Here is a 144,179-nt window from a genome sequence, read left to right as displayed (position 1 = left end):
TAAAAAGCTAAACAATCCTTTCAAGTATTTTTATGACAACTGACATATTAGTTTATAGCTTACCGGAACGTGGCGTGACGTCACATAAACTTGGTCTAGGTGTGCTGGTTGATGGCCTTTCCTGAGTGGTGTAGAACTGCAGGTCTTTAAATTTCAAAACATCAATTGTTCCATGAATTATCAACAAACTATGATTGGGGATAAAAGCATCGTCTGGAATTATTGTGGAATGAAAGAAATTTCATGCACATCGGTTTATATCAGCAGAAAAAGTTTACATAAAATTCAGTTCTCTGTCTGTATATCACATACATAGATCACAGTTCTCTGTCTGTATATCACATACATAGACCACAGTTCTCTGTCTGTATATCACATACATAGACCACAGTTCTCTGTCTGTATATCACATACATAGACCACAGTTCTCTGTCTGTATATCACATACATAGATCACAGTTCTCTGTCTCTATATCACACACATAGATCACAGTTCTCTGTCTCTATATCACATACATAGACCACAGTTCTCTGTCTGTATATCACATACATAGACCACAGTTCTCTGTCTCTACATCACATACATAGATCACAGTTCTGTCTCTATATCACATACATAGATCACAGTTCTGTCTCTATATCACATACATAGATCACAGTTCTATCTCTATATCACATACAGAGATCTTGTAACAGTGACCAAAGTATACACAACACATCGTCTACAGAACTTGTATCACAGACTAAATATACACATTACATCGTCTACAGAACTTGTATCACAGACTAAATATACACACTACATCGTCTACAGAACTTGTATCACAGACTAAATATACACATTACATCGTCTTCAGAACTTGTAACAGTGACTAAATATACACATTACATCGTCTACAGAACTTGTATCACAGACTAAATATACACACTACATCGTCTACAGAACTTGTATCACAGACTAAATATACACACTACATCGTCTACAGAACTTGTATCACAGACTAAATATACACACTACATCGTCTACAGAACTTGTATCACAGACTAAATATACACACTACATCGTCTACAGAACTTGTATCACAGACTAAATATACACACTACATCGTCTACAGAACTTGTATCACAGACTAAATATACACACTACATCGTCTACAGAACTTGTATCACAGACTAAATATACACATTACATCGTCTACAGAACTTGTGACAGTGACCAAAATATACACACTACATCGTCTACAGAACTTGTATCACAGACTAAATATACACACTACATCGTCTACAGAACTTGTATCACAGACTAAATATACACACTACATCGTCTACAGAACTTGTATCACAGACTAAATATACACACTACATCGTCTACAGAACTTGTATCACAGACTAAATATACACACTATATCGTCTACAGAACTTGTATCACAGACTAAATATACACACTATATCGTCTACAGAACTTGTATCACAGACTAAATATACACACTACATCGTCTACAGAACTTGTATCACAGACTAAATATACACACTACATCGTCTACAGAACTTGTATCACAGACTAAATATACACACTACATCGTCTACAGAACTTGTATCACAGACTAAATATACACACTACATCGTCTACAGAACATGTATCACAGACAGTGATATACACACTATCATCGTCTACAGAACTTGTATCACAGACTAAATATACACACTACATCGTCTACAGAACTTGTATCACAGACTAAATATACACACTACATCGTCTACAGAACTTGTATCACAGACTAAATATACACACTACATCGTCTACAGAACTTGTATCACAGACTAAATATACACATCACAGACTACACACTACGTCTACAGAACTTGTATCACAGACTAAATATACACATTACATCGTCTACAGAACTTGTATCACAGACTAAATATCGTCTACAGAACTTGTATCACAGACTAAATATACACATTACATCGTCTACAGAACTTGTATCACAGATTAAATATACACACTACATCGTCTTCAGAACTTGTATCACAGACTAAATATACACACTATATCGTCTACAGAACTTGTATCACAGACTAAATATACACACTACATCGTCTACAGAACTTGTATCACAGACTAAATATACACACTACATCGTCTACAGAACTTGTATCACAGACTAAATATACACACTATATCGTCTACAGAACTTGTATCACAGACTAAATATACACACTACATCGTCTACAGAACTTGTGACAGTGACCAAAATATACATACCACATCGTCTTCAGAACTTGTATCACAGACTAAATATACACACTACATCGTCTACAGAACTTGTATCACAGACTAAATATACACACTACATCGTCTACAGAACTTGTATCACAGACTAAATATACACATTACATCGTCTACAGAACTTGTGACAGTGACCAAAATATACACACTACATCGTCTACAGAACTTGTATCACAGACTAAATATACACACTACATCGTCTACAGAACTTGTATCACAGACTAAATATACACACTATATCGTCTACAGAACTTGTATCACAGACTAAATATACACACTACATCGTCTACAGAACTTGTATCACAGACTAAATATACACACTATATCGTCTACAGAACTTGTATCACAGACTAAATATACACACTACATCGTCTACAGAACTTGTATCACAGACTAAATATACACACTACATCGTCTACAGAACTTGTATCACAGACTAAATATACACACTACATCGTCTACAGAACTTGTATCACAGACTAAATATACACACTACATCGTCTACAGAACTTGTATCACAGACTAAATATACACACTACATCGTCTACAGAACTTGTATCACAGACTAAATATACACACTACATCGTCTACAGAACTTGTATCACAGACTAAATATACACACTACATCGTCTACAGAACTTGTATCACAGACTAAATATACACACTACATCGTCTACAGAACTTGTATCACAGACTAAATATACACACTACATCGTCTACAGAACTTGTATCACAGACTAAATATACACACTACATCGTCTACAGAACTTGTATCACAGACTAAATATACACACTACATCGTCTACAGAACTTGTGACAGTGACCAAAATATACATACCACATCGTCTACAAAAGTGATAGCATCTGGAAACATCAAAGGTAAATTATTTCATAATCGACTTTACTTGTTAATGAATTGAAAAACTGTGTTTGGTAAAGGAAACCACTTGAAGGAGTAAAAGAGTATCTTGTAAAACTAGGCAACCGATACTATAAATAACCGTCATTTACAAATAGAAAATGACAGAATTTTTGCACTCAGATTTACTTAAAGTTCTTATTGAAGACATACCAATGTGATTATTATATCTCATAAACCGTTGCATGAAGTAGGTCAAATATCATTTCTATTTACACTTAACATTTCGTACAACTTTAGGTCCGAAGATGTTGTTATCGTCTGCGATGCAATGTATTTGGTATGGGTATCAGAACTTACTTGTATGTTTGTATTGTCGCTACATCTTTACAGACAAATGTATAATCAAGGTCAGGACGGGAACACATCACATCATCGATGCAGGAATTACCATCACCGGTAAATTCTGACGGGGAGAGACTGTGTGGCTCCTTTGTGTCTAAAGGCACGACTGTGGTCTCCGTCACCAGGGAGAGACTGTGTGGTCGCTGTGTGTCTGAAGGCACGACTGTGGACTCCGTTGCCACGGAGAGACTGTGTGGTCCCTGTGTGTCTGAAGGCACGACTGTTGTCTCCGTCACCAGGGGGAGACTCTGTGGTCGCTGTGTGTCTGAAGGCACGACTGTGGACTCCGTTGCCACGGAGAGACTGTGTGGTCCCTGTGTGTCTGAAGGCATGACTGTGGTCTCCGTCACCAGGGGGAGACTCTGTGGTTCCTTTGTATCTGAAGGCATGGCTGTGGTCTCCGTTACCAGGGGGAGACTCTGTGGTTCCTTTGTATCTGAAGGCATGGCTGTCGTCTCCGTTGTTGGTATAGATCCTAATATGAAGTGTTTTAGTGTAAGTTTCATAAATAAATTGATGGAAATACATATCTGGTGTCAAAGTATAGAACGTTAAGTTCGAAATAGTTGAGATTTTTTCATATTGAATTCTCAGAAATCTTTAGCGGAAGTGACTGGTACAGTAATTTGCAACCAGTAAACTCAGGTTCAATAGTCAAACAAATGTTCTGTAGAACATGTTAAGTCGTGTAATAAATGTATAACTGTGTGAGACATGTATAACTGTGTAAGACATGTATAACTGTGTAAGACATGTATAACTGTGTAAGACATGTATAACAGTGTAAGACATGTATAACTGTGTAAGACATGTATAACCGTGTGTAGGACATGTATAACCGTATAACACATGTATAACTTTGTAAGACATGTATAACTGTGTAAGGCATGTATAACTGTGTAAGACATGTATAACTGTGTAAGACATGTATAACAGTGTAAGACATGTATAACTGTGTAAGACATGTATAACAGTGTAAGACATGTATAACTGTGTAAGACATGTATAACTGTGTAAGACATGTATAACAGTGTAAGACATGTATAACTGTGTAAGACATGTATAACTGTGTAAGACATGTGTAAGACATGTATAACAGTGTAAGACATGTATAACTGTGTAAGACATGTATAACTGTGTAAGACATGTATAACAGTGTAAGACATGTATAACTGTGTAAGACATGTATAACTGTGTAAGACATGTGTAAGATATGTATAACTGTGTAAGACATGTATAATCGTGTAAGACATGTATAATCGTGTAAGACATGTATAACTGTGTAAGACATGTATAACTGTGTAAGACATGTATAACTGTGTAAGACATGTATAACTGTGTAAGACATGTATAACTGTGTAAGACATGTATAACTGTGTAAGACATGTATAACTGTGTAAGACATGTATAATCGTGTAAGACATGTATAACTGTGTAAGACATGTATAACTGTGTAAGACATGTATAACTGTGTAAGACATGTATAACTTTGTAAGACATGTATAACTGTGTAAGACATGTATAACCGTGTAAGACATGTATAACCGTGTGTAAGACATGTATAACTGTGTAAGACATGTATAACCGTGTAAGACATGTATATGTATAACTGTGTAAGACATGTATAACCGTGTGTAAGACATGTATAACTGTGTAAGACATGTATAACTGTGTAAGACATGTATAACTGTGTAAGACATGTATAACCGTGTAAGACATGTATAACCTTGTAAGACACGTATAACCGTGTAAGACATGTATAACTGTGTAAGACATGTATAACCGTGTGAAAGACATGTATAACTGTGTAAGACATGTATAACAGTGTAAGACATGTATAACTGTGTAAGACATGTGTAAGACATGTATAACTGTGTAAGACATGTATAACTGTATAAGACATGTATAACTGTGTAAGACATGTATAACTGTGTAAGACATGTATAACCGCGTGTAGGCATGTATAACTGTGTAAGACATGTATAACTGTGTAAGACATGTATAAGTGTGTAAGACATGTATAACCGTGTAAGACATGTATAACCGTGTGTAAGACATGTATAACTGTGTAAGACATGTATAACCGTGTGTAAGACATGTATATGTATAACTGTGTAAGACATGTATAACCGTGTGTAAGACATGTATAACTGTGTAAGACATGTATAACTGTGTGTAAGACATGTATAACCGTGTAAGACATGCATAACTGTGTGTAAGACATGTATAACTGTGTAAGACATGTATAACTGTGTAAGACATGTATATGTATAACTGTGTAAGACATGTATAACCGTGTAAGACATGCATAACTGTGTGTAAGACATGTATAAGTGTGTAAGACATGTATAACTGTGTAAGACATGTGTAACTGTGTAAGACATGTATATGTATAACTGTGTAAGACATGTATAACCGTGTGTAAGACATGTATAACTGTGTAAGACATGTATAACTGTGTAAGACATGTATAACCGTGTAAGACATGTATATGTATAACTGTGTAAGACATGTATAACCGTGTGTAAGACATGTATAACTGTGTAAGACATGTATAACCGTGTAAGACATGTATATGTATAACTGTGTAAGACATGTATAACTGTGTAAGACATGTATAACTGTGTAAGACATGTGTAACTGTGTAAGACATGTATATGTATAACCGTGTAAGACATGTATAACTGTGTAAGACATGTATAACCGTGTGAAAGACATGTATAACTGTGTAAGACATGTATAACTGTGTGTAAGACATGTATAACTGTGTAACACATGTATAACTGTGTAACACATGTTTATCCGTGTTACACAAGTAATAATGTGAAACACCCGTGTAACTCATACCTTACCGTGTAACACACGTGTAACTCATACCTTACCGTGTAACACACGTGTAACCTATATTTTATCGCGGAACAAATGTATAACCCTGTAGCACATGTATAATCGTGTAACACATACACAACTGTGTTACAGATATGTAACCGTTTAGCATGTAACATTAGATTAACCTTGTACCATATATTTTATTGGTAAGCACGTGTATAGTCATGTAACACGTGTATATACGTGCATGAACTTTATAACCATGAAAGTAAGGTTTAATAATAGGAATGGTGTTAAACAATATTTGACCTTATATTCAGCACAAGGTCATGACCTTGAAGTTTACCTATGGTAGAGGTTGAATCACATAATCCACACGACTTCAAACATCCGAAATGAATGACAGCGTCAAAGTGTTCACAAATGTGTAAACTACTCTGTAAATAAGGACATTCTGTGCTCCTGTCCTGGCACAAACCCGGAGATGTCAGCTGTAAACCGGAAGAAGTGGAACCGCCATCTTGTATACTAGATGCGACACCTCTGCACAGATTACACGTCGCCGGGCATAACTGAGTGGCAATGACGACGTTGTTACAGACATGTAGGCCAAAGACTGCACATGCGCTGTTATCATGACATCCGGGAACTGTGGTAGAGCCTATAGATGACACTACAAAATGGAATGATATAAGCATTACAAACGGGCGTTTAAAAAGTGTAGCTTTCAAGGAAATATTGCTGTATAATGATCTCTTATCAAAACCATGAACAATTCAAAACAGCTGTTACTTGTGTGGTGTCTCTCACATTTACTGCATTCACTGTCTTATTTTTTTAAATAAGAAAAAGCAACATGTCATTGTTTCAAATCGCTTCACTTGTTTCGTCCACATACTGATTTCAGCATCACCTTCCGTGGTAGAAAGCGTGTTGATTTCACGGTTGCATAAGTCGGTGTCGCAACATGTCACTTCCGGCTTGAATGCATCACGCTTACGCCTTCCGATGACATTCGGCGGAGACTCGGAGCCGTCGCAAATCTACGTAAAAACATTCATATTTGAAAGTATAAGATTCTCTTTATCTTAATAAATTTGCTGTAGTAGCAAATGATTCGATATGGGTTTTGGCATTAACCATTGTTTGATCTGTGTTTGTTCTTTAAATTCTGTATCGTTTTCAATTCTTTTTGCTTATTTCCTGTTTTTGAAGTTTAAGAATTAGCGATAGCGATAACCTTTAACTATCTGAATTAAAAGATCCTTCTGTCTACTGTACAATACCTGTGTATAGGCGTTAATCATTAGACATTAGATCAGCAACATTACCGTTTCGTACAGACACTCCAGATGATAAACCGTCTCTCCCAACAGGTCTTGTGTCTTGTGCATGCCACATTTCTGATAAAATGTTAATTGAATGTTAACCGTGTTTATTGGAAAAAAGCGATTGTGCATACACTTTCAGCGAAATTAACTGAGATGGTTATAGTGACGAATTATAGTCGCTTCATAATAGTAACGTAATACATTATTAAATTTATTAATAATGGACATTTTAAGTGGTAAATAAGTAGAAACATTCGGTAAACATCAATGATACCTGACACATTATACTTATGAAACATATTGTTTTAGGTAGATACTGTATTACTTTGTGTGTGCGATTGATGATCAAGCTAATTGCCACTAATTACGATTACAGATCAAGATTATAACACAATGACTATGCTTATTGGTCCATGTCTACGCTTATTTATAAAGAATATTTCCCAATGACTACGTTTATTTATAAAGGTTATTGCCCAATGACTACGCTTATTTATAAAGATTATTACCCAATGACTACGCTTATTTATAAAGATTATTGCCCAATGACTAAGCTTATTTACAAAGATTATTACCCCATGACTACGCTTATTTATAAAGATTATTACACAATGACTACGCTTATTTATAAAGATTATTACCCGATGACAACGCTTATTTATAAAGAATATTGCCCAATGACTACGCTTATTTATAAAGAACATTACCCCATGACTACGCTTATTTATAAAGATTATTACCCAGTGACTACGCTTATTTATAAAGAACATTACCCCATGACTACGCTAATTGATCAAGGTTATTGTCCAATGACTACGCTTATTTATAAAGATTATTACTAGCTGTCTACGCTTATTGATTATATTCTGTTGATGTAAAGTACAGCCGTGAGACCTTTTTCTCTGATTAGATCGACTGTTTTCAGTTCGTGGATAAATCTCCTCAGTTACATATACCGTATTGCCGTGAGACCCTTCTCATTTTGACCGTCGTAGTATAGGTAGTCTTTTTTCAATTCGTGTTGAGATTTCTACAGAGATACGAAAGGTATGCTGGTGGGCCCAAATCACATGCTTTCTGGCAAACTATCAAACCTTTCCTTTCTAAAAAAAAGGAAATACTTCACATTCCAACATCATACTGAAGGAAAATGAAGCCATTGCTTGTGACCAATTAGAGGTGGGCAAGGTTTTTAATTATTTTATGTAAATGTGGCTGGAGATATTGGGAATGATGAAGACCTAGTAAATGACGACACCATCTCTAAAATAAAAAGCCAATAATGTATACAAGACAATTTTGTTTAGTTCTAAGAAGGCAACGGGTTTTGATGGCATCTCGTCCAAACCCTTGAAGGCCTGTAATGCTAGTATCAGTTATCCTCTAAGTAATGTGATACATTTTAGTTTTAATGTAAATACCTTGGAAAGAGTTATGTGTGGTAAACAGCTTGGTGAATATCTTAATAGTGTTTTTAATTCTTTTTTGCTGCCTTCAGACCAGGATTTAGATGTCAGACTACCCTGTTAAGATTGGTCGAGGACTGGGGTAGGGCCTTGGGCAACCCTGAGTATATCGCTGTCATTCTCATGGATCTTTTGCTAAGGAAACTGCATGCGTATGGTCTTAGTGCTGAATCACTGGACCTGGTAACTAGCTACCCGAGAGGTAGATCATGTTAGGCTACAAATGCAGTGACTGATTTGAAGTGTTCAAAGGGGTTCCTCAGGGCTCAATTATGGGGCCCCTCCTTTTTAGCAATTTTATAAATGGCATGTTTTTCAGGGCAACTCATCCAAACTCCATAATTATGCGGATGCTAATAAAATTAATGCATCTAATAGATACCCTCTTATTCTCAAACGGTCCATTGAATAAGATTGTTCAAATCTGGTTAACTGGTTTAGTAAATACCAAATGAGGGCAAACCCTGATAATTTCAAGCTATATGTTCAGGCTGGAAATCTATTGACCTTTATGTTTTATTTGAAATAAAAAGTGTAATTATTAAGCCCGAAAAAGACAGAAATTACTTGGAGTTAATTGTGATGCTCATATTTCAAAATTTTACTTGAAGGCTTTTAGACAACTGGATGTTCTAAAAAAATGCGAGGTTTTTTTTCAACTTAGCAAAGCAGACGGTGATATACAATTCTTTATATAATGTTATTATATCCAGTTTTCAATTTTGTTCTTTAGGTTTGCAGTTCACAAATATAAAAAAGTGTGAGAAAGATGGAAAAGATCCAGGAGCGTGCCTCGATATTGGTTTAGAGCGATTTTATCTCACCTTTTATTCATGTTTTAAAAACAACAAAAAATATTATTTTACATGTCAAAAGGATTAAAGATACGTACTATGAAGTTTTTTCAAATACTACACAAGCTGAATATATACAGGATTTAGTAAAAATTTTAAATTTTATTCTTATTTCAATAGAGATTACACAGCCACGTCTAAAATCTGAAAGACATGGACAGAGATCATTCTGTTATGAGGATGGCCCCATATGTAATTGTCCTATCTGTGGATGGTAAATAGATCTCATTTAGCTATTATACTTTCCATTGTCTTTTCCTTTTCTTATTTTCATTTTTGTTTGGTCAAGGAATTTGGTCGGTAGGGACTGACCTAACTACCTATTCTTTAACCTTCAGTTTTATATATCTTTTCTTAGGATGTGTTGTTTTTCACCAAAAATAATGTCTAACTGAATTAGTTTTTCTTGTGATTATAATTTAATTAATAATGTAATTAAGCTATAGTTTTTTGTGCTATGAACTCACTTTCAGTTGTGTTATAAACAAATATTTATGTTGATGCCATGCCTTATATATTATGCATGTTCTGTTACTTTTGTTCTTTGTGTTATATTTTTTACGTTTTGTCGTAAACGTAGGTCTTCTGAGCTAATGTTTCATGTTTTATTGTATACGACAGAAAATAAAATTTCTTGTATCTTCAGTAGAAAACATAACCGGGTCTCTTTTTAAAAACAGAAAACTTAGCGAATCACAGAAAACTACTCGGGTCTCTTTTTAAAAGCAGAAAACTTAGCGAATCACAGAAAACCTACTCGGGTCTCTTTTTAAAAGCAGAAAACTTAGCGAATCACAGAAAACCTACTTCTCTTTTTAAAAGCAGAAAACTTAGCGAATCACAGAAAACCTACTCGGGTCTCTTTTTAAAAGCAGAAAACTTAGCGAATCACAGAAAACCTACTCGGGTCTCTTTTTAAAAGCAGAAAACTTAGCGAATCACAGAAAACCTACTCGGGTCTCTTTTTAAAAGCAGAACACTTAGCGAATCACAGAAAACCTACTCGGGTCGCTTTTTAAAAGCAGAAAACTTAGCGAATCACAGAAAACCTACTCGGGTCTCTTTTTGATAGCAGAAAACTTAGCGAATCACAGAAAACCTACTCGGGTCTCTTTTTGATAGCAGAAAACTTAGCGAATCACAGAAAACCTACTCGGGTCTCTTTTTAAAAGCAGAAAACTTAGCGAATCACAGAAAACCTACTCGGGTCTCTTTTTAAAAGCAGAAAACTTAGCGAATCACAGAAAACCTACTCGGGTCTCTTTTTAAAAACAGAAAACTTAGCGAATCACAGAAAACCTACTCGGGTCTCTTTTTAAAAGCAGAAAACTTAGCGAATCACAGAAAACCTACTCGGGTCTCTTTTTAAAAGCAGAAAACTTAGCGAATCACAGAAAACCTACTCGGGTCTCTTTTTAAAAGCAGAAAACTTAGCGAATCACAGAAAACATACTCGGGTCTCTTTCCCAAAAAACATGCATAGTTTCATGTATACCTGTTAGTTACACTCAAACGTTTGGCTTCTATCCTTTTCCTTTTCAGTTTTTTTCACATAGGTTCTAACTTCGTCTTTAAACACGTGGCGGTAATTTGGTTGAGATAAATCTAAGATGCCGGGGTCTATTACCATTCAACAGTTTCCTTTCTACAGACGATCTGTTATACACACTAATTAACTGCACGTTCAATACAATATGTCTAATATTCCTAGTGTTATTGTGGCGTTCGACACCGTCTGACATATCAAAATTTTCCCCTTATAAGTATAAACAAAACACGTAATGTTTGGGTTTGTTTGGCTTTTTTGTGGATTCTTTGTTTCTGATTAAATATTCAAATCGTTGAAATAAACCCATGTAGAACATACATGTCTTTTACAAAACAGGAGTTAACATACAGACAAGTTCACCCCTATATCTACATGTACGAATGGTTCCAGGGTGTTTACATAAACGTAAAACACATCGTGAATTTTCTTATTGTAACTGGGGTGGTCGGGTTGCCGGGTGGCGCAGTGGTAATGCACTCGCCTTTCACCCAGCCGACCGGGGTTCGATTCCCGGAACGGACGTGAAAAGGTTAGGGGTCACGTGGGTTTTCCCCGGGTACTCCGGTTTCCTCCCACTATAAGACCCCTCGCGCGCTTACATTCGGGCCAACAAGAGTGATTAGTATAAGTTGATATAACTTGTTTCGCAATTGTTTTAGAATAAATAAAGTTTATATTAACGGGGGTACCTTTTTGGCCTTTGCATTTCGAAGGCCTACACCGCGACCCTCTATAAGAAAAAATAAAAACAAACCAAACGGCTTTTCTGATAAAGATTTGGCAAAATTCACGTATAGTCGATCTATAAAAATGAAATTGGAAATTTCAACGGATATGTACGATTTGTTTATGGATAACCTTGTGTCAGAGAGGGTGATGTCATGATGACAAAAAGTTTGTAAATAACGTCAATCAGCAGTATTTTCCTGGAATCTTCTTTAATAAAGCAAATACGCACAACCGCAAACCGCCATCAATGTCCGGTGCAGGTAATAATTTAGAATTAACTACCTGTTTTTAGGTGATTTATTAAACAGAGAAAGTGACATTTTCTGATTTCCTGATGCCGATTATCACTTTTGATTAATCACCTAAAACAGTCCGATAAGTGTTTACAGCTGTGTCCAGTGCACTACTCAATACGTTTTTGCAATCGGCTCGCTTGATTTTTTCCAATTAATATAACCGAAAAATCTTAACCACTATATCTATTGCCTTTGATAATTTCGAGACTTTTCTTTTCCAACAAGCTTTAAAACTGTTCATCATTTATCATGAAAATCTTCTGCCGTCTGTCATCTTGTCAAAAAATGACATAGGATTGCGATGTTCTGACATCATGGAAAATCCCTTGTTACTATAATTTGGTACCAAATGGTGTTGCAGGATTGTTATACCAACCCAAAACGCCATTATGACGTCACGGAAAGTCCATCGTTTCTATATTTGGGTGCGACCTGGTATAGTTGGATTGATTAAAGGTCGATGATATTATTGAGAAATGTGGAAATGTTTAAAATCAGCCAATCAGAAAGCATGAATAGAACAGTCAGAAAATAGAGATGCACACTTGTTATTGTAGTTTAAAACGACCACTGAATTTACATTAAGGTGATACAATAAGTTATCTCCCCTTTATAGTACTTTCTAAACATCGGAGTACCGAAATTCGTAGAAATTTGACCCCCTACGCCGAATCTTTTTAATGACCGTGGGCAATTTTTCGAAGTGGTTAATGACTTTAAGTAGTTTTCTACCTGGGTCGTTGTATACTTTACACCAGAAGGACACTCTTCGGGCAGGTGAGCTAAAAACTTTGCAAAAAGACATGAAACTTTTTTTTTATCTGCTTTGATAATGAAGACATTAAAAAGGCAAACTGACTTATACATTACATAGACAGTGTCAATTTTTGTGTTACTGTACCACAGCGACAACGGACATATTCTTGTTTACTACATCAATGACAACTCACATAGAGACTGGATACAGGGGTGTTACTAGCATTTACCTCGTTCTGACTACATTCGCGATGGTATGTACAAATCCGAGGATTCCGAGAAGAATAACATTCGTAACACTGCAGACCTATTCAAGGAAAAGATGGTAATCGATCAAAGTTGATAACAGTTATGTGTCTTTTACATCGTTAATAATCGATAACGTTTTGGATTTTTTTTTTAAATGAAGGATTTTAGAACGGTCCTTACATTTGCATCAGTGTATCATATCAACATAATAGATTATAAAAAACGTTCTAAAAATAACATTTAATATAACATCAGTAAAACATGATATCTTTGTGCTGAAGCATACTAAAGTGTCTAGAATGTCTGTCGTTCCAACGAACCAGGGTGACGAGAATTATTTTCTTTTCCTTAAGTCTGTCCGTACAACATGCCAGAGTGACGTGAATGTCTGTCACTACATCATCTCAGAGTGATGTGAATGTCTGTCCCTACATCATGTTAGAGTGACGTGAATGTCTGTCCCTACAATATGTTAGAGTGACGTGAATGTCTGTCCCTACAACATACTAGAGTGACGTGAATGTCTGTCCCTACAACATACTAGAGTGACGTGAATGTCTGTCCGTACAACATGCCGGAGTGACGTGAATGTCTGTCCCTACAACATGTTAGAGTAACGTGAATGTCTGTCCCTACAACATGCTAGAGTGACGCGAATGTCTGTCCCTACAACATACCAGCGTGACGTGAATTTCTGTCCCTACAACATATTAGAGTGACGTGAATGTCTGTCCTAACATCATGCTAGAGTGACGTGAATGTCTGTCCATACAACATACTAGAATGACGTGAATGTCTGTCCCTACAACATACTAGAGTGACGTGAATGTCTGTCCCTACAACATGCCGGAGTGACGTGAATGTCTGTCCGTACAACATGCCGGAGTGACGTGAATGTCTGTCCGTACAACATATCAGAGTGACGTGAATGTTTGTCCCTACAACATGTTAGAGTGACGTGAATGTCTGTCCCTACAACATGTTAGAGTGACGTGAATGTCTGTCCCTACAACATGTTAGAGTGACGTGAATGTCTGTCCGTACAACATACTAGAGTGACGTGAATGTCTGTCCCTACAACATACTAGAGTGACGTGAATGTCTGTCCCTACAACATACTAGAGTGACGTGAATTTCTGTCACTACATCATCTCAGAGAGACGTGAATGTCTGTTTCCACATTATACCAGAGTGACGTGAATGTCTGTCCTAACAACATGTTAGAGTGACGTGAATGTCTGTCCCTACACCTTAGTGTGACATAAATGTCTGGGTTTTTTTTATAATATCATAGAGTGCCGTGAATGTTTGCCTCATAGAGAAATGTGAATGTCAATCCCTGCAACATTCTAGACTGACGTGATTGACTGTCTATACAACATTTTTTAATGGTGTGAATTTATGTCTTTACCACATATTAGACTGACACAAATATCTCTCCTTACATTATTTTAGAGTGATTTGAATGTCTCTACTTACAACATACTAAAGTGACGTAAATGTCTGTCTGTCCGACAACATACTAAAGTGACGTAAATGTCTGTCTGTCCGACAACATACTAAAGTGACGTAAATGTCTGTCTGTCCGACAGCATACTAAAGTGACGTAAATGTCTGTCTGTCCGACAACATACTAAAGTGACGTAAATGTCTGTCTGTCCGACAACATACTAAAGTGACGTAAATGTCTGTCTGTCCGACAACATACTAAAGTGACGTAAATGTCTGTCCGACAACATACTAAAGTGACGTAAATGTCTGTCTGTCCGACAACATACTAAAGTGACGTAAATGTCTGTCTGTCCGACAACATACTAAAGTGACGTAAATGTCTGTCTGTCCGACAACATACTAAAGTGACGTAAATGTCTGTCCGACAACATACTAAAGTGACGTAAATGTCTGTCTGTCCGACAACATACTAAAGTGACGTAAATGTCTGTCTGTCCGACAACATACTAAAGTGACGTAAATGTCTGTCTGTCCGACAACATACTAAAGTGACGTAAATGTCTGTCCGACAACATACTAAAGTGACGTAAATGTCTGTCTGTCCGACAACATACTAAAGTGACGTAAAAGTCTGTCTGTCCAACAACATACTAAAGTGACGTTAATGTCTGTCTGTCCGACAACATACTAAAGTGACGTAAATGTCTGTCTGTGACGTAAATGTCTGTCTGTCCGACAACATACTAAAGTGACGTAAATGTCTGTCTGTCCGACAACATACTAAAGTGACGTAAATGTCTGTCTGTCCGACAACATACTAAAGTGACGTAAATGTCTGTTTTACTAGAGTGACTGTGAATATGGTTCTATAACTGACTTCAATAGCGTGAATGTATTTTATAACTTAATAGTGGCATGGTATACATGTAATAAAGTCTTTTCACTGCAAGTACATGTATGAAACAAAATGTTGAAGCAAGTAATAGACTTACCTGTAATACTAGGTGCCACCAAATTAAATAATATCATCCACACACAGACTGTAAATAACCAAAGGCGTCAGTAGCAGTCATTTTTCACACCGAAACGGCTACATACAACACTCCTACAACTCACTATTTAACCGGTATAGACAGTAAAGTTACATTCGCCATACATCCGTGTTCCACCCGCTCCATGAAAAAGCTAAATTCCTCAGAAGAGAGAAAAGGTACGTCCCAACAACACACTACTTGCCGATGTACATAGATCAGCTCTATCTGTCATAAATCCTTTATCTACCCAGCTCCCTACAAAACGCCATTTTCTAAGAATTGCAAGAAAGTGTCATTTATCATATATCCTTGGTCTTATTCGTTCGCTAGAATATGCTGATATCCAGGTATTAAACGAAAAGTGACATCCTTTCTCCAGTATTGTGTTACTCTGCTACCTACAACAAGCTTTTTGTCCACTAAGGAGTGGAAAGTTACACCTGTTCTACATTCCTGCTCTATCTCGCTTTGTACAACACACTATCTACATAACGCAGAGAAAACTTACTCTACCCTTCCCGGAACACTTCTCAGCTAATGAAGAGGGAAAAGATACACCCGTCCTATATCCTTGTTCTACGTCTGGACCCGCAACACGTTAATTACACGTTAAAGAGAGTCCTTCATACTTGTTTTACTACACTATCTACACAATAAATTTACAGCAATTTTGAATAATCACGTTTACCCAGATTTAAGGTACAAATTTCTGACAAGAGACTATCACCCACCTTTAGCGGCGCTCACCATGTCTCCGGTGCATCTACAATCTATACTGAGTGTCTCTGTTGTGATGACATGGCGGGAAAGTTTGTTTTTCACTTATTTCATAACATCAATATTTACCTGTCCTTATCTTAAATCTGAGAGAAAGAAACATTTATTTGAAGTAAGGGTGTCGAGAAAGAACTTTTTTCTCGTGTTCTGAAAATTGATACTCAAGTTATCTCTGCTTTTAAGAGGCAAATGTTTGAACGTTCACCGGGCTCCTAAACAGAATGTCTCTGTGGATAAAATTTAATGGGACCCTGTTCCTATTATGATGACCGCGAGGTATGTATCGTCCTTCAGAACACGAATCAGCAAAACATCCGAATGACGTCACAGCGTATCACCACATTTGTCTGGTGCTAGGTAGGGCAAAACGTGTATGTTTAACTACGATAATACGGCTGTATCCCGGAACGCATACATTTTATAAACATTTACCTGGAACTTTGTTTTTACAATGATTATAGTCTATATCATTAATGTTAGTTCGGTTTTTACAGTGATTATAGTCTATATCATTAATGTTAGTTCGGTTTTTACAGTGATTATGGTCTATATCATTAATGTTAGTTCGGTTTTTACAGTGATTATGGTCTATATCATTACTGTTAGTTCGGTTTTTACAGTGATTATGGTCTATATCATTACTGTTAGTTCGGTTTTTACAGTGATTATGGTCTATATCATTACTGTTAGTTCGGTTTTTACAGTGATTATGGTCTATATCATTACTGTTAGTTCGGTTTTTACAGTGATTATGGTCTATATCATTAATGTTAGTTCGGTTTTTACAGTGATTATGGTCTATATCATTAATGTTAGTTCGGTTTTTACAGTGATTATGGTCTATATCATTAATGTTAGTTCGTTTTTTACAGTGATTATGGTCTATATCATTAATGTTAGTTCGGTTTTTACAGTGATTATGGTCTATATCATTAATGTTAGTTCGGTTTTTACAGTGATTATGGTCTATATCATTAATGTTAGTTCGGTTTTTACAGTGATTATGGTCTATATCATTAATGTTAGTTCGGTTTTTACAGTGATTATAGTCTATATCATTAATCTCAATAGTAGAATTGGCAATGTTGCTGATTACATAGAGTCTGATAATGTACCAAAACCTATTGCCCATACACTCTCTAATTTATTCGTATACAATAATGACACTGTTATGCCAAAACGTACATCTTCTGATGGGACTGTTAACACTTTTGGTAGTAAACTACTTCAACTCTGTAAAAGTACTGGTCTTCGTGTATGTAACGACAGATCACCTGGTGATAGCACCGGTAAACTTACTTTTTACAATCACTTAGGATCAAGTGTAATTGATTATGTACTCATACAAAAGGAACCATTTGGTATGGTCACCAAATTTAATGTATGTGATTTTAATGAATGGTCTGACCATGCGCCAATTGATTTTGTATTTAATGTTACATCTCGTCCGTCTGAAAAACAAGCCGGTGTTGATAATAATGTCAAAAATGATTTACCATCAAATATGTATAAGTGGAACACTGATGAAGAAGATCAAATAAAAAGTAATTTAGACAATAACATTCATATATTACAAGACCATTTGTCCCTTAATGTAGAATCTAAACTAAATGTTTTTGATGTATATGTTTCCTCTATTCTTAATTATGGTTGTGAAACATGGGGTTTTAATTCTGCGGATGTAGTAGAAAAAGTACATATTGATTTTTTAAAAAGAATTTTGAATGTAAAAAAGAGTACTCCATCTTTTATAGTTTACTCAGAGTTAGGTCGCTTGCCTTTACATATTATCAGAAAATGTCGTATAATCAAATACTGGCTAAAACTTATTAAATGCGATAATTGTGTTCTTAAATCAATTTATGAAGAAATGAATGAATGTTATCAAAGAAAATGTAATTGGCGTTGTCAAGTTAAAAATCTGTTATTCTCTTCCGGTTTTGGAAATATATGGTTAACACATTATGTTGATAATGAAAGTTATTTTTGCAGTCTTAAGCAGCGCTTGACTGATAATTTTATTCAGGCAAGGAATGAATTTGTTGACCAGTCATCAAAATGTTACCTGTATAAGTTTCTGATCGACAGTTTTACATTGCAATTTTATTGGACAAAGTCTATCCCTGCTGTGTATCTTAAACTCATCTCTAAATTACGGCTCTCATCGCACCAGTTATCCGTAGAAGAGGGACGGTATCGTAATATTCCGAGGGCAAATCGGCTTTGCCGTCATTGTGATCAAAATCAGGTAGAGGACGAATTCCATTTTGTATTGGTCTGTTCACAGTATGTAGATAATCGCAAAAAATTTATAAAGAAGTATTACTGGAACCGTCCATCGTCTTATAAGTTAATTCAATTGCTTTCTGCAAAAAATAGAAAAGTGCTGTGTAATTTAGGAAAGTTTTTGCAATTAAGTTTTTTTAGCTAGGTCTAGATTCTACCATTAAATTACTACTGTTTCTGTCTCTAGGTTTATATGCGTTATATTTACTGTTGTCGTCTATCTCCTGACTACACCACTTTGTAACTGTTATAATAAGCTTTATGCCCAAACTTATGTAACGCTCAGATAATGCAACTTTGTCTTCTGTCGTCCGACTTCTGTTTGTTAGATCTATTATATTAATATATTGTATTCTCAGCATCCCATCTTCCATTAATTTGTATATCTTGTACATCAATATTAATTAACTGTATTGAAACTAAATGCGTATATGCTGTACAAGAATGTTATATATGTACTCTGTATACTTATGAGCCGTAAGGCTTAAAGTGAATAAACAATACCATACAATGTGAGTGACCTGTATTTTTACCTGTGGTTCTCACCTGTACATGTATAAAAAAACTCAGCCAAAAAAGGGGAATAAAATAAAGTAATTAAAGACATAACATAATAAAAAAAATATATGGTGACATAATGTACATGTAATTATTGTGCCGTGTATGGTGACATAATGTACATGTAATTATTGTGCCGTGTATGGTGACATAATGTACATGTAATTATTGTGCCGTGTATGGTGACATAATGTACATGTAATTATTGTGCCGTGTATGGTGACATAATGTACATGTAATTATTGTGCCGTGTATGGTGACATAATGTACATGTAATTATTGTGCCGTGTATGGTGGCATAATGTACATGTAATTATTGTGCCGTGTATGGTGACATAATGTACATGTAATTATTGTGCCGTGTATGGTGGCATAATGTACATGTAATTATTGTGCCGTGTATGGTGACATAATGTACATGTAATTATTGTGCCGTGTATGGTGACATAATGTACATGTAATTATTGTGCCGTGTATGGTGACATATTGTACATGTAATTATTGTGCCGTGTATGGTGACATAATGTACATGTAATTATTGTGCCGTGTATGGTGACATAATGTACATGTAATTATTGTGCCGTGTATGGTGACATAATGTACATGTAATTATTGTGCCGTGTATGGTGACATAATGTACATGTAATTATTGTGCCGTGTATGGTGACATAATGTACATGTAATTATTGTGCCGTGTATGGTGACATAATGTACATGTAATTATTATGCAATTTTTAAAGATGTAATATTATTTTTGTTGTACATTCCAAAATGATATAAACTATTGTGATATCATTTCCACAGAAGTGTGATGCCATTTAGTGCACGGGTAAACGCCACATTTTTATCACTATGACGGATGTGAGAATGAGCTGTGAGCTCTATTGTGGGTCGTTTCAAAACCATTTTGGCAAAAACTGTAGAGCGCATGCGTTTCCATCAACAGGTCTAAGGTTAGACGCTCGACCGTAGAATCAATAAATAAAAATAATTGCGTTGTCTTTTCATCAATATTGTTCTTCAATATTTATTGTCAGCTTGGATTTTAAAAAAAACGTGATTATGCTTGAAATGTTGATTTTCCAACCGTTTTTGCTGATTCGTGTTCTGAAGGACGATACATACCTCGCGGACATCATAATAGGGGCAGAGTCCCATTAAATTTTACCACAGAGACATTCTGTTTAGGAGTCCCGGTGAACGTTCAAACAGTTGCCTCTTAAAAGCAGAGATAACTTGAGTATCAGTTTTCAGAACACGAGAAAAAGTTCTTTCTCGACACCCTTACTTCAAACAAATGTTTCTTTCTCTCAGATTTAAGATAAGGACAGGTAAATATTGATGTTATGAAATAAGTGAAAAACAAGCTTTCCTGCCATGTCATCACAACAGAGACACTCAGAATAGATTGTAGATGCACCGGAGACATGGTGAGGGCCGCTAAAGGTGGGTGATAGTATCTTGTCAGAAATTTGTACCTTAAATCTGGGTAAACGTGATTATTCAAAATTGCTGTAAATGTATCGTGAAGATAGTGTAGTAAAACAAGTATGAAGGACTCTCTATAACGTGTAATTAACGTGTTGCGGGTCCAGACGTAGAACAAGGATATAGGACGGGTGTATCTTTTCCCTCTTCATCAGCTGAGAAGTGTTGCGGGAAGGGAGTAGAGTAAGCTTTCTCTGCGTTATGTAAATAGTGTGTTGTACAAAGCGAGATAGAGCAGGGATGTAGAACAGGTGTAACTTTCCACTCCTTAGTGGACAAAAAGCTTGTTGTAGGTAGCGGAGTAAAACAAGACTGGAGAAAGGATGTCACTTTTCGTTTAATACCTGGGTATCAGCATATTCCAGCGAACGAATAAGAACAAGGATTTTGATGAATGAAACTTTTCTTGCAATTCTTAGAAAATGGCATTTTGTAGGGAGCTGGGTAGTTAAAGGATTTATAACAGATAGAGCTGATCTATGCACATCGGCAAGTAGTGTGTTGTTGGGACGTACCTTTTCTCTCTTCTGGGGAATTTAGCTTTTTCATGGAGCGGGTGGAACACGGATGTATGGCGAATGTAACTTTCCTCTCTATACCGGTTAAATAGTGCGTTGTAGGAGTGTTGTATGTGGCCGTTTTGGTGTGAATATTTACAGTCTGTGTGTGGATGGTATTATTTAATTTGGTGGCACCTAGTATTACAGACATTTACGTCACTTTAGTATGTTGTCGGACAGACAGACATTTACGTCACTTTAGTATGTTGTCGGACAGACAGACATTTACGTCACTTTAGTATGCTGTAGAAACAAAACTTCAGGTAACTCTAGTTTGTTATAGGACAGAAATACATCCACATAGCTGTTGTTCGTTGTGAGAAAGACAGACATTGACGTCATACTGGTATGTTGTAAAGGCAGACAGATATTCTCATCACTATAGTATGTTGTAGGACAGACATTCACGTAACTTTGGAATGTTGTAGGAACGGACAGATAGCCATCTAACTTGTGTATATTGTAGAGACATACAGATATTTAGTTCACTCTTGTTGGTTGTAGGACAGACATGCATTAAATGCATGTAAATTGATACAGACGTTCAGGTCACTCTAAGACGAAGGGACGAAATGGTCTGACATCACAAGCTAGCGATAAAGCGTGTATATGACACCAGAAGTTGGCACGAAAGGGTCCGACATCACAAGCTAGCAATAAAGTGTGTGACACTAGAAGTTGGCACGAAAGGGTCTGACATCACAAGCTAGCAATAAAGTGTGTGACACTAGAAGTTGGCACGAAAGGTCTGACATCACAAGCTAGCGATAAAGAGTATGACACCAGAAGTTGGCACGAAAGGGTCCGACATCACAAGCTAGCAATAAAGAGTGTGGCACCAGAAGTTGGCACGAAAGGGTCTAACATCACAAGCTAGCCTTAAAGAGTATGACACCAGAAGTTGGCACGAAAGGGTCCGACATCACAAGCTAGCGATAAAGAGTGTGACACCAGAAGCTGGCACGAAAGTGTCCGACATCTCAAAGTTAACGAAAGCACATCCACAATTTCTTTACAATATCGGCATATGTACGATTAGAATTGAATTGGTACAGACAAGGACGTGCGCTATATCTACTTATGTTATATTCCACGTCCATATATAAATGTACGTATCTGGTTCAAATACACCAACACAATGCTCTATTCCTATAATGAGCATCAACACGTGTTTTCTTTTACTTTGTACAAAAGTATAAAGCAACAAGCATCGGGTAGCATTTGTAACAAATAGTCTTGAATGCGACATTAATTGAAAGTGTATGGAATAGATAATTTTGTAGTTTTCATGTTTTGTGCAAAACGGAGACTTTACAAAATAAATTAACAAACCAATTTATGAAAATTGCAGATAGAAAACTGTCCATTCAAGTCTCACAATGATTCAACATTTAAATGAACCATCTGAAATCTAAGTCCGTGCTCAGGCTTACGCATTTCATTTAGTAACACATTTCCCTTCAAATTTACCTTTATACAATTCCACGCCTGGGACAATGCTGTAATTTTGAAAAGCGGTAGACACATAATCTACACCAACCTAACGCTCTGGTTACCCATCACCCGTTTGTTCACAACCGTTTAATGTCATACACAGGTATAATAAAAATATATATAAATATCAATAACAACATAGTAAATGTGAACATTGACATTAAATTATCATTTTTGAAATATCAATCTTCAGTCTTGGTGTCCTCATAATGATAAACATTTTCAGTACGTTGATCTAATGCATCAGTTACCTCCCTTAGTAGAACTCTTCTATGTTTTAGCATTGCCACGTAATTTCAACCACCACCATTTTCCGCTGCAGGTTTGACACATGTTGAAACGGGAATTCTTCAATAACGCAGTCAATTCTTCACATATTTATGCGATTGGTATCTCACCCATTCCGCTGCATACGTTAGTTAGAAAGTTTTGAAAATGGATATGAAACTTGGCGTACTTACCCTGGTATTTGGTTTGATTTCCTACGTGTTCGGTGGAGAGTTGACATTTGAGCTGCCAGACAACGCTAAACAATGCTTTTACGAACATATCGACAAAGGTGTCGAGTCAACACTGGAGTTCCAGGTATGATTGGGATGATTCTTCACGCGCCTTTTATTCATATCGGTTTAATGCATGGAAATCGCTTATTGAAGGCATAAGCCGGTATTTAACTGACTGGGAGCCTGTTTAGTATTAACATTAACTCACCCACTCATTGCAGATGATTGTTGATCTTCAAATGTATACAAACTATTATTGATTCATTTTAGCGACAGACCTATTCATAAAGTTGTAGAAATGCATTCGCCATAGATTAGGTGAATTAAACAATCATTCCTGCAACATACCCAGAAATCTTAGGTTCATTTCAAAACTTAAAACTTTTCCTACCTTATGGTTTGCTATATTTAAGCCATTGTAGTGGGTTTTTTTCCCTTCTCCGCTTCGACTTAGAAATGCAATAGTATCGCCATTACCAGCTTTACTAATAACAGTCTGGTACTGCTCAGTAAACCTGACTAAACAGTATCAGACTGTTTCAGATAGTACTGGACAGTACGGGCTGTGCCAAGTTGTAATCACAACAGGCAGTAATGGCTGGCAGTGCAATTGAAAGGAAAGCACTCATAAGCACTGTTATCCATCATTTTTGTACCATTGTTTTGTTTTGTTTTTCACCGAAATGTCATTCTCCTTCAAATGATGTTTTTATGTAATACATGTGTACTTCTGGGTCTCTTTATGGTAAACTCGTGCAACTCTGTAATTTAGTGATGTCATCAGAAAGAGAAGTGCAACCACAGGTCCAATACTCGTCTGCCATTGCAGGTGAGCAAATTTGAGATCAAATCTGTGGATGTTTTTTAGGACCATATTGGTGTTTCGCTGGTTAGTATTTTGAATATTGGATAAATATTAATAGTAAGAATACATTTCAATTCATTTTAAACGTATTTGTTCGGTGACTGTTCACTGACATAACATAGCCAAAAAGATTTTAAAGGGGTCTGAAACAGATGTCCCATGTATGTCATTCTGTGTACTTGTATGTACATATGTATGGATTTCTTTTGTACTCTCCACTTTGAGTCCAGTCAGAAAAACATAGATTATTTAAGAAAGTAGTATTTTATTTTTGTTCAGTTCAAATTTCAGTGGAAATATTGCAGCATTTTTAGCTTTGGTAAATCTACAGGTCTGACCCAAAGCCATGTAGATTTAAATGCTTATTTTAGGGATGTACAGCAAATGAAAGGTACAATTACAAGTGAAATATTTCTGCACCTATCTCCCTGTTACAAAAAAGAATTATCATGCCAAGCCTTTTTCCTTCAGTGCTCTTGGCTTCAAACTGTGGAAAAAAAATTGAATCAGAAAAAAATAATGAAGCACTTAAGATATGCAAATATTTGACTGGCAGCAAATGGTACAGATTACCAAGATTTGTGGAATGTTTTGTGAAAAAAATTAAGGAATCAATGGGGCCCATAACCAACCCCAAATAGCTAAACCATATAATACCTGTCTGTTACATCACTGCAGACTGAGAATTTATTGAATGATAATTCAATGATTCCCCCAAATTGTTATTATGTCAATTACTTTTCATCAATCCCAGAGGGTCTGTTTCCCAGAACTCCCTGGTCACATGTCTCCTTCATGTGTTACATTTAGCATTCATTCGAGAGACATTGGTGGTGACAGGTGTACCATACACATTTTTTTACTTGTTGTAAAGTGTTAATCTTGTCAAAAGCATGACGATTAAGTTGTTAATGCAACTGGATCCCTTCTTATCTGTGCAACATGTTACAGGATATAAATGGTTTTGGTCATGTGTAGAGGCATGTCTTCTTTAGCAAGAGAGAAGATCACGATCACATGTTTACACATGATCTGATATTCTATCAAAATATTCATATTCACATACAGTAAATCTCTGTTGCATTGCCATCTGTTGTACTGTATAACTTGCATACTGCCATCAATTTGATCAGAACAGATTTCTCTACTCTTGAAATTGTAAAACAAAATTTGCATACTGCCATTTGCCACAACGCTTTGATAACAATGTTGCTTCATGTAACTGTGTTATAGTCGTCAACTTCACGACTGACAGAGTTCATGGATCAATTGTATGTGTTTGATTAATTTATACAAGAGGGATTTTTACTTCCAAACATTTCTGTTTCTATGCTATTTTCATTTGAATTTTCGTTGATTTTATCATTTAGTGTATAATTATCATACAATGATACAACAAGTAAATAAATATGTATGGTTATTATAATTTCAGTATAGTACATAATGTTTGTTGTAATGCTTTAGTCTGTGTGTATGTACAGATGATAAATGAAGTTGAGGAATTCCTGGAAAGGTGCTTCAGAATGAAACTCAGAATTTTGATCACAGAATACCAATTATTATTGCAATTGTAGAACGGGCAAGTGTCACTGTAAATTTAACTTTCCCTGCGCAATCATCCATAACAATGTAATACAAAGTTCAAACTTGACTGATCATTTCATGCTTTTAGGTGATAACTGGAGGTCAGTATGATGTTGATATGGAACTGACAGCGCCCAACAAACAGGTTCTGTACAAGGACGTAAAGAAACAGTATGATAGCTTCACGTGGACTCCAGACCAGAAAGGCATTTACCAGTTCTGCTTCAGCAATGAATTCTCCACATTTTCCCACAAAGTTGTATACTTTGACCTCCAGATTGGAGATGAAAAGCCTCTTTTCGATGCGGACTCTGGCAGTAAACATCACACTGCCATGACACTGGTAGGTTATTTTTTCTTACAGATTATAGATCGCCCATTTTGACAGCATGTTATATGTTATTAGATCATGACACAGCTCTGGCATGCTGGCATTCTAGCAGAAAAAACCCTGCAGCCAATGTGATTTTAGACTAAAACACTGAGTCCAGTGTAATACTAGACTAAAACACAATAGCTAGTGTGATTCCACTGTGGTCAGTGTGATTCTAGACTAAAACACTGTAACCAACGTGATTTCAAGACTAAAACATCCCTAACCAGTGTAATTCTCAAGTAACACACTGCGACTATTGAGGCCAGAAAAGCTACCATGATAGTATTGCAATAGCAAGTGACTATTTGTGATACTATCATGGCATTTTTTTTTATTTCAATGCAGAAATAAAGATCACTGACCTATTAAAAGAATGCTTAAGAAAGCAAATATTACAGTTGAAATAAAAAAAAAAAGATAAAAAAAATTTCATACATACAGGTATGTCGAACAGTGCAAAAGATTAAAAATTTCATACGTACAGGTATGTCGAACAGTGTAAAAGATAAAAAAATTTCATACATACAGGTATGTCGCACAGTGTAAAAGATTAAAAATTTCATAGGTACAGGTATGTCGCACAGTGTAAAAGATTAAAAATTTCATACATACAGGTATGTCATACAGTGTAAAAGATAAAAAATTTCATACATACAGGTATGTCGCACAGTGTAAAAGATTAAAAATTTCATACATACAGGTATGTCATACAGTGTAAAAGATAAAAAATTTCATACATACAGGTATGTCGCACAGTGTAAAAGATTAAAAATTTCATACATACAGGTATGTCATACAGTGTAAAAGATTAAAAATTTCATAGGTACAGGTATGTCGCACAGTGTAAAAGATTAAAAATTTCATACATACAGGTATGTCATACAGTGTAAAAGATAAAAAATTTCATACATACAGGTATGTCGCACAGTGTAAAAGATTAAAAATTTCATACATACAGGTATGTCATACAGTGTAAAAGATTAAAAATTTCATACATACAGGTATGTCGCACAGTGTTTAAGATTAAAAATTTCATACATACAGGTATGTCGCACAGTGTAAAAGATTAAAAATTTCATACATACAGGTATGTCGCACAGTGTTAAAGATTAAAAATTTCATACATACAGGTATGTCGCACAGTGTAAAAGATTAAAAATTTCATACATACAGGTATGTCGCACAGTGTTAAAGATTAAAAATTTCATACATACAGGTATGTCGCACAGTGTTAAAGATTAAAAATTTCATACATACAGGTATGTCGCACAGTGTAAAAGATTAAAAATTTCATTTAGTTTTATTCATTATAAACATTAACTTATTTTTCTGTTATAATTGTCGTTGAACATCTTGAGTCAAGACTGTACAATACCATTTTAAGCCTTAGTTTTACAGTTGTGGTAACACACAACACACCAAAAACTTACGGCAAACATCGATCACAGATTTATGCACATCATGGATACATCATGTGCACACATGCACAATACAATATTGTGCGCACAATATCGACATAATTCTTTGGTTTTGACTGTGAATTTGACAAGCTTTAGATATCATTGGCAGAGCCATGTCAATGATATATTTATTTTTTGGCCAGCTAAAGGTAGGATAATGTAGCAATGTTTCACAAATCAGAGTTTAATTAAGATTATTTTTGAGGCATTTTGTCATTAATTTTCATGTAACTGAAATGCTGTGGTACCCCTGTTTTTAGGTCATCGGACCGAAGGGTCTGATGACATATTGCAATCGCCTTTTGTCCAACGTCGTCCATCGTAAGCATTTTCAACTTCTTCTCAAGTTCATCATGTCTTGTATTTTGTGTCAGATGACCATGAAGGCCCCATGGGCCTCTTGTTTAACTTTTAAATGGGAACAGTTTTAAAAATGCCATCGCCTTCCACAATGTTGTTCATGGAATTGGGTCATTTCAAGGATGTGTCTAAAACCTAGACCTGGAGTTAAAGAAGTCTGTAACTCCATTGCTATACTTTGGAGATTTAATTAGATGATGGAAGCAAAAACTATATAATGCTTATTTAAGATATAAGCTCTCATTTATGTAACAACTTTTACTTATAAATTCTGTTTCCATTCTATGTAGGTGATTGTGCTCTTCTTTTAATTAGTGCTAACTCCATCTAGGTCCTAAAGAAGCTTTCTTAAATAAACACAAGGTTTGAAGTTGTTTGGCAATAACTCAATGAAATGTCCTGCTTTCAAGAAGCCTTTTTTTCAGTTAAAAATTTTGCAAACAGTTGAACAAATTATTGCAATAAAATTGACTTGAAAATATGCTATCAATCTATCACTATTGAGAGCAACGCTATTGTAATACATTAATAAGTGGACCTGCCATTAGTAATCTTAGACTAAAACACTGTTGTTAGTGTCAATCTATTCCAAAACATTCTAGCCAGTGTAATTTTAGACTCTTAAGGTAAGTTTTAAGCTCTTTGGAAGATTATGGATAAGGTTCAGTTTCTAAACAAATGATAGATATCCATTATCCAAAACAGAAAGTATGAAACAGAATGTATCTGAAGTAATGCTTGATTTCTGAGGTTTTTGAGGTTAAATACTTATCTGTATAACCTGTATGGTATGCTTACCAAAGATATGCCAGTTTGACTTTAATGTTGATTACAAAGCTTGGTGAGGTTTTTGGGCTATGGTAAGACTATAAATGACAAACACACACCTTTGCCAGAACACTGCCTGTTTGTTAGCTGTAGCATGAATAGTTGGATGGATGACGATATGTCCTCTAGATGACATTCAAACCACTGTAACCAATGCATGCTCCTGTCCTTCATCATATCTTTATCTATTTGTATCTTGTACTGCAGAAATTTCTGAATGTTCAGTCTGACTTTTCTTATGCTACCCCTCCCTCCCATTTATGCCACCCCTCTCTCCCACCACCCCTCCCTCCCATTTACGCCACCCCTCTTTCCCACCACCCCTCCCTCCCATTTACGCCACCCCTCTCTCCCACCACCCCTCCATCCCATTTACGCCACCCCTCCCTCCCACCCTCTCTCCCTCCCATTTATGCCACCCCTCCCTCCCATTTATGCCACCCCTCCCTCCCATTTACGCCACCCCCCCCTCCTGCCACCCCCCCTCCCATTTACACCCCCCCCCTCCCGCCACACCCCCTCCCATTTACGCCCCCCACCCCCCCCCCCTCCCATTTACGCCACACACCCCCCTCCCATTTATGCCACCCCCCCCCCCCCCGCCACCCCCCCCCCCCCCCTCCCATTTACATAGTAGCATCTATATTCTCAGACAGACTATGATCAAACCTGATACAAAGATCAAGTATGCATATATTTTGGACATTATTGTGTATAAAGGATGGTGGTGGTGGAAACATTTATTTCTTACTTACAGAAATATTTCTGTCTTCACTTGATTCTTTTCACAGTTTGGATATTGAAGAAAATCATTAAAATTAATATTGATATTATTCTAAGGCATCAAAGCCCATGTGTAATATAATGGGTATATGCCATTTGTAAAGTAAATCAAAAATTTAATGCAGATATGATGTCTTGTAAAAACAAAGAGCTCCAAATGTATGGTAATGTAACGTATGAAAGATGAGGGAATTATTTTTCCTTTGGCTGTCCAGACTGCTTCCCCTTGTGATCTCTGTAACACTCCTCACTATACATACAAGCATCTTAATCCATAGAGGTGGTACAGGCTAAAAATTACGTTATTCACTTTTCGTAAAAAATCTTTAGGTTGTGACTTTTCCGGCCAATTTAGGAGTTATGTCAAAATTTGTATTTGATGTAGTCTCCTTTGATTATTAATTCACCTGTTTGTAACCTTCACTTGTTAACTCAAAATTTTCTGGTTTGATGGATCAGATTTACCATAGAATGTATAGCAAATAATGTAAATAAATCAGGATTATCTCAGTCCTCCAAGATGAATATTCAAAAAGTGATAAATGTAAATATGGAAGTGTTTTATATATACAGGCATTATGAATGCCAACTGGATATGTGAACAGACAAATTGTAGGGTTTAAACCTTGTCTAGTTAGCTTTGATATTCCCCATACATGTAAATTGAAAGTAGTTCAGCAGGGTTTTCCATAAGAGCCGGTACCGGCCAATTTAAGCGGCTACTTTGATCATTTGGCCACCTACACCAATCCAGTTCCGTAATAATGTTCCGTACATGAATACATGTACGGGGCAGGCCAGCCTCCTACTTACACTACACAACCTACTACTAACAAAATTATGGAAAACCCTGGTTCAATGTTCGAATAAATAATTGTTGTACATGGTGAATTGCGCTCGTGCTGTCATGATCCTGTCATCCCAGTTGCATGTTTAACAGTAGGGTTGGTGTTGTGGTAGAGTTTTTGTGATAATTTCTTGCTTTTCAATAAGGAACAAAAAAAACCAGCATATCTTTGCCAAGCATAACATGTATTTACAATAAGAACAACTAAAAATGATTCAAAAACAAAGTGGGACATGGATTTCTTATCATTTCATTTTAGATGGAAACATCATCAGTAAGTGTCCACGAAAACCTGAAGGTGGTCCTGGACTTCCAAACGCATCACCGCCTGCGGGAGGCTCAGGGTCGCGTCTACGCCGAGGACTTAAATGAGAGAGTATTCTATTGGTCAATAGGCGAATCTCTGATTGTGCTGATCATTGGGATAGGACAGGTTCTCGTGTTGAGGAGTTTCTTCACAGATACACGACATTCCTCTAAGCCCTGAGAACTGTGAGACTATCAACACTTGTTTTACTCTATGAACACTATAAGCTAGGAACTGGTATAGAATTGCTTCACAGGAATTTTTTTTTTTTCACTGATACTGTAATATTATCAGATGTCTTTTAAAATAAGACCTATCCCTCATTGGATGTATTCAGAGCTTGGTGAGATATATCATAGTTATAAATTAAATCAGAATGGAAGACAGTGAAGCAATTATCCTATAGATGTTTGTTGTACTCCGTGAGGTTCTACTGGAAATGATGTAGCATCTATGAAATAGTACATAGAGTGTGGTTTTGAACTGGTTATTAACGTAATAGATCTTATAAGGTATGAAGTCTTGAAATGAGTGGAAACTGATCACACTGTACTTGCTAGTAAGAGCTATACATGTACAGACCTGTTAGACTCCGGTGTAAATGAATGCTGTTTACCATGGCCTGTGGTAAAATATTGGTTAATGGCCTTGATACGAAGTAAAATATTTCCATTGGGTGATTAACTTCTGATTTGTTTAGTAATTTTTTAATATTGTATGGGTGTCCAATTCCAGATACAAAATAAACAGTCTTAAAATGTGAAAATTTGAATCTAGACCTCCCTAAAACTATATACTTGTGTAATACATCACATCTCCTGGAGTGGGTTACCTTTGCTGAGCTTGGGTATACGTTGAGTAATCTATAAGTGTGGTGCTCACTTAGTTGGAAAGGATGGGGGGGGAGGGGGTGGCAAGGAGGAGAGGGAAGACAGCCATTTTGTCTGTATGACAGTGTGTCTGTCTGTGTACAGACTCTATCACAATAGTATCCCCATTATGACAGTCTATCTTATCAACAGTTGTTAATTAGTTCAGAATTATAACACTACTATTTTCAGTTCCACTTTCTTTTTTATTCTCCGTCAAGTTCCAGATACATGAACTAGAATCTTAATAATTCCATTTCTGTCTCCTCACTTCTTCTCATCATTCATTTCTTTACTTTGTACTTCTTGTGAACTGCTGGAAAAAATTTGTTCATGTTCATAGTATTAATGAAAGTTCTACACCTGATTAGATTTCGAGGGTCATGGTCAAAAGGTCAACATCGATTACTTTTGAAATAAAAAGCTTGTTTGTGAACAAGGTATGTTGTGTTCCTGTGAACAAACTTGGTTCATATTCTCATCATAGCTACACACCATGGTGTACATCTTGTGTTCACACAGAAGCATAACACCTTCAAGTTCTACATGTGTAAACCTTGTTAGATTTTTGTAGTCATCTATCAGGATTAATGGTCCAAGGTTTCTGTTGGCCACTTTGAAATAAAAAGCTGGTGTAGAACCCCACAACAGAAAGATCAGGAAATTTGTGTGTGCGAGTGTGGAGGGGGTGAGGGTTTATATATACACTTATGTAAGCCCAAAAATGCTTTGTTTGGATTGATTTCAGTGAAAATTGAAAAAAAGTTTCTGGACATAGTTATAATTAAGTATTATTTTCAGTAAAATTATGAAACATTTTCCATCCTGGGTAATTGAAGCTTTACCTATCAAAGAGATATTCTGTGGTGTTTGTGTGTATAATCCAGAAGATGTTGACTGTGGACAGTCTAGTATTCCAAGGACTTAAGGGGCCTTGTCATTGGCTCCGATTATGAGGTCTCGGATTAGAGGGAATTTTAATGTGTGTATGAAAGTGTGATTTCTGAACTTTTGTAATAGTGTGACATGATGTTTGACGTTGTGAACATGATAGTTATAATTCTTGTATATGTAATGTCCATCGATACGGTTGGAGAGACGGATGCTATGCACTACTGTAGCTTTATCTACTGTATATATATATGGATGTTCATATAAGTAATTTTACTTATGTGGGTTTATATCTGTAATGGAAACATGTGTTAATGGATGTGTGATCTTGTATTTATTTCTCCTGTATGTGTCTGAAAGTGAGTGCATCAGATGTTCTGGGTGTCATTGTTACTGAAATCAGTGCTGAAATTCACAGTGAATAAAAAAGAAAGTTCAAGCATATTAAAGATACATGTTTTTAAAGGATGTTTTATGTTTCACTATAAATGATGTAGGACAAATGTATTAAGTGACTGCTGCCTAGAGATATCCTTATTGTTTTACACTAACAAGGTTCTGTGTGGCCGACACCAATCAACTTTGTCAGTTTTATAGTTCAGATTAGAATAGAATAATTTCTCAACCAGCACCCAGTGTATATGGACTAGTACTTCAACTGTGAATTGTTCTGAACATTTAAAATTTCAATAAGGGATTTAAACCATTATATTTCTTACCTGAAAGTCATCTAATACAGTAATTGGTGCTCAGGTTTACCCAAATTCAGATTAAAAAGGTAGAGGCAAATTTAAAAGCAAATATTTCTAGAAATATTCAATTTTGAATGAATCTCCATACTTTTCAATGATGCTGATAATTTTCTCATGTTTTAGGCTCAGATTCTTTGCTTTAAAAAGCTTTGAAAACATGACGTGATTGTCAGCAAGTATTATATTACAAAAAGTGCACAATTTGAGTTTCTATCAATAGGTGTAGTGCAGCTGTATTGTATGAGAGATAACATGAGATGTAATAAGAATTTTGTGTAAGTAATAAATCTTTTTTACGAATTTAACCGGTTGTCGCAGTTAACTTGTATGTTATGTTATGCTTTACCATCATACGGTGTTGGTCCATTTGTCATTATCATTCTTTTTTAGTTATTTTCCTATGGACAGATAGGAAGATCTTTATCAAAATGGAAACATACTCATAATGACTTGCAGTGACTGTTTGGAAATTTGAAATTTGTTACAGCTTTTAAGAACACGGAAGGGAACATTTTATCAACCCAATATACAAAACAGTCAATAAACTAGGTCCTTGTTGTGCATGGCACTGATGGAGTTGATCAAACTTAATGAACATACAATGTGTACTTCTTAATCAGTTCAGGCATATATTGATCAGTTTGAACTTAATACTGAAGTTAGAAATTTGCAGACTGTTCTAATAGTAAGAAACTTTGACACTGTCAGACAAAGTATTGCACACATACCTAAAGGCTGTCAAAATTAAAACTAGAAACTTTTGAACTATCAACACCATTTCTAGTTTCCTATACAGACTTGAAGGCTGTCAAAACATCTAAACAGCAACAAAGTCAACACAAGATAATCTCATACAGACCCCTAGTTTATCAACACAAGATAAACCCATACAGACCCCTAGTTTATCAACACAAGATAATCTCATACAGACCCCTAGTTTATCAACACAAGATAAACCTATACAGACCCCTAGTTTATCAACACAAGATAAACCTATACAGACCCCTAGTTTATCAACACAAGATAAACCTATATACAACACAAGATAAACCTATACAGACCCCTAGTTTAACAACACAAGATAAACCCATACAGACCCCTAGTTTATCAACACAAGATAAACCCATACAGACCCCTAGTTTATCAACACAAGATAAACCTATACAGACCCCTAGTTTATCAACACAAGATAAACCTATACAGACCCCTAGTTTATCAACACAAGATAAACCTATACAGACCCCTAGTTTATCAACACAAGATAAACCCATACAGACCCCTAGTTTATCAACACAAGATAAACCTATACAGACCCCTAGTTTATCAACACAAGATAAACCTATACAGACCCCTAGATTATCAACACAAGATAAACCTATACAGACCCCTAGTTTATCAACACAAGATAAACCTATACAGACCCCTAGATTATCAACACAAGATAAACCTATACAGACCCCTAGTTTATCAACACAAGATAAACCTATACAGACCCCTAGTTTATCAACACAAGATAAACCCATACAGACCCCTAGTTTATCAACACAAGATAAACCCATACAGACCCCTAGATTATCAACACAAGATAAACCTATACAGACCCCTAGTTTATCAACACAAGATAAACCCATACAGACCCCTAGTTTATCAACACAAGATAAACCTATACAGACCCCTAGATTATCAACACAAGATAAACCTATACAGACCCCTAGATTATCAACACAAGATAAACCTATACAGACCCCTAGTTTATCAACACAAGATAAACCTATACAGACCCCTAGTTTATCAACACAAGATAAACCTATACAGACCCCTAGTTTATCAACACAAGATAAACCTATACAGACCCCTAGTTTATCAACACAAGATAAACCCATACAGACCCCTAGTTTATCAACACAAGATAATCTCATACAGACCCCTAGTTTATCAACACAAGATAAACCCATACAGACCCCTAGTTTATCAACACAAGATAAACCTATACAGACCCCTAGTTTATCAACACAAGATAAACCTATACAGACCTATACAGACCCCTAGATTATCAACACAAGATAAACCTATACAGACCCCTAGATTATCAACACAAGATAAACCTATACAGACCCCTAGATTATCAACACAAGATAAACCTATACAGACCCCTAGATTATCAACACAAGATAAACCTATACAGACCCCTAGATTATCAACACAAGATAAACCTATACAGACCCCAAGATTATCAACACAAGATAAACCTATACAGACCCCTAGATTATCAACACAAGATAAACCTATACAGACCCCTAGATTATCAACACAAGATAAACCCATACAGACCCCTAGATTATCAAAACAAGCAATCCATACAGACCCCCTACATTATCATGACAAGGAACCCACACAGATTCCTAGTTTATCATGACAAGCAATCCATACAGACCCCTAGATTATCATGACAAGGAACCCATACAGACTCCTAGTTTATCAAGGAACACACAGATTCCTAGAGACAAGGAACCCATACAGACCCCTAGAGACCCCTTATCATGACAAGGAACCCACAGAGATTATCATGACAAGGAACCCACACAGATCCCTAGATTATCATGACAAGCAATCCATACAGACCCCTAGATTATCATGACAAGGAACCCACACAAACCCCTAGATTATCATGACCAGGAACCCACACAGACCCCTAGATTATCATGACAAGGAACCCACACAGACCCCTAGATTATCATGACCAGGAACCCACACAGACCCCCTAGATTATCATGACAAGGAACCCACACAGACCCCTAGATTATCATGACCAGGAACCCACACAGACCCCTAGATTATCATGACCAGGAACCCACACAGACCCCTAGATTATCATGACCAGGAACCCACACAGACCCCTAGATTATCATGACCAGGAACCCACACAGACCCCTTAATTATCATAACAAGGAACCCATACATACCCCCTACATTATCATGACAAGGAACCCACACAGACCCCTAGATTATCATGACCAGGAACCCACACAGATCCCTAGATTATCATGACCAGGAACCCACACAGATCCCTAGATTACCATGACCAAGAACCCACACAGACCCCTAGATTATCATGACCAGGAACCCACACAGACCCCTAGATTATCATGACCAGGACCCACACTGATCCCTAGATTATCATGACAAGGATTCCTAACAGACCCCTAGATTATCATGACAAGGAACCCACACAGATCCCTAGATTATCATGACAAGGAACCCACACAGACCCCATAGATTACCTTGACGAAGAACCTACACAGACCCCCTAGATTACCATGACAAAGAACCCACACAGACCCCATAGATTACCTTGACTAAGAACCTACACAAACCCCCTAGATTACCATGACAAAGAACCCACACAGACCCCTAGATTACCATGACAAGATTATCCTGACAAGGAACCCACACAGACCCCTAGATTATCATGACAAGGAACCCACACAGACCCCTAGATTATCATGACCAGGAACCCACACAGACCCCTAGATTATCATGACAAGCAATCCATACAGACCCCCTACATTATCATGACAAGGAACCCACACAGATTCCTAGTTTATCATGACAAGCAATCCATACAGACCCCTAGATTATCATGACCACACAGACCCCTAGATTATCATGACAAAGAACCCAGATTATCATGACAAATAACCCACACAGCCCCTAGATTATCATGACAAAGAACCCACACTAGATTATCATGACAAAGAACCCACACAGACCCCTAGATTACCATGACAAAGAACCCACACAGACCCCTAGATTATCCTGACAAGGAACCACACAGACCCCTAGATTACCATGACAAAGAACCCACACAGACCCCTAGATTATCATGACAAGGAACCCACACAGACCCCTAGATTATCATGACAAGGAACCCACACAGACCCCTAGATTATCATGACCAGGAACCCACACAAACCCCTAGATTATCATGACCAGGAACCCACACAGACCCCTAGATTATCATGACAAGGAACCCACACAGACCCCTAGATTACCATGACAAGGAACCCACACAGACCCCTAGATTACCATGACAAAGAACCCACACAGACCCCTAGATTATCATGACAAGACAAGAACCCACACAGACCCCTAGATTATCATGACAAGGAACCCACACAGACCCCTAGATTATCATGACAAGGAACCCACACAGACCCCCATGACAAGGAACCCACACAGACCCCTAGATTATCCATGACAAGGAACCCACACAGACCCCTAGTTTATCATGACAAGAACCCACACAGACCCCTAGATTATCCTCACAAGGAACCACACTGATCCCTAGATTATCATGACAAGGAACCCACACAGACCCCCTAGATTATCATGACAAGGAACCCACACAGACCCCATAGATTACCTTGACAAAGAACCTACACAGACCCCCTAGATTACCATGACTAAGACCCACACAAACCCCTAGATTACCATGACCAAGAACCCACACAGACCCCTAGATTATCATGACAAGGAACCCACACAGAGTCCTAGTTTATCATGACAAGGAACCCACACAGACCCCTAGATTATCATGACAAGGAACCCACACAGACCCCTAGATTATCATACAAGATTATCATGACCAGGAACCCACACAGACCCCCTACAAGGAATACATTATCATGACAAGGAACCCACACAGATTCCTAGTTTATCATGACAAGCAATCCATACAGACCCCTAGATTATCATGACAAGCAATCCATACAGACCCCCTACATTATCATGACAAGGAACCCACACAGATCCCTAGATTACCATGACCAAGAACCCACACAGACCCCTAGATTATCATGACCAGGAACCCACACAGACCCCTAGATTATCATGACCAGGAACCCACACAGACCCCTAGATTATCATGACAAGGAACCCACACAGACCCCTAGATTATGACAAGGAACCCACACAGACCCCTAGATGACATGACAAGGAACCCACACAGACCCCTAGATTATCATGACAAGGAACCCACACAGACCCCACACAGACCCCTAGATTATCCCCTAGATTATCATGACAAGGAACCCACACAGACCCCTAGATTATCATGACAAGGAACCCACACAGACCCCTAGATTATCATGACAAGGAACCCACACAGACCCCTAGATTATCATGACAAGAACACACAGAACCCCTAGATTAATGACAAAGAACCCACACAGACCCCTAGATTATCATGACAAAGAACCCACACAGACCCCTAGATTATCATGACAAAGAACCCACACAGACCCCTAGATTATGACAAAGAACACACAGACCCCTAGATTATCCAGACAAGAACCCACACAGACCCCTAGATTATCATGACACACAGACCCCTAGAATCCACACAGACCCCAAGGAACCCACACAGACCCCTAGATTATCATGACAAAGAACCCACACAGGCCCCTAGATTATCATGACAAGGAACCCACACAGACCCCTAGATTACACAAGGAACCCACACAGACCCAAGGAACCCACACAGACCCCTAGATTACCAAGACAAAGAACCCACACAGACCCCTAGATTACCATGACAAAGAACCCACACAGACCCCTAGATTATCATGACAAAGAACCCACACAGACCCCTAGATTATCATGACAAAGAACCCACACAGACCCCTAGATTACCATGACAAAGAACCCACACTGGCCCCTAGATTACCATGACAAAGAACCCACACAGACCCCTAGATTACCATGACCAAGAACCCACACAGACCCCTAGATTACCATGACAAGATTATCCTGACAAGGAACCCACACAGACCCCTAGATTACCATGACAAGATTATCCTGACAAGGAACCCACACAGACCCCTAGATTACCATGACCAAGAACCCACACAGACCCCTAGATTAACATGACAAGATTATCCTGACAAGGAACCCACACAGACCCCTAGATTATCATGACCAGGAACCCACACAGACCCCTAGATTATCATGACAAGGAACCCACACAGACCCCTAGATTACCATGACAAGGAACCCACACAGACCCCTAGATTACCATGACAAAGAACCCACACAGACCCCTAGATTATCCTGACAAGGAACCACACTGATCCCTAGATTATCATGACAAGGAACCCACACAGACCCCATAGATTACCTTGACGAAGAACCTACACAGACCCCCTAGATTACCATGACTAAGAACCCACACAAACCCCTAGATTACCATGACAAAGAACCCACACTGGCCCCTAGATTACCATGACAAAGAACCCACACAGACCCCTAGATTACCATGACAAGATTATCCTGACAAGGAACCCACACAGACCCCTAGATTATCATGACAAAGAACCCACACAGACCCCTAGATTACCATGACAAAGAACCCACACAGACCCCTAGATTACCATGACAAAGAACCCACACAGACCCCTAGATTACCATGACAAAGAACCCACACAGACCCCTAGATTACCATGACAAAGAACCCACACAGACCCCTAGATTACCATGACAAAGAACCCACACTGGCCCCTAGATTACCATGACAAAGAACCCAAACTGGCCCCTAGATTACCATGACAAAGAACCCACACAGACCCCTAGATTACCATGACAAAGAACCCACACAGACCCCTAGATTACCATGACAAAGAACCCACACAGACCCCTAGATTACCATGACAAAGAACCCACACAGACCCCTAGATTACCATGACAAAGAACCCACACAGACCCCTAGATTACCATGACAAAGAACCCACACAGACCCCTAGATTACCATGACAAAGAACCCACACAGACCCCTAGATTACCATGACAAAGAACCCACACAGACCCCTAGATTATCATGACAAAGAACCCACACAGACCCCTAGATTATCATGACCAGGAACCCACACAAACCCCTAGATTATCATGACAAAGAACCCACACAGACCCCTAGATTACCATGACAAAGAACCCACACTGGCCCCTAGATTACCATGACAAAGAACCCACACAAACCCCTAGATTACCATGACAAAGAACCCACACAGACCCCTAGATTACCATGACAAAGAACCCACACAAACCCCTAGATTATCATCAGAAGTATCAGAATTTTATACCATAATCTGATTGAGTGAACAGAAAACCAAACTGAATTGATCTAATTGTAGCATTAGGATTATATTTTTTCCTCGGCAGCCTCCTTTATATCTCTTCCTTTGATTAGACAACCAAGAATCGTCTTGGATGAGACATCAAAGAATGTCCTTGGATGAGACAGACAAGATCTCCTTGGATGAGACATCAAAGAATGTCCTTGGATGAGACAGACAAGAATTCCTTGGATTAGACAGACAAGAATCTCCTTGGATGAGACAGACAAGAATGTCCTTGGATTAGACAGACAAGAATCTCCTTGGATGAGACATCAAAGAATGTCCTTGGATGAGACAGACAAGAATTCCTTGGATTAGACAGACAAGAATCTCCTTGGATGAGACATCAAAGAATGTCCTTGGATGAGACAGACAAGAATGTCCTTGGATGAGACAGACAAGAATCTCCTTGGATGAGACAGACAAGAATCTCCTTGGATGAGACACCAAAGGGTGTCCTTGGATTAGACATCCAAGAATGTCCTTGGATGAGACATCCAAGAGTGTCCTTGGATGAGACAGACAAGAATCTCCTTGGATGAGACAGACAAGAATGTTCTTGGATGAGACAGACAAGAATGTCCTTGGATGAGACAGACAAGAATGTCCCTGGATGAGACAGACAAGAATGTCCTTGGATGAGACAGACAAGAATGTCCTTGGATGAGACAGACAAGATCTCCTTGGATGAGACAGACAAGAATGTCCTTGGATGAGACAGACAAGATCTCCTTGGATGAGACAGACAAGAATCTCCTTGGATTAGACAGAGAAGATTCTCCTATTAGACAAATAATCTCCTTGCATTAGTTATAAAAGAATCTCCTTTCACTGATTAAAGCAGTCAAAATATTCCTAATTAGGCTTGACAAGAATTTGTCTTTTTGCGTGACAGTTCTGATTCACCTATTTGAGATTGATAGTAAATAATCTCCTCTTTATGTAAGATGGCCGAGAATTTCCTCCTCGGACTTGACAGCAAAGTGTCTCCCCAAGTTAAAACAGTCAAGAATCTCCTCCCTGTGTAGGTCAACAGTCAGGAATCTCGTCTTAGACAGTCAAGATACCCATCCTTGAGCTAGACTGTCAAGAATTCCCTCCCCTGCTACACAGTCATAGAATTTCCTCCTCTAGTAGACATTTCTCTGTCTTACTCTTAAGGACACTACTAGACCCAATATATATCATTTTCCTCCATTGGTAGAGATTCTCTGTCTTACCCTCAAGGACACTACTTGTCCCAATATATACCATTTTCCTATTTGGTAGACATTTCTCTGTCTTACTCTTAAGGACACTACTAGTCCCAATATATACCATTTTCCTCCTTTGGTAGACATTTCTCTGTCTTACCCTTAAGGACACAACTAGACCCAATATGTACCAAATTCTTTTGTCTATTGATCCAATGGTTTCTGATGTTACATAAGTAGTACTATTTACAGTTCTGGTATATGTCCTCTACAACAGCCTTACAAAAAAACTGATATTTTTACTTCAGTAAATGTCAAGACTGGCATGTAGGAAGCCAGACCACTGTACACTTGTGGTAAAATTGCGTTTGTTTCAATTTTTTAAAAATTTTTGTGAATTAGTTTGTATACACCAAAAAATTCCACGCAATATCTAAATGGAAATAAAAATATCAAAAATATCAAACAAAAATGTGATAACAGTGAAACTGATGAATTCTCTCTGAGAAAGACTTCATCAAACAAAAATGTGATAACAGTGAAACTGATGAATTCTCTCTGAGAAAGACTTCATTGGACACAAAATTTTAACAAAGGGCAAGAATTCGTAACTGAGGGTTGCAGGCCCTGTATTTGGTATACTGCACATTTTCTTAGTATGACCAAGTTTCATGATCCTAGTTGAGTGCAAACAAAACTATGGTCATAACTGCACCTTGTTTTTGTATGACTGATGTATAGGTCATGTTTCAATATCCTAGTTTAAACACAGACTAATTAATTCTCTGGACACAAAATTTTAACAAATAGCCATAGTTCCATAGTTAAGGGGTTGGTACACTGGAATACAGCACATTGTGTTTGTATGATCAATGTATAATTAAATTTCATTCTACCATAACCTGCGTATGCTATCTCACACCCAGACTATTCATTAAACACCATATCCATTGTTTATTCATATGCATAATACACACGTGTATTATTGGTGACAGCTAAATCTATTGGACGAGGCATTGACATTTGACCCAACAATGATCTGTGGCAGAGCCTTGTGTCTTTTCTAAATTTGAAAATGAACTAACTTGAGTTAGATAACGATGATAATCAACTACCACTCGTTGTAGAACCTCTATTTATCCTGCTTTAAATGCAAGCAAATATATTTTTAACAAAGGGCAATAACTTTGCAATTTAGAGCTGGAGGGCCCTGAATTTTAAAACACAACACATTGTCTTAGTATGATCAATGCATACTCCAAGTTTTGTGATCCTTGGTTAATTGTGTGCAAAGTCATGCTCCAGACAAGACATTTTCAACAAAGGGCAATAACTGTATTTAAGGGGTCACATTATGCTGGATAGAAATTTTGCTTTTGTTGGAGTTGCATAATAAAGCTAGGAATAAATAGTTAAATATGAATTTTTATAGTTCACGGCAAGAAATTATAAAATACCTTAGCTCTGTCTCAAAATCTACACATTCACATTGATGTATTCGTTCATGCATGTCGTGTATACACCAGAAAAGGAAAAACCACCTGGAATCTATACTGGAGCTTGTCTGATTGTCTGTAATATGTGACATCATACAATTATGTCTAATTGTCTGTAATATGTGAAGTCACTCAATTATGTCTGATTGTAATATATTCATGTGACATCACGCAATTATGTCTGATTGTCTGTAATATATTCATGTGACATCACGCAATTATGTCTGATTGTCTGTAATATGTGACATAACTCAATTATGTCTGATTGTAATATATTTATGTGACATCACGCAATTATGTCTGATTGTCTGTAATATGTGACATCACGCAATTATGTCTGATTGTCTGTAATATATTCATGTGACATCACGCAATTATGTCTGATTGTCTGTAATATATTCATGTGACATAACTCAATTATGTCTAATTATCTATAATATATTCATGTGACATCACACATTTATGTCTAATTATCTATAATATATTAATGTGACATCACACAATTATGTCTGATTATCTATTATATATTCATGTGACATCACACAATTATGTCTAATTATCTATTCATGTGACATCACACAATTATGTCTAATTATCTATAATATATTCATGTGACATCACACAATTATGTCTAATTATCTATAATATATTCATGTGACATCATACAATTATGTCTAATTATCTATAATATATTCGTGTGACATCACTCAATTATGTCAGATTGTCTATAATATGTTCATGTGACACCTCTTTCTTCTGTCACAACTGCCAAGGATCTATAAAATATTCAAGTGACATCACTAAACATTGTCTTCCTTTTCCGTGTTAGATGGAGTCTGCATCAGAAGATATTCACGACGCACTGAACAATGTTGTGGAAGTACAGACGCATTTCCGACTTCGCGAGGCCCAGGGTCGTGTGTATGCTGAGAACCTGAATGAACGAGTGTTTTACTGGTCACTGGGCGAGTTCCTTATCATCATGTCCATTGGAATCGGACAAGTTTTCATCCTTAAGGGATTTTTTACAGACAAGAAAACCACCAGTGGGATCCTGACTTCTTGATTGTTAACATCTTCTAGTTAATTCTGTGTGATAAAGATAAGTTGTATGTTTAGGTGTGAAAACAAATAGGGAAATTTATAATTTTTGAAGTATTGATGTTTAAGTGTAGCAAAATGACATGCCATACTAAGGATATGAAGTTAAAATGAATGATGAATTTTAAACAAAAATTACAGAATTCTACTGATTTAAGAAAAACACACACAGAATTTTTTTTGTCTTAATCACCATCTCATCTTTCACCGTATGATATATCAGATAAAAAAAATCGATTAAATTTATACACGTATTTAACGTGATGGGAAATCAGGCAGTAACTAAAGAACTGTTGTGTAAGCTATAGTGATTGGGTATTGTTTTGTAGAAATTCCATGTACTACATTTATATTTGTATTTAAATGATAATTGTGTTTATTAAGAATGGACTTTTTCTTCAATACTGTTCAACTTCATTTCTTTTCTTGTAGTCAGTAAAATCTGGTTGTTATAATCATCAAGATTGAGACTGATGATGAAATCAGTTTGATTTCTTTTCAAATCAATCATTGGGATTTTAAGTCATGGAAATAAAGCACTTTTTACAAGATAAAATCAGTGTTCAGAACAGTCTTGTTGACAAATTTTGTTTTTTCACTGAAGTAGATAACTAAGTGAAAACACATACTTTACAGTCGGAGCTCACTTGAGAATCATTAGCTTGGGATATTGAATGGGAATCAGGATCAATTATCCCTTCACTGGGCAATATAACTATAACATTTCACAATAAAGTACATAAAAAGCCACCTGTTTGTGATCTGGATCAGAACCACCATAAATAATCCTGCCTAGGTATAGACCAAAAAGGAAAAATGATAAAAAAGACTGGAAATAATTTCTATTTGTGATATTTGACAAAATTGAACAAAAATTATTGTTGTTTACTGTAGAGTAAGTGATTTTTGTGTTTTTTTTGTAATGTTTTAATTGAATGCAGAATAAAAATTCATATCATGATCACTTTATTCATTTATCTAAAGTTTAATAAATATAAGAAGTTAAGGCAAGGACGTCCTTGATTTATTGTTAATACTCATGCAAAATGAAAAAAAATCTATATTTACCAGAAATATATCATTAAATAAAGAAAAATGATGGCCTTGATTTATTTTGATAACATGAATTCATGTCTGTTTTATTTCTGATTCACACATGTTTAGAGCTTGTTTTTAATCACAGTTCAAACAAAAGTTAGTTACAGGTGATGAAACAATTTAAAATTTAGTTACATATCAAAGTTATTGTTATAGAAAGGTATTCACCAATTAAGCTATAACCGAGCATCACTGTGTAAGTATTTGGTCAAATAACCGTTGGTACAGGAAAACCTCAAAGCTATTCATATATTGTATACTAAATTATTTCATTTCAAACACATTTGTGTTATAATAATCGTCTTTCCATTTTGAGGGAAAATATTTTTTCCATGTGAAACTAACCTAATAGTAAACTGAATTATTTCATTTCAAACACATTTGTGTTATAATTATCGTCTTTCCATTTTGAGGAAAAATATTTCCATGTGAAACTTACCTTATGTTTGTGGAATGTGCAATAAACAATTTTGTGTTGATGACAATTTCTGAAGAAAATGTGGGGATGCTTGTTATGTATCAATAAATGGAGTTATGGATAAAACAGGTTTGTTTTCTTATTTCTGTTCATACCACAAGTTCTTTTTCCAGAAGCATACTAACAGTACATTGAGAAATCACACAAGGTACATTCAGTCACAAATTTGTGAAATCATTCTACCTTACACTCACCTGATGGAGAAGAAAAATGTGTCCCTTCATGCAGCACAAAGATACTGAACTTTTCTGTGATGCAAATTTAGTACAACATATGACATCATTTGGAATTAAATACTTAAGTATTTCATATGTTAGAATCCTAAACATATTTGTAGAATCCTACACAAATAGGTGAATGTTGAAAATAGGTATACAATCTTCAAGATGCACGTAAATTGTGTAACACTGCTTAAAATTCCTACAGATATTGGTGAATGTTGTGACACAAATTTAAATTCCTACAGACATTGGTGAATGTTGTGACAAATTTAAATTCCTACAGATATCGTTAAAATTTGTGACACAAATTTAAATTCCTACAGACATTGGTGAATGTTGTGACACAAATTTAAATTCCAACAGATATCGGTGAATGTTGAGACACAAATTAAAATTCCTACAGATATTAAAATTCCTACAGGTATTGGTGAATGTTGTGACACAAATTTAAATTCCTTCAGATATCGGTGAATGTTGAGACACAAATTAAAATTCCTACAGATATCGGTGAATGTTGTGACACAAATTTAAATTCCTACAGATATTGGTGAATGTTGTGACACAAATTTAAATTCCTACAGATATCGGTGAATGTTGTGACACAAATTTAAATTCCTACAGGTATTGGTGAATGTTGTGACACAAATTTAAATTCCAACAGATATTGGTGAATGTTGTGACACAAATTTAAATTCCTACAGATATCGGTGAATGTTGTGACACAAATTTAAATTTAAAAAATTCCTACAGATATTAAAATTCCTACAGGTATTGGTGAATGTTGTGACACAAATTTAAATTCCTACAGATATCGGTGAATGTTGTGACACAAATTTAAATTCCTACAGATATCGGTGAATGTTGAGACACAAATTAAAATTCCTACAGATATTAAAATTCCTACAGGTATTGGTGAATGTTGTGACACAAATTTAAATTCCAACAGATATTGGTGAATGTTGTGACACAATTTAAATTCCTACAGATATCGGTGAATGTTGTGACACAAATTAAAATTCCTACAGATATTGGTGAATGTTGTGACACAAATTTAAATTCCAACAGATATTGGTGAATGTTGTGACAAAAATTTAAATTCCTACAGACATTGGTGAATGTTGTGACACAAATTTAAATTCCAACAGATATTGGTGAATGTTGTGACACAAATTTAAATTCCTACAGATATCGGTGAATGTCGTGACACAGGTAAAAGGACTTGGAGATATAGGTGAATGGTTTAAATCAGGTTTAAATTCTACAGATATAGATGAATCAAGCGGAAAATTTCTGATTACACATTTTGAAAGTGGGGACAATATTGGGCCCGTTTTGGAGTGAACCTCTCATTAATTTCTTGTTTGTTTGTGATATTGTTTGACAAACCGTCCCACCATCTCACAAACAAATGGTCTTAAATGATAACAAAATAACAGAAAAATATAAATTGTTGAGAAAAGATTTTAACTAAATCATTACTCAGTACACAATTGAGAATCGTACAAAGCCTTGACCAGAATTAATATTGTATAATTGCTGTTTTTTCCGTAAAATTCTCCAATCCAGCTTCAAGGTGGTACTGTCCAACAATAGAGAGGTTATTGTTAGCCACAGAACTGTACACAATTAAGATCAACAGATCATATCCTCCAAATGTTTATGATTAAAACTTCTTAAACAATCACATGTCAAGTGCAGGTAGCACTTTCCCGGTACATGTCCCAAAGCCAATTCTCACACCGTTGTTCTCACACCATCCTGTGAAATAAGGAAACTTCCATTAGTGGAAACTTGCAGATAAAGTCCTATCTTAGTATACAAGACAGAAAATGTCCTAATTTTAATATACCAGACAGAAAATGTCCAATCTTAATATACCAGACAGATAATGTCCTATCTTAATATATCAGACAGATGATGTCCTATCTTAATATATCAGACAGATGATGTCCTATCTTAATATATCAGACAGATGATGTCCTATCTTAATATATCAGACAGATAATGTCCTATCTTAATATATCAGACAGATGATGTCCTATCTTAATATACCAGACAGATGATGTCCTATCTTAATATACCAGACAGATGATGTCCTATCTTAATATACCAGACAGATAATGTCCTATCTTAATATACCAGACAGATAATGTCCTGATCTTAATATACCAGACAGAAAAAGTCCTAATTCTAATATACCAGACAGATGATGTCCTGTCTTAATATACCAGACAGATGATGTCCTATCTTAATATACCAGACAGATAATGTCCTATCTTAATATACCAGACAGATAATGTCCTATCTTAATATACCAGACAAATGATGTCCTAATCTTATATACCAGACAGAAAATGTCCTATCTTAATATACCAGACAAATGATGTCCTATCTTAATATACCAGACAGATAATGTCCTAATTTTAATATACCAGACAAATGATGTCCTAATCTTTATACTCCAGACAGAAAAAGTTCTGATCTTGCTTGGTCATTTTGACGAACAAGTTTGTTTAAATGATCATCATCATGTTTAAGAAACTGAAGTCTAATCCCAGGACGCTGTAAATGTTACCTGACATGATGACCTCATCTCCGTCCTGTAAAAATTTTCTAGTGACTCCGCCACCAAGTTCTATTGGCTTGGTGCCCTTCCAGCACAGCTCCAACATACTGCCAAATGAATCTGTGGTCTGCAACACATTAAGGACATAACATTTTGATGTATAATTACATCACTGATTTGAAAACAAGAGGTCCATAGGGCCTGTATTACTAACCTGGTTTTGCTTGTATGAGACTCAAACATTTATACAACATTTGTTCACCCTTTCACTACTAATGCTTCAGACCATATTTGGGCAAAATCCACTCATTCCTAAAGTTTAAGTTAAAGTTCCTGATAGTTTTGTCTGTTTCCATGGTAACTGAAGAAAATTGAGGTGACTCACCTCTCCACTGATGGTGCCTGAAGCCAGGAGGTCCCCTGGGTTAGTGTTACAGCCTGTCACTGTGTGATGAACCAGTTGTTGTTTCATTGTCCAATACATGTACTGAAACACAAAAATACAACAAAGCAAGAAATGAATGGACTATTGCAGGAATCTGAGAATTCTGAAGTCAATAATTTTTATTTTGAAACTATTTGGACCATTATGATAAATCTTCCTGACATCTGCACCATTGTTTTACCAAACTTATTTAAATAAATGTTCTACACAGAAATTTATTTTTATATGTAAATATCAGTGATAATGTTAGATAATGAAATAAAAAAAATACACTGTTTATCATAATAGGAATACTTTGTTAAAAATGTCAGAAAGATTTTCAAATTAGTTAAAACAAAATGATTGACTCCATTTTAAAATTTGGCTTTTATAAAGCCGAGAGATAGTTATTCAGCTGAGTGAAGGGAGCTCATTCACAAACCTGACATCTTGTAGAGATATGGAAGTGTAGATATAAATAGTCGTTATGAAGGGTGGAACAGAACTGGTGCTTGCAGTCTTATTGTAAAAAAAGTTATTTTTAACAGTTTTGTTGAGATATGTTCTGGAAACCCTGAAATCAGTGAATTGACAAGCTGTTTCCAAGGACACCAAAGAAATATCATAAGTGTCTGATGCTCATTAGTTTGCCTGCTGGTTTTGTTGTTGTATACCTTGTTCTAATTTCCAATTGTGACATTACTAACTGGGATTGACCAAGATTAATATGGCAGGTGTCATCGATGAAGCAAAAGACGCTTACTCTTCTAGAACACCTGGTCTCATTCTCATGTACTTTTCCAGAAGTCTCTGTGTAATTAATTCTTTTGTTCCTATTTCGACCTAGTTGAATCTTAGTTTGGACTAAGTTTATCTTGACATGTTGGTATTTTCTTTTTGTTCTTTATCACATTAAAATACCAAGAAAACAATGGCTCAAATCAACGTCTCCGTATGAATGATTAAATGAATTCAAAATAAAAATCAAATTAAAAAAAAAAAAGGGACGAAGGGGTGATAATAGTGATAATAAAATTGCAAAGTCAAAATCCAAGATGGCCACCTGTCGGCCATTGTTTTTCTGATTGGATCCAAAATCAAATGACACAACCAGGGACATAAGGTAACTGACAAAGAAATTGGAGAGAGATCCATCCAGTATTTCTTAAGACATAGTGACAACAAACTTGCAAGTTCAAAATCCAAGATGGCCACCTGTCCGCCATTTTGGTTTTGATCTGACCCAATCAATATGGTACAACTAGGGACCAAAGGGAACCTACATATGAAATTTGAGAAAGATCAATCCAGTGCTTCTCAAGAAATAATGATAACAAAAATTGTTTGTGGATGGACAGAGCGCAGACGGACCATGGACATGCATGCACATCTACATCACATGGCTCTCTAACTTTCCTGTGTGGTTTCTTTGATATTTGTTCACAAAGTTAAGGAGTCGTCTGGATAGTTTTTACCAATAGGCGGACAGACAAGCTGATACCGGTATAACCCACCCACCCCGACTTCGTGGGGAAACAGGGAGTTTATAACCTGGTAGTTTAGGGTGAATGATTTATAAACTAAATGTTATATGTGCAGATAGTGGGCTAAATAATCAATATGCAGCCACACAGATCAATACAACACTAACATAAGGCTGAATCACTACTCTCCAGGCTATTTTAGACCCAAAGTTTCATTTTGTAATGAAATATTGAAATCTTTGGAGTCCCTCCAGATGGGACTCTTCCAGATTTCCCTGTATATAATTAGATGTACAAAGCGATGAAGTTGACTATAATTTTTGTTCTGAACACTGAATTATAAGATCATATAAAACTGACAGATATGGTCGTAGTTTACCTTGTAGTTGCTCCTGCAAAGAACATGTGGCTGACTGAGGCCGTCACCTATTAGAGTAAAATCAAACAGGTTTCAAACATAAGACAAATACAATCTGATATTTGTGGTATTGTTGATAGTTATTTTTGTGATAATTGCTTTACATCCATTACACACATGCTTTGGTGAATAGATCTTAGATATATTTCTGTATGAGTCAACAGATCTTAGATATATTACTGTACGAGTCAATAGATCTTAGATATATTTCTGTATGAGTCAATAGATCTTAGATATATTACTGTAGGCGTCAATAGATCTTAGATATATTACTGTACGAGTCAATTGACTGTACGAGTCAACAGATCTTAGATATATTACTGTACGAGTCAATTGACTGTACGAGTCAACAGATCCTAGATATATTACTGATCTTAGATATATTACTGTACGAGTCAAAAGATCTTAGATATATTACTGTAGGAGGCAACAGATCTTAGATATATTTCTGTATGAGTCAATAGATCTTAGATATATTACTGTAGGAGTCAATAGATCTTAGATATATTTCTGTATGAGTCAATAGATCTTAGATATATTACCATATGATTCAATAGATCTTAGAAATATTACTGTACAAGTCAATTGACTGTACGAGTCAACAGATCTTAGATATATCACTGTACGATATATATATCACTGAACAAGTCAATATATTTCTGATCTATATCTTAGATATATTACCATATGATTCAATAGATCTTAGAAATATTACTGTACAAGTCAATTGACTGTACGAGTCAACAGATCTTAGATATATTACTGAACAAGTCAATAGATCTTAGATATATTTCTGTATGAGTCAATAGATATATTACTGTAGGAGTCAAATGACTGTACGAGTCAATAGATCTACATGTTATATTGACAGCTGAATTAATGCTAACATCAATAAACAGAACAACTTGCCACCTTCAGAACCTACATAATTATGAAATTTGAAAAATATCTAAAACTAAAATAGCAAAAACAAATTTTCGGTGTCAAAATGGCCAACTGTAAGGCATATTGTTTTACCAATAAGTCCAAAAATGGACTACCAGTATGCACAACTAGGGACCAGTAAGAATCTGAATATGAAATTTGAGAAAGATTCATGCATGCCCTCTCCAGAAACAGTTATTATTAACAAAATATGACTTACAAAAAATTGAAATGGCTTCCTGTCAACTATGTTGCTTTTCTGACCTATCCCAAACTGGCCTTTGCATCATTAGGAACAAGTTGTGTAAGCTGGTACAGTGTTACAAGATGTGAAAGAAATCTCACTTCATCAGTACTAATTAAGTGACACATATGTGTATGATTTAGCACTATCAGTTGCTTACGATGGTCATGTACAGCCTACTACTAACCGGACACCAAGACTACTCACAGGACACCAAGACTACTCACATGACACCAAGACTACTCACAGGACACCAAGACTACTCACAGGACACCAAGACTACTCACAGGACACCAAGACTACTCACAGGACACCAAGACTACTCACAGGACACCAAGACTACTCACAGGACACCAAGACTACTCACAGGACACCAATGTTACTCACAGGACACCAAGACTACTCACAGGACACCAAGACTACTCACATGAAACCAAGACTACTCACAGGACACTAAGACTACTCACAGGACACCAAGACTACTCACAGGACACCAGGACACCAAGACTACTCACAGGACACCAAGACTACTCACAGGACACCAAGGTTACTCACAGGACACCAAGACTACTCACAGGACACCAGGACACCAAGACTACTCACAGGACACCAAGACTACTCACAGGACACCAAGACTACTCACATGACACCAAGGTTACTCACAGGACACCAAGACTACTCACAGGACACCAAGACTACTCACATGACACCAAGACTACTAACAGGACACCAAGACTACCCTTTATCTGTCAGTTATCACTCCAGTAACTAGATCTACTTTGGGAAACAATATAATTAACTAACAAAGTCAATTATTAACTATATGGTAAATATTATTAATTGAAAACATGTACTAGGATGCTCTTGCGTATATACAATCATTAAGCATGTTTAGCGTTGATCGCATTTGTTATTTAATCAAACAATTTGGAGTTAAAATCAAATGTACGTAATGGTGTCAGCAGAAAATTAACACCTATGGTTTGCTCCATGTCTGTCGCACATCAAACAATAGACCTTTTCATGACTGGATCAGTCACCGATGTGATACTCAATCTTGTCATGCCTGGATCAGTCACCATAGTGATACTCACTCTTGTCATGACTGGATCAATCACCATAGTGATACTCACTCTTGTCATGATTGGATCAGTCACCGATGTAATACTCAATCTTGTCATGACAGGATCAGTCACCGATGTGATACTCACTCTGGTCATGACTGGATCAATCACCATAGTGATACTCACTCTTGTCATGACTGGATCAGTCACCGATATGATACTCACTCTTGTCATGACTGGATCAGTCACCATTGTGATACTCACTCTTTAGGTTGACCTGTAGATTGATGTCAAAGCTATATGGGTCCTCATGTTGAAGGTACGGTAGGGGGACTGGATTCTGGGGCATGTTTGGAACAGTAAAAGATTTGAGGGCATCCATAGTCACCACCCAGGGGGAAATAGTTGTTGCAAAGTTCTTTCCCAGGAATGGGCCGAGCGGAACGTACTCCCACTTCTGTATGTCTCGAGCTGTTACAAGAAATATAAAACATTTACAAAAACTCCGAGGAATCACGCAACCAGCATCAATATTAACGAGACACAGAAAACATTTAACATTGAAATATTGAGAAGTCATGGAAGAGTCTTGCATTTAGGTAGCAGTACTGAAATGTAAGTAGTTTGTTACCATGACTATGTTGTGTTCAGAAATAAATTTCTTCTAGAAAGTTGTAGTGTTAGGTTGGAATTAGCAGTATTTTTGCATTTTTAGCATTTTTTCAGCAGGTAACCATCACAATCAAATGTCAGAAATCAGAGGAAATTTTTTATTTACATAAATTTCATCTCTCTGCTGTTAATGTAATTGTTATGTAGTTCAAAAAATATATATACAGGTAATGATGTATTTTTCATAACCAATCTGCTATACCTGTATATCTCAAACATGACAAATAATTTCAGGAAAAATGCAAATTAACTTTTCCTGCTACCTTGGTTAACAGTACAACATACCGCTCCAGTCATTCATAAGTACCATCCCAAAGATGTGGTCCTCGGCTTTGTCCATGGTAATGGGCTGACCAAGCTCATTTGCTGGGCCGGTGAAGAAGGCCATCTCCAACTCAAAGTCCAACAGTTTACACTTGGTGAACACAGGTGGACTGGCTATAAAATAAAAACACTGTGTGTTAATACAGAGGGCTGCTATGTAGTGAGCGAGCTATGCTTGTGGTTACGTTGTGTCGTTAATGAATCCATACAAAATTCTAGCAATATGAAGGCATATCTACACAATAAATTTTACATACAAAAAAGACAGCTGTTAATTTCTATATATACCTAGTGTATATAATGTATCATTGATAGTTTCCAGGGTTTTCCATAAGAGCCGGTTGCCAGCCAATTTGACCGGCTACTTTGATCATTTGGTCGCCTACACCAATCCATGGCCAGTTCTGTAATAATGTTCCGTACACGACTACACGTACACGGCGGGCCAGCCTCCTGCTTTCACTACACAGCCTACTACTAACAAAATTATGGAAAACCCTGAGTTTCTGTATATGATAAAAATTCTCTTTGGTTATTTGTAAAGATGTGTAGGTATTTAGAGCAAAAACGCAAGTTGTGAGACGACAGTTGAGGATAGGACCTTAATCCTAGCAGCAAGCTTATACCACAACAGGTTTAAGGATCCACAGTGTTACTTGTGTTACTTGGCTTTAGAATTGGGTTGATCACACACTGTGATTCCATTCATCCACAACTTGTGAAAACAGTAACTTTTTAAGGAAAACGGATTATCCATCCGTCCATGTGCTTGAGTGCTTCTTGATGCTAGTGACTTTGCAAGATTTAGTCTGCTGTAGTGCATCAATAATTCCCTGAAGTTAAATTGGTGTCTGGGTCAGAAATGTCCAGATTATGCTTTAAGTGGCAAGATGTTATTTACAAAACCCTCTATCTTGAATCATATTGTAATGTTCCTCGTCCTTTGTGTTGATGCGTCATGTCAAATCTTGTTTGACCATGTGAAGTTTTTTTAATCTATTTTGTTGTCAATCAGTTTTGATTTTTCAGTCATACTGTGTTCCAATTTTGTTGATCTAGCATTAAGACTTGTGGTTAGTTTTTTTTACACGCACAAGCTTGGCCATATTGATGTTATGTGTAGTTGGAACACCATCATCAAGTTCTTTGGATTTGTATTTCCGCAATCAGTTAATTTTCTTCAGAATTGCCAAGAGATTAGCATTTTCTTGACTTTAGATTCCTGGAGTTTCTGAGACCAGTGTTTAATTATAAGTAAGATTGGGGTTTGCAATGGTTTCAATTTTGATCCAAGAATGTTCTGATGCCAAACATGTGCAGCTTCTTGATAAAAAAAAACGTTGATAGAGCGGGACGTCATTGGATTATGCATGTTGTTGAAATACAGACGGACAGGTCCCTTTAACCCCTCAATGATTCAAAGTGACAGCAGGTGAATGCAGTCAAGGATCGATGGAAACTACATATAAATTGAGGTATCCTGTCTGAATACAATAATTAACATTATGACCACTTCACAGAAGATTTCTGATCAGGAATTTTATCAGAAGCACCCAGTGAAACATTAAGAACATCTTGAGATCCATCTGTTTGTCATATCGTCTTCCGATCAGTCCCAAAATAGAAGATGTACTTTCATGCAATAACTTTGAGAAAAAGTTATTACATGGTTCCAGGATGGATGCAGAGTCTGATAGACAAAGGACAATGGAAGGATTGAACAATATACTACTTATGACAACTTACCATCATCAGGGCGGGTCTGTCCATTTGGGCGCCTGACCGGGGTACCTGATACAACCACTGATGAAGCGCGACCATGATATCCTACAGGTAAATGTGTCCTGAAACGAACAACAGCATGATGAAGCGCGACCATGATATCCTACAGGTAAATGTGTCCTAGCTGAAACAAACAACAGCATGATGAAGCGCGACCATGATATCCTACAGGTAAATGTGTCCTGAAACGAACAACAGCATGATGAAGCGCGACCATGATATCCTACAGGTAAATGTGTCCTGAAACGAACAACAGCATGATGAAGCGCGACCATGATATCCTACAGGTAAATGTGTCCTGAAACGAACAACAGCATGATGAAGCGCGACCATGATATCCTACAGGTAAATGTGTCCTAGCTGAAACAAACAACAGCATGATGAAGCCCGACCATGATATCCTACAGGTAAACGTGTCCTGAAACGAACAACAGCATGATGAAGTGCGACCATGATATCCTACAGGTAAACGTGTCCTGAAACAGACAACAGCATGATGAAGTGCGACCATGATATCCTACAGGTAAACGTGTCCTGAAACAGACAACAGCATGATGAAGCGCGACCATGATATCCTACAGGTAAACGTGTCCTGAAACGAACAACAGCATGATGAAGCGCGACCATGATATCCTACAGGTAAACGTGTCCTGAAACAGACAACAGCATGATGAAGTGCGACCATGATATCCTACAGGTAAACGTGTCCTGAAACAGACAACAGCATGATGAAGCGCGACCATGATATCCTACAGGTAAATGTGTCCCAAAACAGACAACAGCATGATGAAGCGCGACCATGATATCCTACAGGTAAATGTGTCCTGAAACATGATGAAGCACCATGATATCCTACAGGTAAATGTGTCCTGAAACAGACAACAGCATGATGAAGCGCGACCATGATATCCTACAGGTAAACGTGTCCTGAAACAGACAACAGCATGATGAAGCGCGACCATGATATCCTACAGGTAAACGTGTCCTGAAACAGACAACAGCATGATGAAGTGCGACCATGATATCCTACAGGTAAACGTGTCCTGAAACAGACAACAGCATGATGAAGCGCGACCATGATATCCTACAGGTAAACGTGTCCTGAAACAGACAACAGCATGATGAAGCGCGACCATGATATCCTACAGGTAAACGTGTCCTGAAACAGACAACAGCATGATGAAGCGCGACCATGATATCCTACAGGTAAACGTGTCCTGAAACAGACAACAGCATGATGAAGCGCGACCATGATATCCTACAGGTAAACGTGTCCTGAAACAGACAACAGCATGATGAAGCCCGACCATGATATCCTACAGGTAAACGTGTCCTGAAACAAACAACAGCATGTCTAAGTAAGCCTGAACTTGTTCACTGTCTTCAGTTCTCAATACAAATTATTATGATCACTGAAAAATCCCTGATGCATCTTTATGCGAGGCCCACCTTTATTCAATCTTTATTTGTTCTTGAAAGGGTTTTGACCATAACTTTGGTATTTCAGGGCTCTCGATCTGCCAAATTTGGGGCCGAATTCCCAATGAGAAATAGTATCTTCCCAATTCTTAGGAAAATGCCGTTATTTTTCCCAATTCTAAGGGCCCCAGGCCCCAGTCCCAAAATGGGGTGTGAGAGCCCTGTATTTATTCTGTTACATCTTAATTTATATAGCACAACCACCCAGATGGCACCGCTCAAATATGTACCGATACCCATCATTTCGGCAGTTGAAAGTACTTGTTACACATTGTGATCAGCCATGTGGTACATGTTAAGACAAAGTTTTACACAATGAAAAATCTAGTTAAAGGTAACAATTGACTAGTTACTTATGGGCTATGAATCATTTCGGAAAATGTCATTCAGGATTGTTTACGGAGGGAAGACAGACCATATATGAAGAGTTATTTGAACTGCCTGCCATAAATGACGTAACAGAAATATGGTTGAGTGAACAATTATATAATAATTAAAACATTTCTGAATATTCTAGGAACATTTTGATAACAATGTTCAGTTCAGTTTTTCAACATTTCCACACAATTTCAACTGATTTACACCAGTGAAATTAGAGAAAAGATTATATGTGAATTTCGGACAGCAGGGCCATCTAGGAATCACTTCAAGCAAGTTTGAGCTTAATCGTATTGTTGGAAATTGAGAACAATTTTAAAACGTAGAAAGTTTATGCATGTTGAAAGACAAAACATTATATGGTTATAGGTCACTTACCCTTAGAGTCAGGTGACCGAAAAAGTAATGTAAATTTTTGCGTATAGTGCGCACTTTTTCAAGCTAAAACTGTGGTGTCAAAAAGGGGGTGCGCATTATACGCAGGAACATGCCATTCTTGGGGTTATCATTCCCGAGTTCTGCGTCCGCCATATTGAATTACCTCCTTTCACATAATTATATGTCAAAGTCGTCGGTCATATATGATAGTTTGGAGATAAAAACAACAACAAAAATAAAATAAAATAAATTTCGAATGTTTTAATCATCTGCCATTCACGCTAGCATTACGGTAAATCTATTTTTCTACTCAAGAACATTAATCTTGTAATTTGGTCTTGGAACTTAGTTCCTGTGGCTGTTATCAGTGATGTTCCTTTGTTTTATCGACAGATCTACGGTTGTTTTGTGGGATTGTTTAATTCCTTATTGTAATGTTAATGGGGGTAACTACATGTAACAATCTATAAACAACACACATGTTTTTGTTTTATTTTATGTTCATTAATAAGTCCATATTCATGAACAAATTATGAGTATAAATATTTTCATTCACAAATCTTAGAGGAACATTCTACTTCTGTATCTGTCTATTGCAAACTGCTGGGTGTCACCCTCATGTACCATTACATTCTGAAGGCAATGAAAAGCTATTAAACCTACCAGTTTGGCATGAGTGCATTCTCAGGTCCTCTAAACATACAGCCTACATTGTATGCATGGTTTTTGGACGAGTAGAAGTCGGTGTAATCACCTGTGGAGATAGAAATGCACAAACTCAATCAAAACAGAAAAAGTCACAACAAAGTCTCAGTCAGCACCCCAAAACAGTCAAAACCCAGTCACCGTAAAACCTTTGTCACAACACAGTCTCAGTCACCACCCCAAAATCAGTCAAAACCAGTCACCGTAAAACCTTTGTCAAAACACAGTCTCAGTCACCACCCCAAAACAGTCAAAACCTAGTCACCGTAAAACCTTTGTCACAACACAGTCTCAGTCACCGTAAAACCTTTGTCACAACACAGTCTCAGTCACCGTAAAACCTTTGTCACAACACAGTCTCAGTCACAACCTGTTTTGTTTTCTCTGGTTACTACCAAATTTGAACAGGCATATTTACTGTAATTTTCTGAGTATAAACTGGGCCATATCTTGAGATGAATTTGACTGGCTATCTTCTGAGTCAGGTTGTAATTTTATTACATACTGTACAGCTGTATGCTGCTTTTTGTCTCTCACAATGTAAAGCAAACACTATTTTGGATTTTCTTATGTAGAAAATGTCAATTTAACACAACATTTTCATTATTCTTTAAAAAATAATAAATGAATTAAAGAAAACACTAGGAGTAGCACTCAGTGACAAAATTACAAGAACATCTGTGTATTTCACTTGGCAACAGTGTATTTCGCTTGGCAACAGTGTATTTCGCTTGGCAACAGTGTATTTCGCTTGGCAACAGTGTATTTCGCTTGGCAACATTATCATTCACGTAAGTGCAACCATATCTATATTTTACCCTTATAATACACCAGCAGATTTCAATGTATGACTCCAAACTTCTACAGAATACTTAAATATATCTAATTGTGATCCTGCAGATTATCCACCAGTAAAACACAGAAGATCATGGTTTAGACCTAGGGGGAATCTACATAGGAATTTGATAAAGATCCATTCGAAGTACTTCTGAAGAAGTAGTAATTAACGCAACAGATGAATCACACCAGATGATGGGTGCTAAAATGTCTTCCCATGTAAAATATTTAAAGACGTGACAATTAGAAAGGCTGGATACCATACCTATTCTGGCTGGGAGATGCATCCGTGCTGAGTGCTGGGGTACAAATGCTCTGAAAGTAAACATAACCAGACAGTAAATCTAACCTTTGTAAATATGTACATCATTTTGATACTTGCCCAAATATGGCGATAATCTTTCTCAATGAAGCAGATAATCGACCTTGGCATTAGAGAAATTTATAATCATGACTTACTCAAATCTGTTAACGAAATTAATAATACAGTGTACACATCTGTCTATAGCTCTATAATACATTGTACACATCTGTCTATAGCTCTATAATACATTGTACACACCTGTCTATAGCTCTATAATACATTGTACACACCTGTCTATAGCTCTATAATACATTGTTCCCACCTCTCTATAGCTCTATAATACATTGTACACACCTGTCTCTAGCTCTATAATACATTGTACACACCTGTCTTTAGCTCTATAATACATTGTTCACACCTGTCTATAACTCTATAATACACTGTACACACCTGTCTATAGCTCTATAATACATTGTACACACCTGTCTATAGCTCTATAATACATTTTACACACCTGTCTCTAGCTCTATAATACATTTTCTACACTTATCTGTGACTCTATATTACCACACCTGTCTCTAGCTTTATAATACATTGTACACACCTGTCTCTAGCTCTATAATACATTTTCTACACTTATCTGTAACTCTATATTTCCACATTTCCACACCTGTCTCTAAGGCTACTGTTGTCCCTAAGGATAGGCTCATCAGCAGATAAAAGTTTCTGCAATGTTTCTCTGGCTTCCTTCCAAGCTGGACGACCAAGGCTCATAAAAGCATTCAATGTTGACTTGAAATAAGAGACAAAAAATATAATTAAACAATCAGAGTAGGTAACAAATATTTTTTTTATCATTTTCCCTATGTTTTAATGAGAGATCCTCGTGGGATCTTAGTGTCTACTATTATAATCATAAAGGATAGATAAATGCATTTTATATCATGAGACATATCTAAGTTATAAATGTGAATAAATACTTATAGACAAAATGATTGAAGAATCTTTTACTGAACCTGTCACCTAGATATTGACTAAGGTTGTTATGACAGGGCTCTCACACCCCATTTTGGGACTGGGGCCCGGGGCCCTTAGAATTGGGAAAAATAACGGCATTTTCCGAAGAATTGGGAGAACTTGGGGTCTAAATTGGGAAAAAAAGATACTATTTTGCATTGGGAATGGGGCTGAATATCGGGCCAAAATCTGGCAGATCGAGAGCCCTGTATGACCATACAATGCTTGACATAAATCCTTACAATAATCTATGAGTTGTTCACTACATTTGATCGCCATCACTGACTTTGATTCCAGCAACATCTGGAGTTAAAACATCTTCAGACACAAAGTTCTCTATACAGAGGATAAATAATTGAAATAGTGTTCAACTATTTAAACAAGGATTAGATGTCTCAACAGTTCTCTGTGGTTGATCTTCTCTTATAAGCCTCCAAAGGTTTCAGGAGTTAATTTGTACACAATTATCTATAATTTCATGTTGGTTTTGATAAACGCTGTTGTGATAACCACACTGATATATGATACTAAATTGCACAACCTGAAAATTATAACATATCAAACAAGTCCTTCTCTAGAAATCATCAAATAAGCCAAAACACTTTTTCTAAAACTAAAAGGAAAAATTAGCCCTTGCACAATACCTCACTGAACACAGACTGCTGGCTCTGAAGAATCGGACCATCAAACAGATGCCTGATTACACTAAGGTCCAAAATCTGATCACCGATAGCAACCCCAAGCCTCGGTGTTGGCTGAAACAAAGAACAGTGTTAATCAGCAAGGGATCGGAACGATAAGTATAAGAAGCAAATTTCTTGACTATCAGAAGATCGCTTCAATTCAATTTCAATTTATTTATTTCTCTTTAACCATACAGTACAGAGAAAAGATATAAAAACAAAGTTAAATAAAGTTCTTCAGCCAGATGGTAAGTATGAATACATACATTGTATACTATGTACATGCAACATAAGTAATGATATAATAAGTTTGTATACATGTTATTACTTAATGATTAATATATCGTATATATATATATATGTACATGTATACCATAACATATCATTGCACAGTACAAGTGATACCATTCAAATATATACAAATTAATCATAAATCATATTTGTCATGCCAAATGGAATCAGATTGTATTAATTAATATGTACAGAACTTACTGAACATACAAGTATACTGAGCAAGTTTCTTAAAAATCAGACAACTCCTTCGGAAGATATAGTGTTGAAGGTAAAAATTAACATTGCAGGGCTCTCACACCCCATTTTGGGACCGAGGCCCGGGGCCCTTAGAATTGGGGAAAATAGCAGCGTTTTCCTTAGAATTGTGAAAACCTGGGGTCGAAATTGGGAAAAAAAGATACTATTTTGCATTGGGAATGGGGCCGAATTTCAGCCCCAAATCTGGCAGATCGAGAGCCCTGCATTGATATACATGTACTGTTAATCCTTGAAATTCAAGATACCTGGACAGTGGCCATTTTTAATATTTTTCTTTGAAATATATATTTAGGAAAATAACTGTAGACAGCTACAAATCCAGAAATTTGGTCCGGATCTGTTCCTATTTTGATAAGTGTATCTACTTCCTGTTTGACCATTATCAGGTTTTTGTGGACAACCAAACATGCTTGAAATTTAAGTCAACTTTTCACTGAGTGAAATATTTGTTTAATCTGATATTTTACTCATGATGCCAACTTAGTTGTATGTTAAGGACTGATGTGGTTAAATTATTGGTATTGATTGCGGAATGCTTGCACATGGTTACATCATAAAGATTGTTTTCAAATCATTTTCTTGTTGAATTTGTTATTTGATGGAATTGTTAGTATAAACATGGTATTAACCACTTTATTATCTGTAAAAAGACATTTACCAGGGCCTACTCCAGAGTCCTGACCAATGGTCTAACATTAATAAGTTAGGGAACAATCGGCCATGTACCAGTGTGCTCCCAAGCATAGCGGTCAGCAAGGTTTAACTTGAATTGGGTGACACTAATTAGATAATTAAGCTGTGTACTCATCTAGCCCGGCCTTAATTACGTGGCCAGGTGGTCAGCCTTACCAATTTGAAAAAGATAGCAAAGTTATTGATGACCTACCTAGCAGATCTCTGAAACTGAGAGATTACCCCAACTTTGATCCATGTGATCGGGAGGCGGGGATAGGGAGTGAAAATCGAGAAACTCCTGACTTAATCGGAAAAGTTGGCAGGGAAGAAATTATAATCCAATCCTTAAGAGCTACCATAGCAAACCACCAGTAGCAGTTCCAAGTGCCTCTTGCATGGTGTAAAGCATCATATTAACCAATAATGATGCATGCTTTAACAGATGTCTCTAGTTTAATAAATAGAATTTTTATTACTCATGAACATAGAGCCATTATGCATTTCATAGAATAATATATAATTTTTGTGCAGTTCATGTTGGAAGCACTTTGAAAGATATTGTGAGAGCAGAGCTTTTATGCTCTGCTGTCACCCAACTGTAGCTCTTTGATGACAAGAGTATGGGAGAGAACTAAAAGACTTGACAGAGTTACCTCCCTTCCCATAAGTGTTGCCTTTGTTAAAATTTTAATTTTCAATACCATTTTGTAATAAGCAAAGTAACAAACTAAGATGCAGAACTATGTAGATCCTGTTATATACTCACAACAGCGAAAAAAAGTATATTGTAAATTGGTTCTTAGATACTGTGACCCTGGTAAAATAAGCAAAATCCTGCTAGGCTAGAGCGAACGTCTCTTTACCTCAATAATTTGAGCGCCAGACTAGTAATCCAGAGGTCCCAAGTTTGAATCCTAGCAGAGGCAATGAAATATGTAATTACTTCTGTTATAATACTAAGATATTTGCTTAGCCAAAGCACCTACTGTAAATCATTCTGTGAATTGATAAAAATTACATTCTTGAATAAGTCCTGATTTCACCCAATTCACATACACAAGTTGGAAAATGTTTACAGTAAAGCTTTTGTCTTAAATAATTTAATGGATGAATCTACCCTGATCTATAGTCTTTGTGTCATATATCTTCACTGCGGGTTATCAGAATATCGTTATATTTGCTCCATGCTCACTAATCGTTATGTTCATCATGTATTGACTAGCCTACGTGCAGTACTTCAAGCTTTAGGTTTAAGCAAATATTAATGATCTGGTTTCATGTTGTCATTACGACAATGCAATGGTCAAACCATCATGTTTAGTTCCGTACATAGGCGTATCTAGACAATACATGATGATGCATAACGATTAGTGAGCATGGAGCAAATATAACGGTTTCCGACTTAGCTGTTCGCCGATTTCGATTGGTTAATCCGGACCTGTTCAAGGACACACCTCCAATGGCTTCTTGCTGATGGCAAATTTACATTTCCTGTAAGTCGTACTTACATTGTCGGGGGTCGAGAATACACCATACGGGATATTCTGTATGGGGAAGTCACTGTCGGGGCTAACAGGTATGTAAGACATCGTCATTTGGGGGGAAATCCGAGAAGACACAACCGACCCGAAATGCTACCGGTACACACGTGGAGGAAGCTGCTGTTTGTATTGATTAGCTTTAGTTTCGTATGTTCTTATTTTCGAACATTTTTATACAGATGCTACACACATGTATCGTTTTTACAATTATGAAACACCAAAACTGAATAGAAATTAATGTATCAGTTTGATTCTTCATTTCATGGATGTTTATTTATTTCATTTAATGCGAAACAGCGACATAAATTGTTTATGTTTACAATTTTCACCTTCAGACCCACACTCTCATTCGAAGAGAAGTGAAAGATGCTGCCGCGTAATTTGGTCCGGCTGGGATTCCGTAATGAGATTAAACGACAATGCAGGCGACGTTTTCACGTAGATGAGGCGGCACCGATAGGGACACGACCTGACACGTCATCTTCGGATTACCAGGTATTATAAGACAGGCATGCACCGATTTTTAATAAACAATAATATTTCCTATAGTGACCTATTGGGAGGTTTATTTTTAGGACCCCCTCCCCCGCAATACATCCTTTTGTAAAAAGAAACTACAATGTGTCATATGATCTTAGTAGTACAGGTATAAAACGACTTTACGGTCACCTTGGCCAGAGTAATTATCATCTATCAGGGCTCTCGATCTGCCAGGTTTCGGGCCAATATTCGGCCCCATTCCCAATGCAAACTAGTATCTTTTTTCCCAATTTAGACCCCAAATTCCCCAATTCTAAGGAAATCAACGTTATTTTCCCCAATTCTGAGGGCCCCGGGCCCCAGTCCCAAAATGGGGTGTGAGAGCCCTGTCTATTAGTGTCGCACCATTCAGCTATTGTTTGAGCTTAATCCCCTCCGTGCTGGATCGTCACGCTGGATTGAACACGAGAATTGTACAGGTGACTTATAGGTTGGAAGCTGGAACAGGAAATTATAAGAATTAATTCTACCCCCCCCCCCCCCCCCCCCAAAAAAAAAAAAAAAAAAATAAATACATTTGACAAGTTTTCTTACTTCTAAAATAAACACCACCTTTGCATGGTCAACAATGAAGTCATCCATTACACCATGGTTTGTCACTGGAATGGTCAGGAACATGGCAGTAATATTGTCACAGTCTCTTCAATATGAGTAAATCAGCAGGATATGTCCTTCTCACACATGTATACCTGTCGACAGTTGTGTAAGAAGTTCACTCAGATCCAAGGGCCGACCTGTAATTGACATGGCAGGAAGGCAGCACATGGAAGTTGTTGTGTGGTTAACAGCAGATCAACATCAAAATGCCTTAATACTATGAATGTTTTTTGTGTACAAAAAATTAGCATAAAAAAATCACAAACAGGGTTTTCCATAAAAGCCGGTCGTCTGCCAATTTGACCGGCTACTTTGATCATTTGGCCGCCTACACCAATCCAGTTCCGTACTAATGTTCCGTACACGACTACATGTACACAGCAGGCCAGCCTCCTACTTTCACTACACAGCCTACTACTAACAAAATTATGGAAAACCCTGCACAAATATGCCGTCAAAGTGCATGTATCCACATCCAACGTGTCATAGTGTGTTGATTCCTGGAGATCTCTTTATCAGTGTAAACATATTTATCTGTTAAAACTACAGTTCTGCCATTTTAAGTCTTTGCCTTTTAAAAGCATCCTTAATAAGTAGAGGGTACAAATAATAATTGAAGTGTTTCTGTTGGTAGAGTACACTGTGTTTATTATAGAAATCACCTAATGGCATTATGTCAGATGAACATTCAGAAATGAAAATGGTATATATTTGATCTGGAAGTCATTTTGGATCACCAAAAACATGGTGAAGATAGGACAGAGATTTTGAAATTCTGTAACTTCAAGTAAGGCAGCGTTAGAGAGGAAAGTTTTGGTGAAAAATGAGAAATGGTCCTGCATCAAAAATGCTGGTGCTGTTTACAGATAAATATCCTCTTCGTTTAGCCATCATTCTGTCACCATCCGGTCCCCTTCTAGCTGACCAGAGCTATGACCAGCCATTATGCTAAAGATACAAAGATATATAGTGAAAAAAAAAGGGTCTGAAAAAATGTGCCCGTAATAGCAGTACGGTCGTAATTTTGAGGTTAGGTGAGACTTCAGTGTATTTCGACAAAAAATGTCTTTTCGAAAACTGAATGTCACTTATCACTAGTTGGAAGTTTTCAGGGTCAATGAGGATTTAAAATTGTATGAATTGTTGGGTAGATCTTCCTGGGGACACAGGGCACAAGCTCAAAATAAGGATATAGGAATGATAGGATTTTATTTAAAACTTGGTCTGAAGCATTTTTTTACAGTCAAGGGCACTCAAGTTTGGATAAACAAAGAGTCTGACAATCAAGAGGATTGAGGGTTTGGGCTTACTATGATAAATAGTGTTTGAATAAAGATATTGTCACCAAATTTGTTCAGCAGAAGCATCCTTGGTGGAAGGGGAACCAATTTTTTTATCAAAGATGGGTCTTTTCCCCTTGGGGCCTGAGGGTACTCAATTTTATGTAAATCAACAGTCTGCAGAGGGGCATGACCCTTGATTGGTAATAGAACCAAGACTTTGAAATAATTTTTTTTTCTGCTTGCATGAAGGTCTTTTGTCAAAATTTAGATTGAAGTGAAGTGAATTCCCTCATCTTTAAGAAAAATAAAACAAAATGATTGTGAATAGAAGAATTCTAAAATGAAAACAAAAATTCCTAAGATACAGGCCCTATGAGCCTGTTGTATTATGATTCAGGCGACCACTATTGGCCTTTTTTTCATTGATGATTTAATTTGTGCCTATGAAGTTATATTACCATGTTCAAAACACAGTTTAGACTGTAGACATCTTTAACACTTCTACTGTAAACAAGGGAAAATCCGTGTAGACCTGAACCTGGCAGACTTGTGTTCCTACCATAGAGGGTCCATATAGTCGATGTTAATCATACAGTCTACAGCTGCAAACTACATATGGGTGAGAAACTGCTAATTGTATATATATTATTTCAAATTATCCAAAGTAGAAAATTAATGGAAAAGTCCTTTTGTGTTTAGGAAAATTATGAGCGAATGCAGGCTTTGGTTAAAGATTTGCGGGACAAGGTTTCCACCATAATGCAAGGTAAGAAGCTTTATCAAAATTTAAATCTCAGAATGTGTTGAGCAAGGACTTGTAATCTTTAGCAATGCTAAAGATTGCTTAGCAATGATATTGGACTCTTCAGCTGTAGGAGTTAAGCAAGGACTTATACTCTTTGGCTGTAGGAGTGTAGCAAGGACTTGTATTTTTTAGCAGTAGAAGTTTAGCAAGGACTTGTACTCTTTAGCTTTTTTAATTTAGCAAGGACTTGGACTCTTCAGCTGTAGGAGTGTAGCAATGACTTATACTCTTTAGCTGTAGAAGTTTAGCAAGGACTTGTACTCTCTAGCTGTAGGAGTTTAGCAAGGACTGGTACCCTTTAGCTTTTTGAGTTTAGCAAGGACTCTTAACTATTTAAACAGATCCGCATACTTTCAACATATTCTGTAACTAAAATCATGTATGTAATAAATTAACACAATTATAGCAAATACAAGCCACGGTAAGGCTTAGCAAGATAAGTTTTCTCATTGATTTGAGCACCAAAGATTCCAGGATTGCTTTAATCGGAGGAATTCTCATATATCTATCATAACCACTGGAATATGATGACTCTGTTTAAGGAGGAGGGCCAAAGGCTGTGGAAAGACATTTATCTCGTGATAAACTTCTTCCACGTGACAGAATCAACACGCTTCTCGATCCAGAGTGAGTATCTTCCTCAACCACCCCTATATTCTGTGTATCTGTGATTCTGTATCATTTGTGAAGAGAAAATGCATGACAATAACGTACTAAGGCATTTTGGGCCTTATTTCCAGGGGATTTTTTTATAATATGAGAAGTGACTAAGGAATGTATGGTCTTGTTGCCTGCATTATAGCTTGTCCAATTATTACTACTGATATTAAAACTGAAACTTTCCCACTAAACAATGACTGAAGCAATGTTTTCAAACTTTTTCAAACATTTTAAAAGTTGGTTTTAAGGTCTGAAATATTGAATGCAGAGGGATACTTATCTTCACAGACTGTTACTGACTATTGAAGATCTAATCCTCAGAACTTTTCATTTGGCATCAGATAAAATGTTTGGAGAATGGACTAAACAGTATGCCATAGAGTCGCCACATTTGCCTTTCTGTTTATCTCTGTATGATATAAAAGCCGCCTGAAAACATGGTATATTTTAGGGGCATGATCACGGTGGTTGTGCTATTTAGATAATGATGATGCAGCATTTAATGAAAACTGAAATTGTGGCCAAAACCCTTTAACTTGACAGGAAAAAATGTTCGCAGCAAAATCATGGCAATAACCAAGTTGGCAGTAAAAGAGGGACAATATGCTTGAGGATTAGTGCATTTTTACTGGCGATTAAAACTTAGAGGGTAATTTTGGTTTAAAACAAATAAAAAAGAATTAAAATGACATGAAATGGTATCTTTCTTGGTCAGCTGAGGAAAAAATGGTAGAGTGTAGAGAGAAATTTACATGCATATATTTATGGGGAAAAAAGAAAAGTGCTAAAAAATGAACATCATTCCTATGGTTGAATATTTGAAGACAATATGTGCAGTAATATATCTTGTACTTCACCTTAGTAAACAATTTTGATCTTTTTCCTCGATCTTGAGATTCGAAAAAAGCCTGCATCACAACATATTCAGGAGTTTGATAGATAGTAGATTTTGGTTTTCAGAATTTTACAAAACTGTTCTAATTTGAAAGTTTGAGTTTTATTCAGGTGCTTTGCCAGATTCAATGCTTGCTTATATCCGTTGCAGGTCACCATTTCTGGAGCTGAGTCAGATGGCTGGTTACAAACTTTATGGAAAAGAAGAGGTGCCTGCTGGTGGTATTATCACTGGTATTGGTCGTGTAGCAGGGTAAGGATAAGGTTATGTTGTTGTGTCAATGAAGTGACTACTGATTTATCAGGAGGAGATAAGTCATGAGATATTTAAAAAAGGATGTTGTGAAGGATTACCTGTAGTGTGAGGGTGTGGATATAGATATGTAGATAATTTTATCTGTCTGATTTGGATAAAATACACAAACTTTTACATGGCTTTGTAAAACGTAATGTGCATACTTTGTGTACACAAAGACTATTGTGTAAGTGGCAAGGGGAGGTAATATAGAATATTGTTTAAGTGGTAAGGGGAGATGATATAGAATATTGTGTAAGTGGTAGGGGGAGGTGATATAGAATATTGTGTAAGTGGTACGGGGAGGTAATATAGAATATTGTGTCAGTGGTAAGGGGAGGTAATATAGAATATTGTGTAAGTGGTAGGGGGAGTTGATATAGAATACTGTGTAAGTGGTAGGGGGAGGTAATATAGAATATTGTGTATGTGGTAGGGGGAAGAAATATAGAATATTGTGTAAGTGGTAAGGGGAGGTAATATAGAATATTGTGTAAGTGGTAAGGGAGAGGTGGTATAGAATATTGTGTAAGTGGTAGGGGGAGGTGATATAGAATATTGTGTAAATGGTAGGGGGAGGTAATATAGAATATTGTGTAAGTGGTAAGGGGAGGTAATATAGAATATTGTGTAAGTGGTAGGGGGAGGTAATATAGAGTATTGTGTAAGTGGTAAAGGGAGGTAATATAGAATATTGTGTAAGTGGTACGGGGAGGTAATATAGAATATTGTGTAAGTGGTAGGGGGAGGTAATACAGAATATTGTGTAAGTGGTAGGGGGAGGTGATACAGAATATTGGGTAAGTGGTAGGGGGAGGTGATATAGAATATTGTGTAAATGGTAAGGGGAGGTATTATAGAATATTGTGTAAATGGTAGGGGGAGGTGATGTAGAATATTGTGTATGAGGTACGGAGAGGTGACATAGAATATTGTGCAGCTGTTAGGGAAAGGTGATTTTTAAATATTGAGAAGTCGGGGGATACAACTGTTGATCTGATTGGGGATATATAACTATATTGAAATGTCAGAGAGAGTTAATTGTAAAATGTCACGGGAAGATAACTGTAGATTTGCCCAGAATAATTGTTGAAATATCAGGGGGAGTTTACTTTTGAGATAACAGATTACTGTTGAGTGAGGTTTGGTAAATATCCCACAAATATGTCAATATGCCTTACAAAGTAGTGTGAGTGGGTTTTTTTTAACACTAATAAGACAATTTTTGCTGTTTGTTATGTAATGTTATTTTCTTATAGGGTGGAATGTCTGATTGTGGCCAATGATCCGACTGTAAAGGGTGGTTCCTACTATCCTGTGACTGTCACAAAACATCTCCGCGCACAAGAAATTGCTCAACAGAACTTCCTCCCTTGTATATATTTAGGTAAAGTAATCATATATCTACTGAAGGAATCTCTGTATATTCATTTAACTTTTCAATTACACTTTTTTATCAATTTCTTGCTTGATTGAAGTTAGATTTAAAAATCATTATGGTCAGCTGTGGTCATTTTGGATTTTGGCAAGTTAATATTTTCTCAAAACATCGATGGATATTTTGTTGCTCCAAGTCAAATGTGTAGTCTACAATGCTATCTGCTATGAGTGAATTTTTTAAACAAATACCAAATATTAGATGATGGGCTGTTCAAATCATCCTGCGTCTGTGGTCCTTCATCTCTCTGTCAGTTCTTGAACAATTCTTATTATCACTATTGCCAGAGAAATCCTTGATATATCATTCAAAGATTTCATTTGTAAAGACTCCTTAGACCATTGTTGTAACCTTTTCATTTATGGACTTATCACAGAAACAAAATGGCTGACAGGCAGCCATCTTTGAATTAAGACTCTGAAGACTTGTGTTTGCTGTTTCTTCAGAAATACTGGATAGATCCTCTTGGCTCCAAGTTGTGTCTTTTTGATTTTTGGACTCATCGGAAAAACAAAATGAATGAAAAGCATCCATCTTGGGTTTTGAAAACTTGTTATCGTTATTACTTTGGCAGTACTGTCACAAGTTTCATATGTAGGTTCCTGTTTGTACATTTTTGTGCCCATTAAGTTTGCAGTGTGATCTTAGAAACAAAATGACTGACATGCGGCCATCTTTTATTTTGATGCAGAAAGTTTGTTATCACTCATTCAATGGTTTTTCTCAAATTTTATATCCAGGTTTCTGTTGGTCCATTGTTGTGCCTTTTTGAGTTTGGAACTTTTAGCAAAAAAAAATACTGAGAGGTGACCATCTTTTATTTGACGGTGAAAGAGTATTGCTATTTCTTGAGAGGAATTCTGAAATTTAGTATGATCAAGAGCAAATAAGAGAAATAAAAAGAAAAGGAGGGAATAGATCCAGCTTTAAAAGGACAAATGACAATCAAACAATGGTGGGCATCAAGATCCTTCTGGGATCTCTTGTCTTAACTTGGTCAAAGACAGTCATTATAATACATTTAAAAGACTCTACCTGTCAACTTTTCCTGTAAATTGGTAATTACCATTAACAACAGCACAGATTTTAACCAAATTTGGTCTGAAGCATCCTTGGGGGAAGAGGAATCACTGTTGTATAAGTGTTGGATTTCAGCCCCCTTGGGCAAGAGGGGTTGAGCCCATTAGTGGAAATAGAGAAAGTTTTTTTTAAATCCTACTTCTGTCAGATTGATTCAGTTATGTGTGGATTTAACTGAATTATCTTTAGTGAAGAGAACTCAGTTTTGTACTAACACTTTTGGGGAGTAGGGCGGGGCTTGATAGCGGAAATAGATCGAAGTACTTAGAATACTTTTTCTTCAGCTGATATTGATTAATTTAAACAAACTAAACCATATTAGCAATACATGCCCTATGGACCTCTTGTTGGTGTTTTTATCTAAATGTAAATTTTTGGCCACAGCTGACAGTTGCCATCTTGGACTTTAAGGGCACAAAACATTCACATAATGAGGAACTCAATTAGTTCATCATATTGCATCTGTTTGTTAAGTTATAATTGAATTAAGAAATTTAACAGGCATAAATTGAACATATTCAAATTGAAGTTTTAGTAAAAAAATCTTTGGATAGAAAAAGTTCTGAACAACAATAAATTTTTAGAAAATTTTTATGTCATTTGAAGATAAACGTCTTTCAGTAAGATATAACTCATCCCTTCATCCCTGACTTTCTGACATCCGAAAATTTTTTATTATGTTTAAATTATAGTTGACTCCGGGGGAGCCAATTTACCTCGCCAGGCTGATGTATTTCCTGATCGTGATCATTTTGGCCGCATTTTTTTCAACCAGGCCAGAATGTCTTCCCTGGGAATTCCACAGGTATGTCTGAAGCTATGCGTCTTTCTGATGACTGACATTTCAGAACTTTTACCAAAATCTTTGTCCAGACTCTGTCAACCATCACGGAAACTGTGGGAGTCTCTTTTATGTTATTATTGCCCCGCCAGATTACCTGTTGGAGGGAAATCACTCTGTATCTCCTGTTTTTCACCGGTTGCCATAGTTTACATTGACATGCTATACAATCTAAATCACACTAATTGGGGACTTGATCAACTAAGTGCCTAACTGAGGTACAGTAAGTGCCTAACTGAAGTACACTAAGTGTCTAACTGAGGTACACTAAGTGCCTAACTGAGGTACACTAAGTGCCTAACTGAGGTACATTAAGTGCCTAACTGAGGTACACTAAGTGACTAACTGAAGTACACTAAGTGACTAACTGAGGTACACTAAGTGCCTAACTGAGGTACACTAAGTGCCTAACTGAGGTACACTAAGTGCCTAACTGAGGTACATTAAGTGCCTAACTGAGGTACACTAACTGCCTAACTGAGGTACACTAAGTGCCTAACTGAGGTACACTTATTGTCTAACTGAGGTACACTAAGTGCCTAACTGAGGTACACTAAGTGCCTAACTGAGGTACACTAAGTGCCTAACTGAGGTACATTAAGTGCCTAACTGAGGTACACTAAGTGCCTAGTTAAGGTATACTTAGTGCCTAACTGAGGTACATTAAGTGCCTAACTGAGGTACACTAAGTGCCTAGTTAAGGTATACTTAGTGCCTAACTGATGTACACTAAGTGCCTAACTGAAGTACACTTAGTGCCTAATTGAGTTGCACTAAGTGCCTAGTTGAGGTATGCTTAGTGCCGAATTGAAAGATAGTGTTATAAAATGGATAAACAAAACAAAGTAATGCTAATTCTGCAATAAATCAGGGCGGGAACCTCTCTGCTTTCTTCAAGGTGAAGCGCAGCTGTCTCCAAGGCGATGTGATAGCACCTTATATTTTCATATTACACACAGAAATCTTAGCTGCCAAGTTAGGAAACAATTACAACATAACTGGTAGAGATGTTAATATTTTTACTATTCTTTTCTCAGTATGCAGATGGCACATCATAAATTCTTGATGGGTTGGAAAAATCTTTACAAGAGTTAATTTTGGATCTATTATAAATCTATTTGCTCAAATTTATGGGTTAAAAATTAAAACTTTGAAAACTCGGGTAACATGGATAGGGAGTATGAAATACAGCAATGCCACGTTTTTACCAAAGTTGTGTTTATAATGGGAAAGGGATAAATTTCCATTTGTGTTACATTGCTTAGTTTTTGGGGGACCATTATGACTTACATCTGACTGTCTTAGAATTATATCCTCAACAACTACAGTAGAGACAAAAACAGTCTCAGACTGGTCACACTTGTCTCACATTCCTTTTGTTAAAAAGTTGTTTCTCAGACAAAGCAAACCATATGACATTGTGGAACAAATAGACATTGGCCATCTCAGAGCAGGACAGTCAGTGTGGAACCAATTGACATTGGTCATCTCAGAGTAGGACAGCATCTCCAACGAATGAAACTTATTGGCTTTGTTATAACTGTTGTTTCAAAAGGAGGTCCTATACAGTTGCAGCTAAAAACTGTGATAGCAAATATTCTAAAATTCAATCTTAACATATTTATGTACAAAAACATACAGAAAGAATGAAAAATACTTTGGATTCTGTGACTACTATGAAGAAATCAGCATTTTCATGTTACATTGTCCATTTGCCTGACCAGCTTTAGGTGTGACAGTAGTGGTAAAGCAGATCAGGATTTGAACCTGGAGCCTCTGAACTCTAGTTGACACACTACCAATATATACTGGGTGCTGAGGACTGATTAAATCCAGTTCTTTTTCATTTTCCCTCCTTATTCTTCACTGCTGAAGCTGCATGTAACTAGAGGTTCAGTTATAAACCCCAGTTCTGTTACATTGTCACCAGACTATTTATCAGTATATATACAGGTCAATCTGTTAAAAGTTGACAACAAATATTGGGGAAGATACAAGTAACTCTATTTGATTGATAATCCTGTGATTAATGTTGTTTGTAAAGGTAGCCGTGGTGTTGGGTAGCTGTACTGCAGGAGGTGCTTATGTACCAGCCATGGCAGACGAGAGTGTCATTGTCAGAAAGAAGGGCACCATCTTTCTAGGAGGCCCACCGCTGGTATGTTACATGTGACCAGTCATCCATGACCAGTAGGCTGGCATCTCATTTCAACAACAAAACATCTCGGTTACTCGCATAAGGTTTACAGAGACAAGTTCATAAACAGGCCGTGCCTTAATTTTTCAGATTCGACCAGTGTACACGTACTGAAGATGTAGAAATTAGAACAAGATTGAAATAAACTGTCACACAATACCTATAGTTAATATAGAACAGTGTTAACACTACAGAACTGTCACACAATACCTATAGTTAATATAGAACAGTGTTAACACTGCTGAACTGTCACACAATACCTATAGTTAATATAGAACAGTGTTAACACTACTGAACTGTCACACAATACCTATAGTTAATATAGAACAGTGTTAACACTACTGAACTGTCACACAATACCTATAGTTAATATAGAACAGTGTTAACACTACTGAACTGTCACACAATACCTATAGTTAATATAGAACAGTGTTAACACTACAGAACTGTCACACAATACCTACAGTTAATATAGAACAGTGTTAACACACTGAACTGTCACACAATACCTATAGTTAATATAGAACAGTGTTAACACACTGAACTGTCACACAATACCTACAGTTAATATAGAACAGTGTTAACACTGCTGAACTGTCACACAATACCTATAGTTAATATAGAACAGTGTTAACACTGCTGAACTGTCACACAATACCTATAGTTAATATAGAACAACTGTCACACAATACCTATAGTTAATATAGAACAGTGTTAACACTACTGAACTGTCACACAATACCTATAGTTAATATAGAACAGTGTTAACATACAGAACTGTCACACAATACCTATAGTTAATATAGAACAGTGTTAACATACAGAACTGTCACACAATACCTATAGTTAATATAGAACAGTGTTAACATACTGAACTGTCACACAATACCTATAGTTAATATAGAACAGTGTTAACATACTGAACTGTCACACAATACCTATAGTTAATATAGAACAGTGTTAACACTACTGAACTGTCACACAATACCTATAGTTAATATAGAACAGTGTTAACATACTGAACTGTCACACAATACCTATAGTTAATATAGAACAGTGTTAACACTACTGAACTATCACACAATACCTACAGTTAATATAGAACAGTGTTAACATACTGAACTGTCACAAAATACCTATAGTTAATATAGAACAGTGTTAACACTACTGAACTATCACACAATACCTATAGTTAATATAGAACAGTGTTAACACTACTGAACTGTCACACAATACCTACAGTTAATATAGAACAGTGTTAACACACTGAACTGTCACACAATACCAGTTAATATAGTTAATATAATATAGAACAGTGTTAACACTACTGAACTGTCACACAATACCTATAGTTAATATAGAACAGTGTTAACACTGCTGAACTGACACAATACCTAGAGTTAATATAGAACACACACACAATACCTACAGTTAATATAGAACAGTGTTAACACTACTGAACTGTCACACAATATCTATAGTTAGAACAGTGTTAACACTACAGAACTGTCACACAATACCTACAGTTAATATAGAACAGTGTTAACACTGCTGAACTGTCACACAATACCTATAGTTAATATAGAACAGTGTTAACACTACTGAACTGTCACACAATACCTATAGTTAATATAGAACAGTGTTAACATACTGAACTGTCACACAATACCTATAGTTAATATAGAACAGTGTTAACATACTGAACTGTCACACAATACCTATAGTTAATATAGAACAGTGTTAACATACTGAACTGTCACACAATACCTATAGTTAATATAGAACAGTGTTAACATACTGAACTGTCACACAATACCTATAGTTAATATAGAACAGTGTTAACATACTGAACTGTCACACAATACCTATAGTTAATATAGAACAGTGTTAACATACTGAACTGTCACACAATACCTATAGTTAATATAGAACAGTGTTAACATACTGAACTGTCACACAATACCTACAGTTAATATAGAACAGTGTTAACATACTGAACTGTCACACAATACCTACAGTTAATATAGAACAGTGTTAACACTACTGAACTGTCACACAATACCTATAGTTAATATAGTACAGTGTTAACACTACAGAACTGTCACACAATACCTACAGTTAATATAGAACAGTGTTAACACTACTGAACTGTCACACAATACCTACAGTTAATATAGAACAGTGTTAACATACTGAACTGTCACACAATACCTATAGTTAATATAGAACAGTGTTAACATACTGAACTGTCACACAATACCTATAGTTAATATAGAACAGTGTTAACATACTGAACTGTCACACAATATCTATAGTTAGAACAGTGTTAACACTACTGAACTGTCACACAATACCTACAGTTAATATAGCACAGTGTTAACATACTGAACTGTCACACAATACCTACAGTTAATATAGAACAGTGTTAACTCTTTTGAAATATCCTGCAATATCTTCAGTCAAAATCTGATATATGTTGATATATTGTATAGGTTCGGGCTGCCACAGGAGAAGAGGTTTCTGCTGAGGATTTGGGTGGTGCAGATCTACACTGTAGGTAAGTAATAGTTTTCTAGTGTTAAGGCAACTGAGTTGATGTCATGGAATCATCTCTGCCTTTTGAGAATCAAATCCAGATTCAGCGGGTACAATAAAGCTTATTTCATTTCAATAAGAGTGTTAAATATAAGGTTGTAAAATCAAGACACTTTTAGCTCTTGTAGTTCAACGGACTAATGAGCTTATGCGATAATGTGGCATTTAGTGTCATCTGTTGTTTGTCAACTTTTTTTCCTTAAAATTTCTACTATAAACGACTAAACAGATTTTGACAAAAATTTGATCACAAGCATCCTTGTGTGAAGGGGAATGAATTTTTAGGTCACTTAGGACATAGTCTCATGGTGACCTATTGCAATCACCTTTGTCTGGTATCGTGCATTTGTAAACAATTTAACATTTTAGATTTCTTCTTGAAAACCCCTGGACAGATATCAATGAAATTTCTTCAAAAAACTTCTGTGGCCTAAGATGAACCAAAAATTTATATATTCTAAATAAAAAGGTAGATGTAGTATTTTTTTATCATTTCGGAATGCAACTGGACACTCAGCAAAGAAAATTTCCTGAAAAAAGGCATGGGCACATGAGACATGCACCCTAAAAATGTCACATATGTTATGCCCACAAAAAATAACATGCCAATCATGATCGCCACGACAAAATTTGGCTACTTTTGCATGTGAAGATCAGGTATTTGTAAAACTGAGCCATACTGCTTTTTAATATATTCAACAAGGCTACAGGAAACTGTCCCCTTAAGAACATCACCTAAACAGTATTTGCTTACTCTGCCATACTTGATGATAGATATTTATTGTCTCATTATTGTTGTATTCACTATAGACTTAATCAAGTATGTTAGTACTGGTATCATTGTCCCTGTCTCTCTGTCCCTCAATCCCCCATCTTTTTTTCTTCCTCTGTCTCCTTTTTGTCTGTTTATCCCTCTGTCGTCTTTTTGTCCCACAATCTCCTGTCTGTCTCTCTGTTCCATCATCCTTTGTGTTTCTGTCTCTTCATCCCATGTTTTTCTTTCTGTCTCTCTTTCTCCTGTTTGCTCCTCCACCCTCTGTCTTTATGTCCCTCCATCCTCTGGATGTCCCTTTGTCCCCTATCTATGTTGTCTGTCTCTCTTCATCCCCTGTCTGTACGCCCTTTTTCATAGTCTCCAGTGTGAATGTTCCTTCTATTTTGTGTGTATATGTCTCTCCATACCCTGTCTGTATGTCCCTTTTTCCCTGTCTCCAGTGTGAATGTTCCGTCTCCTTTGTGTGTATATGTCTCATCATGCCCTGTCTGTATGCCTGTCTGTTCCGTGTTGCTTGTACTTATACCTCATTTATCTATCAGTCTGTTCTCAGTCTGGTTGTCCCTCCTCATTTTTTCCCTCCATCTTGTGGCTATCCTTCCGTTCCAAGTCTGTATACTGTTTGTCTCTCTGTATATCTCTGTCTTCATTCACTGTATGTCTCTGTATATCTCTGTATCCATTCACTGTATGTCTCTCTGTATATCTCTGTCTCCATTCACTGTATGTAATGCCTCTGTATGTCTCTCTGTATATCTCTGTCTCCATTCACTGTTTGTCTCTCTGTATATCTCTGTCTCCATTCACTGTTTGTCTCTCTGTATATCTCTGTCTCCATTCACTGTATGTAATGCCTCTGTATGTCTCTCTGTATATCTCTGTCTCCATTCACTGTATGTAATGCCTCTGTATGTCTCTCTGTATATCTCTGTCTCCATTCACTGTTTGTCTCTCTGTATATCTCTGTCTCCATTCACTGTTTGTCTCTCTGTATATCTCTGTCTCCATTCACTGTATGTAATGCCTCTGTATGTCTCTCTGTATATCTCTGTCTCCATTCACTGTATGTCTCTCTGTATATCTCTGTCTCCATTCACTGTTTGTCTCTCTGTATATCTCTGTCTCCATTCACTGTATGTAATGCCTCTGTATGTCTCTCTGTATATCTCTGTCTCCATTCACTGTATGTCTCTCTGTATATCTCTGTCTCCATTCACTGTATGTCTCTCTGTATATCTCTGTCTCCATTCACTGTATGTCACGCCTCTGTATGTCTCTCTGTATATCTCTGTCTCCATTCACTGTTTGTCTCTCTGTATATCTCTGTCTCCATTCTCTGTATGTCTCTCTGTATATCTCTGTCTCCATTCACTGTTTGTCTCTCTGTATATCTCTGTCTCCATTCTCTGTATGTCTCTCTGTATATCTCTGTCTCCATTCACTGTATGTCTCTCTGTATATCTCTGTCTCCATTCTCTGTATGTCTCTCTGTATATCTCTGTCTCCATTCACTGTTTGTCTCTCTGTATATCTCTGTCTCCATTCTCTGTATGTCTCTCTGTATATCTCTGTCTCCATTCACTGTATGTAATGCCTCTGTATGTCTCTCTGTATATCTCTGTCTCCATTCACTGTATGTCTCTCTGTATATCTCTGTCTCCATTCTCTGTATGTCTCTCTGTATATCTCTGTCTCCATTCACTGTTTGTCTCTCTGTATATCTCTGTCTCCATTCACTGTATGTCTCTCTGTATATCTCTGTCTCCATTCACTGTTTGTCTCTCTGTATATCTCTGTCTCCATTCACTGTATGTCTCTCTGTATATCTCTGTCTCCATTCACTGTTTGTCTCTCTGTATATCTCTGTCTCCATTCACTGTTTGTCTCTCTGTATATCTCTGTCTCCATTCTCTGTATGTCTCTCTGTATATCTCTGTCTCCATTCACTGTATGTAATGCCTCTGTATGTCTCTCTGTATATCTCTGTCTCCATTCACTGTATGTCACGTCTCTGTTGTCTGTCCCTATGTCCATCTAATTGTGGAATTGAACAAAGCTGTCAAGATGTGTTTGAAATTTATCTTTTAGTAAATCGGGAGTAACTGACCACTATGCCCAGAATGACCAGCATGCCTTACATATAGCCCGGCGCATCATCAAGAACATCAACTACAAGAAGGACCCTAAGGTATTAACTTTGGCTTGTCGTTGAGAAAAATTAAATACCATGGTTACATTTGGAAAAAGAATTCTAAAAAATCATGACATTCTTTACCACATAATGGATATTACCGACCCATACATGTTTTCTGATCCATCTTAAGACTTAAATGTTACAAAAGTGTGGTGATTATGCTATAGTAGCACTACAGTAGCTAGTGTAACAGAAATACTTAGATATTAACCATGCAAACAGTAGGCAGTGTAACAGAAATACGTAGGTAGGAAGGTAGCAAACAGTAGGCAGTGTAACAGAAATACGTAGGTAGGAAGGTAGCAAACAGTAGGCAGTGTAACAGAAATACGTAGGTAGGAAGGTAGCAAACGGTAGGCAGTGTAACAGAAATACGTAGGTAGGAAGTTAGCAAACGGTAGGCAGTGTAACAGGAATACTTAGGTAGGAAGTTAGCAAACGGTAGGCAGTGTAACAGGAATACTTAGGTAGGAAGTTAGCAAACGGTAGGCAGTGTAACAGGAATACTTAGGTGGGAAGTTAGCAAACGGTAGGCAGTGTAACAGGAATACTTAGGTGGGAATTTAGCAAACGGTAGGCAGTGTAACATGAATACTTAGGTGGGAAGTTAGCAAACGGTAGGCAGTGTAACAGGAATACTTAGGTGGGAAGTTAGCAAACGGTAGGCAGTGTAACAGAAATACTTAGGTGGGAAGTTAGGTGTAACAGAAATACTTAGGTATTTCTTTTGTCTTTTTTTTCCCTTTTATCGAACATTTTAATACATGACAGCTGAAAATTTCATGAGATGCTTAATATTATTTTTCCCTTATTTCAATAAAACAAATTGATTCAGAAGCATCGTATTTGGAAATATATATCCTTACTAACAACCAAACAGATATTCACCCTTCTTAATGTCTGTTATATTGTGTGAGTTCAATGAATACTGAGAAGTTAAATGAATTAATTCCAACTTGATCCTTACTTGCAAATAAAAAGCAGATATTTTTTCATTGTTATAGTATATCAAAGCATACACTTTATCAATTTAAAGTTATCTAGATGTATTGATCAAGTATCATTTATTGATTTTTAGCCCACCATCTGCTGTTCAGATTACCCTCTGTCCGTCCGTCCGTCCTTATGTCCATCTGTAAACAATTTTTGTTATCACATTTTTATGAGAAGTACTGGATGGATTTTTCTCAAATTGTATATGTAGGTTCCCAAAGACCAAATTATGATCAAACAATGGTCGGCACCAAGATCCCTGTGGAATCTCTTTAATTTTCACTTTCCATTTTACATCAGAAATATGTCTTGTCATAGGAGTATTAAATGGTACAGAAATTCTATGGCAGTATTAAATGGTACAGAAATTCTATGGCAGGATTAAATGGTACAGAATTCTATGGGAGTATTAAATGGTACAGGAATTCTATGGGAGTATTAAATGGTACAGAAATTCTATGGCAGGATTAAATGGTACAGAAATTCTATGGCAGGATTAAATGGTACAGAAATTCTATGGGAGTATTAAATGGTACAGAATTCTATGGGAGTATTAAATGGTACAGAAATTCTATGGCAGGATTAAATGGTACAGAAATTCTATGGCAGTATTAAATGGTACAGAATTCTATGGCAGTATTAAATGGTACAGAAATTCTATGGCAGTATTAAATGGTACAGAATTCTATGGCAGTATTAAATGGTACAGAAATTCTATGGGAGTATTAAATGGTACAGAAATTCTATGGCAGTATTAAATGGTACAGAAATTCTATGGCAGTATTAAATGGTACAGAAATTCTATGGCAGTATTAAATGGTACAGAAATTCTATGGCAGTATTAAATGGTACAGAAATTCTATGGCAGTATTAAATGGTACAGAAATTCTATGGCAGTATTAAATGGTACAGAAATTCTATGGCAGTATTAAATGGTACAGAAATTCTATGGCAGTATTAAATGGTACAGAAATTCTATGGCAGTATTAAATGGTACAGAAATTCTATGGCAGTATTAAATGGTACAGAAATTCTATGGCAGTATTAAATGTTTTAGCAATGCATAAAATCTGCACAGGTCATTACCTTGAAATCTTTAAGAAAAATATGGCACATTATTTTAGATAGATTGATGGAGTTATGAACTACAGTCTGACATTGTCAGCATTGATACATTGTTTATACAATTTTGATGAAAGGTGACAGTGGAGCGACCAGAAGATCCTGTTCACCCTATGGATGAGCTGTATGGTATCGTGGGTGACAACTTAAAGAAAACGTTCGATGTCAGAGAGGTAAGAAATTCCTTCATCCATTTTACTGTCACGTCCATGGTTCATGGAAAGGTGATCCTTCGGGTAGTCTTTTCATCCTTTCTGTCATGTCCACATTTCACAGAGAGGTAGGGAAGTCTTATCATCCTTTCTATGATGTCCACATTTCACAGAGAGGTAGGGAAGTCTTATCATCCTTTCTATGATGTTCACATTTCACAGAGAGGTAGGGAAGTCTTTTCATCCTTTCTGTCATGTCCACATCTCACAGAGAGGTAGAGAAGTCTTATCATCCTTTCTGTCATGTCCACATCTCACAGAGAGGTAGGGAAGTCTTATCATCCTTTCTGTCATGTCCACGTCTCACAGAGAGGTAGGGAAGTCTTATCATCCTTTCTGTCATGTCCACGTCTCACAGAGAGGTAGGAAAGTCTTATCATCCTTGCTAAACATAAATATTTTTCGTGAAGTTTTGGTTTCCAGATTTTTTCAGAAACGATTGATGGATTTGGTTGAAACCATGTTATTTATATATTGGAATTATATTTTGGGTCAAAAGGTCAACTACGAAGGTCACTATTACAAGAAATAGACTTTTATCATCATATTTTGGTTTCCAGATGATAACTTATGATAAGGGTTGACCCGTTATATTGAAACTTGATGCAGTCTGAAAGAAAATATATAGGGTGGGATTGAGTTGATTAGAAAATTAAATTAACGACGGGGAATAAATGTTGCACTAACTGTAGCTTGTTTTCACTTTCACTTTGTCTGAAAGGGGGGGGGGATTGGGGGGGAGGGGGCAGTCTGCTGATTGGAATTCTTATCTTGATTGCTCAGGTAAGGCCCTTTTTTTCAGAAGTGCATTTTACTCATTTTGCATACAAAATTGGTTTAGTATTCAGAGTTGAAAGGAATAAGTACATTGAAATGACTTCTTCTCAAAAACCAAAAGGCCCAGGGTGCTGATATTGCTTCTGTAGCATGCTGTAATGAAGGGCTACCAAGACTACAGTCAAGATCATATGAGTCAAATGTGTTAAAATAAGCAACTTCTTCTCTCAAAAACCAAAAGGCCCAGGTCAAGATCTTGTCAAATGTGTTAAAATAAGCAACTTCTTCTCTCAAAAACCAAAAGGCCCAGGGTCTTGTTACTGGGTCTGTAGCATGCTTTTTTCAACAAGCAATAATATGAAGTAATGGCAATTGTGTAGTACATGTATAAAGAATATGATTTCAAGTTTCCAGAAAATGTCTTTATAAACCAACCAGTGTCTACTCTGTAAGTGGAAATGTAGTTGAGCAATTTATTTTATGCCTATTTGGCCTCTTTCATATATAGGTCTATATAGTCAGATGACCCTTAAGGCCCCATGGGCCTCTTGTTTATGAGAAGGAAGATATTCTGTACATCAGTATTTTGTTCAGTTGTAATAGGTGATGGGTTTTGAGAAGGATCAGTTTGGGGAAGTTTCGCTGTCTTAAGTAATGTTATTTTGAACTCTGTGAAGTGCTTTCCATACACTGACAGTATAATCGAATGTCATTTTGATCAGGTTATGTGGATTGAAATTTGACCTGGAAATGTATGATACTGTTTAATATTTTTAGGTGATAGCACGTATAGTAGATGGAAGCAGGTTTGATGAGTTTAAAGCGATGTACGGAGAAACCCTTGTCACAGGTATGGTACTAAACTAAATACAATATCAAAACATTGATTTTTCTCAAACGAAAGGTTGGTTTTTTTGAAAATTAAGTAAACTATGTGAATTATTATGGAAGTGGGGGTGGAGGTACAACGTCCCTCTAGATGTAAATCCGTTGAAGTTCTCGATGAACAAGCCGTGGATACCAGTGTATACAGAGGACTCACTAGAAATCCAGGTATGTGTAGTAAAGGAGTAAGTCCAACACAGCAAGTTCTTCTTTAAATCTGTATTATATCAGAGCATTGTTTACGTCAGAGCGTTGTTTACGTCAGAGGTTTGTTTACGTCAGAGTGTTGTTTACGTCAGAGGTTTGTTTACGGCAGAGCGTTGTTTACGTCAGAGTGTTGTTTACGTCACGGCGTTGTTTATGTCAGAGTGTTGTTTACGTCAGAGTGTTGTTTACGTCAGAGCGTTGTTTACGTCAGGGGTTTGTTTACATCAGAGCGTTGTTTACGTCAGAGCGTTGTTTACATTACTCCTTTACTACACACATGTGAATTATTGTTGCCAAGCTGGGCTGTAAAATGATTTGCTGCCTGTACAGTAATGTTGTGAATCCCAAGGTTCCAGATTTGAATTACCAGTCATAATTGTACCCAAGTTTGATGTTTTGTGTACACCGTATCCATGTATGTACAGTAAAACACAAGACGAAGTTGATAAGACCAAATGAAATATTTGACTTATCAGGTGGTTCGACTTGTTTTATGAACAGAGGCATTGTGCATCAAAGATTGGCCTCATACCATGGCGTGACTGTAATACATAATTAAAGCATATTATTCTCTAACAATATCTTGTATTCAAATAAACAATAATTAGTATGAATATAAAACAAAAAAATGATTTGTGAAAACACTCTTCATTTCGGCGCAGGCGTTGATACTCACCCACTTTCATACACATAACTAAAGAAACATGAATTGTGAAAACACTCATCATTTCAGCACATGCATGGATACTCGCCTCGCTTTCATACACATAACTAAAGAAACATGACTATTGTGTTCACATCTTTAACACTAACAAGTCTCCTTAACAATATTTTGAAATAAAAATCAATAAATTCATATTCACTGACATTCTATACTATAACATAACATCAATAACACTTAGCTGGGTTACGAAAAGGTGAAGGGTCGTGGCAACTTCACTGAAGCATAGCAATAGATGTACAGCACCGTAACGTTGTATACAGTAAAATGAAATAAAACTTACGGTTTGTTTATGTACAAGTATATCCAGTAAATGTATTTGCTCTTAAAGTGAAATGTCAATAACAAAGTAGTATTTTTAGGTCATCTGACCAAAGGGTCTGCTGACCTATTGCGATCGCCTTTTGTCTGGCGTCGTCCGTCGTACGTCTTCCGTCATAAACATTTTCAACTTCTCAAGTTCTATACGTCTCATTGAGCTGAAACTTACCTGAAATGATCGTGACATGATCCTGACCAAAGTTTGTTAATTTCCGTTTGGTCCAAAATCCATCATGGCCGCCATCTTGAAAACACATTTTCGACTTCTTCTCAAGTTCAAAATTTGAAATCTTGAATTTTATGTCAGATGACCATTAAGGGCCATGGGCTTCTTGTTAAGTCATCTGACCTGTACGGTCTCTTGTTATTAATCTGCATTTGTGTGGTAGTTATCGTGTATTTTTTGCATTCGGTTCCTGGCAGTCATACAGTATACTTCATTTGAAGTTCAGTTCTTTCTTTATAAATTTAAACCTCCATTTGTGCACCTATATAAACGCAAGGATTAATGTTCGATCAGAAATTACAGGACTGATATTTAAGGTCCTGCTGATTAACCAGAAGGTGCAGAATTATGATATAAGGATTAAAGGTCCCTATGACGAAGTCCAACAAAGTTTACGAAAAAAAAAAAAAAAAACGACCTTGACTATATTCAAAGGATTCCAGTTTGTCAAAACCTTTAAACAACTTCTGATTATCCATAAGGCCTAGGAGCATTATATTCTCTAATTTTAATCTTGATAAAGTTTGCGAAAAGAAATGACCTTGAACTATTGTCAAAGTGGTGAGATTTGTCAAAATCGGTAAAAAAAAATTTCTTCAGGTAAACCAAAATTGAAGAAGCATGATAATTGGTAAAGGGTGTTTCTCAGTCGAAACCTGACAAATTTTGAGAGAGAAAAAATAGATGAAATGACATTTACCTATAATCCAGATCATAACTGCCGTTGTTTAGATCTGAGTGTTGGCATCATAAGTTTGTTGTGAAATTGATTCAAATTGATTGGATGTGTTCATTTTGAATCATAAAATTTTTAAAATTTGAAAAATTGACATCATAGTTATTCACTTCCAATTCCAAAAAAAAATCTTAAAACCTTTAAGATAAAAGTGAAAACAATGCAACTATTGTTTTCTAGAAGGGCTAAGATGAATTTACAATCAAAAGATTGAAAAGATATTTCTTGTGTTGTGCAAAGTTCTGTGAATGACAAGTTATGTGCTGATGGTTTGATAATGTGATTTTTTCTGCAGGATTTGCCCGTCTTTGGGGTTACCCCGTTGGCATCATAGGCAACAATGGCGTGCTCTTCTCTGAGTCTGCTCTGAAGGTAAGACCAGTTGATAAACCCCTTAAGCTGTAGCAACAGGTACAAAACCGTCTTACAACTGACAATAACATCTTTTCTACCTCAATACCTTGTGTTATTCTATTTTCAGACCATTATGTAGATGTGTTAATGGTTGGATAAAGGTTTAATGTATGGCACTCATGATAAATGACCTTCTGCTCTTTTGATTGGTTGAGAAACTGTTTAATGAGCCATGGCAGGGGCCTCAAAAGGGGCAAAATATTCAAATTTTTTAAAAATCTTTTCAGCAATTATAAAAATTCAGAGCTGTCCTACATCAAGTGTAGCTGCCTCCCGGGAAGGGGACGAAGTGTGAAATAGTGTTATATTTCAAAAAAGTATATTTTTAACATCTTCTTGTAAACCATCCATCCAGTTTTTAGCTCACCATCATCAAATGATTGGCAGTTTGAATCACCTTCCATCCATCATCTATCTGTCCTCCTCATTGCTATTTTTTTTTAAAGAAAACCTAATTGGTCACATGCATATTTGGAGCAAGGCAATTTAAAATTGTAAAATTAAAGGGGTCTGGCCCCTTTTTCCATTGGAAGCTAGAGGAGGGACCTTGAAAGGGGTAAATTATTCAGAATATTTTTAAAAAATCCCCACAACTGGAAATGCAGGAACTATGAAAAAATTTCACAAAATTCATAAAGGGCCAAAACTTTAAAAAATTCAGAACTGTACTGGTATATCAGTGCTCCCTAGATGGGAAGGGGGAAATTACTTAAGTTTTTTAAAGGAAAAGTACCACAAGTTTTAATTAATAAACAAATATATTAATGATAGACACACCATCACCTTATAACTGTCACAGAAATATGTTATAACTGTCACAGAAATATGTTATAATTGTCACAGAAATGTTATAATTGTCACAGAAATATGTTATAATTGTCACAGAAATATGTTATAATTGTCACAGAAATATGTTATAACTGTCACACAAACAACTTATCAATCGAACTCCTTATGACTGACTCACAAACAACAGGAAGAAATTAATATCTTAAATATCTACATTATGTAATATTTTCATTTTTATTTTTTTTAAATAGATCCAGATATTTTCAAGGGGACATATAGTTGCTTCCCTTTCCATTTGTTTGTTCTTTCTTGTTCGGAGTAAAACTTTGCCCAGAGTTGAGAAAGAATCATGAAACTTATTGATCTTACTAATACAACATGCTGTGTACCAAATTCAGGACTCTTGACCCTCAATTACAGAGTTATTGCCCTTTGTTCAAAATATCTTCTCCAGAGCATCACTTTGGATGAACATAAGCTAGGTTAATGAAACTAGGTGTATACTTTGATCATACAAAGACAATGTACAGTGCATTGCAAGCCCGTAATGATAGAGTTGTTTGCCCTTTTTTAAAATTTTGTGTTTGGGGCGTTTCTTTGTCAGCACTTAAACTAAGATATTGAAATGTGATGTATACATTAGTCATACAAAAGAAAGATGCAGTGCAACAAAGGCAGGGCCCAAGACCCCTCAATTATAGAGTTAATTCCCTTTAAAACATTTTCTGTCTTGAGCTTAGCTTTCCTTGCATTAAAACTAGGATCATGTATACATTTGTCATGATAAGACAATGTTTAGAATTATTGTTCTTAATATGTTGAAAGAAGAAATGACGAATATTTGGTCAATTTTTTTCTACATTATAGGGTACCCACTTTATTGAACTGTGCTGCCAAAGGAATATACCCCTCATCTTTCTACAGAACATTACTGGTAAGTTGTTAATGTTTTGATTAAAATGTTTCCTATCTAGCCAATTATCCAAAAATGTTTGAAATCAAGTATTCTATCTACCAGTTATGTCCTGACACAAAAGAAGAGAAAGCACCAGGTGTTCTATCGGTAATGTCTTAACAATAAAGGTGAGAGAATACCAAGTTATGTCCTGACACTAGCAAAGAGAGAGTGTGAAGTGTTATGTCTATCATAATGTCCTGACACTAACAAGAGAGAGTGTGAAGTGTTGTCTGTCAGTAATGTCCTGACACTAACAAGAGAGAGTGTGATGTGTTCTGTCTACCAGTAATGTCCTGACACTAACAAGAGAGAGTGTGAAGTGTTCTGTCTACCAGTGATGTCCTGACACTAACAAAGAGAGAGTGTGAAGTGTTCTGTCTACCAGTGATGTCCTGACACTTACAAAGAGAGAGTGTGATGTGTTCTGTCTACCAGTGATGTCCTGACACTAACAAGAGAGAGTGTGATGTGTTCTGTCTACCAGTTATGTCCTGACACTAACAGAGAGTGTGATGTGTTCTGTCTACCAGTAATGTCCTGACACTAACAAAGAGAGAGTGTGATGTGTTCTCTCTACCAGTTATGTCCTGACAATACAGAAGAGAAAGCATCAAGTGTTCTGTCAACCAGTGTAGTCCTGACACTAACAAGAGAGAGTGTGAAGTGTTCTGTCTACCAGTGATGTCCTGACACTAAAAAGGGTAGATATGTATCATTATACACAAGATATAAGTAGGGTAGATATGTATCATTGTACACCAGATATAAGTAGGTTAGATATCATTGTACACCAGATATAAGTAGGGTAGATATGTATCATTGTACACCAGATATAAGTAGGTTAGATATGTATCATTGTACACAAGATATAAGTAGGGTAGATATGTATCATTGTACACCAGATATAAGTAGGGTAGATATGTATCATTATACACAAGATATAAGTAGGGTAGATATGTATCATTGTACACCAGATATAAGTAGGGTAGATATGTATCATTGTACACCAGATATAAGTAGGTTAGATATGTATCATTGTACACAAGATATAAGTAGGGTAGATATGTATCATTGTACACCAGATATAAGTAGGGTAGATATGTATCATTGTACACAAGAGATAAGTAGGGTAGATATGTATCATTGCACACCAGATATAAGTAGGGTAGATATGATATAAGTAGGGTAGATATGTATCATTGTACACCAGATATAAGTAGGGTAGATATGTATCATTGTACACCAGATATAAGTAGGGTAGATACCATTGTACACCAGATATAAGTAGGGTAGATATGTATCATTGTACACCAGATATAAGTAGGGTAGATATCATTGTACACCAGATATAAGTAGGGTAGATATCATTGTACACCAGATATAAGTAGGGTAGATACCATTGTACACCAGATATAAGTAGGGTAGATATGTATCATTGTACACCAGATATAAGTAGGGTAGATACCATTGTACACCAGATATAAGTAGGGTAGATATGTATCATTGTACACCAGATATAAGTAGGGTAGATATCATTGTACACCAGATATAAGTAGGGTAGATATCATTGTACACCAGATATAAGTAGATTACTAGAATTATGTTTTATTTCTTCTGATCAAATTCACTGGAAAGCTATCAGCTGTGAACATTATTTATCAAAATAGTTTATATTTATTGATGTCAGGTTTCATGGTCGGTCGAGAAGCTGAGGCAGGCGGTATCGCTAAAAATGGTGCTAAAATGGTTACGGCCGTGGCTTGTGCTAAAGTTCCGAAGTTTACAGTGATCATTGGCGGATCCTACGGAGCAGGCAATTACGGAATGTGTGGTAGAGCTTATGGGTAAGGGTTTAGCGTCTTTTTTACTCAATTACTGGATAGTTTTTTCTCAAATTATTTGATATCAGCTTTCGGAATGAAAGGAAGAACCATTCAAATATCAAGTTGCACCATTTCAATGTTGTAATTTTCATTCCAACTTAGTTTGCAATATTTGAATAAGAAAATGATTTTGTAATCTGGCATTGTTATAAACCTTACTTAGAATTAGATTTTTTATTGTTCGACATTCTATCACAACTGTATATATACTCAACAAATATAAAGAAAGGGCTATCAAGATTTGTATTGGTGGTAGCAATGTTAGGTTTTAGTGCAATATGGTAAACGAGAGGTCACATTTGGGAAAACATTCAAATAACTTCTAATTTAATGTCTTCATGTCATGATGTTTGTCTGGTAGGTCCTTCAGATGAATGTCAATAATGTGAATATGAATGCACCGAGTAACAGGTGGACTACGAAGGCCAATTTGATTCTTGTTGAGTTTTTTTAATTCATAATAATCATTCATTATTCAGGCCTCGGTTCTTATACATGTGGCCCAACTCCAGGATCTCTGTGATGGGAGGAGAACAAGCAGCAAACGTGCTGGCTCAGATTACACGAGAACAGCGACATCGAGAAGGCAAACAGGTAGGCAAAGCAACATGGTGGGCTGTTCAGATTTCCATTTGTCCATTATAGTCTATATTTGCCATACATCCCTACAAAATATTAAATTCTGAATTTTGTCTCGCATTGTGATAGCGAAATTCCCCATTTTTTGCAATTCCCTCCCAGATTTATTTTTTTTTGTTGTGATATTTGGATATATTTAGTGATGATAGTGATCACATGATCAGTCAGTTATAAAGGCAGCTAACATGTGCTCACTATAAGTTTACGGTGTGTACTGATTGGTTGTTAGATTATTGGAAATATTGACATCAATTAAAAGCAGGTTGTTTTTAAAAAACTCATTTCCTAGTACAAAGAGCATTTCTCCTTTTCTTTTCTGTATGCTACACATCCTTTCCGTTTTTGAAAATTTGGCCAAAGAGATGTTTGTTACAGGATATAACCTGCTTCAACTAACAGTGTATTATATATTTAAAATAATTTCAAATCTGGAAGCAAATTACAAGACCTGATTGTAATAGCAGTAGTAATAGTCTTTAAAAACAGAAAGCTTGCTAGACATCAAATCAAATCTACCAACCAAAACTATCGGTATAATATGACACAAACATTGTGAAAACCAAATCTACCAGAAATAATCCATTTTTTATTTTTAGTGGACAGAGGAAGAGGAGCAAGCTCTTAAGGCTCCAGTCATTCAAAAATATGAAAAAGAGGGTCATCCTTACTTTTCCAGTGCAAGGTAAGACTTAATTAGCTATTTGTAATGTCCAGAAAGTACTTCTTCAGTGTCAGGTAAGATTATTGTATTTCTGTAGTGTCAGGTAAGGTGATTGTATTTCTGTAGTGTCAGGTAATCTCAGGTAAGGTGATTGTATTTCTCCAGTGTCAGGTAAGGTGATTGTATTTCTGTAGTGTCAGGTAAGGTGATTGTATTTCTCAAATCTCAGGTAAGGTGATTGTATTTCTCCAGTGTCAGGTAAGGTGATTGTATTTCTGTAGTGTCAGGTAAGGTGATTGTATTTCTCAAATCTCAGGTAAGGTGATTGTATTTCTCCAGTGTCAGGTAAGGTGATTGTATTTCTGTAGTGTCAGGTAAGGTGATTGTATTTCTCAAATCTCAGGTAAGGTGATTGTATTTCTCCAGTGTCAGGTAAGGTGATTGTATTTCTGTAGTGTCAGGTAAGGTGATTGTATTTCTCAAATCTCAGGTAAGGTGATTGTATTTCTCCAGTGTCAGGTAAGGTGATTGTATTTCTGTAGTGTCAGGTAAGGTAATTGTATTTCTCAAATCTCAGGTAAGGTGATTGTATTTCTGTAGTGTCAGGTAAGGTTATTGTATTTCTCCAGTGTCAGGTAAGGTGATTGTATTTCTGTAGTGTCAGGTAAGGTGATTGTATTTCTCCAGTGTCAGGTAAGGTGATTGTATTTCTCTAGTGTCAGGTAAGGTTATTGTATTTCTCCAGTGTCAGGTAAGGTGATTGTATTTCTGTAGTGTCAGGTAAGGTGATTGTATTTCTGTAGTGTCAGGTAAGGTGATTGTATTTCTCAAATCTCAGGTAAGGTGATTGTATTTCTCCAGTGTCAGGTAAGGTGATTGTATTTCTGTAGTGTCAGGTAAGGTAATTGTATTTCTCAAATCTCAGGTAAGGTGATTGTATTTCTGTAGTGTCAGGTAAGGTTATTGTATTTCTCCAGTGTCAGGTAAGGTGATTGTATTTCTGTAGTGTCAGGTAAGGTGATTGTATTTCTGTAGTGTCAGGTAAGGTGATTGTATTTCTCCAGTGTCAGGTAAGGTGATTGTATTTCTGTAGTGTCAGGTAAGGTGATTGTATTTCTGTAGTGTCAGGTAAGGTGATTGTATTTCTGTAGTGTCAGGTAAGGTTATTGTATTTCTCTAGTGTCAGGTAAGGTGATTGTATTTCTGTAGTGTCAGGTAAGGTGATTGTATTTCTCAAATCTCAGGTAAGGTGATTGTATTTCTGTAGTGTCAGGTAAGATGATTGTATTTCTCAAATCTCAGGTAAGGTGATTGTATTTCTGTAGTGTCAGGTAAGATTATTGTATTTCTGTAGTGTCAGGTAAGGTGATTGTATTTCTGTAGTGTCAGGTAAGGTGATTGTATTTCTCAAATCTCAGGTAAGGTGATTGTATTTCTGTAGTGTCAGGTAAGGTGATTGTATTTCTGTAGTGTCAGGTAAGGTGATTGTATTTCTGTAGTGTCAGGTAAGGTGATTGTATTTCTGTAGTGTCAGGTAAGGTGATTGTATTTCTGTAGTGTCAGGTAAGGTTATTGTATTTCTGTAGTGTCAGGTAAGGTGATTGTATTTCTGTAGTGTCAGGTAAGGTGATTGTATTTCTGTAGTGTCAGGTAAGGTGATTGTATTTCTGTAGTGTCAGGTAAGGTGATTGTATTTCTGTAGTGTCAGGTAAGATTATTGTATTTCTGTAGTGTCAGGTAAGGTGATTGTATTTCTGTAGTGTCAGGTAAGATGATTGTATTTCTGTAGTGTCAGGTAAGGTGATTGTATTTCTGTAGTGTCAGGTAAGGTGATTGTATTTCTGTAGTGTCAGGTAAGATGATTGTATTTCTCAAATCTCAGGTAAGGTTATTGTATTTCTGTAGTGTCAGGTAAGGTGATTGTATTTCTGTAGTGTCAGGTAAGATGATTGTATTTCTCAAATCTCAGGTAAGGTGATTGTATTTCTGTAGTGTCAGGTAAGGTTATTGTATTTCTCCAGTGTCAGGTAAGGTGATTGTATTTCTGTAGTGTCAGGTAAGGTGATTGTATTTCTGTAGTGTCAGGTAAGATGATTGTATTTCTCAAATCTCAGGTAAGGTGATTGTATTTCTGTAGTGTCAGGTAAGGTGATTGTATTTCTGTAGTGTCAGGTAAGGTGATTGTATTTCTGTAGTGTCAGGTAAGGTGATTGTATTTCTGTAGTGTCAGGTAAGGTGATTGTATTTCTGTAGTGTCAGGTAAGGTAATTGTATTTCTCAAATCTCAGGTAAGGTGATTGTATTTCTGTAGTGTCAGGTAAGGTAATTGTATTTCTCAAATCTCAGGTAAGGTGATTGTATTTCTGTAGTGTCAGGTAAGGTTATTGTATTTCTGTAGTGTCAGGTAAGGTGATTGTATTTTTGTAGTGTCAGGTAAGGTTATTGTATTTCTCTAGTGTCAGGTAAGGTGATTGTATTTCTGTAGTGTCAGGTAAGATTATTGTATTTCTGTAGTGTCAGGTAAGGTGATTGTATTTCTGTAGTATCAGGTAAGGTGATTGTATTTCTGTAGTGTCAGGTAAGGTGATTGTATTTCTCCAGTGTCAGGTAAGGTGATTGTATTTCTGTAGTGTCAGGTAAGGTGATTGTATTTCTGTAGTATCAGGTAAGGTGATTGTATTTCTCCAGTGTCAGGTAAGGTGATTGTATTTCTGTAGTGTCAGGTAAGGTGATTGTATTTCTGTAGTATCAGGTAAGGTGATTGTATTTCTGTAGTGTCAGGTAAGGTGATTGTATTTCTCCAGTGTCAGGTAAGGTGATTGTATTTCTGTAGTGTCAGGTAAGGTGATTGTATTTCTGTAGTGTCAGGTAAGGTGATTGTATTTCTGTAGTGTCAGGTAAGGTGATTGTATTTCTGTAGTGTCAGGTAAGATTATTGTATTTCTGTAGTGTCAGGTAAGGTGATTGTATTTCTCCAGTGTCAGGTAAGGTGATTGTATTTCTCTAGTGTCAGGTAAGGTGATTGTATTTTTGTAGTGTCAGGTAAGATTATTGTATTTCTCTAGTGTCAGGTAAGGTGATTGTATTTCTCCAGTATCAGGTAGTTTTTTGTTCTTCTCCCTATGTTTCATATTTTAGGCAGTTGTCACTCAGTGACAAAACTGTGTTTGATATTTTAAGTTTAAGTCAGGAATATGAACTCTTTTTTGATATTTCAGGCTATGGGATGATGGCGTGATAGATCCAGTAGACACACGTACTGTCCTCGGACTCAGCATCAGTGCTTCCTTAAATGCTCCTCAGGAAAAGACATTGTTTGGGGTCTTTAGGATGTGAAGTGATGTTTTGACTTAGAAGAAGATAGATGTCGTAATTTGTTCTAGCATCAACAGATCCCATCTTTAATTTATCATTTGTTTACAACATTCTATTTGAAGATTTATGTAAAGTGTGTAAGGCCCCTGAGTGACATGAAGATGAAGACACATGAACAAATTAAAATAGAAATCTTGGAAATCTATTTTCGTTTTCATTTGAATTACGAAATTTTCAGGTCACCTAAGGCATAGTCTCATGGTGACCTGGCCCCACTTGTATAAAACATCTCAACTTGAGATTTCCTCAAGTCGAGATTTTCCTCAGCTAATATCTCCTTGAAAATATCTTGTATGAAAATTCCTCAAGGAATTTCAGGACATCCTAGCCGATGCCTTCCTCCTGTTCCTTGAGAAAATTTTATACAAGCCGTTTTTGAGGAGATATCAGCTGAGGAAAATCTCGACTTGAGGAAATCTCAAGTTGAGTTGTTTTATACAAGTGGGGCCTGTTGTGATTGAATTTTATCCAGGGTCCAGCATTTTAACTTTTAACATTTTTCAATTCTTCTGGAAAACTTGGGCATTCAATTTCAATGAAACCTACCATGGTAAAAGGTTCACCAAAATTGTACATTATATGGCCCCATCCTCCAGGGGCTGATGGGTGGGGCCAAAAAGTGTCAAATTGCTAGACATTTCAAAACTCGTCGAAAAACCCAAGTTTGGCAGAATCAAATACTCTTCATTGAAATTGAAATACTCTTCATGATGAAAAGGTATTGAAGATGCTTTACCAAAATTGTAAATTTTATGACCCAAGGTCTCACATTTTCCCCCAGGGAAAGGATAAAGTATACAAAATATGTATATATAGGGAAATTAGTTTTGAACATCATTTGTTCATTTTCTTTTAGAAATGGTTTAAACTTCATTAAAATTGGTAGTTAATGATGTCACATATTGATCATAGCTGACCACAAGGGCTGATGGGCGGGGCCAAAAAAGGGTAAATTACAAAAATCTTTTCAGTACCTAGATAAATTAGAATCTTATATGAGAATATTATTTTTTTATTTTCAGGTGGAAATAGTTTAAACTTGTTCAGATTGTACTATAAGATGACAGTTGATGTATGCATGTATTCCCTTGGCATACCCCATGAGCATCAAAATAACACAACATTTTCATTCTAAATTTACAAAATAACAATAAATAACAATTACATGGAATATTACATGTAAATAAATAATCAGACGTGATGTCTCAAAAGCTAATGTTGAGATCCAATTAATGTTATATACAGTCAACATTTGCATCACATGTACAAACTTCAGGTTGAAGTTCTCTTCCTCAACAAGGTTTGTAATAAATGGTATTAGACATGGTTGTCAACTAAGGTAACCATTAAGGCCCTTGGGTCACTTGTTACCGTTAATTGGCTAATCACACGCTGTCAATCACACTCGAGGTGATAGACGACCCAAGCTGTTTATAACACTGCTATATATCAAAACACCAATTATCGCAATGAGGACTTGTCATACTGAAGCTTACCGTACCATTATGTTAGAATAACTGTTGTTATAAACAATTAAGTGAATTCTTGAATGGTACCTGTAAGTTTACACAATGCGACATGCTCTCGGCCATTACGACATTAGCGTACGTGAAATGAAATCGGCAGCTTCAATTTGCATTTTTTACCCGCGGACATTACATGGAAGGTGGGTTTGTTCCCCAGATTTTTGTGTCAGAAAAGGGGTGCGGACATTACACAGATGCGGACATTACGTGGGTTTTTACGGTATACAAAATATGTATATATAGGGAAATTAGTTTTGAACATCATTTGTTCATTTTCTTTTAGAAATGGTTTAAACTTCATTAAAATTGGTAGTTAATGATGTCACATATTGATCATAGCTGACCACAAGGGCTGATGGACGGGGCCAAAAAAGGGTAAATTACAAAAATCTTTTCAGTACCTAGATAAATTAGAATCTTATATGAGAATATTATTTTTTTATTTTCAGGTGGAAATAGTTTAAACTTGTTCAGAGTTGTACTATAAGATGACAGATTGATGATATGCATGTATTGACCTTGGCTGACCTCCAGAGGTCCTAAAGGGGTAATTAACTCAAATTTCAATAACTAGATATAATAGAACCAATTAGCATGCAATAGTCCATGTAGGACTAATATTTTGTAACTCAAAGCTAATGTTGAGATGCAAATTAATGTTATATACAGTCAACATTTGCATCACATGTACAAACAAGTTCAGGTTATCTCTCTTTATCAACAAGTTTGTTTCTATGAAATGGTATTAGACAACAACAGTATTGTAACTAAGGTAACCATTAAGGCCCTTGGGTCACTTGTTACCTTTATAGACCAAAAGCAATATAATAATAGTGATATACTGGACACAGGTTTAACAAGCCTATATATCCATATCAGAGTTAAAAAGAATTAGCATCCCGAATATGGATCAGTGTGTTATTGTATAGTTCATGATTATAAACATGTTCAGTTTGCCTCCAATGATTATCCAATCAGGATTTCGAAAGTTTGGATTGTTGGTGACGTTACAACGGCATTAGGAAGTGAATTCCAGTGGTTAACTACCCGTTCACAGAAAGAATACTTCCTCAGATTAAGTCTGCTCCTTCTTTTTAATAGTTGAAGACTGTGCCCTCTTGCTATCCTCAGCGACAGCCCTATCATATCCTCCATGTGTTAGTTTGTATACTTGAATCATGTCTCCTCTCAATCCTCTATGCGTTGGTGTCGGTAATTTAAGAGTAACATCAATTTCAATGAGTGTATGCTATTCAGCATTCTGGATTTTTGCTATAAGCACATAGTATATATAGGTTTTCATGTTAAAACAGAATTTCAGGAACATTTTTTCTCTTCTTTGAAAAAATATATATTTTCCTTGCTCTGAAAGTTATTATACCCTCACAACCTGCTGAATGTATGTAGGTTCTTCTTCCTGCATAAAGAATGTTACCCTTCTACAGGCTTATTTCTCATCTAAAAGTCACAGAACTCCACACACAAGATAACATCAGTTCTTGTATAAATTTGACTTCAAACCTTGTGTGCTTGTAAAATTTGGTCACTATATAAATGTTAAAAAATCCTGTCACTGTCTTATCAGAAACACAAACATCTCTTATGATTCTGGTTTGTCCAGTCAAAAACTAGGTCGGTTTCACTATGAATTGAAATTTTTAAAATTCCGTCAGTCTACATTGCATTTCCGACTGCATTTCTCACTCAAATGTCTTGAATATCCAGACTCATCATTACAATCATCACTTCTTGTAAGACTTCAACTTCCAACATGTGGTAAAAAACAAGCTAACAATGCTTCAAAAATTTTGTATTTTGAAGAACTCTTGAATATGTCAATATCCACAAGCTGAAAATCCTTCCAAAATGATGGAAAATGTCGAAAAAGCGAGAAATAGTCGTATAAAATATAGAGACATGAAGAAAATGCGATATTTTAGCTTTTAAAAATGGAATTAAAATTTTTGAAAATTTTCAAGCTGACAATGCTTGACAAAATTTGCACTTTTTTCAAAAATGACTTTTTCATGCTGAAAAACACGAAAATGGTCTTAAAATCAACATTTCAAGCATAATACAGATTTTTTCAATTTTTCATGGAAAATTGAATCTGACAATGCTGCAAAAAATTTGTATTTTGAAGAGTTCTTAAATACCTCAATATCCGCAAGCTGACAATGCTTCCAAACTGATGTAAAATGTCGAAATAGCGAGAAATAGTCATAAAAACTATAGAGACATAAAGAAAATGTGGTATTTTATCATTTAAAAATGAAATTTAATTTTTGAAAATTTTCAAGCGGACAATTCTTGACAGAATTTGCACTTTTATCAGAAATTACATTTCCATGCTGAAAAACACCAAAATAGTCTTAAAATCAACATTTCAAGATGGATTTTTTTTCCAATTTTTATGGAAATTCAAACTGACAATGCTTCAAAAAAAATGTATTTTGATGAATTGAATATCTCAATATCCGCAAGCTGACAATGCCTAAAACAGATGGAAAATGTTGAAAAGGCAGAAATATTCGTAAAAACTATGGAGACATGAAGAAAATTTGGTATTTTAGCTTTTAAGATTTAAATTAAATTTTTGAAAATTTTCAAGCTAACACTGCTTGAAAAAATTTGCAATTTTGTCAGAAATGACTTTTACATGCTGAAAAGCTCGAAAATGGTCTTAAAATCAACATTTACATAGATATAGGGACAGAGGTATACCGGGGACCTACATGTATACATCGTCACGGCTGTAGGACACTTTAACATAGATATAGGGACAAAGGTATACCTGGGGACGTATAGCTAGACCTACATGTATACATCCTCACGGCTGTAGGACACTTTAGATATAGGGACAGAGGTATACCTGGGGACGTATAGCTAGACCTACAGGTATACATCCTCACGGCTGTAGGACACTTTAGATATAGGGACAGAGGTATACCTGGGGACGTATAGCTAGACCTACATGTATACATCCTCACGGCTTTAGGACACTTTAACATAGATATAGGGACAAAGGTATACCTGGGGACGTATAGCTAGACCTACATGTATACATCCTCACGGCTGTAGAACACTTTAACATAGATATAGGGACAAAGGTATACATGGGGACGTATAGCTAGACCTAACTGTATACATCCTCACGGCTGTAGGACACTTTAACATAGATATAGGGACAAAGGTATACCTGGGGACGTATAGCTACACCTACATGTAAACATCCTCACGGCTGTAGGACACTTTAACACAGATATAGGGACAGAGGTATACCTGGGAACGTATAGCTAGACCTACATGTATACATCGTCACGGCTGTAGGACACTTTAACATAGATATAGGGACAAAGGTATACCCGTGAACGTGCAGCTAGACCTACATGTATACTTCGTCACGGCTGCAGGACACTTTAACATAGATATAGGGACAAAGGTATACCGGGGAACGTGTAGCTAGACCTACCTGTATACATCGTCACGGCTGCAGGACACTTTAACATAGATATAGGGACAAAGGTATACCCAGGAACGTGTAGCTAGACCTACATGTATACATCGTCACGGCTGTAGGACACTTTAACACAGATATAGGGACAAAGGTATACCGGGGAACGTGTAGCTAGACCTACCTGTATACATCGTCACGGCTGCAGGACACTTTAACATAGATATAGGGACAAAGGTATACCCGTGAACGTGTAGCTAGACCTTCATGTATACATCGTCACGGCTGTAGGACACATTAACATGGATATCGGGACAAAGGTATACCGGGAACGTGTAGCTAGACCTACCTGTATACATCGTCACGGCTGTAGGACACTTTAACATAGATATAGGGACAAAGGTATACCCGTGAACGTATAGCTAGACCTACATGTATACATCGTCACGGCTGTAGGACACTTTAACATGGATATAGGGACAAAGGTATACCCGTGAACGTGTAGCTAGACCTACATGTATACATCGTCACGGCTGTAGGACACTTTAACACAGATATAGGGACAAAGGTATACCGGGGAACGTGTAGCTAGACCTACATGTATACATCGTCACGGCTGTAGGACACATTAACATAGATATAGGGACAAAGGTATACCCGTGAACGTGTAGCTAGACCTACATGTATACATCGTCACGGCTGTAGGACACATTAACATAGATATAGGGACAAAGGTATACCGGGGAACGTATAGCTAGACCTACCTGTATACATCGTCACGGCTGTCGGACACATTAACATAGATATAGGGACAAAGGTATACCGGGGAACCTATAGCTAGACCTACCTGTATACATCCTCACGGCTGTAGGACACATTAACATAGATATAGGGACAAAGGTATACCGGGGAACCTATAGCTAGACCTACCTGTATACATCGTCACGGCTGTCGGACACATTAACATAGATATAGGGACAAAGGTATACCGGGGAACCTATAGCTAGACCTACCTGTATACATCGTCACGGCTGTAGGACACATTAACATAGATATAGGGACAAATATATACCCAGGAACGTATAGCTAGACCTACATGTATACATCGTCACGGCTGTAGGACAGTTAATGTAATTGATTGTACTGAAGAATGTTGATTATCATATCGATAATTCTCATTTCCACCGCCTTACAATTAATTCACAAATTGTGTAAATTAAAGTACACGTAGCTAGTAACCGATCACAATGTGGCCTATATGTGTATACATCAACACTTCCACGAAACCAGTCGACAATCTATATATATGTATGATGCATGCCTAAATCATGTCCAATACACTGCAGGTGTACAACAGGTGTAATTTACAGCAACTTACAATGTTAGTTGGTTAGTAAATTATTTACACTAATTTAAAATGCTTCACACAGTCGATGATATTGATTCTAAACACACATATATCAAACGAGAAAATCACAACAGCTTCAGTGAAAACCTATAGATTCTTGGTATCCAATATTACCTTGTGTGGCAACAAGACGTACGGAAGCCCGTATCAGCAGAAATGTCAAAGGAAATTAAAACACAGGTTGACCAATCAGAGGAAAGAAAGTGGTCGTTAATAATTTTACAATTTTTTTCTTTTACCAAAAATAACATGTATTTGCCAAAAAGAGAGTATGCAAATGTTCTGCGTGACATCCTCAATTATTCTCGCGTAGTACAATTCAACGTTTGGTTTGGACTGGGTACCATATTCAGTTACATCTGTACGATACAGCAGTATGTAGGGGTTCCCACAAAACGTTACATTTTCATAGCACGTCGGTTAACATATCCAGTAACAGGTACGCGGTACGTCGGTCTGTAGGGGTTACCATATTCAGTTACAGGTACACGGTACGTCGGTCTGTAGGGGTTAACATATCCATTAACAGGTTCACGATACGTCGCTCTGTAGGGGTTCCCATTTTCAGTTACAGGTGCGCGGTACGTCGCTCTGTAGGGATTACCATATTCAGTTACATGTGCACGGTACGTCGGTCTGTAGGGATTACCATATTCAGTTACAGGTGCGTGGTACGTCGCTCTGTAGGGGTTTCCATATCCATTAACAGGTTCGCGGTACGTCGCTCTGTAGGGGTTTCCATATTCAGTTACAGGTGCACGGTACGTCGGTCTGTAGGGGTTTCCATATTCAGTTACAGGTACATGGTACGTCGCTCTGTAGGGGTTTCCATATTCAGTTACAGGTGCACGGTACGTCGCTCTGTAGAGGTTTCCATATTCAGTTACAGGTTATATTATAGTTCTGGGAATTTCCGTTGTTGTTATTTACTTCCTGAAGTTAAAGACTCCGTATTGGACCTCTTACGAGATTGTATTTGGGATCCTCTTTAGGCAATATATTCTGACATCTAGAGGTTAGTGTGAATGTTGTTCATAAAATGTGTCATAATGAGTATGTAACTATTATTTCTGTTCGTTTATTAACTTCAGACCTCTTCTGGATTTTGATGACAACATTTTGTTGTTTTATGCGCAGTTTACCGAGCCTTTATCTTTATTGTTTGGTTATTGAATTCAGAAACACATTTTAGGGCAACGTAAAAATTAAAACTTCAAAGTTTTACTTTTTAAATGTATCTTAACAACATTGCATGTATGCTTTGTCGATGGTTTATATACGTAAACCGAAACTACATTGGTTCTTCATGATGAAAAAAATACGTGCAATTTAGAAACAGACTTACACAGCAACACCAGTGATAAAAGTGATTTTTTGTTATAACTTTATGACAAGTGTACATCAAATCACGCCGTTCCCCGCATTTTGTATAAAGAAATCCGCATTGCCATAAGAATATATTTACCGTAATGTACCATGAATGTACAACAACGTTATCTATAGCAGTAAATTATATAGCGATCCAGCTGGACAAATTCTATTGGTCGTGTGATCGTACAATTTCATATACTTAATTAACGGAAATGTAGATTAATGTTAATATTGAGAAAATTTGTTTGTTTGGGTTTTTTTCGGTTTGTTTTATTCAATTACAGCGTCACTTTGATTTCCATCTGATCAGAGTTTGGCATCGCCTTGAGAACATTATCGCCTAAAAGCGATACATATTTACCGTCAATTACAGGCATTCTGCCGTACTGGGATATCTTACAAACCGACTCAAGTCAGCAAAGAACCAATATAGTAACGCACAGAAAATAACCAAACGTATCTGAGAGCTTAAATCTCATATGACCTTATCGGTCACTGTCCTTGAAACGCTCTCTATATTGTTTTAAATTCCGTTAAGCCAAAAACGAACATTTCTTTAAACCGTGATATTTCAGAAATGCGTGGGTCCATTTTCAAATTTGTGTTTGTAAACAGCTGGCAACATTTCCCTGTCAAAATTCTAGCAGGGTGGACATAATTATAGAGACAGCTTTCAGTTGTGTGTGTAGATGAGTTTATGCAAGATTGTAATAGGTGTCAAAACGACAAAAGACAATGTTGACGTCGGACTGCTTTCCTCGATTTTTCCGGTGGGATGTTGAGGGACGATAAAGACGTCTTCATACATGTCTTTATGTCCCTCCACGCCAGGACCAACCATGCAAGGCCATCCACGCTAAGACCCTCCACGCCAGTGTCCTCCACGCTAGGGTCCTCCACGTCAGGGCCATCCACGCTTAGGCCCCCTATTCCAAGGTCCTCCACACTAGGGTCCTCCACGTCAGTGTCCTCCACGCTAGTTCCACGTTAGAATACTCAACGCCAGGGTCCTCTACGCTAATTTTACGCTAAAGTACTCCACGCCAGGGCCCGCCACGCTAGGACCCTCCATGCTAATACCCTCCACGCTAGCACCCTCCATCGGTAAACGTTGAGAACACATGTAATAAAGTGATCTGAACCTCCACGCTTGGGTCCCACATCGCTAGGGCTCTCCACGCCAGGGCCCTCCACACTAGGACCCCACTACGCTAGGGCCCTCCACGCCAGGGCCCTCACGCCAGGGCCCTCCACTCTAGCGCACTCCATCGGTTAATGTCCTGATATTTATCTGTCAAAAACAATTTTCGGGTCCTATTCACATTTTAGTTATTTCTTATTTATTATAAGTATTGAATGCATTTTTAAAGTTTCGTCATGGTGTGAAATATGTTTTTGTGAGTATGTCATAGTCTATTCCTCTATTGACCTAAGGGAAATGTCGCTTAGCTTAATTAGCGATTAGCCATCTTGGATTTTTGCAATTAAGTTTGTTATATTTATTTCTTGAGAAAATTTGTTGAATCTTTCTCACAGAATAGCCGAGATGAAGTAGAGGATGGGTCTCTCTCACAATTCATATGCAGGTTCCACTTGGTCAGTAGTTGTGCCCGTTTGATTTTGGGACTGATCAGAAATGTAAAATGGCCGACAGACGCCCATCTTTCTTTTCGCCTGGTAAAGTTTGTTATTGTAATTATTCTATCAATCTTCCTCGAATTTCTTATTCTCTATTTCTGCAAAGGAATGTTCAAACTTTGTATCGTTTAGAGCAAGAGCAGAAAAGAGAAAAGAAAGAAGAAAAACGATCTAACTTTTAGAACAAATAAAGGTCAAACAATGATGGACGTCCTCTGGGATCTCTTGTTTACTCGTTTACAGAGGGTATTTAACATGTCTGTGGGGTTACGTGTTGACCAAACAATGATGGTCGTCCTCTGGGATCTCTTGTTTACTCGTTTACAGAGGATATATAACATGTCTGTGGGGTTACGTGTTGTCCGTGGTCCAGACTGGTGTCATGGAAACGCCGATCAGGGTGAAGGTCACATTGGAACAGTTGTCATGGACAACGAGGATAATTATGACGTGATTTGGGACAAGGGCGGTAAAACTAACTGCCGAGCGGGTAAAGGCGGAAAATACGACCTGCGGATTTGGGATAATGCTCCAATTGGTAAGTATGTTATTGAACATAAAACATAACGTGTACATAACAGCAGTTGTAATATCGTCATGAGAAAATGACATCTGTGATAGGATACATGTATTCACTGTTCATGATAATAACTATATGATCTTCTGAACATCTACCATACTCACAGATCAATCACTATTCAAATTTAGTTTTTTTTACGTTTTAGGGGCAAAGCACGCTGACGTGAATTGTAACAATTGTGGAAAGATAATTCTTGGCATGCGCTGGCAGTGTACACAGTGCCCGGATGTTGACCTTTGCAGTTCCTGCTATTTCACGAGTGTGCATGACTTAGACCATCCCTTTCATCGCAAGGAAACACCAGGCACCTCGTGGTAAACATGAATGTTTTAAATCTGTTCGGTAAAAGGGTAGTACACTGATAACAGATGATACATTAAACCGTTACCTAGTTAAAACTGATAACTAATCATACATTAAACCGTTACCTAGTTAAAACTGATAACTGATGATACATTAAACCGTTACCTAGTTAAAACTGATAACTAATCATACATTAAACCGTTACCTAGTTAAAACTTATAACTGGTGATACATTAAACCGTTACCTAGTTAAAACTGATAACTGGTGATACATTAAACCGTTACCTAGTTAAAACTGATAACTGATGATACATTAAACCGTTACCTAGTTAAAACTGATAACTGATGATACATTAAACCGTTACCTAGTTAAAACTGATAACTGATGATACATTAAACCGTTACCTAGTTAAAACTGATAACTGATGATAAATCAAACCTGTCTAAACTATCACCCAGTTAGTACCATGTTCTCACCGCATATCACTGCTGCAGGGTGGCGGTAATGAAGAGGTCGACTGGAACCAAGATTCGGGCTGTTGGGATCCTCCCTGGGGCCAAGGTCCAACGGGGACCTCACTGGGAATTTGGAGACCAGGATGGTATGCACGCACATTTTTCGACTCATTACCTTATTTTCATTTAGAAGTATTTTGTAAACACAAGTTTAAGCCTTTCAACAATTACCAAGTTAATGAAATATTTGTGAAAGGAAGAACGGTGTTGAAACAAAAGATATTTCTTTCTATGTGTGTGGTTTTTAAATATTGTTTAAAAAAATATGTACTTTTCATTTGACTGTTGTCTTGGTGTAGGCGGTATTGGATCAAAAGGCACGGTTGTGGACATCCGACCTTATGGTGCTGCTGTCGGCACGAGGAATGCTGTTAAGGTCAAATGGCCAAACAACGAATCGAATGTTTACCGTGTTGGCAGTCAGGGAAAAGTGGATGTAAAATGTGTTGAGGAGGCGCGGGGGTTCTACTACTTACAGGAACACCTACCAGTTGCTGGTATTTGTCGATACTGAGCAGTTAAATCGTATTCACCACAAAATCTTGAATATCTCAAGATAATAGCACTTTTTACCTCATTGGTGTTGAGAGAGTAAACTTGCGTCTGATATTGTGTCTTATTCCCAATGTTAGGGTGTCTACATTACACAAAAAATATTTCTTCCGCGTTTTCTTAACATATTGGAAGGCGTTGTGAGCTCTCAATATTGGCCACCACGAATGGTCCATGAAATGTTGAAATCCATAACTATATCTAGTTCTGACAAATTACGCAATATAAATGCTGCTGCTAACACTGTGTGTGAGTTATCGTCCCCTTGACAACCATATATTTGTCTTTCCCTGATGATCACGTAAATCTCTTGTGAGGGAGAAAACAGTGTTCCTATCGAGAGCCACAGTATGTTGTAACGTTAACATAATGTTGACATGCAATTTTGTCCCTCAACAGCTAATCGATTGTTTATGACTTTTTTACTGAAGGAGCCATCAGCCAGGACACAGGGGTGAAACCAAAAGTGGCAATTAACCGGCAGTCTCCACGCCCTACAAATTCAAGTTCAAAGTTCAATGTGGGTGACAAGGTCTGCGTCCATCTTCCACCAGAATCTTTAAAGAAAGTACAGAGAGGTCATGGGGGCTGGAGCATGCGCATGAGTGAGGTAAATAATCCAATTGTTTGACAATGTTGTTTCTGATTATTCCTGGGGAGAACCGGCATCGGCTGACTCGTTTTTGCATTCCTATTAAAATTTTGGCATGATCGACATAATTTTCAGACATGTTCTCTTATAGAATTTGTATTGATATATCATCAGTGAATTCTGATATAATGAAAACTTACTTTAAGTTTTGACCTTGACCTTACGATTCTGGTTGTTGTAGTGTGTTGGTGAGACGATGAGGGTGACGAGGATAGTCGATGAATCAACAATTGAAGTAGAGTACAGTGGATCTACATGGCAGTTCTACAAAGGGGCACTGTCAAAGGTACACAACAAATTCATAACGAATAAATATATTATAAGATATGTTCATTTTAGCTCACATGGCCCTTTAGACCGATTAGCTGATGCTATACTACAGGCGTTAGGCCTTGGGTATAAGGACCAATCAGCTGATGCCATACTACAGGTGTTAGGCATTGGGTCTAAGGACCAATCAGCTGATGCCATACTACAAGCGTTAGGCCTTGGGTATAAGGACCAATCAGCTGATGCCATACTACAGAGGTTAGGCCTTGGGTATAAGGACCAATCAGCTGATGCCATAGTACAAGCGTTAGGCCTTGGGTATAAGGACCAATCAGCTGATGCCATAGTACAGGCGTTAGGCATTGGGTCTAAGGACCAATCAGCTGATGCCATAGTACAGGCGTTAGGCATTGGGTCTAAGGACCAATCAGCTGATGCCATACTACAGAGGTTAGGCCTTGGGTATAAGGACCAATCAGCTGATGCCATACTACAGAGGTTAGGCCTTGGGTATAAGGACCAATCAGCTGATGCCATAGTACAGGCGTTAGGCATTGGGTCTAAGGACCAATCAGCTGATGCCATAGTACAAGCGTTAGGCCTTGGGTATAAGGACCAATCAGCTGATGCCATAGTACAAGCGTTAGGCCTTGGGTCTAAGGACCAATCAGCTGATGCCATAGTACAAGCGTTAGGCCTTGGGTATAAGGACCAATCAGCTGATGCCATACTACAAGCGTTAGGCCTTGGGTATAAGGACCAATCAGCTGATGCCATAGTACAAGCGTTAGGCCTTGGGTATAAGGACCAATCAGCTGATGCCATAGTACAAGCGTTAGGCCTTGGGTCTAAGGACCAATCAGCTGATGCCATACTACAGAGGTTAGGCATTGGGTATAAGGACCAATCAGCTGATGCCATAGTACAAGCGTTAGGCCTTGGGTATAAGGACCAATCAGCTGATGCCATAGTACAAGCGTTAGGCCTTGGGTATAAGGACCAATCAGCTGATGCCATAGTACAAGCGTTAGGCCTTGGGTCAGAAACATCCTTTGGGGAGAAGGGCAAACAATTGTATGAATTATGGAGTCTGGGGGCGAGGTGGGGGAATTCCTGTAGGAATGATTGGATTTTCCTGAAATTCAGTCTGAATTGAAGGAGTGAAGGGGAATCAATCTTGTATAAACGGTTCATCTCGTGCCCCTGGGATTCGAGTGGTGTGGCCCAATAGGGGAAATTGATCAAATTCATATTATCCTAATTCTTCCCCTCTGAGGTAAGACAGGCAGATCCCGACAGGAAAACGAGAATAAATTATTTAAAAGATCTTTTTTCTTTTGTAGAATTGTTAGGATTTTTGCACGATTTGGTCAGAAGCATACTTGGGTGAAGGGGAATCATTTTGTATAATTTAGATGAAGCACTTTCAGCAAACTGAACCAGATCAGCGATCGGGATTTCTAAACCTTTTATATATTCTCATTGTATGCAGCTGACTGCCTGAAATCAAAAGAACATGTGTGATAGGTCAGTCTGAGAGAGGGGTGTATAAATAGAACATGTGTGATAGTTCAGTCTGAGAGAGGGGTGTATAAATAGAACATGTGTGATAGGTCAGTCTGAGAGAGGGGTGTATAAATAGAACATGTGTGATAGGTCAGTCTGAGAGAGGGGTGTATAAATAGAACATGTGTGATAGGTCAGTCTGAGAGAGGGGTGTATAAATAGAACATGTGTGATAGGTCAGTCTGAGAGAGGGGTGTATAAATAGAACATGTGTGATAGGTCAGTCTGATAGAGGGGTGTATAAATAGAACATGTGTGATAGGTCAGTCTGATAGAGGGGTGTATAAATAGAACATGTGTGATAGGTCAGTCTGAGAGAGGGGTGTATAAATAGAACATGTGTGATAGGTCAGTCTGAGAGAGGGGTGTATAAATAGAACATGTGTGATAGGTCAGTCTGATAGAGGGGTGTATAAATAGAACATGTGTGATAGGTCAGTCTGAGAGAGGGGTGTATAAATAGAACATGTGTGATAGGTCAGTCTGAGAGAGGGGTGTATAAATAGAACATGTGTGATAGGTCAGTCTGAGAGAGGGGTGTATAAATAGAACATGTGTGATAGGTCAGTCTGAGAGAGGGGTGTATAAATAGAACATGTGTGATAGGTCAGTCTGAGAGAGGGGTGTATAAATAGAACATGTGTGATAGATCAGTCTGAGAGAGGGATGTATAAATAGAATACTGGTGATAGGTCAGTCTGAGAGAGGGATGTATAAATAGAACATGTGTAATAGGTCAGTCTGAGAGAGGGGTGTATGAATAGAATACTGGTGATAGGTCAGAATGTATTGCCCTCTCTCCCTTTACAGCCTGACATAGTCGTGTTTAAGGTCGTCAATCATTTATAGGTGGACACTTTCAAAGTCAATGACATTGTTCGTGTACTAGGAGACAAGAAGAAAGTTGAGTTGATGCAGAAGAACCACGGAGGTTGGGATGATGAAGTGGACAAGGCTTGTATACTCTGGTTACATTAATCTTCAGTGTTAAATCATATGAAATACATTGTTATAATATAATACATTGATATAGGTAACCCATTATAATGTCGCAGTGAGTTAGTTCGCTATCACCACTGGGTAGACGATTGATGTTACATTATTTTGGGGTTCCGGTTTTAGACCGGAAATAATGAGGTGTATGAAGCAGCCATGCTCAACATAGATTAAGAGTGATGTAATACACAATTCTTTTGCCCATTTTATCTGTATCAATCGCAATTAAACTTGCTTGCATGCTTAACTTGACGGTTCAATTCAACTGGTTGGTATGATGACATCAGTGCCGGTGTAGGTATGATAAAGTCCATGGTAAAGTGTGATGTAATACACAATTCTTTTGCCCATTTTATCTGTATCAATCGCAATTAAACTTGCTTGCATGCTTAACTTGACGGTTCAATTCAACTGGTTGGTATGATGACATCAGTGCTGGTGTAGGTATGATAAAGTCCATGGTAAAGTGAAACCCCCCCCTCCTATGAAGCCACTTTATATTTGTTTTCAATTCGTGCTTCTTTACTAAATTTTTCATCAGTTTATGTTCCTTGAATTATAATTAAGCATACTAACGTGTACATGTGTACATATTACAGATCAACTTTCTATTATACTAACTCTGTTACACATTATATATGAAAGAATACTGTCGTAATATTCTATTCTGGATGCTTAATCCAATATAATTGACATATATAACATAAATAGAAGAAGATATTCTATTGGCTGTGTTATAAGTACTTCTATTTTCTATTCTATTGTGTGTACTAGGCGATAAACAAGGTAGGCAGAGTAGTGAAAATCATATAACAGATGTGGTATTTAGCTGTGTAGCGTTTAGATACACAGACCATATAACAGATGTGGTATCAGGTGTGTAGTCACAATCATATAACAGATGTGGTATAGGTGTGTAGTCAGCACAATCATATAACAGATGTGGTATCAGGTGTGTAGTCAGTATAGATACACAATCATATAACAGATGTGGTATCAGGTGTGTAATCATATATCAGTCAGTATAGATACACAATCATATAACAGATGTGGTATCAGGTGTGTAGTCAGTATAGATACACAATCATATAACAGATGTGGTATCAGGTGTCAGGAGAGATACACAATCATATAACAGATGTGGTATCAGGTGTGTAGTCAGTATAGATACACAATCATATAACAGATGTGGTATCAGGTGTGTAGTCAGTATAGATACACAATCATATAACAGATGTGGTATCAGGTGTGTAGTCAGTATAGATACACAATCATATAACAGATGTGGTATCAGGTGTGTAGTCAGTATAGATACACAATCATATAACAGATGTGGTATCAGGTGTGTAGTCAGTATAGATACACAATCATATAACAGATGTGGTATCAGGTGTGTAGTCAGTATAGATACACAATCATATAACAGATGATGTGGTATCAGGTGTCAGTATAGATACACAATCATATAACAGATGTGGTATCAGGTGTGTAGTCAATATAGATACACAATCATATAACAGATGTGGTATCAGGTGTGTAGTCAGTATAGATACACAATCATATAACAGATGTGGTATCAGGTGTGTAGTCAGTATAGATACACAATCATATAACAGATGTGGTATCAGGTGTGTAGTCAGTATAGATACACAATCATATAACAGATGTGGTATCAGGTGTGTAGTATAGATACAGTATAGATACACAATCATATAACAGATGTGGTATCAGGTGTGTAGTCAGTATAGATACACAATCATATAACAGATGTGGTATCAGGTGTCAGTATAGATACACAATCATATAACAGATGTGGTATCAGGTGTGTTGTCAGTATAGATACACATTCATATAACAGTTGTGGTATCAGGTGTGTAGTCAGTATAGATACACAATCATATAACAGATGTGGTATCAGGTGTGTAGTCAGTATAGATACACAATCATATAACAGATGTGGTATCAGGTGTGTAGTCAGTATAGTACACAATCATATAACAGATGTGGTATAGGTGTGTATACACAATCATATAACAGATGTGGTATCAGGTGTGTAGTCACAATCATATAACAGTATAGATACACAATCATATAACAGATGTGGTATCAGGTGTCAATAAAGATAAACAAACATAAAAAAGAATGTAAAACAGTAGAGTAGTCAGTAAAGATACACAATCATATAACAGATGTGGTATCAGGTGTGTAGTCAGTATAGATACACAATCATATAACAGATGTGGTATCAGGTGTGTAGTCAGTATAGATACACAATCATATAACAGATGTGGTATCAGGTGTGTAGTCAGTATAGATACACAATCATATAACAGATGTGGTATCAGGTGTGTAGTATGGTATCAGGTGTGTATACACACAATCATATAACAGATGTGGTATCAGGTGTGTGGTATCAGTGTGTAGTCAGTATAGATACACAATCATATAACAGATGTGGTATCAGGTGTGTAGTCAGTATAGATACACAATCATATAACAGATGTGGTATCAGGTGTGTAGTCAGTATAGATACACAATCATATAACAGATGTGGTATCAGGTGTGTAGTCAGTATAGATACACAATCATATAACAGATGTGGTATCAGGTGTCAGAATAGATACACAATCATATAACAGATGTGGTATCAGGTGTGTAGTCAGTATAGATACACAATCATATAACAGATGTGGTATCAGGTGTGTAGTCAGTATAGATACACAATCATATAACAGATGTGGTATCAGGTGTGTAGTCAGTATAGATACACATTCATATAACAGATGTGGTATCAGGTGTGTATAGATACACAATCATATAACAGATGTGGTATAGGTGTGTAGTCATACACAATCATATAACAGATGTGGTATCAGGTGTGTAGTCAGTATAGATACACAATCATATAACAGATGTGGTATCAGGTGTGTAGTCAATATAGATACACATTCATATAACAGATGTGGTATCAGGTGTGTAGTCAGTATAGATACACAATCATATAACAGATGTGGTATCAGGTGTCAGTATAGATACACAATCATATAACAGATATAGGTGTGTATAGATCATACACAATCATATAACAGATGTGGTATCAGGTGTGTAGTCAGTATAGATACACAATCATATAACAGATGTGGTATCAGGTGTGTAGTCAGTATAGATACACAATCATATAACAGATGTGGTATCAGGTGTCAGTATAGATACACAATCATATAACAGATGTGGTATCAGGTGTGTAGTCAGTATAGATACACAATCATATAACAGATGTGGTATCAGGTGTGTAGTCAGTATAGATACACAATCATATAACAGATGTGGTATCAGGTGTGTAGTCAGTATAGATACACAATCATATAACAGATGTGGTATCAGGTGTGTAGTCAGTATAGATACACAATCATATAACAGATGTGGTATCAGGTGTGTAGTCAGTATAGATACACAATCATATAACAGATGTGGTATCAGGTGTGTAGTCAGTATAGATACACAATCATATAACAGATGTGGTATCAGGTGTGTAGTCAATATAGATACACAATCATATAACAGATGTGGTATCAGGTGTGTAGTCAGTATAGATACACAATCATATAACAGATGTGGTATCAGGTGTGTAGTCAGTATAGATACACAATCATATAACAGATGTGGTATCAGGTGTGTAGTCAGTATAGATACACAATCATATAACAGATGTGGTATCAGGTGTGTAGTCAGTATAGATACACAATCATATAACAGATGTGGTATCAGGTGTGTATAGATACACAATCATATAAATATGTCAATAGATACACAGATATAACAGATGTGGTATCAGGTGTGTAGTATAGATACACAATCATATAACAGATGTGGTATCAGGTGTGTAGTCATAGATACACAATCATATAACAGATGTGGTATCAGGTGTGTAGTCAGTATAGATTCACATAGATCATATATAACAGATGTGGTATCAGTATAGATACACAATCATATAACAGATGTGGTATCAGGTGTGTAGTCAGTATAGATACACAATCATATAACAGATGTGGTATCAGGTGTCAGTATAGATACACAATCATATAACAGATGTGGTATCAGGTGTCAGTATAGATACACAATCATATAACAGATGTGGTATCAGAGATAGTAAATTACATTTTTTTCCCGTGGCGATAAGGTTAAGTTTATTGTTGTTTACATAGGTAAATTACATTTTTGAGAATAAATGCAATATATGTTTATTTTGGATAGTAAAGCATTCAGACTTACGTTAGCAATATTAGTATAGGATGACAGTTTAATGGTATGCATATGTCGACCCTGGCTTAAATCCTATCACTTGAGTCTAACTATCATCAATGACAAAATGTCTTTTTCCGTGACACCTTAAAGCTACTTACCATTACACGAAATTTTGAGTTAGTTATCCGAAATTTTAAGATATAAACACGACATTTCGAGATAGCCACTCGAAATTTCGAGTTAGTAATCCAAAATTTAGAGTTAGTAAGTCGAACCCGAAACTTATTAACTCCAAATTTTGTATTACTAACTCGAAATTTTGAGTTACTAACTCCAAATTTCGAGTCGCTCTCTCGAAATTTCGGGTTAATATCTCAAAATTTCGGATTACTAACTCGAAATTTCGAGTTAAAATAAAACAGAACGTGGTTAGTTATCCGAAATTTTGAGTTAGTAAGTCGAACCCGAAACCTATAAATTCAAAATTTCGTATTACTAACTCAAAATGTCGAGTCGCTCTCTCGAAATTTCTGATTACTTACTCAAAATTTCGGATTACTAATTCGAAATTTCGAGTTACTATCTCGATATTTCGAGTTAAAATAAAACACAACGTGGCCGTAATACGTTTCCGTAGTTGTTGTTTACAACTATATATTAACAGGTTCTGCTGCTGCTGAAATGTCAGATGGACTGACACGTATGATTGCCCACTTGCTAGTATTGGATACCTTGACAAGCAGAGCTGTTGGACCGGAACAGATTGTCACTGCAGCTGCACAAGGAAATGTGTCAACTGTAAAAAGTATTCTGGAAAAGAACAAAGACCTGGTGAACTTTCCTTTAGAGTGTCACACCCATTAACACTATAAGGAAACCAGACTGATATCAGTTCTCTGTTTGATCATAATTATAAATGTTGTTTGTGAATTTTAATGCTAATATGTAGGTTACAGTTAAAGCAATGACCATATCTTACTATTGTGATTCTTATCCACATTCGAAAAAGACATATCGGTTTTTGGCAAAAGTGCTGTGTTTCACTATTCTTAGGCATTTCTGTTTTAATCAGTCTCAAGTGTTTCTGTTTCATATTCCAAGACATTTCTGTTTGAATCATTCTGGAGTGTTTCTGTTTCACCATTCCGAGACATTTCTGTTTGAATCAGTCTGGAGTGTTTCTGTTTCACCATTCCGAGACATTTCTGTTTGAATCAGTCTGGAGTGTTTCTGTTTCACCATTCCAAGACATTTCTGTTTGAATCAGTCTGGAGTGTTTCACCATTCCAAGACATTTTTGTTTGAATCAGTCTGGAGTGTTTCACCATTCCGAGACATTTCTGTTTGAATCAGTCTGGAGTGTTTCTGTTTCACCATTCCAAGACATTTCTGTTTGAATCAGTCTGGAGTGTTTCTGTTTCACCATTCCAAGACATTTCTGTTTGAATCAGTCTGGAGTGTTTCTGTTTCACCATTCCAAGACATTTCTGTTTGAATCAGTCTGGAGTGTTTCTGTTTCACCATTCCAAGACATTTCTGTTTGAATCAGTCTGGAGTGTTTCTGTTTCACCATTCCAAGACATTTCTGTTTGAATCAGTCTGGAGTGTTTCTGTTTCACCATTCCAAGACATTTCTGTTTGAATCAGTCTCAAGTGTTTCTGTTTCACCATTCCAAGACATTTCTGTTTGAATCAGTCTGGAGTGTTTCTGTTTCACCATTCCAAGACATTTCTGTTTGAATCAGTCTCAAGTGTTTCTGTTTCACCATTCCAAGACATTTCTGTTTGAATCAGTCTGGAGTGTTTCTGTTTCACCATTCCAAGACATTTCTGTTTGAATCAGTCTGGAGTGTTTCTGTTTCACCATTCCAAGACATTTCTGTTTGAATCAGTCTGGAGTGTTTCTGTTTCACCATTCCAAGACATTTCTGTTTGAATCAGTCTGGAGTGTTTCTGTTTCACCATTCCAAGACATTTCTGTTTGAATCAGTGTGTTTCTGTTTCACCATTCCAAGACATTTCTGTTTGAATCATTTCTGTTTGAATTCAAGTTTCTGTTTGAAGTGTTTCTGTTTCACCATTCCAAGACATTTCTGTTTGAATCAGTCTGGAGTGTTTCTGTTTCACCATTCCAAGACATTTCTGTTTGAATCAGTCTGGAGTGTTTCTGTTTCACCATTCCAAGATCATTTCTGTTTGAATCAGTCTGGAGTGTTTCTGTTTCACCATTCCAAGACATTTCTGTTTGAATCAGTCTGTTTCTGTTTCACCATTCCAAGACATTTCTGTTTGAATCAGTCTGGAGTGTTTCTGTTTCACCATTCCAAGGCATTTCTGTTTGAATCAGTCTGGAGTGTTTCTGTTTCACCATTCCAAGACATTTCTGTTTGAATCTGTTTGAATCAGTATGGAGTGTTTCTGTTTCACCATTCCAAGACATTTCTGTTTGAATAAGTCTGGAGTGTTTCTGTTTCACCATTCCAAGACATTTCTGTTTGAATCAGTCTGGAGTGTTTCTGTTTCACCATTCCAAGGCATTTCTGTTTGAATCAGTCTGGAGTGTTTCTGTTTCACCATTCCAAGACATTTCTGTTTGAATCAGTCTCCAGTGTTTCTGTTTCACCATTCCAAGACATTTCTGTTTGAATCAGTCTGGAGTGTTTCTGTTTCACCATTCCAAGACATTTCTGTTTGAATCAGTCTCAAGTGTTTCTGTTTCACCATTCCAAGACATTTCTGTTTGAATCAGTCTGGAGTGTTTCACCATTCCAAGACATTTCTGTTTGAATCAGTTTGGAGTGTTTCTGTTTCACCATTCCAAGACATTTCTGTTTGAATAAGTCTGGAGTGTTTCTGTTTCACCATTCCAAGACATTTCTGTTTGAATCAGTCTCCAATGTTTCTGTTTCACCATTCCAAGACATTTCCGTTTGAATCAGTCTGGAGTGTTTCTGTTCCACCATTCCAAGACATTTCTGTTTGAATCAGTCTCAAGTGTTTCTGTTTCACCATTCCAAGACATTTCTGTTTGAATCAGTCTGGAGTGTTTCTGTTTCACCATTCCAAGGCATTTCTGTTTGAATCAGTCTGGAGTGTTTCTTTTTCACCATTCCAAGACATTTCTGTTTGAATCAGTCTGGAGTGTTTCTGTTTCACCATTCCAAGACATTTCTGTTTGAATCAGTCTCAAGTGTTTCTGTTTCACCATTCCAAGACATTTCTGTTTGAATCAGTCTGGAGTGTTTCTGTTTCACCATTCCAAGGCATTTCTGTTTGAATCAGTCTGGAGTGTTTCTGTTTCCATTCCATTTCTGTTTGAATCAAGTGTTTCTGTTTCACATTTTTCTGTTTGAATCAGTCTGGAGTGTTTCTGTTTCACCATTCCAAGTCATTTCTGTTTGAATCAGTCTGGAGTGTTTCTGTTTCACCATTCCAAGACATTTCTGTTTGAATCAGTCTGGAGTGTTTCTGTTTCACCATTCCAAGGCATTTCTGTTTGAATAAGTCTCCAGTGTTTCTGTTTCACCATTCCAAGACATTTCTGTTTGAATCAGTCTGGAGTGTTTCTGTTTCACCATTCCAAGACATTTCTGTTTGAATCAGTCTCAAGTGTTTCTGTTTCACCATTCCAAGACATTTCTGTTTGAATCAGTCTGGAGTGTTTCTGTTTCACCATTCCAAGGCATTTCTGTTTGAATAAGTCTGGAGTGTTTCTGTTTCACCATTCCAAGACATTTCTGTTTGAATCAGTCTGGAGTGTTTCTGTTTCACCATTCCAAGACATTTCTGTTTGAATCAGTCTCAAGTGTTTCTGTTTCACCATTCCAAGACATTTCTGTTTGAATCAGTCTCAAGTGTTTCTGTTTCACCATTCCGAGACATTTCTGTTTGAATCAGTCTGGAGTGTTTCTGTTTCACCATTCCGAGTCTGGAGTGTTTTCTGTTTCACCATTCCAAGACATTTCTGTTTGAATCAGTCTGGAGTGTTTCACCATTCCAAGACATTTTTGTTTGAATCAGTCTGGAGTGTTTCACCATTCCGAGACATTTCTGTTTGAATCAGTTTGGAGTGTTTCTGTTTCACCTTTCCAAGACATTTCTGTTTGAATCTGTCACATGACTTAAACTCTGTTAGAATATGCCATGATCCAGGATTCAGCAGATTTGAGGATAAATGTGACATCTAAGATTATTCTATAATACATGAATTAAATGAAGTATTGTTATTTGTTTTTAAAAGGACATTACACTAAAGTAAATCAGTATAGATGCTTTATATAATTTGTTTAACTGAAGGGCATTGTATCCTCATATCAGGATACGGTGTGTCTATTTAACAAGTGACCATCAGATATACATCATTAATTTATTACCTGGCATTTAATACACTTTGTCTATATTTACAATAGACTGCTAGATACATGACAAAACACTCACTTCCAAATGTCATGTAAGACTAGGTACTTTAGATCACTTTCCAAAATCCTAAGACATTAGTAGACTCAAATTAATGAAACTAACTTGTTAATTTATTATAAATTGAAATTATATTCTTAATTATTGTAAGAAAAAAAACTACATAACGTGCAGTATATTCAGTGTTCTAAGCAGTTTTTAGTATTGCTGAGAAGTTAGTTTTAGTATATTTCGAAAAGACAATTTGCATGTTGGCATATTTTAACTGTTTGTAGCATTCCTTTGCTTTTCATAACTTCAATATTATAATAGGGCTATTTACGTACAGGCTGTTAACATTTTCTAGCCGTTCCTTGCAAACTCATTTAAATCATTCGTCCTCTAAAACAGTTAAGAGATGGAAACAGCTTAGGACTGCCGGTGAAAACAACCAAAAACTGCTAGGGCATAGTGGAACAGATAAAGAAAAGCTTCTCAGGAACTGCCTTCCACTTTGATATACTGTTTTACTATTCTTTTTATTATTATTAAATTGGGAAGTTCTATTCACAATTTCTTACATTAACATTAATGATTTTAGGGAAACTGCACCTTTAAGAACCTGACTCCATTAATGATAGCCTCTTATGAGGGTCATGAGGAGGTAGTCAAGCTTCTTGTAGACAATGGTGCCAGAATCGATGCTGAGAGCGCAGACAAGAGTACAGCACTGCTTTCGGCCATAGCCGGGTAATTATCAGAAGACATTCTCAGAAACATATGTTAAGTTGGGACATTTGATCTTCACTACCAGACACCAGAAGACCAAACTTTATACCAATTAGGGAATTAGAAGAACATGTTAGGATGACTATGGAAAAGATGTGGAGACCCACGACCTGTACATGTCAGTCAGGAACTGGGTAGATAGAGAGTGGAGGTTGACCTGCGTATGTCAGATAGTAGCCAGATAGGCAAAAAGTGTCGGGTGATCAGTTGATATCACAAAGGATCCGATTAAATAAAAAAATGTGGTATGACCTGCGTATATCAGGCATGAGCTCGGAAAATAGAAAACGAAGGATGGTTTGTGTATATCTGACAGGTGCCTGGTAGAGAGTGTGGTATGACATGTGTATGTCAGACAGTTGTCAGGAAGATAGAAAGAAAAGCTGGGTAGATAAAAAGTGTAGTATGATTTGTGTATATCAGTCTGGAGGCGGGTAGAGAGACAGCGAATATGACTGAAGTATGTCAGACAGGAGCCGGGTAGAAAGAAATTGACAGTTGACATGTGTATGTAAAACTGGAGCTGGGGAGGTAGAAAGTGTAGTATGACATGTGTTTGGAAGGCAGTTGCCAGGTTGATAGAAAGAGGAGCTGGGTAGATAGAAAGTGCAGGATGGTCTGTGTATGTCAGACAGGAGCTTGGAAGATAGAAAGTGTAAATTGACCTGTGTATGTCAGACGGGAGCAGGATAGATAGCAAGTGAAGGTTGACATGTGTATGTAAGACTGGGTCTGGGTAGATGCAAAGTGTAGGTTGACCTGTGTATGTCAGACTGGGTCTGGGTAGATACAAAGTGTAGGCTGATCTGTATAATTCAGACTGGAGGCGTGTACATAGAAAGTGTAGGTTGACCTGTATTCGTCAAACAAGAGCTAAGTAGATGAAAAATGAAGATTGACTCTTTTAGTTGTTAAGCAGCCGAATAATGTTTTATAATTTTAACTTCCCTTGTAGAAAGAAGGAAGCTATTGCCTTGTACCTAGTACAAAAGGGTGCCAATGTGAATGCCTGTAACATACATGGTCGCTCCACGGCTCATACTGCTGCTTATGAGGGCATGAACAATATTCTGAAGGTGGTCCTGGAGAAGGGTTGTAACCCAAATATTCGGGTAGGTTAAGAGTGAGATTAAAGTGAGGATTCAACCCTGAAAATCTCAGATATGTTAAGATTTTGTTGGGTTCCTTTACTTTATGGACAATAGTGTAGAGGCTGAAGTTTCAGCCCTACAATCTTTCGAAGTGTAGGATCGAGAAAAGGTTGCTGAGATAGGAAGAGATTAGACCTTAGGTGATAGTTCGGGATGTAAGACTAGGGCAGACAGAGTTACAACATTGGATTGAACATTTGGGAAGACAGTGTTACAGCACTCTGACAGGACTCGATTGAACATTTGGGTAAACAGAGTTACAACACTGTGACATTACAACACTTTGACAGGTTTGGATTGAACATTTGGGTAGACAGCGTTACAACACTTTGACAGGATTGGATGGAACATTTGGGTAGACAGTGTTATAGCACTCTGACAGGTTTGGATTGAACATTTGGGTAGACAGTGTTACAGCACTCTGACAGGACTCAATTGAACATTTTGGGTAAACAGAGTTACAACACTGTGACATTACAACACTTTGACAGGTTTGGATTGAACATTTGGGTAGACAGCGTTACAGCACTCTGACAGGTTTGGATTGAACATTTGGGTAGACAGTGTTACAGCACTCTGACAGGTTTGGATTGAACATTTGGGTAGACAGTGTTACAACACTTTGACAGGATTGGATGGAACATTTGGGTAGACAGTGTTACAGCACTCTGACAGGACTCGATTGAACATTTGGGTAAACAGAGTTACAACACTGTGACATTACAACACTTTGACAGGTTTGGATTGAACATTTGGGTAGACAGCGTTACAACACTTTGACAGGTTTGGATTGAACATTTGGGTAGACAGTGTTACAGCACTCTGACAGGACTCGATTGAACATTTGGGTAGACAGTGTTACAGCACTCTGACAGGACTCAATTGAACATTTTGGGTAAACAGAGTTACAACACTGTGACATTACAACACTTTGACAGGTTTGGATTGAACATTTGGGTAGACAGCGTTACAGCACTCTGACAGGTTTGGATTGAACATTTGGGTAGACAGTGTTACAGCACTCTGACAGGACTCGATTGAACATTTGGGTAAACAGAGTTACAACACTGTGACATTACAACACTTTGACAGGTTTGGATTGAACATTTGGGTAGACAGCGTTACAACACTTTGACAGGATTGGATGGAACATTTGGGTAGACAGTGTTATAGCACTCTGACAGGTTTGGATTGAACATTTGGGTAGACAGTGTTACAGCACTCTGACGGGACTCGATTGAACATTTGGGTAAACAGAGTTACAACACTGACATTACAACACTGTGACAGGTTGGATTGAAAATTTGGCTAGACTGAATTTTAACAATACAGTACGCTTTTTATCAGCATTGTATATGCTACGTAGTTTTAGCCATCTCAGATTGATTTTATGTTACATGAACAAAAACACCATTTCTATAATTCGAGCTTTCAGTCCCTTGAGCTTCTTATTTCAATATATCCAAATATAGAAAATAACTTTTATTCTGAAATATAAGGTATTTATTTTATGAATAACTGATTCCTCATTTAAATTTATGTTGGTGTTTGGTGTAGGAGATGTTGCTTTAAGTTGTTATCTTACTTGTATAATGTGGTTAAAGGATGCTGAGGGTGACACACCTCTTCATGATGCCATAATGAAGCGAAATGAGAGAGGAGTGAACTTGCTGCTCAGCCATCCAAATCTGGATCCCAAGGTCACCAACCAACGAGGATTCAATCCTTTACAATGGGCCGCCTTCAAAGGCAATGAGTTGTAAGTGACGCAGGACCAAAAACCTGTGAATTACATTATATTACAACACGTTTGTGTTGTTCAACTTATCACTTGGTCAACTGCAAAGGGCATTTTGTGGTGAGGCTACCTGGTGGGTTGGGTGTAGTGAATAGTGGATATCTCAGTACCAAACATGAAGGCAAGTCACTTTCATGTACTGTGTTTTGCCAAAGGCCACATTTCCTACAGAACCAGAAGGTCAATGACCCCAAGGTCCCTGAGAAATACAAACCGTACCAAGTCAGGTTAGAACCAGTCACATTTCAGATCATCATAAGCTATGAGAAAGTTTAATGCCTTATTACTGAGGTAGTATGTCCCCCTTATCAGATACCTGTTGTCAGAACGTCATTAACTGGTCGTTAGTGGTCATAGTATGTCATTTCTTAAAAGACAAAAATATTTTTATTTACATTTCTTCACCCTTAGAAAAACATATGAACAATAAGAAATCTTAACTGTATATGTATGTCATGTTTAGTGCAACAGAGAAGATTCTGACCAAGGCATCTACCATAGTGGATGTCCAGAAAACTGACGGACATGCAGCCCTGCATATTGCCGCCATCAACAACCACAGCGAGATCGCTAATCTCCTTATACTGAAAGTAAGTGACATCTTCTCTACAACCACAGCAACATCTTCTGTAGTAATCTATCTATGACCGTTATATTTATTTATATGGCACGTAATATTTGTCCAAAATATGTTACATCTGTGTTAAAAGAACAGTTACACAAGTGTGTGTAGGACTGTTACTCATGTGTATATATAGGACTGTTACTCGTGTGTATATATAGGACTGTTACTCATGTGTATGTAGGAATGTTACTCATGTGTATGTAGGACTGTTACTCGTGTGTATGTAGGACTGTTACTCGTGTGTATGTAGGACTGTTACTCGTGTGTATATATAGGACTGTTACTCATGTGTATATAGGACTGTTACTCGTGTGTATGTAGGAATGTTACTCGTGTGTATGCAGGACTGTTACTCGTGTGTATATATAGGACTGTTACTCATGTGTATGTAGGAATGTTACTCGTGTGTTTGTAGGAATGTTACTCATGTGTATGTAGGAATGTTACTCGTGTGTATATGTAGGACTGTTACTCGTGTGTATATAGGACTGTTACTCGTGTGTATATATAGGACTGTTTTTCGTGTGTATGTAGGACTGTTACGCATGTGTATGTAGGACTGTTACTCGTGTGTATGTAGGACTGTTACTCGTGTGTATATATAGGACTGTTACTCGTGTGTATATATAGGACTGTTACTCGTGTGTATGTAGGACTGTTACTCGTGTGTATATATAGGACTGTTACTCGTGTGTATATATAGGACTGTTACTCGTGTGTTTATATAGGACTGTTATTCGTGTGTATATATAGGACTGTTACTCGTGTGTATATATAGGACTGTTACTCGTGTGTATGTAGGACTGTTACTCGTGTGTATGTAGGACTGTTACTCGTGTGTATATATAGGACTGTTACTCGTGTGTATATATAGGACTGTTACTCGTGTGTATGTAGGACTGTTACTCGTGTGTATATATAGGACTGTTACTCGTGTGTATGTAGGACTGTTACTCGTGTGTATGTAGGACTGTTACTCGTGTGTATGTAGGACTGTTACTCGTGTGTATATATAGGAATGTTACTCGTGTGTATATATAGGACTGTTACACGTGTGTATGTAGGACTGTTACTCGTGTGTATATATAGGACTGTTACTCGTGTGTATATATAGGACTGTTACTCATGTGTATATAGGAATGTTACTCGTGTGTATGTAGGACTGTTACTCGTGTGTATATTTAGGACTGTTACTCGTGTGTATATATAGGACTGTTACTCGTGTGTATGTAGGACTGTTACTCGTGTGTATATAGGACTGTTACTTGTGTGTATGTAGGACTATTACTCATGTGTATGTAGGACTGTTACTCGTGTGTATGTAGGACTGTTACTCGTGTGTATGTAGGACTGTTACTCATGTGTATGTAGGACTGTTACGTGTGAGTATTAAAACGATTTTGATTTTAATATTGTTCCGCATCTGATGTCACACTGGTGACGTATTTTTTTCTATGTAGGGTAAAGCCACTGTTGACATAAGGAACAAAAATAATCTTACACCTCTTCACCTTGCTGCTCACCAGGGCTATTTAGAAACTGCGCAAACATTGCTTCAGCATGGTAAGTAGACGCTGTCGTGTAGTCAATGGTGCTGATGGCTTCAACCATATCAAATAATCTTATCACGTCAAATTGACTACCTGAGATATGTTGTTGTATAAAAACGCTTGAATACATAACAATGATTTTGTGGTACTGTTAAATTTGTACTGCTTGTGCAGGCCTAACATTACAAATCATGGTCTAGCTCTTGGAAGAGATGCTTGGAATATTTTTGTCTTGCACTCAGATTGTATAATAAAGAACTACATTATATAACTCAAGTGTTTTATACAGAATTTATTAGTTCTAACCCAACAGCAAATTATTTTATCCACGTGTAACTGTCTGTCCCAACAGGTGCCTCCGTGACTGTGATAGACAAGGATGGTGATACACCCCTTCATATGGCATTGCTTGGACACAGGGGAGATGCAATGGACCCTGTATGTAGAGTGACTATGATTTACTGGAATCGGAATGAATGTGATAATTATCATAGTGTTAATACATGTAGACTGCATGGTGAGTCTTAATGTGGTGCGGCGTTCATTCGCCTTTTAACTTGTGTTTTTACTTCATTAGCTCACCTGGTCCAACGGACTGGTGAGATTATGTGATAGTGCAATGTCCATCGTCTTTTCGGCGTCCGGCATCCTTCAACATTTTACTAACACTCACTTCTAGCCATGTATGACTGAACAAATTTGGTTAGAAGCAAGGAAGTGGGAGGGAAACCAAGCTTGCATAAATATTGAATCTCAGGCGAGGCCCAATTGGGGAAATATAAGTTCCTAATTTCTTCCTCCTGCAAGGGTATTATCGAATTTTGGCCTGAAGCAATTTTTATGAATAATGAATCTGACCACAAGGCCAGAACCCAATAGGGAATTTTTATCAGACAGTATTTGCCGTATATCAGTTTCTTAATTGAATTGTTTAATAGCTAAATTAGCCATGTGAGAATTGGCCCTAAATGAAGATATTTGACCAGGAGTGCAATAAAGAAAATCGAAGTGTGCTCAAATTAACGACACTGATCAACTTGCAAGGTCACACAACAGTCACAATTTTCAAATCTTCAAATAAGTCAAAAGGCACAAGGTCATTAACTTGTTTAAATAGATGATCTTGACCTATCATCAAGGTTACAATGTCTTTTATGTCCACCCAATAGAAAGGAAAGTAAGAATGAAGGGTTTTTTTTCTATTTGTTCAGGTGAATGGTTCATGAACGCAAGTATGTTTACCATATATATTATATCAGGGAATTAGTCACTAGTGTATGTATGAACGCGCAAAAGAATACGGACGATGTTCACAGCCATTGCTTTTTGACCTGTTTACCATTATTCGGGTTAGTTTTCGAGCCATAATGAGATATGGGATGGTGCTCAGAACTCTGACTGGGGTAAGTATGCTTTTTATCATTCGTACTGTGCTGTTTTAATGGATTGTTTTATGCTCTGTTAAGTTTTACTCTATTACTGGTCAAGCAATCTATTCATCAGTGCGTGTTCACTCAAGCGTACTAATTTGTTGTGACTGTATACAGGTGTATAAGTTCTAAATACCATTATGAATGATTCAAAGATAATTATTCTTGATGTATGAGTGTTAATTAATTATATATAGTATTGATACGTCATTTAGTTACTGTACATCTATAGATATCACTTAGTTTTGTTCATGTAAGATGTATGGAAGCCAGCTTCAGCAAGTGTGGTGATAAGTCGTTTCCGTGTTATTTTATGTCGAATTCGGTCACGCATCACAGAATTTTATATACTTCCGGTATCTGTAAAGGTCATTTGCACAATTAGGTTTATTGCAGACAAATACTATAATTATATGGCGACAAATAATAGAGGGTTTTATAGATCATTAAGTAACCTATAGTATTGAAGTATCAATTTTTTATAATTATATTTATTTACATTTACACCTATAGCTTCACAAGATGGACAGATGATGAGTACCAACTAGAGCCCACAAATATATGACTACCAGACTTAAGACAAAGAAGCCTCATGACTGTGTCAATGTAATGTCAACTGATATAAGGGTGGTGACAGGCAGACTACGTGCTGTACCCTCCCAGTATTGTTCCTAGTGTATGTTGCTGTTGCCCAGCTATGATGAACTGAGATATTAGCCTCAATAGTAGAGGAGATCTAGGCACTCTGCTTACGTAGTAGCAAGTCTTGACTACCTTGGCAAGGTGTCGGTGTTAGTGGCGAGATGTTGGTCACTGTCAACGAGTGACATTATGTGGAATTGTGTGAATAACTATCCCAACTATCTATGAACAGACTGTAGGCTCTCTGTCTGTGAAGAGGATGAATGGTATACCAGTATCAACAAGTGATTAAATTATTGATAGTGTGAGAGTGAGTGTGAATATTTCTATATTTAACTGTACAAAATGCAGATAAAGTTATATACAAATATATGTGTAGTTGTTCTAGTCTTTTCTGTGTTTTCTTCCACGAATGCCAAAACAAAACGTTACAAAATTATCTCTGCCATTTTATAAGACATCATTAGTCAAACCTGTAAGAATTTTTTAGATTCTCTCAAAAACCTAAAAGATCCTTAAAACGGGGCGGTGGCATGTTAGGCTGTTTGGTCAAAGGATTTACTTTTATCCACCTTTCAGCCTACATTTCAAACAAAATCTGCTTAATCAATACAGGATAGAATAAAAATGAAAACTTAATAGTTAAAATAATTTTAAAAAATGATGAAATTCAGGAAGAATGAGCAGATGATTGACCTCGACTTGTCTTGGAGGCACGTGTGTTACACGTGTCAAAATCTTTAAATAACTTTTTTTTATCAAATTTGTGAAATTGCCTACCAAGTATTGTCTTTCAAAACAGATACATGCCCAGTGTTATTTCAACCTAATGATTCGGAATCCCAGAACAAATGTAACACAAGACATGTATAAATGTCATTTCCTGTGTACGAATGTTGTTTCTGTTGTGTAGGAAGGTTGTTACTGTTGTGTAGGAAGGTTGTTTCTGTTCTGTAGGAAGGTTGTTTCTGTTGTGTACGAATGTTGTTACTGTTGTGTAGGAATGTTGTTACTGTTGTGTAGGAAGGTTGTTACTGTTGTGTAGGAATGTTGTTTCTGTTGTGTACGAAGGTTGTTTCTGTTCTGTAGGAAGGTTGTTTCTGTTGTGTACGAATGTTGTTACTGTTGTGTAGGAAGGTTGTTACTGTTGTGTAGGAAGGTTGTTACTGTTGTGTAGGAAGGTTGTTACTGTTGTGTAGGAATGTTGTTTCTGTTGTGTACGAAGGTTGTTTCTGTTCTGTAGGAAGGTTGTTTCTGTTGTGTACGAATGTTGTTACTGTTGTGTAGGAATGTTGTTACTGTTGTGTAGGAATGTTGTTTCTGTTGTGTACGAATGTTGTTACTGTTGTGTAGGAATGTTGTTACTGTTGTGTAGGAAGGTTGTTACTGATGTGTAGGAAGGTTGTTTCTGTTGTGTACGAATGTTGTTACTGTTGTGTAGGAATGTTGTTACTGTTGTGTATGAATGTTGTTTCTGTTGTGTACGAAGGTTGTTTCTGTTCTGTAGGAAGGTTGTTAATGTTGTGTATGAATGTTGTTACTGTTGTGTATGAATGTTGTTACTGTTGTGAACGAAGGTTGTTTCTGTTGTGTAGGAAGGTTGTTACTGTTGTGTATGAATGTTGTTACTGTTGTGTAGGAAGGTTGTTACTGTTGTGTAGGAATGTTGTTACTGTTGTGTAGGAAGGTTGATACTGTTTTGTAGGAAGGTTGTTTCTGTTACTGTTGTGTATGAATGTTGTTACTGTTGTGTATGAATGTTGTTACTGTTGTGTATGAATGTTGTTACTGTTGTGAACGAAGGTTGTTACTGTTGTGTAGGAAGGTTGTTACTGTTGTGTATGAATGTTGTTACTGTTGTGTAGGAAGGTTGTTACTGTTGTGTAGGAATGTTGTTACTGTTGTGTAGGAAGGTTGATACTGTTTTGTAGGAAGGTTGTTTCTGTTGTGTAGGAATGTTGTTACTGTTGTGTATGAATGTTGTTACTGTTGTGTATGAATGTTGTTACTGTTGTGTATGAATGTTGTTACTGTTGTGAACGAAGGTTGTTACTGTTGTGTAGGAATGTTGTTTCTGTTGTGTAGGAATGTTGTTACTGTTGTGTAGGAATGTTGTTACTGCTGTGTAGGAATGTTGTTACTGCTGTGTAGGAATGTTGTTACTGTTGTGTAGGAAGGTTGTTACTGTTGTGTAGGAATGTTGTTACTGTTGTGTAGGAATACCATGTTCATGTTTCTCATGTTTGGATACGAGAGAAATAACAGGTTTCAATTATTTGTTTAAAATACATAATAGTAATTACATTAAACAATGATTTCTTTCAAGATCGATATGTTGTTTTTGATGTTCAGTCACACTTGAATGTCTGTTATGATGATAAATTGCACTGACTATGAATTATATCTAGATATATATCTCTCTTCTAACAGTTATTACAGTTGTTTGGCCTGTCAATGCAAGTCAGTGTCCAGGAGGACAACGAACGCTACCAAGTAGCATGTAAGCTGATAGAAAAGGGAGCGAGTCTTCAAGCCAGGAACAACAGGAACGGAACGCCCCTTGAAGTATGTCGCAGCGAAAGATTGAAGGAGGCAGTCAGCAAATTTGCTGCGAAAATGTAAGTATTTGTAGTTGGAAATGATGTATGTAAGTACTGCTACTGTCATATTTAATAAACAATCAGACAGGTGGACAGGTATAGTTTACTTCATATATCCGTCAACAACTTATCTCCCAATGTTACTGTTTATAGGAGTGATTCAAAGGGACAGAGCAGTTAGTGATGTCTTCTGTTCATGAGATATATGGTGTGTCTATGACGTCACTACTCAGGAGATATATTAGGAGTGATTGATGTGTCTAGGACGTCACTATTCAGAAGAGATATAAGGGGGTGATTGATGTACCTATGACGTCATTACTCGGGGAGAGATAGGAGTGATTGATGTGTCTATGACGTCACTATTCAGAAGAGATTTGGGGAGTGATTGATGTACCTATGACGTCATTACTCGGGGAGAGATAGGAGTGATTGATGTGTCTTTGACGTCACTACTCAGGAGATATATTGGGAGTGATTGATGTGTCTATGATGTCACTACGTAGGAGAGATATGGGGAGTGATTGATGTACCTATGACGTCATTACTCGGGGAGAGATATGAGTGATTGGTGTGTCTATGACGTCACTACTCAGGAGAATTTTAGGGAGTGATTGATGTGTCTATGACGTCACTACTCAGGGGAGATATGGGGGAGTGATTGATGTGACTATGACGTCACTACTCAGGAGAGATATGGGGAGTGATTGATGTGTCTATGATGTCACTACTCAGGAGAGATATGGGGGATCGATTGATGTGTCTGCGATGTTGTTGTTCAAGAGCTCCTGGAGAATGAGAGGTCTGATGTGTTCTGTTCATGAGAGATTCGGAGAGGGGTGCGAATCGTATCTCAGTTGCAGTGTTCAAATGAGATACAGACAGAGGACAGTGCTGTATCTATGATGTTATTGTTCAGAAAAAATAGGAAATTAGACATACTGTATCCATGGAGTACAGAATGACTAAAATTGAACCCTACCTACCATCTACCAAATGGTTATCAAAGAGATCAAAATGTTGTTGCTCCATTACTTGTGACGTTTTTCTTTTTTCTGTCATCTCTATCTTGTGGTATCCCTGACCAGATGTCTCCCAGAACACATGTTTGTATAACTATGCTCTTCAGTGTCCGTTGTTTACAGAGTGCTTTCCCTTATTATTATAAATGTTTCTGTATATTTCTACCATTGCATCAACTTTAAAATCATTGATACCGTAACTGTAGGTATGACTTTACAACAAAGATAGTTTGTGCAGTTCAAACTTGGTCAGGATTGAAATATGTCGTTCTCACAAAGATAAAGTTTGATGAAAGGTCTGTTTGAAAGAATATCTTCAAAGTTATGAACATTGTGAAGGCTCCATATTGAAAATGATTCAGAAATCTTCTCTATGTTTGTATTCTTATGATAAGTATTTTTGCATTGAGTTTACAGCATTTTAAATGAAATGTCAATCCCATTGATTGGAAAACTTGTTTGTACTTGTCTGCCTCTAGACGACCGCAAACGGCCAAGCCTTCCCTTGGGGACCAGTTTCTGGCTGAGCTGTTCTCGGAGCTCCCCCTACCATGTGCATTGTGTAAGGAGAGACTCTCGGATGCACGATTCCTTCCCTGTCGACACAAAGTAGCTTGTAAGAACTGCTGTCGCAAGTTCCGGTGTTGTCCCATGTGTAAACAGGATGTCGCCAAATGTGTAGACATGGGTAGGTAACCATGTGCCCATGACTTTTATTATATGTGTACTACAGAAATACAAAATGTATCCTATATTACCAAATAATCTGTCAAAATTGCTTTTAATTCAGTTGGCATTGATATATTTATCCTTTTCAGTTTTCATCTCATTAAATTTATGTCCATTTTGGCTGTTGTTTCTCTTATTGCATCTACAGACTGAAAATAACAAACCTTGGACCATGAAAACACTATGTATACAGTCAGTCACGTGGAACGATTACATGATTCACATACTAGATAATCATCTATATTAATCCGCCAAAAACTTCTTCTATAAAAGGAGTAAGCTCCCTTGTCCAACATCGCCATACGTGATTAAATCGAATACACCATTAAGAAATAGTTATCACTAAATATCAAAACAGATTTCGATCTAGAACTAGTTGTCATTATTTTGAGTACCTCGCATTCTGCTGTTGCAAAATGACAGATTAACATAATCACTTTTTGTGATTTTATTTTCTGTTGGACAGTAAGAAAAATGTCAAGTAAAGGGTCATTCAAATTGAACATATAGCAAATATGTAGCTCATTGGAGTATTAATTTCCTGACCAACGGATAAATCAGTTGGATGCTTACACCAAGATCGGCAAAAATCAATGTGGATCTGATGTAGGCTTGTCGTGTCATGATTTTTTCATCTTCATAGCGGCAATGAATGACTACAGCTATCTACAATTATTCTATGGTACGCTAGCTGGCACCATAAGATGTGTAGACAGCTACTGCCATAGATTGCCACTATGACAATGGTAAAATCTATTCAGTTCCTATATATGTACGATATGGACAAGCAATTAAAATTGTTTACAAAACTGACAATATCCCCTTTACTGAACTGGTAAAGTTCGTGTTGGCTTGTTGATTTTGTAACCCATGAGGAAAATAATCAATTCATTTTTTCTTCTAGAGGGGAGAGAGATTGTGGAAGTACCCTGCCACGTGCAGTGAGTACTACAGGTTACGCCCTCAAGTTGTTACCATCTGGATGACAGTAAACGTGACACAGCTTGGGTGTGCTAATATTGGTCAATGTTTACATCTGTCTGGAGTAAAAACTTATGATTGTGCAAAGGATCGAAGACTTTGTTACACTAGCACACCTACCACAGCCAGAGACGATGACGAGGCCCTTCGGTACCACTCTAGATCCTTCCTTAGTGGTGTCCTAACTATCAGTATAAAAATGTCAACGCTTACTTTTTTTTATTTGTCTGTATAAACTAACCATTAACAATTGTGTTTATAAGAAAATAGATATTTGGCTAAAAAACGAGTCTTCATTAAAAGCAGGAACATGTCAGACTACCCGGTATAAATTTGCAGCATAAATGCAGCATGATTCCAGCATATTTGCAGCACAGAAAGTAGGTCATCAGAAAGTCAAATAGAATGAAGCATGATGGCTGCACGTGCTGCATTGCCGTCTGTCATCACACTACAATACAGCCCTAAATGAAAAAGAGGCAGCACATAGCTGCTTTGCAGCATACTATCATGCTTCAGAGTAGTGTGTACTGCAATAGTGCTACCGATTTTACAGCAAAATGACAGTATTCAACGAAGCATAGTAGCAACATATGCTGCAATTCAGTATGTGCTGCAAATACATGAGGGTACATGTAAACCACCAGGGGCATAATCACTCACTGTGTAGGACATGGAGGCATAATCACTCACTGTGTAGGACATGGATAGACACCCACCTCTTTTTAAAGTGAAAGAGTATCAAATTGAAAGAGACTTTCTTAACGTAATATTTCTTCTAATTTTTCGTGTATTTTAACTGAAATGTAACATGTAACCTGGAAACAATTTTAGAATGACTGTATGTAAATTATAAATGTTAAAATAACGGAGATGAAGAAACAAGTGATATTTTACTTCAATCTTACCTGTTGTCATGTGTCTCCGACTTTCTATGCCCTATGTATCAATTTTAAAAGGTAACTGAACAGTCATAACGGGTACTTTTGTATAAACTCAAACGCTGACGGACGGTAAACAGGTCATATAGTTATCATGAAACACCACAGAGTAACTGGCAGTATTTTTTATGCATGTTTAGTTTTGATATGTTCTGAATTTTAGGTATACTGATGATGCTTGTAGAAATATAATGTCTTTATTTGTAAACAATTATTTAACATGTACATTCCAAATATGTTATAAGCTTGGAGAAATGAAGGGTTCTATAGGAACTCATAGTATCCAAATATATTATAAACTTGGAGTGTTAAAACGTTCCTTAAGAATTCATGTCCAAATGAATCATAAACCATTCCCGGACTAGTTTGTTTACAATAATGAGTTACTTCCCCTTATGTCTTTCTTTTACAAAATTGTATATATATATATGTCTGTTTGTTTGTTTACCACAGGTAGTCACCTGAAGGAGAGGACTTAAATAGGCAATGAGTGATGTCCAATTTCTTTTGACATTCGTCAATAAAATTTGTTGAAATTGAAATTGAAATCATTCTTGCGATATATGTACGTACTCAGTTGCAATCATTCCGTCCTTGTTACAGAAATTCTTAGCATGTGTTTATGTTCATCCGTGCAGACAATTTAATTACCTGCATAATTAGAATATTTAAATAAAGGTAAGAAAATTCAATAGTTTTGATGGCATAGTTTTTAAAGTTGACCAAAAAAAATCTCCAGTATTGAAAGAACAGTCGATATGTTCTGCCGTGTAGACAATTTAATTACCTGCATAATTCGAATATTTAAATAAAGGTAAGAAAATTCAATAGTTTTGATCGCATAGTTTTTAAAGTGGACCAAAAAAATCTCCAGTATTGAAAGAACAGTCGATATGTTCTGCCGTGTAGACAATTTAATTACCTGCATAATTCGAATATTTAAAAAAATAAAGGTACGAAAATTCAATAGTTTTGATCGCATAGTTTTTAAAGTGGACCAAAAAAATCTCCAGTATTGAAAGAACAGTCGATATGCCTGCAAAATATTGCGGAAATCCGTCAATATAATAATATTGACGTTCAAATACACCTCAGAAGAAATAGCCAAGAATTTGATATTCTGTTTCTCTGCACCTGTGAATCTTCCCCTAAAAGCACCGTGTTACCATCACTGTATAATTATATTACATTGTTTGATCTATGATTTATACTTTACGATGTAGATGTGACAGGATAACAGTGGAGAAGATTTCCCTGCCTCACAATATCCATATTTATCATATCTGGATGAGCGAGATTAATTTGCTATAATTATGTATAATAATTTTCTCTGGTGACAGTTTGAGGTGTTGATTCTTTTATTAAATATATAACGAAGGTAAATAGTTTATTATTTTTTCTTGTTGATTTCTGAGCAACCTTCATTGTCCCGATTCACTGACAAAGACCCCTGACATTTTGGATGTAAATGTTCCATGTTACCAATACTGTTTATATAAATCAGTAATTCAGACTAACAAGAAAATGTAGGTTAAAACAGGTTTCATATTCAGATTGTTGTCATTTGCTAAAATAACTTTACATGTGTATTTCGTAGATGAGTAGAATAAGTTATGAAAATAAAGTAATTAACAACTTTATGATGGTTTCTACATTATGGTTAAAGTATGTATCAAAGACATTACAGAGATAAACTGGTTTATGTAGTGCTGTACAGAGATAAACAGGTTAATATAGTGCTGTACAGAGATAAACTGGTTTATGTAGTGCTGTACAGAGATAAACAGGTTAATGTAGTGCTGTACAGAGATAAACTGGTTTATGTAGTGCTGTACAGAGATAAACAGGTTAATGTAGTGCTGTACAGAGATAAACAGGTTAATGTAGTGCTGTACGGAGATAAACATGTTAATATAGTGCTGTAAAAAGATAAACAGGTTAATGTAGTGCTGTACAGAGATAAACAGGTTAATGTAGAGCTTTATAGAGATAAACATGTTAATATAGTGCTGTACAGAGATAAGCAGGTTAATGTAGTGTTGTACAGAGATAAACTGGTTTATGTAGTGCTGTACAGAGATAAACAGGTTAGTGTAGTGTTGTACAGAGATAAACAGGTTACTGTAGTGCTGTACAGAGATAGACAGGTTAATGTAGTGGTGTACAGAGATATACAGGTTAATGTAGTGCTGTACAGAGATAAACAGGCTAATATAGTGATGTACGGAGATATAACAGGTTAATGTAGTGCTGTACAGAGATAAACAGGTTAATGTAGTGATGTACGGAGATAGACAGGTTACTGTAGTGCTGTACAGAGATAAACAGGTTAGTGTAGTGTTGTACAGAGATAAACAGGTTACTGTAGTGCTGTACAGAGATAAACAGGTTAATGTAGTGATGTACGGAGATAGACATGTTACTGTAGTGCTGTACAGAGATAAACAGGTTAATGTAGTGCTGTACAGAGATAAACAGGTTAGTGTAGTGCTGTACAGAGATAAACAGGTTAGTGTAGTGTTGTACAGAGATAAACAGGTTAATGTAGTGGTGTACAGAGATATACAGGTTAATGTAGTGCTGCACAGAGATAAACAGGTTACTGTAGTGCTGTACGGAGATAGACAGGTTAATATAGTGATGTACAGAGATAAACAGGTTACTGTAGTGCTGTACGGAGATAGACAGGTTAATATAGTGATGTACAGAGATAAACAGGTTACTGTAGTGCTGTACGGGGATAGACAGGTTAATATAGTGCTGTACAGTGATAAACAGGTTACTGTAGTGCTGTACAGAGATAGACAGGTTAATATAGTGATGTACAGAGATAAACAGGTTACTGTAGTGCTGTACGGAGATAGACAGGTTAATATAGTGCTGTACAGTGATAAACAGGTTACTGTAGTGCTGTACAGAGATAGACAGGTTAATATAGTGCTGTACAGAGATAGACAGGTTAATATAGTGATGTACAGAGATAAACAGGTTACTGTAGTGCTGTACGGAGATAGACAGGTTAATATAGTGCTGTACAGTGATAAACAGGTTACTGTAGTGCTGTACAGAGATAGACAGGTTAATATAGTGCTGTACAGAGATAGACAGGTTAATATAGTGCTGTACAGAGATAGACAGGTTAATATAGTGATGTACAGAGTATAATACATCTAACATAGTATAAACAGTGCTAAGAATAGATGAGAATGATTGCACAGTTCAATGTGTCATCAGTTCATGATTGGTCCTTATATCATTTTAATGTTTTTAATGAACATTATAGTTATAACCTTCGCTGTGTGTATCATTATTCGTCCATTCGATATTTTATAAGTTCACATCATCTGATCGTTTATAGATAATGAATTTCGTTTGTTCTTTCTCATCATTTCCGTGAATTTCATCAAGTCGCTTACATGTATATGGAAGTGTATTCCGGCCACGTTGTGTTTTATTTTAACTCGAAATTTCGAGTTAGTAAGCACTGCACATGAATGTGACTATGTATATCTCATATCTCCAAATTTCGGGTTAATATCTCAAAATTTCGGAATACTAACTCGAAATTTCCGTCACCATCTCGAAATTTCGACTTACAAACTCAAAATTTCGACTTATCAACTCAAAATTTCGAGATAAATTAAAACACAACGTGGCAGGAATGCGCTTCCGTACATGTAGACTCAATAGTGTATAAAAATTATGACTGTTATTGTAATGAATTTTAATAAAATTAATTGCAAATTATATTCTACATTCGTCTATGTAAATCTAGCGATAGTTTAAATCTATTGATGGAATTGCGATGTCACATTACAGAGGAACCGGTCCGAATTACACTGACATCTGATACTGTTGTAACAGAGTCTAAACATATAATATCCCGTAAAACAATGTATAACGATCTACTCATGTGATTGCTTGGTCTTAGAAAAATGGTATAAGATATATCAGAATGACATTAGGTGGATGTCTTACTAAGACATGTGAACTTATACATAACCTAGTACAATCTGTGTCAAACAGTTACCATGGCAATAATAGACTTAATTTTATTTGGCGGGGTCATCAAATATTTAGACATTTACCGGCATTGGCTGTAACTTCATTTGTCAGATGTCGGCATTTATTAATATGAATAAAACTGACGTGGTCACTATATACAGACTCTCTGGGAGTGGTATGTAACCTCTGTGAAGTCCGGTAAGCCGTGACGATGAAATTGTAAGAAAGGACCAAAAAGGGACCATGTAAACGGGAATGAGGAGAACGAGTATTTCCATTCAACGTGTCGTTTTTTCTTATTAATTAGATGATGCGATTTTTTAATATATATTATCTTATTATGAATGCAAGTCGGTCATCTTTGTGAGCTTGTACGTGATGCACATGTTATCTGTCAGAAACGTTAAAAATATACTTTTAACGATATATCTAATTATATTGATATCTCTACGAATGAAGTTTTATCCTGAAATATTTTAAATAGGATTTAATGTGATACACTACACTCGCTAATTAATACCTTATGGCCTGCTAAACTGGATTATGTACACAAGGCAAATGAATGAAAGGTTCTTCTGATATTCCCGAGATAATTTTGTGTTTTGTTTACCTAGAGCTGTTATATAGATCGTTGGCTTCTGAATGAATCTTGACAAGCTGTTCTCGTCAACGATGTGTTATTCATGGTCACTGGTCACTGTTGTGACCTGTCTAACGTACGCTGCGACTTTCAATCCTTCACGTAAGTAGACACAAATTGACGCTGCTTTTCCTGTAATTAGTCGCACCAATAGTCATTGTTCGACACTTATATGTAGGTGTCCTAGATTGTACGTTTGAGATCAAGGCAAGCAACAATAAAAAGGTATTTCACTTAGGCAACTGTGTTTATATCTCCATTTGTAAACTTTGGGTATAATAGCTTCTAGTAAATACATATTGTAACATAAGCTTCTACTAAACATACAATGTAATATTAGCTTCTGCTAAACATACAATGTAACATTAGCTTCTATTAAACATACAATGTAACATTAGCTTCTAGTAAACATACAATGTAACATTAGCTTCTAGTAAACATACAATGTAACATTAGCTTCTAGTAAACATACAATGTAACATTGACTTCTATTAAACATACAATGTGACATTGACTTCTATTAAACATACAATGTGACATTGACTTCTATTAAACATACAATGTGACATTGACTTCTATTAAACATACAATGTAACATTAGCTTCTAGTAAACATACAATGTGACATTGACTTCTATTAAACATACAATGTAACATTAGCTTCTAGTAAACATACAATGTAACATTGGCTTTTTGCTAAACATACAATGTAACACAAACTTCTGCTAAACATACAATGTAACATTAGCTTCTGCTAAACATACAATGTAACATTGGCTTCTATTAAACATACAATGTAACATTGGCTTCTATTAAACATACAGTGTAACATTGGCTTTTTGCTAAACATACAATGTAACATTGGATTCTGCTAAACATACAATGTAACATTGGATTCTGCTAAACATACAATGTAACATTAGCTTCTACTAAACATACAATGTAACATTGGCATCTGTTCATTTTCTATATTTCGAAAATCAATATTGAAAAAATAAAGTGGCAGTTGTCATTTAAATCTATATTGTTGATGGTTATAAATAAATCTATTTATAACAGGTTGGTAGTTTTCAAAAGTATAAGCGTCAGTATAAAACATAGTCAGTCCTTCTGCTTCGATTCTCTTAATTGTCTCTGATTTGACATCGTAATCACGTCTAAATCATAAAACTAGGTAATTTATAATTAACATCATTTTACAGTTCGTGTCATCAGCTGTACGCGGAGTAATCTCGTCGTCAAGGTTACTGGTGCAGCAAACGATGGACTCATCTTCATTAAAGGTCAGGGAGAAGACTGTAAACAGCTGACATCAGAGGAACAAGAATTTTATGAATTTGATTTTGTTTCTTGTAATATTGAATGGGTGAGTAGTTCATGTAGCTAACGCTTTATAACACATTTCACTAACTGTAGGGCTAACCCAGAGAGACTTAACATAGAGTGTCACATTGTACTAACTGTAGGGCTAACCCAGAGAGACTTAACATAGAGTGTCACATTGTACTAACTGTAGGGCTAACCCAGAGAGACTTAACATCGAGTGTCACATTGTACTAACTGTAGGGCTAACCCAGAGAGACTTAACATAGAGTGTCACATTGTACTAACTGTAGGGCTAACCCGGAGAGACTTAACATAGAGTGTCACATTGTACTAACTGTAGGGCTAACCCAGAGAGACTTAACATAGAGTGTCACATTGTACTAACTGTAGGGCTAACCCAGAGAGACTTAACATAGAGTGTCACATTGTACTAACTGTAGGGCTAACCCAGAGAGACTTAACATAGAGTGTCACATTGTACTAACTGTAGGGCTAACCCAGAGAGACTTAACACAGAGTGTCACATTGTACTAACTGTAGGGCTAACCCAGAGAGACTTAACATAGAGTTTCAAATTTTAGTATTTGTAGGGCTAAACCAGAGACTTAACATAGAGGTTTCACATTTTAAGATCTGTAGGGCTAAACCGAGAGAGACTTAACATCGAGTTTCACGTTTTAGGATCTGTAGGGCTAAACCTGGAGAGATTTAACATAGAGTTCCACATTTAACGATCTGTAGGGATAACCAAGAGAGACTTCACATCGGGTTTCACGTTTTAGGATCTGTAGGACTAAACCTAGAGAGACTTAACAACGAGTTTCACATTTAGGATCTGTAGGACTAAACCAGAGACTTAACATCGAGTTTCACATTTTAGGATCTGTAGGGCTAAACCTAGAGAGACTTCACATCGAGTTTCACATTTTAGGATCTGTAGGACTAAACCTAGAGAGACTTAACATCGAGTTTCACATTTTAGGATCTGTAGGGCTAAACCTAGAGAGACTTCACATCGAGTTTCACATTTTAGGATCTGTAGGACTAAACCTAGAGAGACTTAACATCGAGTTTCACATTTTAGGATCTGTAGGGCTAAACCTAGAGAGACTTCACATCGAGTTTCACATGTTAAGATCAGTAGGCTAAACCTAGAGAGACTTCACATCGAGTTTCACATTTTAGGATCTGTAGGGCTAAACCTAGAGAGACTTCACATCGAGTTTCACATTTTAGGATCTGTAGGACTAAACCTAGAGAGACTTAACATCGAGTTTCACATTTTAGGATCTGTAGGGCTAAACCTAGAGAGACTTCACATCGAGTTTCACATTTTAGGATCTGTAGGGCTAAACCTAGAGAGACTTCACATCGAGTTTCACATTTTAGGATCTGTAGGACTAAACCTAGAGAGACTTAACATCGAGTTTCACATTTTAGGATCTGTAGGGCTAAACCTAGAGAGACTTAACATCGAGTCTCATATTCTGACGACATCAACACAGGATGGAACCAAAGAAAATTTTCAAACTGTGTTGTTAAACCTCTCCAACACTACAGGAGGTGAATAAAAGGAAGTTTTCCCTTATGTCAGCAACCGGAATAATCTCCTCGTAGACAAAAAAAAACTTGGGTAAAAAAAAACTTATGTTTCTTTTCTGGGTTCGTCTACATAGGACGTATTCGGCCATGGCCTGAGTTAGGCGACATGTGAACGGGCGAACGAACGACGTCCACAATAGACGGCTCTGCCAAGTCACTGACATCCAACATCAACTGTTTTAACTTCATATTATTGGAATTTTGTCTAACTTTAACTTCACTGTAAGTTAGTTGTTGACATAGTAGGCAGTGGTATGGTTTTTCTTACTATATTTTGTTGGAGATGGTGACATCGGTTGCTTCCCTTTACTCTAACGAAATATCCTAAACCATACACCGAACACTTTATTTATCGTTTGTTTGATACGCAGTAATTTTCTCTGATAACCATTCTCATAAAGATGTTTAGCTACAACAATAAATTCCTTAACCTAAACGTAAAATATAGTAATGCTGCACACAGGAGATGATGTTCCGTATAATCGTCCAGAAGTTGGGAGCGTTTCAGACCGGAGCGGATAAGCAGATCCCGGTGATGTGTACAGCTGACACCAATGACATCGTTGTCAGTAACTACCTCGGCGCCGCGTAAGTACTAACATTGATAGCAGATTAAATAATTAATACACATAATCAAAAGGAGGTTAAAGTGAAGCAGTAAGACCACAATTAAGTAAGACAAGCACAGCCGACTACTATTGCATTATAATCTAGATATAACGAGCGATCAAATGTAAACAGTTGCAATCCCTAATGATAAACATGTTTAATATAAAAAACGACACAGGTAAGTGTTTGAATATTTCCTCCTGTTAATGATTGGTCAGTTTCACCCCCAGAGTTATTCCTTTTAGATTGTTCAGTGCAGTTTGCTAGTTCCTTTTGTAAATTGTCATGAGTTGGACCTATTACAGTTTTCTAGTGTTGCTGTCTGTAATCTGTGCTGTGAGATAAGCTGATAACTCGAGATGATGACGTAAAATTCTCCGTTTCGCTAAGAAACTGTATTTATAATGTTGATCGTTCTCGTTGAGACTTTGCCGTTGAAATGTCTCCCTCTATAAACCCATAGAAATCCATGAACCTCCTTTTGTTTTGCTGGAATTTATCTTAGAACAATAGAACAATTGTTTTATTTGTTTTTTATATGGTATTATCTTTGCTGGTAAATCTAGTGTGCATCTTCTCTTCATGTGACCCTGTCAACTACTCATGAGCAAGTTTAGGCTAATCACCTCACGTATCTCCATAGTGACAAGGCAGATGATACCGGCCTCAATAGAACAACTAAACCAAGGGCCTATTTATCCTTCTACAAAGTCGTCACAGGAGACGAGGTCATAGGGTCAGAGGTCAAACTGACGGATAGACTGATTATGACGCTGAAACTTGAAGAGGAGTTTATCAGTAAGTTCTTTATTGTCGAAATAGCTTTGATCCCTATTTAATAACGTCTGTTAACATCGTATATACGATTTCTAATGTTGAATTGCTATAAAATGGCAACATGCATGGACAATGAGACCCCGTGTTTCTGTAGTGTAAGCGGCCTCTGCTTCCACAACGACTCTAATGTAGATTCTGTCAATAATATTGGATATCTGTGGTGTTGCAGATGACTTCGATATGAAGGCCAGGTATTGTCAGGCTGCCGACATTGTCATCATAGAAGACTTGTAAGTATCATGCGATTACTGAATTAAAGATGTATTTTTGGATATGTCTGCTATAAGGTGTCATCTTTGAAAATACCAAAATCCAGAAAAAGTGCGCCTAAAACATTTATGTGATGTCAGCCATTGTATTAACAGTTTCATTTGGCCTTACAGTGCGCAACGCTCAAAATGATTTACCTAACAAATCAAAGCCATCAGAAAAAAGTCCAAACTTAAGGTCATGGTAAGCTTTTTCGCCAGAAAAGGACAATCATTATGCACGGAATCTTCAACACGGAAAACGGAAGTCACACAAATGTGTGTGTAGTCAATCGTAGTCATGGATGTCATAACAAAATCTTCATTTCTAGTTTACCGACGGCAAGTCCTAGTTATACAGTCAGAAGTAACAGTTAATTGGTCTATCTATCTCTTTGTAACATCAAATCACATAGTTTTTAAACGTCTGTTTTCTACTGAGCATTTGAATGCATTGGGAGAATAAGTTAACATTAAGATAAGTTGTTGACTGTGTCATATGAAACAAAACCTTTATATGTAACCCACATGTTTCCTTGTTGTAAGGACTTATAGCTTGGATTGAGATATATCTGTGTTACTCTTAGGCTAGGGAATAATACTAAACAGGTAGTGTTCTTTCTTATTTCAGTTGTGCGGTCGAACCGGAACTATTCGGAAACTTTTGGAAGCTAAAACAGGGAACCCTAATTAGTGAGTTCGGGGCATTCCGAACGACAGACTTTGATGGTGGTTCAGTCGTTATGAATTTTTCGTGCACTCTCCAGCTCTGTCAGGGTCCATGTTTCCCAGTGAGTGTTCAATAAGTGTATATGTCATTGTAGCTCTGTCAGGGTCCATGTTTCCCAGTGAGTGTTCAATAAGTGTATATGTCATTGTAGCTCTGTCAGGGTCCATGTTTCCCAGTGGGTGTTCAATAAGTGTATATGTCATTGTAGCTCTGTCAGGGTCCATGTTTCCCAGTGAGTGTTCAATAAGTGTATATGTCATTGTAGCTCTGTCAGGGTCCATGTTTCCCAGTGAGTGTTCAATAAGTGTATATGTCATTGTAGCTCTGTCAGGGTCCATGTTTCCCAGTGAGTGTTCAATAAGTGTATATGTCATTGTAGCTCTGTCAGGGTCCATGTTTCCCAGTGAGTGTTCAATAAGTGTATATGTCATTGTAGCTCTGTC

At 36.8% G+C, this 144,179-nt stretch overlaps 6 protein-coding genes across 7 annotated transcripts in view; 4 read left to right on the top strand and 2 right to left on the bottom strand.

Moving 5' to 3' along the window:
- LOC132554858 (IgGFc-binding protein-like) overlaps positions 1-4,000 on the bottom strand; it is a 6,951-nt gene extending 2,951 nt beyond the window's left edge. The window contains exons 1-3 of the mRNA XM_060219181.1: positions 3,677-4,000; positions 3,510-3,528; positions 64-144 (exon numbers count right to left, since the gene is read on the bottom strand). Coding sequence (XP_060075164.1) covers positions 64-144; positions 3,510-3,528; positions 3,677-4,000 — 424 coding nt within the window. The remainder of the gene's footprint in view (positions 1-63; positions 145-3,509; positions 3,529-3,676) is intronic.
- A 19,573-nt stretch (positions 4,001-23,573) lies between these two features.
- On the top strand, positions 23,574-45,653 carry LOC132554866 (transmembrane emp24 domain-containing protein 7-like). Of its 2 annotated transcripts, none has more exons than XM_060219187.1 (3): positions 23,574-23,847; positions 26,303-26,557; positions 44,375-45,653. In XM_060219187.1, the coding sequence occupies exons 1-3, from the start codon at positions 23,698-23,700 to the stop codon at positions 44,609-44,611; spliced, it is 642 nt and encodes a 213-aa protein (XP_060075170.1). In that variant the 5' UTR covers positions 23,574-23,697; the 3' UTR covers positions 44,612-45,653. The 2 variants fall into 2 exon arrangements, with proteins under 2 accessions (XP_060075170.1, XP_060075172.1); XM_060219189.1 differs by lacking the exon at positions 44,375-45,653 and adding an exon at positions 31,128-32,071.
- Positions 45,654-47,888: 2,235 nt separating this feature from the next.
- LOC132554828 (fumarylacetoacetase-like) lies at positions 47,889-65,006 on the bottom strand. Its single transcript, XM_060219151.1, has 12 exons — positions 64,862-65,006; positions 62,088-62,198; positions 61,097-61,218; positions 60,388-60,437; positions 59,244-59,334; positions 56,310-56,407; positions 54,525-54,677; positions 53,832-54,038; positions 51,297-51,343; positions 49,395-49,496; positions 49,019-49,136; positions 47,889-48,201 (listed from the first exon to the last, which is right to left on the bottom strand). Exons 1-12 carry the CDS (start codon positions 64,946-64,948, stop codon positions 48,125-48,127), a joined length of 1,263 nt encoding a protein of 420 aa, XP_060075134.1. The 5' UTR covers positions 64,949-65,006; the 3' UTR covers positions 47,889-48,124.
- A 225-nt stretch (positions 65,007-65,231) lies between these two features.
- Positions 65,232-96,109, top strand: LOC132554867 (methylcrotonoyl-CoA carboxylase beta chain, mitochondrial-like). The gene is made up of 17 exons (XM_060219190.1): positions 65,232-65,389; positions 68,014-68,080; positions 68,662-68,746; positions 69,825-69,926; positions 71,228-71,355; positions 73,179-73,291; positions 75,372-75,485; positions 78,017-78,081; positions 80,983-81,082; positions 83,281-83,376; positions 84,970-85,042; positions 87,584-87,660; positions 89,359-89,425; positions 91,137-91,293; positions 91,812-91,926; positions 92,568-92,653; positions 95,851-96,109. Exons 1-17 carry the CDS (start codon positions 65,261-65,263, stop codon positions 95,966-95,968), a joined length of 1,692 nt encoding a protein of 563 aa, XP_060075173.1. The 5' UTR covers positions 65,232-65,260; the 3' UTR covers positions 95,969-96,109.
- A 9,634-nt stretch (positions 96,110-105,743) lies between these two features.
- LOC132554857 (E3 ubiquitin-protein ligase MIB2-like) lies at positions 105,744-132,763 on the top strand. Its single transcript, XM_060219180.1, has 18 exons — positions 105,744-105,942; positions 106,130-106,298; positions 106,783-106,889; positions 107,103-107,300; positions 107,787-107,965; positions 108,189-108,293; positions 110,693-110,797; positions 111,614-111,641; positions 115,752-115,918; positions 120,084-120,232; positions 121,227-121,383; positions 123,027-123,181; positions 123,684-123,810; positions 125,306-125,408; positions 125,748-125,833; positions 129,898-130,085; positions 131,569-131,777; positions 132,723-132,763. The coding sequence occupies exons 1-18, from the start codon at positions 105,744-105,746 to the stop codon at positions 132,761-132,763; spliced, it is 2,472 nt and encodes an 823-aa protein (XP_060075163.1).
- Positions 132,764-138,417: 5,654 nt separating this feature from the next.
- The window catches only part of LOC132554856 (uncharacterized), an 8,144-nt gene continuing 2,382 nt past the window's right edge, over positions 138,418-144,179 (top strand). The window contains exons 1-6 of the mRNA XM_060219179.1: positions 138,418-138,487; positions 139,587-139,750; positions 141,776-141,900; positions 142,565-142,719; positions 142,928-142,988; positions 143,638-143,797. Coding sequence (XP_060075162.1) covers positions 138,418-138,487; positions 139,587-139,750; positions 141,776-141,900; positions 142,565-142,719; positions 142,928-142,988; positions 143,638-143,797 — 735 coding nt within the window. The remainder of the gene's footprint in view (positions 138,488-139,586; positions 139,751-141,775; positions 141,901-142,564; positions 142,720-142,927; positions 142,989-143,637; positions 143,798-144,179) is intronic.

The sequence above is a fragment of the Ylistrum balloti genome, unplaced genomic scaffold, assembly GCF_031769215.1.
Source record: "Ylistrum balloti isolate Yb309-2 unplaced genomic scaffold, AGI_CSIRO_Ybal_v1 Utg370448, whole genome shotgun sequence".
Lineage (NCBI taxonomy): Eukaryota > Metazoa > Mollusca > Bivalvia > Pectinida > Pectinidae > Ylistrum > Ylistrum balloti.
The sequence above is the reverse complement of the archived record's forward strand: the minus strand, read 5'-3'. Positions and strand labels throughout refer to the sequence as shown.

Bases quoted from the DNA above. Each gene is read 5' to 3' on its own strand.
- LOC132554866 (XM_060219187.1), top strand. From the start codon at position 23,698: ATGGATATGAAACTTGGCGTACTTACCCTGGTATTTGGTTTGATTTCC. The intron at 23,848-26,302 runs GTATGATTGGGA...TCATGCTTTTAG, and splicing joins AGTCAACACTGGAGTTCCAG to GTGATAACTGGAGGTCAGTA. The intron at 26,558-44,374 runs GTAGGTTATTTT...TTTCCGTGTTAG, and splicing joins ATCACACTGCCATGACACTG to ATGGAGTCTGCATCAGAAGA.
- LOC132554828 (XM_060219151.1), bottom strand. From the start codon at position 64,948: ATGACGATGTCTTACATACCTGTTAGCCCCGACAGTGACTTCCCCATA. The intron at 51,344-53,831 runs GTGAGTATCACA...TTACTCTAATAG, and splicing joins TCTACAGGTCAACCTAAAGA to GTGACGGCCTCAGTCAGCCA. The intron at 48,202-49,018 runs GTAACATTTACA...CTTATTTCACAG, and splicing joins AGATGAGGTCATCATGTCAG to GATGGTGTGAGAACAACGGT.
- LOC132554867 (XM_060219190.1), top strand. From the start codon at position 65,261: ATGCTGCCGCGTAATTTGGTCCGGCTGGGATTCCGTAATGAGATTAAA. The intron at 73,292-75,371 runs GTATGTCTGAAG...TTGTTTGTAAAG, and splicing joins CTTCCCTGGGAATTCCACAG to GTAGCCGTGGTGTTGGGTAG. The intron at 87,661-89,358 runs GTAAGACCAGTT...TCTACATTATAG, and splicing joins TCTCTGAGTCTGCTCTGAAG to GGTACCCACTTTATTGAACT.
- LOC132554857 (XM_060219180.1), top strand. From the start codon at position 105,744: ATGTCTGTGGGGTTACGTGTTGTCCGTGGTCCAGACTGGTGTCATGGA. The intron at 107,301-107,786 runs GTATTTGTCGAT...TTTTTACTGAAG, and splicing joins GGAACACCTACCAGTTGCTG to GAGCCATCAGCCAGGACACA. The intron at 120,233-121,226 runs GTAATTATCAGA...CTTCCCTTGTAG, and splicing joins CTGCTTTCGGCCATAGCCGG to AAAGAAGGAAGCTATTGCCT.